General features: G+C 31.7%; 19 protein-coding genes across 19 annotated transcripts; 9 read left to right on the forward strand and 10 right to left on the reverse strand.

The window, feature by feature from the left end:
* Positions 1–1690: 1690 nt before the first annotated feature.
* LOTGIDRAFT_138631 (hypothetical protein) lies at positions 1691–2197 on the reverse strand (the record flags this gene model as incomplete). Its single annotated transcript, XM_009048728.1, has 1 exon — positions 1691–2197. One exon carries the CDS (start codon positions 2195–2197, stop codon positions 1691–1693), a length of 507 nt encoding a protein of 168 aa, XP_009046976.1.
* Positions 2198–5962: 3765 nt separating this feature from the next.
* Positions 5963–8096, forward strand: LOTGIDRAFT_199790 (hypothetical protein). The gene has a single exon (XM_009048729.1). The coding sequence runs from the start codon at positions 6062–6064 to the stop codon at positions 7961–7963; it is 1902 nt and encodes a 633-aa protein (XP_009046977.1). The 5' UTR covers positions 5963–6061; the 3' UTR covers positions 7964–8096.
* A 14756-nt stretch (positions 8097–22852) lies between these two features.
* LOTGIDRAFT_224896 (hypothetical protein) lies at positions 22853–27008 on the reverse strand. The gene is made up of 12 exons (XM_009048730.1): positions 26859–27008; positions 26491–26625; positions 26209–26267; positions 25801–26061; positions 25452–25559; positions 25231–25293; positions 25002–25109; positions 24715–24793; positions 24259–24382; positions 23866–23981; positions 23427–23593; positions 22853–23026 (listed from the first exon to the last, which is right to left on the reverse strand). The coding sequence occupies exons 1-12, from the start codon at positions 26983–26985 to the stop codon at positions 22997–22999; spliced, it is 1377 nt and encodes a 458-aa protein (XP_009046978.1). The 5' UTR covers positions 26986–27008; the 3' UTR covers positions 22853–22996.
* Positions 27009–27258: 250 nt separating this feature from the next.
* On the forward strand, positions 27259–30669 carry LOTGIDRAFT_238010 (hypothetical protein; the record flags this gene model as incomplete). The annotated part of the gene is made up of 5 exons (XM_009048731.1): positions 27259–29114; positions 29452–29521; positions 29742–29900; positions 30134–30233; positions 30418–30669. The coding sequence occupies exons 1-5, from the start codon at positions 27275–27277 to the stop codon at positions 30667–30669; spliced, it is 2421 nt and encodes an 806-aa protein (XP_009046979.1). The 5' UTR covers positions 27259–27274.
* Positions 30670–34010: 3341 nt separating this feature from the next.
* On the reverse strand, positions 34011–35279 carry LOTGIDRAFT_85372 (hypothetical protein; the record flags this gene model as incomplete). Its single annotated transcript, XM_009048732.1, has 4 exons — positions 34011–34090; positions 34259–34348; positions 34738–34919; positions 35107–35279. Coding segments are annotated over 4 exons (525 nt in total), but the record flags the coding sequence as incomplete, so codon positions are not given.
* Positions 35280–39687: 4408 nt separating this feature from the next.
* On the forward strand, positions 39688–54052 carry LOTGIDRAFT_224905 (hypothetical protein; the record flags this gene model as incomplete). Its single annotated transcript, XM_009048733.1, has 24 exons — positions 39688–39795; positions 40001–40175; positions 40502–40608; positions 40858–40973; positions 41227–41341; positions 41559–41678; positions 41910–41964; positions 42694–42770; positions 43098–43256; positions 43685–43879; positions 44173–44311; positions 44569–44672; positions 44869–44946; positions 45249–45405; positions 46604–46767; positions 47258–47392; positions 47802–47906; positions 48180–48365; positions 48693–48815; positions 49144–49291; positions 49449–49676; positions 50034–50199; positions 50396–50492; positions 50891–54052. 24 exons carry the CDS (start codon positions 39688–39690, stop codon positions 51038–51040), a joined length of 3207 nt encoding a protein of 1068 aa, XP_009046981.1. The 3' UTR covers positions 51041–54052.
* A 229-nt stretch (positions 54053–54281) lies between these two features.
* LOTGIDRAFT_238013 (hypothetical protein) lies at positions 54282–61707 on the reverse strand. Its single transcript, XM_009048734.1, has 14 exons — positions 61669–61707; positions 60368–60510; positions 59654–59943; positions 59322–59423; positions 59052–59138; positions 58623–58703; positions 58090–58323; positions 57672–57836; positions 56824–57143; positions 56238–56392; positions 55634–55827; positions 55412–55493; positions 55006–55115; positions 54282–54750 (listed from the first exon to the last, which is right to left on the reverse strand). The coding sequence occupies exons 2-14, from the start codon at positions 60477–60479 to the stop codon at positions 54727–54729; spliced, it is 1956 nt and encodes a 651-aa protein (XP_009046982.1). The 5' UTR covers positions 60480–60510; positions 61669–61707; the 3' UTR covers positions 54282–54726.
* A 2017-nt stretch (positions 61708–63724) lies between these two features.
* Positions 63725–65692, forward strand: LOTGIDRAFT_238014 (hypothetical protein). Its single transcript, XM_009048735.1, has 2 exons — positions 63725–64036; positions 64646–65692. Exons 1-2 carry the CDS (start codon positions 63736–63738, stop codon positions 64765–64767), a joined length of 423 nt encoding a protein of 140 aa, XP_009046983.1. The 5' UTR covers positions 63725–63735; the 3' UTR covers positions 64768–65692.
* A 129-nt stretch (positions 65693–65821) lies between these two features.
* Positions 65822–76567, forward strand: LOTGIDRAFT_138707 (hypothetical protein; the record flags this gene model as incomplete). Its single annotated transcript, XM_009048736.1, has 22 exons — positions 65822–65931; positions 66360–66378; positions 66621–66799; positions 67008–67242; positions 67562–67680; positions 67858–68016; positions 68930–69023; positions 69280–69447; positions 69786–69857; positions 70098–70277; positions 70705–70866; positions 71113–71299; positions 71408–71587; positions 72032–72327; positions 72733–72863; positions 73340–73460; positions 73819–73960; positions 74770–74819; positions 74865–75008; positions 75394–75497; positions 75797–75905; positions 76376–76567. The coding sequence occupies 22 exons, from the start codon at positions 65822–65824 to the stop codon at positions 76565–76567; spliced, it is 3153 nt and encodes a 1050-aa protein (XP_009046984.1).
* Positions 76568–80308: 3741 nt separating this feature from the next.
* Positions 80309–84492, reverse strand: LOTGIDRAFT_54296 (hypothetical protein; the record flags this gene model as incomplete). Its single annotated transcript, XM_009048737.1, has 3 exons — positions 80309–80851; positions 81609–81698; positions 84160–84492. Coding segments are annotated over 3 exons (966 nt in total), but the record flags the coding sequence as incomplete, so codon positions are not given.
* A 1406-nt stretch (positions 84493–85898) lies between these two features.
* LOTGIDRAFT_138684 (hypothetical protein) lies at positions 85899–87093 on the reverse strand (the record flags this gene model as incomplete). Its single annotated transcript, XM_009048738.1, has 3 exons — positions 85899–86066; positions 86338–86631; positions 86926–87093. The coding sequence occupies 3 exons, from the start codon at positions 87091–87093 to the stop codon at positions 85899–85901; spliced, it is 630 nt and encodes a 209-aa protein (XP_009046986.1).
* Positions 87094–87316: 223 nt separating this feature from the next.
* LOTGIDRAFT_91873 (hypothetical protein) lies at positions 87317–97025 on the forward strand (the record flags this gene model as incomplete). Its single annotated transcript, XM_009048739.1, has 20 exons — positions 87317–87389; positions 87764–87893; positions 88181–88327; positions 88634–88771; positions 89083–89222; positions 89590–89819; positions 90033–90157; positions 90447–90568; positions 90717–90802; positions 91063–91159; positions 91487–91623; positions 91926–92111; positions 92346–92501; positions 92772–92966; positions 93224–93327; positions 93508–93573; positions 93891–94041; positions 94371–94460; positions 94818–95006; positions 96843–97025. Coding segments are annotated over 20 exons (2745 nt in total), but the record flags the coding sequence as incomplete, so codon positions are not given.
* A 4960-nt stretch (positions 97026–101985) lies between these two features.
* Positions 101986–109614, reverse strand: LOTGIDRAFT_180212 (hypothetical protein; the record flags this gene model as incomplete). The annotated part of the gene is made up of 12 exons (XM_009048740.1): positions 101986–102219; positions 102669–102670; positions 102978–103094; positions 103313–103398; positions 103635–103768; positions 104060–104248; positions 104581–104680; positions 105366–105471; positions 105782–106096; positions 108766–108859; positions 109027–109094; positions 109590–109614. The coding sequence occupies 12 exons, from the start codon at positions 109612–109614 to the stop codon at positions 101986–101988; spliced, it is 1470 nt and encodes a 489-aa protein (XP_009046988.1).
* Positions 109615–114334: 4720 nt separating this feature from the next.
* LOTGIDRAFT_199820 (hypothetical protein) lies at positions 114335–120241 on the reverse strand. The gene is made up of 14 exons (XM_009048741.1): positions 120000–120241; positions 119636–119688; positions 119408–119497; positions 119008–119116; positions 118665–118807; positions 118314–118435; positions 117915–118047; positions 117429–117568; positions 117021–117117; positions 116549–116656; positions 116145–116275; positions 115688–115922; positions 114902–115015; positions 114335–114488 (listed from the first exon to the last, which is right to left on the reverse strand). Exons 1-14 carry the CDS (start codon positions 120097–120099, stop codon positions 114471–114473), a joined length of 1593 nt encoding a protein of 530 aa, XP_009046989.1. The 5' UTR covers positions 120100–120241; the 3' UTR covers positions 114335–114470.
* Positions 120242–121942: 1701 nt separating this feature from the next.
* On the forward strand, positions 121943–124133 carry LOTGIDRAFT_138584 (hypothetical protein; the record flags this gene model as incomplete). Its single annotated transcript, XM_009048742.1, has 7 exons — positions 121943–122192; positions 122441–122506; positions 122722–122813; positions 122984–123057; positions 123195–123298; positions 123612–123716; positions 123919–124133. The coding sequence occupies 7 exons, from the start codon at positions 121943–121945 to the stop codon at positions 124131–124133; spliced, it is 906 nt and encodes a 301-aa protein (XP_009046990.1).
* Positions 124134–126668: 2535 nt separating this feature from the next.
* Positions 126669–127696, forward strand: LOTGIDRAFT_199824 (hypothetical protein). Its single transcript, XM_009048743.1, has 3 exons — positions 126669–126752; positions 127009–127176; positions 127503–127696. Exons 1-3 carry the CDS (start codon positions 126689–126691, stop codon positions 127676–127678), a joined length of 408 nt encoding a protein of 135 aa, XP_009046991.1. The 5' UTR covers positions 126669–126688; the 3' UTR covers positions 127679–127696.
* A 243-nt stretch (positions 127697–127939) lies between these two features.
* Positions 127940–133055, forward strand: LOTGIDRAFT_238021 (hypothetical protein). Its single transcript, XM_009048744.1, has 11 exons — positions 127940–128119; positions 128334–128455; positions 128716–128848; positions 129214–129310; positions 129539–129727; positions 130109–130282; positions 130725–131076; positions 131408–131461; positions 131713–131820; positions 132105–132200; positions 132574–133055. Exons 1-11 carry the CDS (start codon positions 128067–128069, stop codon positions 132726–132728), a joined length of 1533 nt encoding a protein of 510 aa, XP_009046992.1. The 5' UTR covers positions 127940–128066; the 3' UTR covers positions 132729–133055.
* Positions 133056–133750: 695 nt separating this feature from the next.
* Positions 133751–133903, reverse strand: LOTGIDRAFT_60548 (hypothetical protein; the record flags this gene model as incomplete). Its single annotated transcript, XM_009048745.1, has 1 exon — positions 133751–133903. A coding segment is annotated over one exon (153 nt), but the record flags the coding sequence as incomplete, so codon positions are not given.
* A 2132-nt stretch (positions 133904–136035) lies between these two features.
* On the reverse strand, positions 136036–143271 carry LOTGIDRAFT_138655 (hypothetical protein; the record flags this gene model as incomplete). The annotated part of the gene is made up of 15 exons (XM_009048746.1): positions 136036–136175; positions 136594–136733; positions 136946–137023; positions 137226–137342; positions 137535–137643; positions 137922–137983; positions 138192–138276; positions 138478–138598; positions 139250–139385; positions 140224–140300; positions 141375–141476; positions 141762–141913; positions 142194–142267; positions 142708–142784; positions 143125–143271. The coding sequence occupies 15 exons, from the start codon at positions 143269–143271 to the stop codon at positions 136036–136038; spliced, it is 1617 nt and encodes a 538-aa protein (XP_009046994.1).
* Between the last annotated feature and the right edge of the window lie 908 nt (positions 143272–144179).

Here is a 144179-nt window from a genome sequence, read left to right on the forward strand (position 1 = left end):
TATTAGACAGTTTCTAGGAATGGAAGGTACATCCTTACTATGGCCTGAAGGTGACGAGCAAAGGTTATTATACAAAGTTAGCATATTATATAAGTCAGTAATGCTGTTGGTGACAATGATCAGAACATGACAGTGCTACTCAGGTAAAATGCATGCTTTCAAATAATGATAGCTGTTCAAGATATCAATTTATGGAACTCAAATCCAACACTCTATTCTCAAACCGTTCTTTTTTCATCTGATATTTTGCACTAAAGTATTTTTTCCCGTAGTGCTTATCAAGTTGTGATATAAAGAAGTCTCTCAAATTTAAAATCTCTTTAAAAATGAAATATATTTTCTACTTATCCAATTATGTATCATATTTCTTTGTGTAAGGGAGCTGGGGGAAATGGTAAACATTAATAGTTTATAATATGTTCTTTAGAGAACTATCTCCCTACAATAACAGAATGACCTGGTAGCTGTACATTGACCTGAATCAGCAACCATCAAGTAGAAAGAAGTAGTGGAAAGTTATCAGCCAGGTCGCTAATCATTCTACAAAGTAAAACATTTTACTAAACAAGTAAGAAAATATATATATGAAATACTTTTATTTCTTTAAAAGGAAAAATAAATACAATAAATATAACCTCAATCTTTCAATAAAATTATTGGGTGTTGTAAAATATAATAAGGGAGAGGAGGGATTTGATTTTAATATTTCAGAACTCATTAAATACCATCATTCAAAAAAAAAACCCCAAATTTTTCCAATTAAAGAAAATTATCAACATAAAAACTAAATATCAATACTAAGTCCACAGTATTATCTCCACTATCATATTAAGTGATCATTTTGATTAGTCACATGGAAGTATTCACATTCAACAAAATACTGTGATCTATGTAACAAAATGACATGGCACCCGAATCCTAGCCATAAAATGCTTGGGTAAAATCGGAATAGTACAGTCAACACAGTCAGACTGAAACAATTACCAATTAAAACCAAGGGTTGAAATCGTCATTCAATTACAACCAAAGGGTGAAATTATCATTGTACCAGAAAGTGAAATCAATATGGTTACAGATTAGTAGGCCTACCAGATTCCAGAATTAACGATATGGTAGAAAATGACCAATCCATTGGGGTAACAGTGGTAGAATCGATATGGCAACAGGGTGATGAAATCAACCACATGGTAACAGTATGGTGAAATCAACATGGTGGAAGAATATTGGAATCAACAGAATGGTGATTCAATATGGTTACAGAATGGTGAAATCCACAATATCCTAATATAATATTGAAATCAACAACATCCTAACAGAATGGTGATATAGACATGGTAACAGAATGGTGATATGGACATGGTAACAGAATGGTGAAATCAACATGGTTACAGAATGGTGCAATCTTAATAGTAACAAAGTGGTGGAATCAACATGGTGACAGTATGGGGGAATCAACATGGTGAACATGGTTACAGAATGGTGAAATCAACATGGTTACAGAATGATGAAACCAACATGGTGACAGAATGGTGAAACCAACCATGGTAAAATAAGACAAAATTTTAAAATGGTTACAGTAATATTCCAGGTAAGATTACTAATAAAAAAAATGCTGTATCTGATTCAAGGAAAGAAAAAATGCAAAAGAATCCAAAATAATATGATGCTACCTCAGATGCAGTCAATACAGTTACAGACTGGTGAAATCAACACACAGTATCAGAATGGTGAAATCAACACACAGTATCAGAATGGTGAAATCAACACACAGTAGCAGAATGGTGGAATCAACACACAGTATCAGAATGGTGAAATCAACACACAGTATCAGAATGGTGAAATCAACACACAGTAGCAGAATGGTGGAATCAACACACAGTAGCAGAATGGTGGAATCAACACACAGTAGCAGAATGGTGGAATCAACACACAGTACCAGAATGGTGGAATCAACACAGAGAACCAGAATGGTGAAATCAACACACAGTGCCAGAATGGTGGAATCAACACACAGTACCAAAATGGTAGAATCACCACACAGTACCAGAATGGTGAAATCAACACACAGTACCAGAATGGTGATATCAACACACAATACTAGAATGGTGGAATCAACACACAGTACTAGAATGGTGGAATCAACACACAGTACCAGAGTGGTGAAATCAACCTGGTAATAGTTTGGTGGAATCAACATGGTAACAGTATAGTGGAATCAACATGGTGACAGAATGGAGGAATTAACAATGGAGGAATTAACAATGGTAACAGAATGGTTGTATCAACACACAGTATCAGAATGGTTGTATCAACACAGAGAACCAGAATGGTGGAATCAACACACAGTACCAAAATGGTAGAATCAACACACAGTACCAGAATGGTCGAATCAACACACAGTACCAGAATGGTAGTATCAACACATAGTACCAAAATGGTGGAATCAAAACACAGTAACAGAATGGTCGGATCAACACACAGTAACGGAATGTTGGAATCAAAACAGACAACCAGAATGGCGGAATCAACACACAGTACCAGAATGGTGAAATCAACATGGTAACAGTATGGTGGAATCAACATGGTAACAATGTGGTGGAATCAACATGGTGACAGAATGGTGGATTCAACATGGTAACAGTATGGTGGAATCAACATGGTAACAATGTGGTGGAATCAACATGGTGACGGAATGGTGGATTCAACATGGTAACAGAATGGCGGAATCAACATGGTAACAGTATGGTGGAATCAACATGGTAACAATATGGTGGAATCAACATGATAACAGAATGGCGGAATCAACATGGTAACAGAATGGCGGAATCAACATGGTAACAGAATGGTGGAATAAACATGGTAACAGAATGATCGAATCAAGATAGTATCATTATGGGGGAATCAATATGGTAACAGTATGGTGGAATAATGATAATAGTTTGGTACTATCAACATTGTAAAGAATGGTGGAATCAACATGGTGACAGTATGTTGGAATCAACATGGTGACAGAATGGTGGAATCAACATGGTGACAGAATGGTGGAATCAACATGGTGACAGAATGGTGGAATGATCATGGTGACAGTATGGTGAAATCAGCATGGTCAATTTGGTCGAATCATCATTTCGTGGTGAAATCGACATGGTAACAGAACGGTGGAATCAACTTAGTGATATCCGTGCGCCTTTGCGTCCCATTACAGGTTTAAACGGGCAGTAGTCTTTGTGGGGCGTCAGAAGGTCCTCAGTATGGTGGAATCAAGATGATAACAGAATGATGGAATCAACAGAATGATTGAATCAAGACAGCGAAGGAATAAACAGAGCTTTAGTTTTTAGATTTTTAAAATAAATGAAATTTATGTTATTCACAATGTTGTGGTTTTAATTTTATAAATCATTCAGATTGATATTTAGATATCAACGATGCATTTCGCAGTTAACTACACTTGACATTTATGATTTGACAAAATTTGAATTCAGCGTCAGCAGTTGTCCCCCCATTGAGTCAGTCTGCCCAATATTTGTACCCCCAGTCTCGGAAAGCTGGCCACTGTTAATTGCGGCAGTGGCTATTTAACACTGGCGTGGTAAGCCTGGTAAATAGTCAGAAGTACCCGTACAGCTATTTACCACGGCGTGGTAACTTGTTAAATTAGGCCAATGTCACCATGTTATTGTTAGTCTATGGAGACAAAACGTGGTAACTAAATTTTACCAAGTTTTTTTTCTTTGGTGAATTTCATCCAATTTTTTTTCAAATTTTAAAAAATCACACTTTTTAGGTTTCAAAAATATAAATATTGTGAACATTTCACATTGTTAACACACTAAAATAAGCATTTTAATATCTCTAGCGAAGAAAAATATCCGCCATATTTAATATCGGTGACTATGGATTTCTGGCATTTTGGATGCTAAATTTCACAATCGCTATGTGATGTGAACCATAAGGAATGCGTGTTTATGATCATACTTCGGTATTGCGTGCATTTCCAGCTGTCTATTAGTCTGCAATTTGTTTATATATACATTTTAAAACTATGCTTTTGACAGACTTTTATTGAATTTTTAATTTCCAAGCTATAATATTGTATATTGTATTGACCTCTACTACATACTACAGTCAAACATTATCAATATCTGTACCGTTACTTCCCTCTACTACAAACTACAGTCAAACACTGTCAATATATGTATCATTACTAACCTCGACTACATACTTCATTCAAAAAGTATAAATATCTGTATCATAACTAAACTATACTACATACTACAATCGACCACTATAAATATCTGTATTATTACTGATCTCTACTACATACTAAAGTCAAACAGAAACAACATCTGTATTATTACTAACCTTTAATACATACTACAATCAAACAGTATCAATATCTGTACCATTACTGACCTAAACTACTTACTACAGTCAAACACTATCAATATATGTTCCATTACTACACTATGCTATAGTCAAACAGTATCAATTGTATCATTACTGACCACTACTACATACTACAGTCAGACACTATCAATATCTGTATCATTTCTGAACTCTCTGAACAAAATGTCACAAAAGTGCCCTAGGGATGTTCAGCAAATGGATATAGGCTTACTTGAACAGTATAGCTCAGGGTCATAAAAGTGGGCTATCATTACTTGCCTTGCAAGCCTTAAGGATGCATTTTACATATTTCATAAATGGTTTTTCAACATAGAGTCAGGTGTCATCTAAGCTTGGACTGTTAGTCTATTTGTATAGTGGAATAATGATGTATCATCATGCTATCTAAAAGGCCTATAGGAAACAGTGGCCGATTTAACGTAAATAATTAATGTTTTAACTACAATATTATTATATCCGTTTTTATTCCACCGAAGAACAAGTTTCCCTTTCCTATTTGCGAAGTAGGAAGCGAATGCGGCTGATACGATATTCATATCGAACGCATTCACCGGAAACAGATATATATTTGTTATCCAGTCTTTTTGATGAAAAGGCGTTTCGCTACAGTTCTTTACTGACTGGAGATTCGTGACTAAAAATTCCTAAGGTAGCTTGAAAATGGCGACCTGGAAACAGTAAACTTTGTTATGAATTGTTTATAATTTGAAGAAACATTTGGAGAATCCCTAAGAACTTCTGAAAGATTATGCCATCTCAAAAGTCTCGCTCTAAAGAAGATACATGGACCACGAAGGAGCTTGACAGCGCTTTGAGCGATGATCGAGAAAGGCAGAGAAGAGAGCGCAGAGAGAAACGAGAACGAAAAGAAAAATCAAGCACAAGAGACGATAAGCGAAATACAAAAGAAAGGGTTATAAGAGATGATGTTGTAGATAAAAAAAGGTCCAGAGATTCGGATGAGAGACGCAGAGAAAGGCCAAGCAAAGATGACAGACAGAGAGATGCAGAGAGAGAGGAGAGAAGAAGGAAAAGAGATGGTGAACCTGAGAAAAAAAGTAGCAGTCGTCACCGAAGGGAAGATGATAGACACAAAAGAGATCGGGAAAAACAAGAACCACTTGAGAAAAAGTCAAGTAGGCATAGAAGTGATGATGTAGAGAGGAAAAGGAGTGACAGACATAAAAGTACTGATGTCCGAGATGATGACAGAAGACGCCGTGACAAACACAGAGAATCTGACGATAGAAAGAGAAGTGAAAGACATAAAGAAAGAGATGATGATGACAGACGAAGAAAACATAAAAGAGAAGAAGACTATGAGGACAGAGACAAGCGACATAGACGCAAGGAAGAAAATGGCGATGATGAACGTGAAAGACGACGCAAAGAAAAACATGAAGAGGAAGAACGAGAAAAGAGAAGGAGAGAAAGAAGGGAAATGAAAGAAAGCTCATCATCCCGTTCTAAAATTGTGGACAATGATTCTGAGAAAGAAAATAGCAAACAATCTGAAGATGAAGAGGAAAATGGAAATGATTATAATTATGATGATGATGATTTTGAAGATTATGATGATGATTTTGAAGAAGACGATGATGATGATGAAGAGAGACAAAAGAAACCTACTATAAAATCAGAGGACAGAGAAATGTCAGACCTTTTAAAAGCACTAGACGAAGAAAATGCCAGATTAGCTGCAGGTTCTGTTGACAGCAACAAATCTGATTATTCTGACCAATATCATGACAACCAAGAATCTAAACAATCTCAAAAGCCAGTCAGTCGTGGTAGAACTTTCATTAATTTTGTTAATGCAAAACAAAGAGCGGTTGATCAGAAGGTATCAGATAAAACAAGGAAGCGTGGCAAAGATTTACTCAAACTAATAGAATTTGACCATGCTAGTTTTGATATATTTGATTTGCCACCAGTGAAAGAATATGAACTTTACATTCGTAGTTTTGGTCGCACAGATACGAGACAGGCCTACATTCAGACAAATGAAGATAATCTAGACCGTGATATCCAAACAGAAGAAATTGAATTACTAGATAAATGGACACAATATCCAGCAGAAGATTTACTTGGCTGTGGAGGAGATAATGTGGAATCAGTAAAGCAAGAGATGAAGACGCCTGCTTCAGAATTAGAATCCACCAGAATGGTATCATTTTTGTCGAAAGCTGCCCAAGCTATTGGTATTTTACTGAATGAGGAGTCAACAACATCGAATGAAGATGGAGAAAAGGGAATCAAATCCAATTTGTCTGCAAGTGATGGATACCATCAACTTGGAATGCCATTGATTTTGAAGGATCGCTATGTAACTTATGCCAACTATAGCCCAAGTCAACCCAATTATTTGTTAACTTGCTATAGCATGCCCTCACTAAACTCTGAAAACACAAGTATGCAAAAAGGTATAATATGTGTTTGGAACATTATGGAACCGTCCAGCCCCCAGAAGTACTTAGCCTGTGAATCCCAACCAAATTGTTGCTGCTTCAGTCCTAACAGAACATCATTGGTTTGTGCTGGCATGACAGATGGATCATTGGTTATTTGGGATCTCAGAGAACAAGGTTATATGCATCGTATGATTAAATTAGATCAGGAGGAATATCTCTTCAGATTTCCGACTTATAATACAGCTGGGGTATCAGAGAGTGAGAATCATCACAGTCCTGTCCAGTCATTGGTTCCAGTTTTTCCTGACCCAACCAGCTCACAATATAAAGAAGAGACAGACAATTCTGGTTTGTCATTTCAACTGGCATCAGTCGAAAAGAATGGTTGTGTCAATCTGTGGGTGGTTACAGAAATTCCATCTCCAGATTCAGCAGGGTCAGAAGTAGATTTAGGCTTGTCTCCTGGAGGAAAGATAAAACTTGTGAAAAGCTCAACTATCAAATTAAACAGTCCCTTGAAATTGGACAAGGGAGACAGTTTACAAGCGTTTGAATTTAAACTTTCAACGTGTGACTTAAACCATTTCTATGTCGGAACGGACACTGGTTATGTAATTCATGGTGTCAGATTTGGCTCCAGTGCCTTCCCCCGTGGACATACATCTGTGATAGATACACCCCTGAAGGTTAATAGTATTGACTTTTCACCATTTGGTTACTCTTATTTATTGGCTGGATGTTCTGATGGATCCATCCACCTATATCATACCAAATTGGAAAATCCTCTAGTGTCTTGGAATGATCTATCAGATGGACAGCCTTGTTGTATTCAAAGTGTCAGATGGTCACGTAGTCGTGCTGCTGTTTTCTTTGTGCTTGATGACCATTCTAATTTATATACATTCGATTTACTGGAGGGTGATTCTCGACCAGTCCATGTGGACAAAATTACCACTGGAAAAGCTGTGTATATGACTCTAAACAATGACAGTAGAATTTTAGGTTCTGGACTTACTAAATGTCCTCAGTTGTTGCTAGCTTTGGATAATGGTTCAACAGAACTTCATAACATAAAGCAGAACCTGATAGAAGACAAAACATTAGAAGGAGAATTTTTGAAAAAATTTAATGAACGTTTTTAACTTAATTCCAGAAATTAGAATCCTTTATAATGTGCTATGTATAAGCTTATTTATTTATTTATTGAAGTCTTATTTTCCTAAGAGATTTAAATGTTAAAATCCGTCCTGTGATAAAGTATTGTATAGTTCTTGTATTTTTTATTCTAATATTATTCTGTGGTTTATGACATAGAAATAGGAGGGGTGGGGACTCTTTGTGATGGTCTTAGAACAGCAGAAAAACCATGTGTTTTTGGAGAATCTACATTATTAGGCCTATTGTATTAATAATTTGTAATGAACAAAAACAAGCTGTGAGCACTCACTGAAAGATGGTATGGTATCAGGTGTTTAAAAAGAATTAGCATTCTTAGCTGCGCCGTCAAACCATGCTGCAAAACCTGGCGCTCAAAATGGATTAACTATTAGAAAGAGATTCAGTCATTTTCTACCTGAATATGTTGCCAGATATAAAAAAAAAAGCAACATCTATAATAATAATCAATATTTTTATTTACCAGCCAAAGTACCCATATGCAGGAGCGGAGTGGCGAACTACAAAACCAAGTAGGGGCTTTGTGATACACCACTTTTCAAGCAAATTTTGAAAACAAAGAAATCAAGAAATCTCTAGGTGTGGGGGTCAAAGAATATTCAAGGGGGTGGGGTTTGGTTTGCTTTAATTCAACGACCAATTCAAGACCATACCCCATTGCACCGGATATATTAATTGTCTCTCCATGCATTTAAGAAAATAAATGGCTTTGACCTTCAAGAATATTGGATGACCTATCTAAGTTATTGCCCTTGACGTAGCCATAATACTCAAAGTTGGCATGGGTATAATTGTATGTAGGCCTATAGGACTACAATATGAGGCATATATTGATTAAATCTAAGTGCAATATAAACATGATACATTTTCCCCCCTAGGAAAATAGTTTGTATCCTCAATTGGAAGCCCTACTTTAGTCTCGGGAAGCTGTCGCCGCCACTGAAAATAGAGACTTTATACAGATGTATCTAGATCTCTGCATGGAATATCATTGATGAAATATCCATTGAACAGTCCTTGTTCGAGTAATATATATGATTTGTGCTAGGAGTTAAATAAAAATTGGGCTAAGAATTATTAAGGCTAATTATAAGTCATTTTAAATGGTCGAATGCCACCCAAAAGAATAATGACCCCGCAACGAGCACAAAATGAAAAGAAGAGGCCGGAATTACTTGGGGGAAAAATAGCTGATAAGACTATTTCAGCTTCAATTGAGAAGTTGTTGAAATATTGTGTATTTCCAAGTTACGGGCCTGATAATGACGCCACGAGTTTTTCGTGGGGCTTTCGTGTGGCGTTTTGGGCCACCGCATTTGTAAAGCATGATCAAATGTGAAGATATCGCAAAAACTGGCAATACGTACAATAAATTTATAAAGGATTGATTAGGCCTAGGCAAATTATCCAATTATGGAATATTATATGAATGATTTAATAGACATAATGCTATTGATGAGTGGTTAGACCTAATATTTTGTTATATTATGAATGAGTAGACCTGTGTATGCTTACTCTTTTCGTACTTCTTAGTAGAGTCCACTCTAGATAACTTTTTACTCTCGAATTCGGATAGGCCCTACTGATTAGCGGAATAGTCTTGCCTGCACTGAAAGGCTATAAATTACAAATAATTAAAGCATTCCGCTAGTGAACTCTATAAATGTTACATACAAAAACTAGAAGCTCAGTTCAGGAACATAGACTGTATATATAATTTATGACTTCACTTAATTACCCTATTTTCAATGATTTACTGTAAATTGCAGGCCCATATTCAATTATATAAATCCCTTTTTTGAAAGTAAGAGTATTTTAAGAACCACAATAAGGTTAATAAAGATAAAACTCCCAAAACGTATGGCGAGTATAGAATTTTCTAGATGTACGATTTGCAACGTTATAAATCGCAGTGATTACGTTTTCATCGGTAAGTCTTGATAATCTGGACTTGAGCACTGCAAATATTCGTAAATAAAATTTATTGTCAGGCTGGCATGGGTTAATTGATGTTTTCCTTAGAATAAAGAGATTATTTTCTGTACTTTTTTGCTGTCATTTTACTATTCACACATCTTAAATCTACAATTTCTATAACCTGAGATAATTATAATTTGACGCAGATTAGTCCATTGAGTAATTTCAGCTTCTGTTTGTCTGTTAATTAGTACGTCTGATGTCATAGCGACATAAGGAACTATTTTAGTCGCGTAGGATTCCTTTTTTTCTTTCTTATTTTTGTAATTTGAAAATCAAAAATTTACGACAAATTTCATCACAGAGTAACTGAATATAAGAAATGCATGTGAGTTCCTGATGCAAAATATAGCTTTTAGTTCATTTTATGGCACAACTTCATAACAGATCGAGTATAAACACTGGGACTATTTTATTGCTCGGATTAAGAAAGGTGTGAGAGACAAGCTCATAAATATTGTGACGCGTGCAACAGTCAGCAGATAGGCACGACCGCTTTGAGGGAAGGGAGATGTGGATTGTTGGCCGAATTCTGGCGATGTTGTTATTTTATTTAATCGGTTCGGGAAGGTTTTGGTTAAACCTGGTTCTCATTGGAAGTTGATAGAGAATTCGCAAGTATAAGTTGGCAAATATATAATTTATTTCATGTAGGCTTTTGATTCGTTTGACTTCCACTTTAATGTGGCTGAATTTGGAGTGGCGCAGTTCCCATTGATTCAATATGGCTGCCATAATTGCGTCGTTTTGTCGACATGATTTATCTGACAATTTTGGCTTGCTCTGTTGGATTTTGAAATTTAGCTTTTAGTCTTAGGCTTGTGGGCGGTAGGCCCAGCCTCTTGTTGAAGTATTTTGTACTTAACCCGATTACTTTCAGTTGAAGCCAGTACAATCTGTTTGCAAGCTAGCCGAGGAAAATGAAGAGGCGTTCTTTTTTGCCAATATTTCTAGATCTTGCTTCCATTAACCAGTTTGTGGCTGTTCAACAAAGGGTGAAATATGAAGTAAAAAGTTGATACAGATGTTAGTTCTTGAGTGCTTGTAAGATGTAGAGATTGTCATTTTCAAAAATGTAAAATGTGACTGATCGGCCTAGCCTAGAATGTTAATCAATAATGGTAGGAATAAAGTTTGTGGGTTAAAACATCAACTGTAAGTAGTTCTGAAGTTAATAACATTTACTGAAAGCTCTTATATCAAGATCATACCATTTTGAAAAAATTAAAACACAGGTTTTAAAAAATTTAAGGTAAATATATGCCTAGATAATGTAGATCTAATAAGAATATAATCTTAATGAGCGTTAATTTTGAATAAGAGATTCAGTTAGTGTAAAAGAATAAAATGCGTAGGTATTTTATTGCTCGGTCGTTGTGCGTGACATCAACCCGAAGTGTAGGGTGTATTCTCGGAATGATGTGTGGTTTTTGCCATGTTTGAGCATCAACCTTTCGAATGCTGGTGACGAAATTCTCGGGTATAGGTGGATTGCCATCTCATTACCCTGAGCAATAAAAGGTTTGCAATAACCGGTGTACTCAGTACAACCGTGAAAGTGGTTTTTTTTAAAGGTACAAGTTTGGTACGGTATTGAATTGCTGTTATGTGGATTTTTTTTATACCTTCTATTTGGGACACTGCCATGTTTGAGCAATGTCTGGGTTACGAAAAGGTTTGCCGCGCTGTCAGTTCACAGCTTTAAAATGTATGATTGTCATAGCAAAGGTAGTGTATTCATATAAAAAAAAGAGATGTGTACATATATATATTTATAAAAGAGTGGTTAGCATTGCTTAATTTTTTTAATCTGTTGACTTGAAAACTTTTTTCTCCACTGTATGGCATTTCAGTGTTTATTTAAATTTAATGGTAAATGGACTTGTGCTTATTTTAACATTTCTATGATCTTTCTAATGTTTGTCATGTGTATGTTATGTAGAAAAGATTACATCACTATTTTTATTTACTACTAGTAAACTTCACATTTTACTCTGCCTTGTAGGGGAAGTAGTAACAGGTAATATTCGACGGGTATCTGGCTGCCTGCCATTTTTTTTCATTAAATTTAATTAAGAATCCCGTCTGTAGCTTTGGGACTTTGCCATGTTTGAGCATCGTCTGACTGAAAATTACTGTTTGTCCTAGTAAATATTCATTATATATATGCACATTGTTATGTAAATATTGTAGAGGTGGGTGGTTTGTTTCACTAACCGTAAATTTCAGTAACTAGTGCCTCCTGTGTGTTACTACCAGATATAATAGTATCTTCCATGCAAGCACCCTCTGTTATCCTGAATCAAGACTCCTGTCATCCTCATGTATAAATTCTACACATTTAAAATGGTTCTGCCTTGGTTGATGGACAAGCACTGTTACTTATATACCATACTGGTAAAAAACAATCTTTTTGCTTTGCGTTTTATTTAATAATCCATTAAGTTTCTGTATACATGCTTTGTTAACCTTTTCTTTTATACTTTGATTCAGGAATGTTGAAAAGTGATTAGTCTTTCCCAATTTCTAATGTTGTTGATCTTATTTTGTTAAATCTGCAATGATTGGTTGTCCAGGATTTTTGGGCGTATCTTAGCAGTTGATTGACGTTTGTAAACTTCACATTTTGGAATATTCTCTGCATGTATACATGAACTCTTTTCACCTTTCAATTATTCATAATTCAGATATTTGGTTTAAAAGCTTTTAATGTTATTCTTATAGTTAGTCAATTGCATGTCCATAGTGAAAAGACTTTCGATTTAAAGTGAAATTGAGTCTAAGCAATAATCTTTACTTAATGTTTGTTAATGGTGGGTGGGGTGGACTAACTTTTATTTAGTAATTTCTTAGATAAGAGTATTGAAGATGGTTGATAGAGTAGGCTCCTTCAGAAGAGCTTGTAGAAAGGCTTCTATAACGATAACACAACACTGTATTACAGTTTTTTCACTCATTAACATAACAAGTATAATGGTATTGTGTTAGATTTTTATATTTTACTATGTAATTATGGTGTCTTAGTTGTAAAATGGTTGGATGACTTGTGTACCAAATAGATTATGAGTGCAATTAAATGTTTGAAATTTTATGTCATGATAGTAGAATAATACTGAAATTTTTGTATTTTGAGTGCTTATTACCATAAGCAGGTTTTGCGAAAGCAGGTGGGGTGGGGCTAAAATACTATGGAATTCTCCTTTGTAGATATTTTTGACTGCTGAATCGTTTTACATGAAGTGACTTGTAGTGGTATGTTATATTTTTATGATGCAATGAATAACTGGTATTTATATTTTGTTCAAGTGTTTATTGTAAAATCTGTAATATTTTAACAATGAATTTTGTAAAAACAAGAAAGAAGTAAATTGTTGGGAGGGTGGGGTTATATTAATTAAAGTTTTTTTTAAACAGGTTCATAATTAACAACAGTGAGTTGAATCACATATTTCGGATATGTACATTTGATAAGATATAAACTAATAGTTTTTATGATTTAACAGGTAACCTTTTTCGTTATTAACGGTAAACTTTAATTCATTTTATTTTAAAAGTTGGTTAAAAAGTAAGAATTTACTATCTGAGGTATGAAATAATTTCAGCATATCAATAATGTGGGCTTGTTTGGGGGGGTTGTATAACATTTTTCCAGATTTATTTTTTTCTAGGAGCAAGACTTAAACAGAATTAATTTAGGTAGATAATTATAAAGTAAATGTTTATTGATAGAGGGACCACATGAAGGATGTTAGCTTGTGAGGAGTTAGGATTTAACCAATTTCCAGTTTAGGATTATTGTGCTTTGTGCTTAAATTCTTCAGAATGGTGCTATATTGGGGGTGGGGATTATTTGGATTTTTTAACATTTTATTCAAGGACAAAAAAGAAGGAAATGAAGGTTCAACTTTAGATGAATTGAAGACATTAAGGCTAGTAAAGTAATTAAATTTTTTTAGTGTAAAGATTCTGGAACATTTCAACTTCTTGACTTAAATTCAATAAAGTGCTCCTTTCACTAATAAAGATTATTTAAAATCGAATATTTTAGTCATTTGTAAAGGGGGGGATTTTGGCTCATGCCTAATGTTTCAGATTGGTTAAGTACAACCACCATAACAGTATTGACTGAAATAGTAGCTGATAATGATTTTGTTAAAGATAAGTTGGTGAGCTGTTAGATTTTAATTAAATTTGTTTGCATTCAGAATACTGTAGCTTTTCCAATTATTTTGAATAGAATCATTAATGGATAGATAATAATACTTGTTTGGATTCATTAGGTAGAGACGATCTATCAAGGGTCATTTGGGCCAAAAGGGTTTTCCATTTAGACATTTCAGAGATTGAATGAGAAATGAATTGAATATGTTAACAGATATTTCAGAAAATTCATGTACCGTAACTGGTAAGAATTTTGGTGTTGTATGTGAAATATGGCCATAGTATTTGATCTAGCAAGCTTATTCATGTATTGATTTGTTTAAGAGTCTTTAATATATTACATTGCCCTGATGAAAATGAACTGACATTTCGCATGTATGGCACCCAAGATTGTTTAAACCAGTTTTAATATATTATTTCAAGTGATAACTTGGTTTTGTGTTTCAATTTTTTGGGGGAGGGTGGGGTATACCAAGTATGTTTCAGAAATCATTAGGATTTTGAAGTTTACTGTTAACAATGTTTTGTGAAGTTAGTAGACATTTTGTTAAACACCTATAGCTTTAAGTATTACATTTATTTACTTTACATAAAAAATTGTTAAACTTTTTACACATTGTTGCATTTTGTTAAAATTTCGAAATCTAATGTATTTAATTTGGATCTAACATGTTAAATCTTTACATGTACACTTAAGCATTTTCTGTGCTCCTTTATAAGCTTTATTCTTTAAAATTACAAACACCAATTGCATGCTTCTTTGTACATTATATTGCAACATGGGGGTGGGGATAACTCACATGCTTCTTAACTTTATCCTAAGCCAGGTACCTGTATATTATACTAATTCAAGTGAAAATAAAATGGTTTGTGGTGCGAGTGAAAAACCCTTAGATTTTATAGCTGATCTTGTTTATGATTTGAGGCACCCTATCTTTTAATGGTAACCTTTATCTATTCTTATTTATCAACATTTCCAAAAATGGATAAAATGAATATGTAAGCTTTTTATTTCTACACACTATGTAATTGTTAGCTTTAAATGAATCTGTAATTTAATCTTGGTTCAAAATGAGGTTTTGGGGCATGCTATTTTGTTTTAGTTAAATTCATACTAGCATCACAAAATTATTCTGAAGGGACATTTAAACACAGGACATCTAGAAATATTAAATTATACTCATTGACTTCTTAAATTGATCTTTATTTTGATTCTGAATTTGATTACTGTCTAAATACTAAATGTAAAATGAGTTGTATGAAATGTATATGGGGTGGGCTGTTGGTATCTCTATTTATTAGTTTTCTCAAGTCCTGAAGATTTATGGTTGGGACGTAATGCACATTTAGAATAACATACAATATATACTATGACTTCAACTGATTGACTGCTTCAAGTATTTCTATTGCTGTCATCTTAACTGTAAGTCAAAGATGTGTTTTTATTTAATATCACAATTTATATAATATCTAGTTAACCATTGATCAATTAATTTTGATAAAAATGCTTATAAATTAATTATTGACCAATTGATTTACTACATTGTTACAATTGTTTGCTCATGGGGGGTGGGATACTGTTTTTCTTTTCTTTTTGACAGATTTCTATTTGTACTTGATCAAAAAATGAAGATGTAGAGTTTTGAAACGGGGAAAGGTTCCAAGAATTAAGGTTGAGCTGTAAGTTGCTTCAAACCAAACCATTGATTCTTCTGGTTTTACTAGATACAGTGCTTTTTCTACCTACCTTGGATTCTGTTCCTATATCTAAAGCTATTTGTCTGATTTTAAGAATCCATCTCTCTGAATTGTCTTGTGCCATGGTTAGCAGTACCATATGTTTTTGCCAAGGACAGATGTTGAAGTTGTTATTGTTTGTGAGATGTCTCTAACCAAGTTTAGTTCACAGGGTTCTTCAATACCGTATGCTGAAATCAAGCCAAACTAAACTGAAATCAAGCCAAACTAAACGAATCTATCAATTCCTGATGAAGATGGCCTCTATTTAACCAGGGATTTCCAAAAACTTCTTATTTTAACCAAGCATTCCAGTTTTAATCTGTAAGTTTCTCTTCATCTTGAAAGTAATATTCTAATCAGAAACTTAGTAAAGTAATTCAAGAAAAACCTATCTAGGGGTGGGGAAGAATTAATAATTGTTTAGGTTACAGGTTCTTCAAGAAGACTGTTCCATTAAGAGCAAAGTTGACCAGTTATGAAGACTGATTTGACCATTTGTAAGTTACAACGACCAATTACCAACTTTGAATTCCAAACCAATTTTTCAACTTTCTCATTGGAAATTAGATACAAAAATGGTATGGTTGGAGATAATGTAAATCTGTCCACAGTACAGTGCTTCATAGTCATTCACGAAGATTGCCGAAGTTTTACTCTTTAAGTCAACAAATCAACTTTTATATTTCTGAATGGTTCATTCTTAAAGCCAATACTCAATGATTTAAATTTTTAAAGGGGGCGGGGGGAAATGTTAATCATTCTTTAGGAATTTAGGTTATAGGTAATAAAGAAGGAAATAAAAGATGGTCGATGTTATCTATTAACTTAAATCAGTCTTTTGACGTTCACCAAATTTGATTCCAACCCCTACCTATTTCCTACTACCAATTCAAGTATTGCTGAAATCACCTTAAAAGTACTGTAGACCGTGATGAGAATGATTTGACTTCCATTAAGAAGTTCCATGGTAAATTCGAAGAAAATGATAAAACTGAATTTCGCTTTGGCAGTTGGTGCTATGAAAATCTATGAAGTGAAGTCCTGTGACGAGTTCTGTTTCGATGAGGAGTAAGGTTTGAGACTTATATTGATGCCTTTTTTACACAACTAAAATTCTCTACTAAGTGTGATCAACATTTGAAATAACTTAAAATAGTAACAAGTAAATGGTAATCTGAAAATGTAATTTTTAAAGGGAATTGGATGGAAGGGGGCAACGAGTTTCCTAATTACTTTTAGTCAACAGGTTTCTTCAATCTAAATCATTAGACTTAAAAAGCTCTACTAGACCAATTAGACTATAATTCGTGGTGAAGTTTGAGGTGATAGGAATGTTTTTTTTGATGGCCAGTTTGGATGAAGTGAAGAGGCACTATCTAATAAAAGATGTCTGTGAAATGCTGTTAAGCCTTAGTGCCAGAATAACTAAAATCATTTTGTAATGAATTGGCTGGATGTTAAAGCATAAGCACGGTTTGACAGCGATTTTTGTTTGGTAAGAAACTATACATCTATACATCAAAATATTAAAAAGAAAAAAGTAATTAATAGTCTAAAGATGTAATTTTTAAAGGAAAGTGATGGGGAGGGGAAAAAAGTTTCTTAATTTCTTTTAGTCAACAGATTTTTTTGAAAGGAAATTGCAAGATCCATTTGAAAGCTCCAATACAAAAAAAAAAACAATGACGAAAATGAAACTGCAGGTTTCCATATTGAGAAGAGGTATTGTTTCTGAAAGTTTTTGAAATGCTGGTTAGCCTGATGCCAGAGTGACGAATCAACATCTTGTATTAAATTGACTGAATGTTCTAATCATGGTAAATTAAGTTTGGTAAAGTTTCTATATTTCTATAGAGTTAAATCAGTATTTAAAATATTTAAAAAAGAAAAAGTAAATGGTAATCCATAAGAATTAATATTTAAAGGGAACCTAATAGGAGGGGAAGTTTGTTTAATTACTTTTTAGTCAACAGGTTTCTTTGAAAGGAAATGCAAGACCCATCTACTAAACAAAAGCAACTGTAATCCTTGGTGATCTTTTTCAAATTTGAGATGAAAAAAATGTTTTGACGGCCAGTTTTAGTGTTGTGAAGAGGTACTATTTTTGACATATTCTGGAAATGCTCTGATGCCAAAAGAATCTATGTTATATGATGAATTGAATATTCTACTAGTAAAGCAACAAATACTGGACCACTGAATTTGGGTTGGTAAGAAACTATAGTTTCTACATTTCTATAAGTTTACAAAATATAATCAACATTTAAAATATTAAAAGAGTAAATGGTTAACAAAGAATATAATTTTTATATGGAATTGGGGAAATGGGAGGAGGAAAGTTTCTTAATTACTTTTAGTCAACAGGTTTCATCAATCGACTTTGAAAACTCTACTTAATGTAACTGTACCACTTGTTGATGCCGTTGGAGTTTGAAAATTTTCTGATAGAATTCTACATGTCAACCTTGAAGTATTGAAGCACATGGTAGAGAAATGGGGTCCTGTTTTGAAGCTCTGTGTTGCAGCTATCTTGGACATTAATGAAATTAAATGATCTAAGCTCAACTAATGTCAAGCAAGACTCAAATCACACATCTTTATTCACTTCTAATAGGGTCATGTGGGGGGGTATTTAATCATACACATGCATTTCACTCAGATTGCAGCTTGTGGTTCATGATTTTGAAATTTATCTACACATCCTCCCATGGTAAAGAAATTTATAAGTCTGACAGCCAAGTCTGAAGTGAAGATTACTTTTTCTAATGGTCTCTTGAAATGATGTTTGCCCTGATGCCAGGATAACTGAATAATCAAATTGCCTGATCGTAAGAAATGTCTGAGTCAACTGATACCCGACTGTGATCTTTTTCTTCGGTAAGGAACTGTAGTTTTATTTCGGTAGAACTAGTCTAGAAGTTTAAATAGCATGTTGATGCCTAGAGATGTTGAGAAATGGATTTAAAGGATGAAGAAAAAATTATAGATAATGATCAATTTAAATAATACATGAAGGAATTTGAATTCTTTTTCCTATGCTGTTAAAAAAAGGGGGGGATGGGTGATAAAATGTAATCAGTTATTTTGCAGACATCCAGAGAGATTGAAAGGAACGGAGGTGTGGGAATTGAAGTTTTTATCAATATCTTAAAATAACGAAGCTTATTTCATGCTGTTCAATAATGCAGTTTTTTTTTGGTAATATGCTTATTGTAACCTTAGATAAACCTTGTATCCATATATAAATTATATCTTTAATTTTAAGATTAACTTAATTTACAGAGACAATTTATAGGGTATTATCCCAATTTTTTAAAAATCTGAATTGGGAAGGGTGGGATTTTAACTAATTTGATTTTCTAGCTTGACTGTGGGTGATGTAAAGTTGTGGAATATGCTGTAGTGACTTCAATCTTTTGAGAGATGTGGATACTCTTGCCATGAGTTATGTAGAAGAGGAAGTTGGATGTTAGAACTAACAGATTATATAAGTAGTGGAAAATGATTAAAAATATCAGATAAGTTTGGAAAACTTCATTTGAATATTTTCTTTTGATGTTATTTGTCGTTTGTAGTATGCTTCTATGAGTAAAGTTTATAAAATGGAAAAAATTTGAATATAACATTGTTAAAAGTTTAAACAAAGCTATTGAGAAAAGACTGTATAATGGGCTATGGGAGGGAAATGGATTTAACTAGTTTTTTATTTGTAGCGAAATATTATCTTTACAATGAGCCATATTGTTAAATGGATGTAATAATGAAGTAAAATCAACAATTTCCACAGAGGACATCATTCAACAAATTTTCTGCTTGAGTTAATGAAATAGTTTTTAAATGAAATATTGAAGAAAGGGTAAAGCCATATTTTAATAATTAAGACAGAATACAAAATTTATATTGGCAAGTTATGCAAATTGCTTGAGTGGTAATAATTGCTATTTATTATAGGCAGAAATACAGCTAATAATGCATGCTTTTATGTACAATGTAATTAGACCTCAATATTTGAAACAAATGTATTTTAAGGGTGGGTGGAAAAAGACTAACCCAGTTTTAATTTTAGCATCTGAGAATGAAATTTGAGTTAATATTTAAAGATGAATCAGTGAAAAAGAACTGGAAAAATTGTGGAGAATGAATCTGTAAATCTTATCAAATATCTAAGTAATAAAATTAGTATTTTCAATTTTCATATACTGGAATAGAATAATAAATTAAGCAAAAATGATGTTGGAAGCATTAAAAGAATATGAAATATGAGTTACTAGTAATTTTTTGAAAAGCAATTTATGTAAAGTTGAGGATTACGGGGGGAATATTTTCTAATAAGGTTCTCTTTGTAGCTAATCTCACATCAAGAGTTGACGATATATTGGATAAAGAAAAGTTCGGAAAAAATGTTCCTGATCGGAGACATTAGTATTTATCATGATTATAAAATATGGGTTGAATGTATAAAGTAAGCCAGTTGTATCTTCCTAAAGTTTTTTTTAAAAATGATGATGGTATTGATACTATTCATGAAGAAACTGTTTTATTTGAATGCACTCATTTCATGCATATTTGGTTATTGATTTACATGTACATAAGGGGTAAATGCAAGGGGGGATGTAGTTTCTACTTTCAGTTGAAAATCGAAAAAAATTATCAATAGAATGGCTGTGGTGCCAGGTTCCCAAGTAATCATAAGTAAAAACGTTTTATCAAACTAGTCAAATCAAGTTAATTAACTTCAGTTGAGTAATTTATAATTGAATATTTAACAGTAAATTTTCACTTAATTTTATAAAAGTAAATCCAAATGAAAGAGGGCATGGGTGGGGATTATCTAACAAGTTCTATTTGTAGCTACACTCATATCAAGAGTTGGCGATGTATTGGATAAAGTTCACAGAAAGGTTCCTGATTGGAGATAAAAATATTTAATATGTTAATTTAATGTGGTGAATGTATAAAGTAAGCTAGTTGTATGTTCCTATTGTATAAATTTAATCATGGTATTGAAGTAACTACTATTACATCAAATGATCAAGGGGTAAATGTAAGGGGGGATATACTAACTAGTTTCTACTTTCAGTTAAAAATCAAATGTGGAAAAAATTATGACTAGAATATATTTCCCAGTTTCCAAGAATTCATAAGTAAAAAGGTTTTCAAATTATGTTTTGATTCTTGAATTAGTTTTTAATTAAATTTAGTTTGAAATTGTTAATTAAACAGTAAATTTTCATTTAAATTTTTAAAATCAAAGCCATGGGGCGAAGGTTTTGGGTGGGGATATACTAATGAAGTTCTATTTGTAGCTCTTGCACACGTGTATGATGGTGTTTTTGAAGAATTTATTTGAAGAGAATGAAATGTTGTGTATAAGTAATAGAAAAATGTGTAATATTTGAATGAACTTAAAAGCAGGCAAGTTTTGTCATATGATTGTAGAAACAGACTTAAAAAGTAAACAAAAATATATTTATATACAAACAATTAAACCACTTTTGATTATTGCTTTTAAGAATTGAAAAGTAAATTGTTGAAATGAGGGAAGATTAGGGGGGCATAACCAATCATCCAGTTTCAGTTGAATGGTAGTTGGAAGTTGCTGTATGAATGGTCTGTTCCGGTTTATTGAAGCTTTTGGTCTGTTTAGTATGGAGGGAAAGATTACAGTTAAAGATATGATATGCAAGCTAGTATAAATAGGTGTAATGAAAATTGGATTAATCATTGGGCTTTTTCAAAATTTGAAATTTGTCAGGGGATGAGAAAACATCTTTCAGCTGGACAAGAGCAGTGGATAAATCCTACCTCCCCCTCCATAAGAAAATAAATATAAAAATTGATATGATGAAATGGAGTAGGGTTGGGTAGCCGGCTCGCAGCAATTACTGACAATTTGGCTTTAAATATTCAAAATTAACTTAAATTTTTACTAATTACGATGTAGAAGTATAATATAATTAAAGTTTAGAAAGAATTATTTTGTTTTCCCTTTTATTTGCCCATTTACCCCATTGTATGCTTTGTTGGAAGTCCTTGAGAAATGATACATATTCCTTTATGCATTTTGATCAGACTAATCATGGCAATTTGCAAGCAAGTGCAGACCTATGGAACTATAGTAGCCTTTGGATAACTAACCAGGGTCCATATTCCTGAAAACTTGACAAGATCTAATCCAGAAATTTCTTGAAATATGATTTTATTTTATGAGACTAAATTTTAATGGTTAGTGATTAACCATCAGATTAGCCTTTAGTTGAGTTTTTGAGAATTTAGCCAAGGTTGATAACTGAAATATGACAGGAAGGATTGAGGATAGTTCAAATGCGTCTTTGCAAGTTCTTGACACAGCATTTCATTTTCTTATCTGCATGAATCAGTTGCATTCTACAAAGTGCGAGTTCACTCCTTAGTTTTGAATTTGTCCAATATACACCATTGCTCACTAGAAGCTTTTCTTAGCTATATGGCAAGAATTACTACCAAACATAAGGTTAGTGCCTTAAATACTATGCTATGGATCCGGTATCCTCTTAACTTTTTCCACATTCTTCTGATCAGTAAAGGTCCCGGAATTGAACCTTGAGGAAAATCCACAATATCACTATGATTTATAATACCAAACAAGTTTAATAATCGTCTCCGACAGTTTTAGCGTCTCCTGACTCCACACGTGATTATCGAAGAAAATATTGTTTTCCTTGTATGCCTGTACCAGTCCTTGAAACTCAAGACAAGACTCTTATCGGTGACAAAAGTCTCTGACCAAGACTGCTTGTTAGCCCACACCTTAACCATACATATTCACATTTAGGAGATACATTGATTCAAACAAGAGTACATCAAAGGATCTGTCTAGCTATGAAACTATCGACATATGGTCCCAGAGGCACAAAAAAACATGTCTTTTGCGAATATATTCATTGGTAAATTTCTGAATTGGAAGCTATTCTCAGGAAAGGAATAACACAAACTGATTAAATTTGATAAATTCTTTTGCTCCATAATATATACATTTATACAAAACCCTACTTAGGTTCTTAATACAACTATCACAAGAATTTCTTTCTTTCTCAACTATTCTAGTAATTAAATTCATACATTTGTTATGCACTGCTGTCTCAAGAAGAGGCTTGTTTTATGATCTGATTCTGAAACAAATGAATAAGTTACATTCAATATAAATCATTCTTTTAAATCCTGGAGAAGCAACTAATATACAAACTCTGCTTATGATAATGATAATGCTGATATTCAAAATAGTATGTTGGTTCCAGTGGTGTAGTTAGGGCAGGAGAGGACAGAAAAAGTGAAAAATTTATTTTACTTTCACTGACAAAATCAACCTAGAAAATTAGAAATACCATACAACCACTATGTGCAATGGTTAAAGTATATTTTTGGAAAGAAACAGAAAATAAGATTAGCTGATTTTGTAGCATCAATAGAGGCCTGAGGATGGCAACCATACTTTGAAACACAATAGACGCAGCAGGGTAACCATGTCCCAACTGTATGTGACTCACTGGAAATAATGAATTGAAATCTTACTTTGATGATATCTAAAGAATGAACTGTATGTAATCCTAAACTTCGTAATAATACTATGGGTGTTAAGGTTGTAGAATATAAACATTGTAAACCATCTATTGTAACCATAACAGGTATGATCTGTCTTTGTCTCTCTGTTTCATAATCCAACAAATGGGTAAGAGATCCTAAAATGACAATATTAAATATTAAAATGAAAAACCCAAAACAGAATGTAGACCACAAAGTTGAAATAAAATCTCAAAAAAGAGTTTTACAACATATTTGCAAGTGTATTTCTGTAATGATGGGACCTTGATTCCATGTTAGACCCTCTTGCAGGAGAATCTTGATGAAAAAAGCCAATAGAGCAGTAAGTCGCTATTTCACTAGAATGAATAAGACAAGAGTGAGTATAAATACTCTGCATATTTCCAGTGTATAAAAAAAATAGATTTACCTGGATCACCTCCATGCTTTGCACAATTTGTCAACAATTCATTTAAACAAGCAACATCACCAAACCCTAGGTTTACACCTTGGCCAGCAAGTGGATGTATTCGGTGGGCAGCATCACTGAAGATAAATCATGTTCACGAATCAAAGATTTTAAAAATCATGCATAATGATTTTGTGTTCGAATAAAGGGATTGCATTCTAAATGTGTATCGAGGACACTGATAGCATAAATTTGCACCATTCCAATTTTCAAACAGATGCTGTATTTTCACTAAAACTAAATGATATATGATGTCACTAATCACAAAGAGTCTTATGTGATAATTTAGCAAATAATGACATCATTAAACACATAGTTTCAGTGGAATTGCAGAAGTGAAGTAGCATTACTCACCCTATTAAAGCAACTCTAGACTTGACATAATTTGATGAATGTGTTAAAGACAGTGGAAAAGAAGCTCTACTTTTTTCTTGCACTCCTATGACTGTTGGTGGTAACTGTTTCGATAAAAGACTACCTAAAATAATTAAAAGAAACAATCTGAGTTATTTATAATATCAAGAGATTTACACCAAAAAGATTCATGACAGAGGTAAGCTGTATAAAAGCCTACATCAACATCATAAATATACAATATATAACAGTATTTTACAAATGATTAAGGTCAGGAGATTTGGACCATCTCACCTCTGCTATGGATATGGGTATTTTTGTCATACATCTATTCTTCCATTCTTAACTGTATGTTTGACATTTATTGATTTACATGCCAAAAAGAGGAACACCTACTTATGAGAAGTAGGTACAATAAAGATATTGTTGAATAGAATTATTATAAGTGGTGATTACCTGGTAAAATATTGTTTAAGGCGTCAGTAAAGGAGTTGAAAACTGACGACACCACAGGATTTTTATCTCTATCATGCCACTGAAAGAAAGTTACAAATCAGCCATTTAAAAATTTATACAAAACATCACTGTATGGTTCTAATTTATGCAGAAAATGTTTACAAAATATGCCTCCAATCACAACCAGACTTGCTCTATCAGTCTAAGCAAATAATTCTATTAAAAAGTCTTTGTCTTTGACAATAATACATGCAAATTATTCTTGAAGAGATAGAATAATTTCTTACCAAAGCATCATTGACAGCATCAACAAAACTATCTTCAGGTATCTGTTTTAAATTTCTAGCATTTTCTGCCGTTGTAGACCATACCATGGAACTTAGATTTGGACCTAACTGAAAAAAATAATCTTTCAAAAATGTGAAAGCACGTTTGTGAGCAAATAAAAGTTGAGAAGATAAACAAACTGAACAAATTCTTTGACATAATCAAATCAAATTAAAATCACATACATACCGGAAGTAATGCTATAGGTCCTGTCTTTAAAAATCTCTGCCAAGCTACTGTGTTATCAAATGTCTGAAGAACAAAAAAGTATTTAACAGCAATAGAAATACAAAAGAATTTTTGCTCATTTTCATTTTGAAAGTTGAGTCACTAAATTCAATAGAAATGTTACTACAATTTCATCTATGTTGCCAATATCTTTGAAATTCTAATGTATCAATATAGCTTACCTCGGCTAACTGTAATGTTGCCACAACAGCACATTGTTTATAATCAGTATGAATAGTATGAAAATTTGCCTTTTTTCGAATAGATGACTGAAATCCATCAGCTCCAATCTGCAGTAATTAAAAGGTAACTATTTAGCAAGTTGGAACATTGCTTAGGCTAAAATTGAGCTCTCTCTCTCTTAAAGATGCCCTTTCATTTGTGAAATAAACTTTATTTTACCACAAGACTTTTCAAGACATTTGATTTTATACATTAACGTTCATTGGAACCAAGGAACAAGGAGCACTTCTTCAAAATATGAGCATTTCATTTTCCAAATACTACAAAACTACTATTATAGAAACTCACTAATAAATTTGTCTGTAAAGTTTGACCATTTGATAATTCTAATGAAACTAATGATTCTTTATGATCATTCTCATCTTTTTCACCAGGAAATCTGTAATTTGTAGCTTTTGTGTTGAACTTTATATCTACATTGTCACCAGTTGCTTTTAATCGTTTCATAATAGCACCTAATATAACATCATTTTCCACTATATATGCTAAATTATCACATAAATCTTCATTATTGAAGGTTATTAAGGCATCAGAACATGACTCCCACACCTAAATGGAATAATAACTGATATTTACTTTTTTTTATAAGACATGCATAGTTTTGGCATTAGACTGGTATTTTCCAAAAATAAATGATCATATTTCTGTTTGTCGGAGTCAATTTTTATCTTAGCATAAGAACAGAGATGACTTTACCTGCATTCTTTTCACAGGCTGATACCTCATATTCTTTATCTCATCCCATGCTCCTAAACCTTGAACAAAATATCAACTATTGGAACATGTATAATTCATTTTTCTACTTATTTTGATAGTTATGCTCTTTTAAGACATCTTAAAATCCTCATATGTCACATATATAATCATCTTTAAAATTGAATTCCGATAAAATAATAATGGATTGTATTCCAATCTATCTAATTTTTAAAATTCTGACTTTAGCATATAGATTTGATTAAGTTATACTTTGAACCATACTTTCAAATAACTTGACAGTGGCTGGACTCAAAGAACAGGTTCTGTTACTGTATGCTTCTGGTAAAATAAATTCCCCTTTATCTGATGCAGCTTCAAGTAAAACAACCTTTTTATTTCGATACATCTCATTTTGGGCTGCAAAGATAGTTTAGTTTATAAAATTGTTAGATATCCATAGCAACAAGATATATTTTGTTTTTATTTCTGACAAACATTTTTAGTTTAATAGTCATTCGAATTCAATATTTTCTATGCATAAATTTGTAGAAGTTGTAATTTGTAAATTCAAGTTTTCAATTGGACGAAATAGGGAAAGAGTGAAATCTGACAGTTTAGAGTTGGCGAATTAAAGACACTTTATTATTAACCTAAAGCACAAGCCATTGAGGCACCGACCATCCCTCCACCTGATATAACAACATCTACTTTTTCCGAAAGTATCGCTGTTGACGAAAAATGTACTTTAAATACATGTTCAATGGACTTTATTGACATATATTGAAATAATTTATTTTTAACTTTAGAAATGTTTCCAAAGACGGCCATTTTGGAAATTTTATTGAGAGTTGTCTCCCCATATTTTTCAGAGAAAAGTTTGACCTTAATCCTGATTGATTATTTATATTACCATAAATAAACAACGCAAAAGTTTTGGATTTTTTTTTCACAGTTTCTGGATATGTGATATTGCAAAGGCGTGCATGCTATTTTGATTTTTTATGCTCTAGAATATCATATTAATTAGGCCTATTTGATCTCCGCAGAAAAAAATAGTTTACAAAACATGGCAACAATGGCAACGGGGCACGCTCTATCAGTTTTAGCAAATAATTCTCTAAGAAATCCGGTAGATTCGAGAACAGGAAAGATAGCTACTTTGTCTTCACCCCAAAAGCCACACAACAGCGGCATTTACAGTCGAAGCGAGAACGGTTTACACGTTAAAATCAGTGCAAATGGGATTGGGGAATACACGTCTGAGCCCGTTTTTTCACAGACGAATGGAGATGCGACCCATTTAAGTCCACAACTCCAGAACTTAACGGACGAAGAATTTTATGACAGACTTTCCAAGATGAAGGAGAACCAAAAGATGACTTTAGAAAAGTGTGAGAGGCTTTACATGGAGAAGCGAGCTCTTGAAGAAAAATATGCAGCCAGTCCTCATAACAGAATATTTGACAATGAAGATGTTGACATCGATACTGGGACTATGTTTGTCAATGGAAGATTTAGAGGACATGATTGTGATAATCGTCTTGAATACAGTAGCGACTACACCTATAGCCCAATAAAAACGTATGATAATGTTTGTGACGTAAGAGACTTGACATCGAAACCACCTGTTGCTCCAAGCCCACTAAACAGACCTCCATCACGTCAGGGTCAAAGACCAGGACATTCTTCTGGCCACTCTTTGACCAAAGGTATATCACACACCCAAGCTGACAATAGATCACCACCAATACAGTGGAGAGCTGTCAGATCTAGAAGTCTTAATGGTGATGGTGGTAAAAATATGTCTGATTTTGAAAATGAACTTAGTGACGAAGAAATCAGTGGATATATGAAGGCTCCTGCTGGATATATGAGTGATGACAACTATTTGAGTGATGATGTAATTCTGAGAAGAGAAGAGGTGATGACTCCAAGCAAACTTGAATTACAAAGAATTGAAAGTATGTGGGATGACTTTTCCATCAATGACTACGCACCACGTCAAAGACCCTCATCAGCTCCAGCTACAAGAAGATCTGAGAAAAGCAAGAAGGCTTCAGAATGGAGACATAGGCTGACAATACCTGAACCATTTAATATGACATTACGAGAAGAAGGCAAAGAAAAAAGAAAAACTATCACTCAGATTGAAGTTGAAGCTGAACGAAGAAGAAAAGAACAAGAAGAGGAATTGGAATGTCAGAAAAAATTTCAAGCTAAACCTGTTCCTGCTCATGTTTATTTACCTCTGTATGATGAAATCAATGAGCAAGCTGAAGCCAAGAGAAGGTATGTACGCCAGTATTGTCAAGAAATGCTGAAATCCCAAGAAAAACCTTTTAAGTTTATGAAAAGAGAGGAATATAAAGGAAATCAACGAAGAAATTCTGAACCTGCAGCCATGGCATTAGCTAAAGAGAAACGCAAGGATAGGAAATTTAAAGCCAACCCTGTTCCAGCCTTCATTTATGATGATAGTATAACCAGGAAACAAATGGAAGATGAAGAGTACAGAAAATTGAGAATTAGTATGAGATCAGAAGAACTTTTGAAAGAAGCAGCATTGCCACCTGGCATGGAAGCTAGGGAAAAAATGAAACAACAGAGAATTGAAGAGATAAAAAGACAGTCAAGAGCACGTAAACATTTTAGGCCAAAAAAGCAGAAAAAGATTCCAGATTATGACAGACTATACAGAAAATTTCAAAGTGAATTAAATCGTAGAAAAACTGAATTAGAACCAACAGTAGTTGAGCCATTCAGATTACACACTGATAGAACGTATGGTGATACACAGAAAGTTTTATTAGACATGGCAAGAGATGAAGAAGTCTTAATGGAAAATAGGTGGCCTTATCAAACCCCACGTGCTAGAACACCAACTAGAGCTATTCCTCGATCCAGAGGTAAATGCTGTTTTTTGTCGTAAATTACAGATTTGATAATGTTCCAGTTGGAAATAGCATATAACCATCTAGCATGCAGATTGTGACAGAATAGCATTTACAGCAATGAGACACAATAGTTCTCAAATATAGTAATATTTTTGTATATAAAAGGTTTAAAGTATGAAAAGTGTTAGGTCAATGTATCCATGTTACTTTATTTGAAAGAAGATATCTGTATTGCACTGTGTAAAATAAATAAGATGAATTCCTTTTTCAAAATTTTAAGTTTTTATTTCCAGTCAAATTATTTTCAACCTTTACATGTAGTTTACCACATGATTGATTTATTTTTCAGTTGGTGATCCAAGAGATTCATTTCCTGCACAAATGACCAGAACTGCTGAGACAAGAAATTCCGTAGTAAGGTAAATAATGCCATTATCATATTACATATTTTGTAGATAACATTGAATGTTTTTTTGCACTGTTGAATGTAGATTTATAATTTTCGCATTGTATTCCATCCCATTTCATTTCACTGTGTATCTGCATCTGTTATTTTTATACACCATCAGTTGGTTTTATGTCTATATTTGTACATAATATGAGTTCTTTAAGTTCACATTGGATCTCTTTATCTCTTAGGCAAAGCATTGCTAAACAAATAGAAAACAGTAAGAAAGAAAGCGAAGCTGAAAGACATCGTAGAGTCAGAGAAATGAAACTTAGGAAATCTATTCAAGAAAAAGCTGGTAGTAAAAATTATGGTCAACAGAAGGTTAAAGATAGACTAAGGCAGTTTAAGTAAGTCAAAAGTTAAATTCAAAATACATGATCACCACTTCTTGGCTCTAACACTACCTATGTTTGGTAGGAAATAGGATGGTCTTCTGATAGTTCATTATGTGCCACAGGTTCGAATCCAAGGTAGACATATTCTGATATCACAGTTATCTGGAGAATGGTTCCAGTGTTGCTTTTCATCCCAATTCCATCTATTTCTGTAGCAACTTGAATTAAGCATATTTGTATTATAGAGAAGATGAAAGATTACGTGAAGAACAATATCAGTCTGAAATGGAAGCCATGAAAGACCGAGTCAACCAACAACCTTTATTGTTTGAACGACAGAAACAGGTATATATAGTGATATATCTTTTTATTTGATATGATTTAAACAAGATGTCTGGTCTGTTTGATAACAAAAAATGTCGCTAAAAGATTATTTTGGTTAGGCTGTTCTGGTAAATCTGAGGTTTATTGCCCTCCAATTGGAAACGGGTTTTCTTAATTTATTTTTTCATTTTATATGAACTTTTAGAACAGTGCCAAGAGCAAGGCTGAGAAGAAATTTGCTACAACATTGAAAAATGTAGGGTTAGATGAAGACTTTATAAATTCAAGAAGTTCTGGTCCAAATAGTGTAAGAAGTGGTCGTAGTGGTAAACACTACAGTGATGATCATAATGATGATGATGAAGATAATGAAGATGATAATGATCAAAATAATACGTACACTCGTTCTAGATCTTCAGAAAGGTATTCAGACAGTTTTGAAGAGGTTGAAGATTAGATAATATGATAAATGCAAAGAAACAAGGGGATTCATACAGTCCTCATAAGGATTATGCTCTCTGGTCTACCCATTGTCCAGTTATACTGATGACACTTTGATCGTTTGTGTAAAGAAATAGTCATTCAAGAATCCAAACTGATCTTTATAAGTCTTGAAAGCTTAATTCATATCATCTCAGATTTCTCGCATTGATTTATTGATTTTATCCAGGAAAGATATTTGTATAAAATCACTTGTAATTATAACTACCACAATTTTTATAATCAAAATATTCAACCAAAGTAGTTTTATTTTCAATAAGTATATTGCACAATGTAGTAGTGTGGTAGGATGTTGACTATTTTTTATATAGTTACATGTATTTTATTCCGTTTCATATTATACTATGTATGGCCAGTCAGATCAAATGTTATATATTTTTTAATTCTATACAAGGATTGGTTAAGTCATAATAAGCTAAAAATAAACTGAATGCTTAGTTTGAGTGGAACAAATGGTAGAAAAAACCCTGCTCTTACAGTTGATTTAGTGTATCATGTGTTACATCCTTATATCAATGACTTCATTGCCTTCCTCCTTTTTTTCAATACCAATTTTCAGAATAGATATTATGTATGTTATTTTTTACAAATGCAAACATGCTGATTTCAGTTAATCAATATGATCAATTGTTTTTCGTGTGACGGAGACCTTACTCAATATACTTGATAATTTCACCTTTCTTAATCATATAATGTATGTATTAGTGATGTATTTACTGTATTTATCCTCTAAGATAACATTCCATTTGTATATATCTTCTCTTCCGTCCATTATTTCCTTAGTATTTACCAAACTCTAGGGCACCAAATACTGAAGTCTTGTTTCAATATATTGTCTGTGATAGATTGTTATTTTATTTATTTTTAATTGTTATATGTTCTGTTTTAAAACTATAGACCTAAATGGTGACAAGAGAAATTCAAAAATACTTCAGATGCATCTTGCACATTTTTGAGAATTCTGAATGTTATTCAGAATTAAAGTCTAATGAGTTGTGAAATTCAGTTTATAATCATTGCCATGTTGTCCTAGTTTTTTTGGAGAAACTTCTACAGGCATGGTATTGGTTGGTCATCATTTTAGGTCTATGTATTTTAGATTTGGTAAATTGTACATTTTTTGTCTTGTTTATAGTCATTATTTATCTATCATATTGTAGAAATAAATCTCTTACTATATTTAATCTTACTCCATTAATTATAAGCAAGTTTTAACAGCCTCAACACACAATGAGCTATCACGTCACAAATAACTAGCTAGTTTGTTCACAGATGATAACAAATTGGCCACTTTTAAGAACCACAGTTAAAGGAACCGTTTTCCATCTGTTTGACAAATCATATCTTAGTCTCAAAAATGGCCTTTAAATATAATGTAATTTTTATGTCTTTTGGCAATGATCTTAATATTTTTATATTATTCAGTGGGTTAAATGCAAACATGAATGATATTTTAACTCTTGAAATTTCATTCAATACACAAAACTACATAAAAACAATATTGCAGGTTTATTGTACAATTTATTTTGTTACAATGATAAATATAGAAGAAAAATTATATCACAATTTCAATTTCATCAACAACAATATTTACAATAAAAGTAATCATATGTTTTCACATGGTTTATCTACATAATCAATAATAACATGCATGCATATATATAATAACTTAAACTTAAATTTATACCAATTTGCTTATTGATATAGAAACAATTTTTCAGCAGTCGCGCAACTGTGGGCATTTGTTTCAGTGAAGGCATCAAGTGTCTTCAGATATGTCCTTAATATTATTAGACTAAGTGCCTCTCTTTTGGAGAATTCACATTCCAACCACATCATACTGATTATTTTTGCCATTTACTATTAATACAAAACAAATTTATAAAGACTAGATAACAGTCTAATTAAAATCAGACCAAACTTTCTTTCAGTTTTTTCTTTAATTTTTATCTTTAAAATAGCCCCTTTAGTTAGGTTTTAAAGACCCAGAACTTGTACCTTTGACACTATATTTACGGGGAAGGATCAAACACAGATAATTTGTCATACATACAGTAGTCTAGTTATAAAATTATTTTTCAGCAAACTTCTATGGAACATTACAACTTTAGCAGTAGATAAAACTACGGAAACACTTTGGACAGTTTGCTTATTGAAAGCAAGCCTGGATAAAGACTAAAATACACTTTTAATATTCATATCACTCCTCTCCAATTTCTAGATTCTATCATAGTGTCAGCCTCTTCATCACATTCCATCATAGGATCCATAGCCATTTCTTTACCAGTTTCAGTCGAGCCTGACAGTGTATCTTGACTAGTCATTACATTAACTGATTGTGACGTTATGATACTTTCCCCAACAGTTAACTCCCCTGATTGTTCTAAACACAGACTAGTATTAGAGACATGAATCTCTTCGTGGTCTAAATGAGAGTGTAATAAATCATTATCATACACAACCTCTTCATGGATAGCTTCAGTGACTGGGTAGGATGCTGATAAACTAACAACTTCCTGTGGCTGAGTTAATACAACTACGCTGGATGTTTTATCGTGTAATTGTTGAGTATTAATATCACCTCCACTTAATACCTCTACAATACAAAACATAATGTTACCTTTCATCCCTTCATACCTGTAATATCTGTGACATTGAAATTACAAATCAATAAAGTTATAGAAAGCATGATTCAGTTCAAGATCACTGTAATCCTAAATCAGTTCAAGTTGATGGTGAGATTTACTGGCACCGTATTTGTTCCTGAATTTATAGGCCTTATTAGACCAAAATTGTTTAAAACAAAAATGAAATATTTTACCTTCAGCTCCTAAGACATGATGCGGAACATCATTTTGATTTTGTTCTGTTGATTCAGGATGATGTGTTGTTATGGTTACTACATGCTCTGTTAACCCTAGAAAACAGTAAGCATACTTTTGGTCTCTTTTGTACACATACAATATAGCAATATCAGAGATAAACAGCTTAGTGCTGAACTATATTCAATTCTCACTGACTGAAGATTTAAAAAATATATAATCCATATCCAGATAAAAGATGTAATTTCCCAATGTTGTGCTGACTCTGTAGCCAGGCCAGTGAATATCATTCTCATCTCACACAAACACCTATTATTAAGCTGTTAAAAGGTTTTACAGTTTACATACCTGGAAATTGGGCAACATCCTCAGTGGATTGCTGTAAAACTAAAACTTCTGGTGAATCTGATTCACTGGCTGAAGGAATGGTTTTGATCTCAACTATTTTCACGAGATTAGACTGGGGAGGAGCATGATGAGATTTCATATGTACTGTCCTTGTACCAGTTTGACTGAATGATTTACCACACACATCACATTTATAAGGTTTCTTTCCTGAAATACACAAATTAATTATGAGTTTCCCTGCTTGTCTTCTGTAATTTTTGTCTTGCAGCTTGAAAAATCAAATCTATGTCCCACACTGCAAATGGAGTATGTTGTCAAACGAAGAAAAAAATAACAGACTTTATAAAGACAAAATTTATCATATAATCTCAATACCTGAATGCACTAGTTTATGTTTCTTTAGACTGGAACATTCAGTAAATCGTTTAGTACAGCCTTCAAAATCACACGCAAATGGCCTTTCTCCTGAAAAGAAGATTAATTAAAAATTAAAATGGTTGTATTTTCCTGCTGAGGTTTGACTAACCTAGCCTCAGCCTTTTTTTTGGCAGACAAAATGGTCGTAGAAAGAGGTTAGATGTCTTCTATTTTGAGTCGAACCTAAACCTTCACATAAGCATAGCTTATCACTCTCTGACTGGCATACATTTTACTGAAATTATGAGCATGCCCTGCCTTTTTAGCAACTCTTAGTGACGTTATTCACATAAGTGTAGTTTATCACTCTCAGACTGGCATCATATGTACAGAAATTATGAATTAGCCCTGCCTTTCAAGAAATTGTTGTCACGGTAAATAATTATAATAAGTGGGGCTTATATACATTCATATCAAGATATCAAAATAAAACAAACCTGTATGTATTCTAATATGATTTCGTAAATTACCAGCAGTAGTGAATGATTTATTACACCCTGATTCTGTACATTTATATGGTCTCTCACCAGTATGTATAAGGGAATGTGTGCGAAGTCTTTGGCTTGTAAGGAACTTTTTACCACAGCCCTCAAAACTACAGAAATGCTGACGATTATTCCTGAAAAAAAAAAAGAGAAACAAAATATCAGACAGATAATCTTACATCTTTTCAAAAATAGTTTAAGCAAAAATCTAATAGCATGTATCCATTTCTCTTTACTTGCTATAAGTTTGAATGTGGCTGATGCAAAAACAAAAAAGAAGTTTTTTTTTCAAATATGACATGTGTGAATTTGGATACTTACGTGTGAGTAAGTTTGTGATAACTAAGATGGGCCGGCCATAGAAATTTTCTACCACATCCATCAAAATCACAACTTAAAGATTTACTGGCAGTATGAGACGCTGTATGAAGATTGAGGTAATTTGATGATGAAAAAACTTTTCCACATCCTTTGGCTTTACAATGATACACTTTATTTTCTGCAAAAGATTAAAAATTACAATGAGATTATGTCATAAGTGTATTTTAAGAGTAAAGTTTGGTGGCCACAATCATTTTCTGTTCGGATGCCAAATCATATGAAATGAATATTTCCAATAAAATCCATTAAAAAATATTTTGAGTAAAAATTCATTCAGCTCTAAACAATGACTGCTTAAATTATGTGTAAGATCAAGGTAATGTGATGGCACATACATACTGAAGAGTTCGTATAGAAGGAATAAAATTTCATAGAAACATCGTCACAACATGTACGTAGATGTCTAATGTCAAGATGCTTATACTAGTTGCTTCTATAGGAGAGTATCTTCTATAAAACCTATAACCAGTAATCAAATAGTCCAATTAACAATACTTACTCTTCCTCCATGTGTTTTTTTTCACCTCCAGAGAATCTTGACTTAACTGTTGCGCTAACATTTCTTGTGTTTGAGCAATCAGGTTAGCATGGGCAATGGCTTCTAGATCAACTTTGAAATATGTTGGATTAACATTATCTAATAGAACATTGGCTTCCATGGTACCTTTATCTGTATTTGACAGGAATAACATGGGTGTAATAGTATTACGTTCTAGATGTTTACTGATAGCAGTCTTCATGTCTATTTCATTTGAAATAAAAACTAAATTTGGGCCCGAGGCAGTGACAGGATTCTCCATGTTCGCTTCTGATGTTGGCAAATTTGTAAATGTCTCTGATGATTCCATCCAACTGATATCTCTCATCTCCCACGGTTAGTACAATCAGTTGATATAACAGGCACCATAAAATGGTACACCATTCATTTCTTGATTCGTCTTCTTTTCACATTCATGCTCATTCTTCTATCATAGATTTTTTTCTGAAATTAAAACGAAGTAAATTACTTCTTTGAATAACCAAGATGCTATGGAATCAATCTAAACAGGCCCACCTACCACAAACTATAGATGCTATGTAGACAGTGTCTATCTGAACTAAGCATTCATCTGGTTTTATATTATTATAATCGTTTGAGTATTTTCATTAGTTGTGACCTCTCTGAAAGGCAAATCTACTTGCATCATCTACTTAGAGCCAATTCTCACAATATATTCTTGGTTTTCAATTGAAAAAAAAAACTAACACTGTAAATATAGCAAATAAAAGAGGACAATTTTCTAGAAATTTGAATACCTTAATCTTTCAATAAGAAAAATATTGTATTCTTATATATAAGCAGCATATATAATCAAAGAAAATATTAGAGGGACAGATGTGCTATATGACTAGTCAAAAAAATTGTGCACCTGTCCTTTTAATAAAATAAATTTTATGTTCATATTGATTCAAGCAGATATAAATATTGGGTATTTACAATTTACAAAATTGAGTGAATTTATGATGATATGATTGCAGACAGTTCTACTTTAAGGACTCTAAGCTGAAAAATAAATTTTGCATCTAAAGCATGTCGGATATCTTTCAGCCATTTTTTACCATGGACATGAGGACTTAAATGACCACAAAAATATCAGGATGTCCAAATTTTTTCTTACGCTTTAATTTTCATCAAAATTGCTGTATTATGTTATTTCTCTGTGAAATTCCCCTCAATTATGTTAGTAGCTGCATAATAATATAAGACGATTTTCATCAAAAATTTAATTCAGACACACATACAGACGAAATTTTTACATGATAAAAACATGATATTTTATTTTCATGTGACCCAAAATATGACAAATAACAGATCAAATGTAAAATTTTATATTGACCTTGAATTCTATATCGTTGGCAACGCAATATATTATATTCAAAATGCATCACAGTCATGACATCTACACTTGTATTAACTGTTTACTATATAATTCATTTCGTAGATATTTTTTTTAATTCATTGTAGGCTACCATGACTTTCCTACACTGGTATTATCTTTGCACTCTTTAAATTTACTTCAACTATATACTTAACACAATTTTACAAATTCAATATCTGCATTAACTCTTTTACAATAGTGATATCAATGGGCCTTGCCACATGCATATTCAATATCTCAGGCCGCAAATTTTTCCATGACAATTTTTTATCTAAATTTGACATTCTACTACCTTTTTTTTTCGGTGAATGATTGTGAAAAATAATCCTGTGACCATATGATATTGAAAATATAAAAATTGCAAATTCATAACCTATTACTCATATCTCTATCAGAATATAAATGGAGCGGCCTATTTATTACTATATAACCTAAATATTAAAGGTCTATTAGTTAAGTCTGTTTATTCTAGATCACTATAATCTGGCCACAGCCAGTCTGCAGACCATTCTATCTCTATAATTACTATAGAAAGAAAAGTCAAGGTCTCCAAGGCTAATTTTATGCTAGAAAATTTCCATACATTCATTCCATGCGGTTTATTTATAGAAAACAATTCCTGAGAATTTTCAATGAGACAATCAGTCTGGTAATGACATTAGTTATGTTTTGATTCCATTTCAATGCAATTGCGAGTTCAGTCTTAACGCCATGAATTCATGTGCTTTGGGGTAAATGAAAATAATATCTTTGACATATGACCCAATAACAGTAAATTTCCACACAAATTATGTCAAGTGATTTTTGTGTCAAAAGCTAAATGAAAAGTTATAAGAATTTGGCACTAGGTGGCAAAATGCTTATTCATGCCATGGTCAAACAATATGTTATGATGAACGGTACTTGTTTATGTCAGTTACAGCCAGTCAACTAGTTCTTCGTACCAAAATACCAACTCTTGATTAACATTTTGTTTTTGTTTGCCCCTCTCTAAGTGGTCATTTTCAGAACATGGCTGTGATTGGTTGTTTTATAAAAATTTTCCTATACCTAAAAATTGTTTCTTGACATATATAACAATTGTCCAACATCCAAATTGAATGGAAAGAGTATAAAAAAATATTTAATGTCGAATGAAAATTTCAGATCATTCAACATGTTCACTAAAATTGCCAAAATATACAAAAACCAAAATTTATTATGGAAAACAACTAACCAATCAGAGCTTCCCTTTCTTTTAATTGAGACAATTACGGAATTTGCCGAGGGTGGACAGAAATTGAGATTTCAGTAAATATTTAAGGTTTTTAGTCATAAAGTATCATAACAGATACCAAATCAATGATAATGCGGGGAATCTCTGCATAAAATATACTTAAGCTTCACAGATAAGTCGATTTTTGCATATTTTGGTGGCTTTACGGAAATTACCGAATTTCTTCGGATATGGCGATCATGTACCAGTTTCAACCGGTTTGTATGTTTGGGAGTTTTCATCACAAATCGGACAAGAAATCGAACTGGAAGGACAACAGGTAGTACTGGTCTATGAACTCCTTTTTGCAAGAAATTGAAACCTAATTTATTTATGAGAAGACAATAAAATGCTTATTTGATGATATTTACCATGTTTTCATGGGCGCCGCCATGTTGAAATCATGTAAACAACGGAAGTAAATTTTCAAAGTCGTGGGCAACATTTCATTCATGAGGTCATGTGATCAACCACGATTTGCTTGGCGCGAGTGAATAGTTTACACTTCCAGTGTGTATGTTTAAAACGACAAGTAAACTTGAATTTTAACCTGTCACGTTATTTAAAATATTCAATTTTAAATCAATTAAATTACTTTTTCTTCACCGATCCAGGCTGTTTCTCATTTTCAACTTTCACTTTGATTTTAAAAAAAAACGAACTGGCTAAAAAGATTAATATGAAGAACAAGAAAAGAGAGAGTGTTTGTTTTCAAATTGGGTTTATGATAAAACATTCTGAATCAAGCTTTGCTGATTAATGTCTATTCTTTGTTCCCTAACTCTTAGTTCTGTATGATTATATCTTTTATACTGAGAAGCCGGCTCATTTAGGCTAGTCATTACTATTTTAGACATGTCATGTGTTGAGATGAAAATAAAAGAAGACTTTTGATAGATTAGAATGCTAGCTGAAAATATCATAGCAATAATTGAGGAAATATATTAAATTTAGACTTGATCTTACTCATCACAACATCTTCTACATCATGAATATGCATTGAATGAAAGCAAGGAACACTGAAAGTGAAAGTTTACGTTCCAGAATTAGCTGTGACTGTGGAGTTGTTGATCTGTATTATTTTCAGACATTATACAGCTTGAGAAAAATTCTTAATGAGGCTGTTATTTTGTATTGAACTACTCTGTGAAATCAAATATGTAATTTGAGTTTTAAAAGTTGATAGTAATTGGCCTGTAAAATGTGATTTCATTTAGTGGCTTATCGTGTGTGAATATAATTTTTCCATAAAATGAAGTTATGTTATATTTTTCTTTAATCCAGGAAAGTCAGTGACCAATTTTGTGTAAATTTTCAATGTAAAAAGAAATCCTGCAGATGACGAAAATGACGCTTGCAGACCAAGCAGCTAAGTTGCTTGATTTCAATCAGAAACTTGATATTACTCTTCTAGATGAAATTGTGACATGTATGTACACAGATGTAGGGGCTCAGGTAAGAATTGAAAGTTATTTCGACAGGATATTAAATTATTTATTCGTTTGTCACATTTCACTAATGCACTTGTTGTTATGTATAGTTTGCTTACAATTTTATGTGTAATTGTCAATTGATGTTAAATTTTCAATAAAATTTAAAATGATCTATAATGAAAATGATATCTTATCTTCTCTGTTAATTAATTCATCTTTATTTTCAGCAACGGACAGCTCAAGAAGTATTGACCACATTAAAAGAACATCCAGATGCCTGGACTAGAGTTGACACAATTCTTGAGTTTTCATCAAATCAACAGACCAAATACTATGCTCTACAGATTCTTGAAACAGTTATTAAAACTCGCTGGAAAGTTTTACCCAGACCACAATGTGAAGGTACAAAGATTTTGCAATCGTCCATCTCCAGAAAGTTTTATTGAATCAAGAGACCTATGGTCAGATGATTTTGCAAATCATATCATTGGCGAACAGATTTTAGCCTTGGAGCCTTATATAATAAATTGTATATTTTGTATAAATAAATCAAGTACTAATGGTCCGAACAGCAAAATGAAACCTGAAATCCGTAACAACATATTGACAAATTATTGGTAGCATAAACTTTTCACATGAGGAAGTATATCAATAATTAGTCATAGCTGCTCAACATAAACAACACACACATGTATAACATTTGCATCAAATTTATTTTTTATCTGTAGGAATCAAGAAATATATTGTTGGTTTGATTATTAAGACTTCATCAGATGCAGCAGTATTAGAAAAAGAAAAAGTTTATTTAGCAAAATTGAACATGATCTTAGTACAGGTAAATGATATTTATGTTCGAAGAAATATGAAACTCTTTCTTACAAGAGTGATACAAGATTGAAGTGTACTATTAAGAGGTAGTGTCCTACTATATTGCTGGTGGTAAGATATCATTTGTTTAGACCCTATCAGTAAATTAACAGCTATTTCAAAGTTTGCTTTATCTAAACAAATTGCTGACCGTTTAAGGTTTATGTGAATTTAAGGAATGTCTTTTGCTGGTTACAAACTGAATTTTTAATTTAAGATATTGAAGTATGAGTGGCCAAGAAATTGGCCGTCATTCATTGGAGATATAGTTGGAGCCAGTAAAACAAATGAATCTCTGTGCCAAAATAATATGGCAATTCTCAAATTACTAAGGTTTGTTCTTATCTTCCAACTTTTGAATTTGATTTTTATATACAGAGGCCATCTCATTGCATATGTGATGTGTTACTGTTGATAACACTGCCTATTTAATTTAATTTTACTGATGAAAATTCTGTTCTTACCCTAACCCTGATTGGGAACTGAAACCCAAATTTGTCACCTGACTCAGTTCACAGTCCTGCATTCATTTCACTTTTCATTTGAGCAAAATTAAATTGACTAATATTCTTCAATTATCTTGCAGTGAAGAGGTGTTTGATTTCTCAAGTGGTCAAATGACACAAGCAAAAGCTAAACATTTAAAAGACACAATGTGCAGTGAATTTTCTCAAATTTTTCATTTGTGTCAGTTTGTTATGGTAAGCCATTTTAGAGATAAGCTTATGTTATGGAAGAATTTTCAATAGTTCTGTATTTCTGCCAAAGCCCTGCTGCAAATAGGTTTGACTATATTTGCTACAGGGGTACTAAAGATTACTACACAGGTTTTTGATCATAGAATCAGTCATCAGGATATGAAGCTGTTTAAAAAATATGAATGACCTTTCCAATAAGTTATTTGTGTTGTGTTTTCAGGATAATTCACAGAATGCACCATTAGTTGGTTCAACATTAGAAACCCTACTGAGATTTCTTAATTGGATTCCATTGGGATATATCTTTGAAACCAAATTAATCAGCACTTTAATATACAAGGTAAGGAATTGATTGTTAAACTTTGAACAATAGTAAAAGAATCTCACAGGTGATGCACATTGCTTAAAATGATTCTAAATGGTTTTGTCTGTATATATTCACCTTTTTTGATTGCATACATATGTACGTCAATTTTATCCTTGTACACATTCCAATGGTGCCATATTTTGAAGATTATTTGGTTGTTTAAGAATATCATAAAAGAGTTGACATATAAAAATTTTTTTTCAGTTTTTAAATGTTCCACTATTCCGAAATGTAACTATGAAATGTCTCACTGAAATAGGTCAGTCTTTTTTTGAATTGTATTTATTGTCTTTAAATTGTCTATTTCAGTCTAGAGACATATATCTACGGAGTCCCTAAGGCGCAATTGTAAACATATTTATTTATTATTTCGTTTAAACGAATCAATTTTTTCGTCTATTTCGTTTAAACGAAATAATTAACCCATCTTTTTGTTTCGTTTAAACGAAATAAACATAGGGTATTTCGTTGAAACGAAATAATTATTTCGTTTAAACGAAATAATAATTTAATTCGTTTAAACGAAATAACATTTCGTTTTAACGAAATGATTAATTCGTTTTAACGAAATATTTAATTCGTTTAAACGAAATATTTAATTCGTTTAAACGAAATATTTAATTCGTTTAAACGAAATAATAAATAAATATGTTTACAATTGCGCCTTAGGGGCTCCGTATATATCAGATAATTTCTAGATTTTGTATAAATAACTCGAATTTATTTATGCCATGAAGTATCTATATATTATGGAGAGTTCTGACAATCAGTTTTGTACATTCAGATAGGAATACCGGTAGCTCATTTTAACAGGAGGAAGCTTAAAGCTGACTTTTCTCTATTATTTTACACTAATGCAACTTTTGATATTGTTAATTTTCACCCAACTAATGATTTTATTATTGTTATTATTATTAGTTTTTCTGCATTATTCCTAATAAATGTACAGTATAAACTGAATTTGATAAATCATATAATATTATTGTAGCTGGTGTACAAGTATCACAACTATATGATGAACAATTTATTCAGTTATTCACATTAACCATGAATCAATTAAAACAAGTAGGTTTTCCTTCTTCCTTTAACACTTTATCCTATTATGATTTATAAAACAAATCAAATATCTTTTGTTCTGCTAAATTCAAGTTATGTAGGCTTATTTAGTCAATCATTTGAGATCACTTCGAATGTTTCTTGCCAAAGCTGATGCTAGATTTTCAAATTTTGTTTAGCCAATTGAACCGTGTATAGCAGGATCAGTAGCAAGTTAGTTATCATGAGAGAACTTCATAATTCATATTCATTTTAGATTTTTTGTTATTGACATAATTTTGAGATCAGAATCTTGGATGAAACAGTCCTATTTATTGATTATTTATTTAAACCTAGATGTTACCAGTTGAAACCAATGTCAGAGAAGCATATCAATCTGGAACAGATGATGAACAAAATTTTATCCAGAATTTAAGTTTATTTCTATGTACATATTTACGTGAACACGCCCAGTTAGTGGAAAAGAAGCTTGATCTTCATCCACTTCTAATGGATGTAAGTATTGATGTCTCATATTTTAGTTTACATGTTTTTTATGACAAAAAAAAACAGAAAGGAATATATTACATAACACCCTGTCATGGCAAAAAACACAACGTTTCAACACACTTTATGTTTATTACAAAATATGTGTGTTACACAATAAAATATTCCTTGTGTTTTTAATTGTCGTTCAAATTCTGTAACAATTTTATATTGTCAGTTTTGATATATTGTGCAATTCTGAATCATAAACTTGTTAGAGATTTTCATATATAGATATAATTGTCTGATAATGTAGCAACAGAAGTGTTAATTTGAGATGAATGTGTAATGAGATTGTTGTTAGCACCTTATTGATATGATTTATGCTGGAAATTATAACTAAATGCAATACAAAAAATTTCATTTTAAAGTTATTCTTGTAATTTTTTTTATTCTAGGCATTACAATATTTATGTTTGATATCTGAAGTAGAGGAGGTTGAAATCTTCAAAATATGTTTAGAATACTGGAATTCCTTAACATCCGAATTGTACAGAGAAAGTCCATATTCTACTAATAATTCTCCGTTAATTCTTAATAATCAACATGAAATGCCAGCCAGACGCCAACTTTATAACCCTGTTTTATCGAAGGTTAGTTAATTTTCTCCCAGTCAGGGATGCAGGTCAGATGGGCCACATGCTTAAAGTGTATAGTTGATCAGATGAAACAATAAACTGAAGGGAATTTTCAATTGCATCCTCTTGCACCATTATCATTAGCCAAATCAGGTGTTGAAAAGCATGCATAAAGCTCATTACATTTCATTTTCTGCATGTTTTCTGCTAAGTTTGAGATAGACCTATTTTGATCATTGAAGTTTATTCTTTTAAATTTGTTTTCATGTACATCAATAAAGAGATATTTCAATTTATACAATTTACAGGTCAGACGAGTTATGATATCTAGAATGGCCAAACCAGAAGAAGTTTTAGTCGTAGAAAATGATCAGGGAGAAGTTGTCAGAGAATTCATGAAAGATACAGATTCCATTAATCTCTATAAAAACATGAGAGAAACATTAGGTAAGTCAGTCACTAGCATGAACAGTATTCTCCTACAATATCTATTATTTAGTATTTATTCTTTTTTAGAATTACTTTGACGTGAAGCACTTGTCGGCAGTGTCATTTGTATTTGTGTGCATTAATGAATCCTTAATTTCTTCATTTGAAATTAGCTTTGATTAACATGGCCATAAAATAGGACAAATTCAAATTATACTCCTGAGGAAATTATGTCAATATTCATAGTATTAATGTGGTTTTCTGTTCCATTTCAGTATATTTGACACATTTGGACTATTCAGATACTGAAAATATCATGACTGAAAAATTACATAATCAGGTTAATGGTACAGAATGGTCGTGGAAAAATCTGAATACGGTGAGAGCATTTAACTTGGTACAAAAAGTATTATTTGAAAATAAGAACTTAACTTTTGGTCAACTGAACAAAAGATACCTGCTGATTCTGATTTGGTGAATATTATAATGGAGTTCTGATCTTTCTCAAACTATTGATCAAGACAGCGGCATCTGAAAATGATCAGATAAATAAGTTATTAATGGTATTATTGTAGTTATGTTGGGCTATTGGTTCTATTAGTGGAGCAATGCATGAAGATGATGAAAAAAGATTTCTAGTCACAGTTATCAGGGTAAGCCATTTCTACTTCGAAAAAAAATAATACTGATGTCCTGCATTTTAATTGAAATTAACGTAAAAAAGCATTTATGTACAAAAATGCACAAAATTACATGGTGTTGCATCCATTTATGATGAATTGCTTTTTTAATGAAAAGAAAGTTTTGAGCCAAGAAGATAATAGAAAGTGAGTGAGGTGGATATATGATAGTCATTATTAATATTGGACCAAGTTCAGATTTGAAATCATTGCCATCATGCACAATTACCGGTAATGAAAACTCGCTGATAAACTTCAAATAATTTTCCTTTCAGGATTTGTTAGGTTTGTGTGAACAGAAACGTGGCAAAGACAATAAAGCTATCATAGCTTCTAATATTATGTATGTTGTGGGCCAATATCCAAGATTTTTAAAAGCACATTGGAGATTTCTGAAAACAGTTGTGAACAAATTATTTGAATTCATGCATGGTGAGTAGACAATATTAGTTATTGATTTGCCTTATTTTTTTAATTTTATACGCTTGTAATTCTTAATTAAAATTTGAATGTTTTAGTTTTTTCAATATTCACTAGCATGCATATTGCATTGTGTTTGTTTCTATCTAATTCTCTCTAAATTCTGATGCCAATATGTAAGAAATGATCCAAACTATTCTCATCTCTATGTACAAAATTACTTCAGAATTAAACTGAAACATTCAAGCCTATTGCTTGAAATTATATCTTTGCATGATTGTTAAATATTTATCTAATCTGCCTTGAATAATATATCAATCTTTGTGCTCTGTGGAGATTTATCTATTTAGTATTGCAATCTTTTGACAACTCATGTGTGTGATTGAGAGTTATGTTAAGTAAGCATTTCCAGTAGCATCTTCACAATGTCAAGCTATAACGAATTTCATCTTATACCTTGACTGCAATAGCCATCTTTCTTGCATCAAAGAATGCAATTGGTTGGATTGTATGTTAGCGAAAATGGCCAGTTGGTTTCCCCCTACAGGAAATCTATAAACACTTAACCATAATGTTTACAGTCTTTCTGTCAAGGGTTCTGATTGGCTGTTTTTGCTGGCATATTATCCTATCAAATTGCAGCATTTACAAACTTCTGTGATACAGGAAAGGTGGCTATTGTGGTCTAGGTATAAGATGAATACCTTGACCTATGTTGTGAAGATGTGCCAATAGTAATGATTGTATTTCACTGAAATAATTCATTTGATTTAAACAGGTATTGATTGTACCATACTGGGCCATGGTTTTTCTGTCACCAGTTTTTCGTTTATGAAGTAAACTTTTTATTTTGTTATATGTTGTCGGGGATTTCTACATTTTTGGTCAAAAAATTCTCAATCAAAATCTTATCTCATATTGGCTTAAAACATTCTGTCTGTAATAGGTATATCTAAATATTTAATGATTTTTTTGGAATCCAAATACATGTATATTAGTCAATTGTAATATCAGTTCGATGGATATTATACAGTGTATACGGGAAGTTTTTGACTTTAGATATGAAATCCCTAAATTGTTTTTCTACTCTAACATTTAAACACAGTCTTTAATATACACTCACTATTTAATGAATTTATGTGGATTCTGTAGCTATTCTATAATTGTTTTTATCACCTGTTAAAAGAATGTTGAATTACTTCGATTATAGAAACCCATGATGGTGTACAAGATATGGCTTGTGATACATTTATAAAAATAGCCCAGAAATGTCGTCGACAATTCGTACAAATACAAGTTGGTGAAGTGATGCCATTTATTGAAGACATTTTAAATGGTATCAATACAATTATTTGTGATCTTCAACCACAACAGGTCAGTTCACATTTTAATATGAAGTCCAAACGTATGTTATAGTTACCAAGTACAACAAATTAGAATCTATGAAAATACTATACTAGTATAGTAGTATAATTAAATACTCATTTCCAGTTGTCAAGCATTACAAAATAGAACTTGATTTGACAACAAATTTGTCATATTCTGTGAGAAGGGAAAGAAATAATCATTGGACTCGTCTATTAGTATTTGCATGAAGTTATATTTGTGTGATCTTATGTGTGTTGCAAGGTAGTGTCTACTGATTGAAATGATCTTTTGTAGTGGGCTGGCAGATGCCAGTTGCATCCAGCGGGAGCTACTATTAAAGACTAGTCCCTTTGTTTGTAATCAGGGTTGTTGGAACTGAATCAATCGGATAGTTTGGTACTGTTTGTACCAACAAGTGAAAAATCAGTAGAATATGTCTAATGTACATGCATAGTATTAGTGATGTATTGATAATATTATAAGTTATATATTTTAGGTTCACACGTTTTATGAAGCTGTAGGGTTAATGATTAGTGCCCAAACAGAACAGGCAGCTAGAGAACATTTAATAGAAAGATATATGTTATTACCTAATCAAGTATGGGATGGTATTATCAATCAAGCTACGCAGGTAATATTAAATGTACTATATAATAGGTAAAATATATTAGGGAGATAGTTGTCAATCATGCAGAGATATACTGATAATATTAAATAAAACTCCATAGAACATACAAAATACTATCATCTGGTTAAGTTGACATTTGGCAGATATTATGCTTTACACTCTAAACCATGGGCTGAATATTGGATAGGACCATGTCACTTTAATAGGGAGGTAACTGTTAAGAATTAGACTGTGATATTATGAACTCCATACCAAATACATATATGATAAAGTAGCCAGTGTGAGTCAATACTTTAATATGATGAAAAGATTGAAGTGTATCTGTATTTAACAGTCCAGTCATAATATGTGATTTGACACTTGAAAGAGAAAAAGAAAACGAAAACAAATTGAGCGTTATTATCTATTGTAGAATGTGGAAGTGTTAAAAGATGCAGATGCAGTTAAAAGATTAGGAAATATTTTAAAAACCAATGTAAGAGCCTGTAAAGCCTTACAACATCCCTATGTAGTTCAGGTAAGATATTCCGTTTCCATTTCAAGTGGGGGTAAAACCTTAAAAATCAGCTCTGCCAATGAATATATTCCACATTCAAAAAGTATTAAAACAATGCCTTTAATGTTCTATGTTTTTGTTCAACCAGTGCCTGTTTCTGGACTGATTCTCTAGTTGGTAGATAGGATGATGGCTTGCATATAATCTTAATGAGCTATATAGTAATAATACAAATCTATCAAGTCATTTCGCCAGTTAATATAATGTAATAAATTATAATTAATCTGTTTGTAGTTAGGAAGAATCTATCTGGATATGTTAAATGTATATAAAGTCATGAGTGAAAATATAAGTAGTGCTATAGCTACTAATGGTGAAAGTGTCACCAAACAACCTTTAATACGCAGTATGAGAACAGTGAAAAAAGAAACATTAAAGTTAATATCTGGCTGGGTTAGTCGCTCTGCTGATCATCAGATGGTAAGTAGATTTTAGAAACTATTTTGCAATCTATTAACAAGCCTATTTTTGCTTTTGACATAAGAACAGCTAGTTTGAAATGTGGTTAAATTTTCAGGAGTAGAACATAAGAGAAAGTATTGTATTTCAATTTTCAAATAAATGATTTGGAAAGAATTATTTACAGTTACATTTGATAATGTTTAGATTGTGTTCTATAAAGATTAGTATATCTATATTGCTCTATGATTTTTGTATTGCACTTTTTGAACAGTGAAAATATTTTATTATTAATTAGTAAAGTTAGTTATATATTTATTATGAATTTATTGTGGTTGTGTTTTGTAGGTAGCTGAGAATTTCATACCTCCATTATTAGATGCTGTATTATTAGATTATCAGAGAAATGTACCTGCTGCCAGAGAACCAGAAGTTTTAAGTACAATGGCTACTATAGTTGACAGACTAGAGGTAAAGATTCAAAGACATTTTGTTAGTAAATCGCTTAGGAATGAACATAGTTGTGTATTTTGCCCATCTTTATTAGTCCATTCTTGAGTTATTTCATTTCATCAGACAAGAGTCATGTTGTCAACTGACTGTTTATTATCTGAGCAAAAAAGGGTTTTTTTAATTTTTCCGATTATTATTTCTATGACAATTGGAATAGCAGTACTTAGGATGTCTTTGCACTGATAAAAAATATTTAGAAAATTAAAAAAACTTTAGAACTTTAGCAATAGAACTATTATTACTATTGAATTATTATATTTTGTAAAAACTATTTGTATATTTTCAGAACCACATAACTAAAGATATACCACAGATATTTGATGCTGTATTTGAATGTACGTTAACTATGATCAATAAAGACTTTGAAGAATACCCAGAACATAGAACCAATTTCTTCTTATTATTGAAAGCTGTCAACTCACATTGTTTCCAAGGTATAATTTCAATTTTATTACAATAGAATCTATTGCTTTATTATCCTGTATTCAAATTTTCTTTTTTCGGGGACATAGATATTGTCCTGTGACCTCGCAACATTTTTGTCAGTTCATGATATTTTATATTCAAGTATATTATTTATTACTATTTCAGCCTTATTGAACATCCCTGCAGCACAGTTTAAATTGGTTTTAGACTCTATAATCTGGGCGTTTAAACATACCATGCGAAATGTTGCTGACACAGGATTAGATATTTTATATTTTCTCCTTCAAAATATTGCTAAACATGATGCCCCTGCACAAAGTTTTTATCAGACATATTTTACTGAGATTCTTCAACATTTATTCTCTGTTGTAACTGACAGTTCACATACAGCAGGTTGGTTTTCTTTTTATAATCCTTTCAAATTTTCCTACCAGACTATTGCATATTAAAAGACATGGATTATGAATTGATACTGGTTATCTAAGTGAATATGTGACAAATTCTTTAATACTTTCGACTTTCATACGTATATTAATGGCAAATTCCTATAAATCATCTAGTTTGATATTTGTGAATATTTAATTTATGTTGAGAGGACGATGGATTACTTTAACTATTTTAAATAGATTCATATTACATCTTGGCAATAAATTCTGATATTGTCATAACCATTATATTTATGTTAAATTAACAGTTAAACTATAAAGTAACCATTGATAGACAGTTTATTCTAATTTAACTGTATTTCAGGATTAACAACACAAGCCCAGATATTGGCATATATGTTCAGTACATTAGAGAGTGGTAAAATAACCATAGCATTGGGCGGTGAGGGAAACAGTGCAGCTAATAATGTTCAATATATTCAACAATTTTTACTCAATTTACTGAAAACTGCTTTCCCACATCTTAATGAGTAAGTTCACTTTTTTCTTTTCACTTTCTTTCGTCAAGTATCCAGTATTCAATATATTTTTATATGATACAATAGTTACATTTATTTTTGCAAATATAAAGAAAAATTTGTGAAACACAAATTTCAAATTTGCCAGTCTTTTTTCTTATCCACCTCATAGAATTGCTTAAGGTATTGTCTTGTTTATTTTTTTCAGACCACAGATAGAAATCTTCATCAAAGGTTTATTCAGTTTTGATAGAGATTTTGCTGCTTTCAAAGAACATTTACGAGACTTCCTTGTGCAGATCAGAGTAAGTTTGTTTTTTAATAAATTCAATTCTGATCTATTTAATGATTGAGTTAGAAATATTAAAACAGAAAACCTAACAAATCATCTGTTTATCCAACAGACAGGTGTAGACATGAGAATAAGTTCTACTTGTCCAACTTCAGTAGGGTCACAGGGTGAAATAGGTCTGTTGTCTGAAGTCTGCACTATTCGTAACTGAGAATTTTTTGTTATTGTAATGATTGAGTTCTTTAAAATATCAATTGAGCAAATATTTCTTAATTTAGAAATATTTATTGCAAGACAATGAGCAATTCTCTTCTCAAAAAAACTAAGGAGTAGTATACCATAAAATTGTTCTGTGTTAATTAATCAATCAAAACAAGGCTTTCAATGTCTTTTTTTGTTACGTTTTTTCAGGAGTTTGCTGGGGAAGATCTTGGTGACCTGTTTTTAGAAGAACGAGAAAATGCAATTCAACAAGCCCAGGAAGAGAAACGTAAATTACAGTTATCTGTGCCTGGTATATTTGGACCACATGAGCTACAAGAAGACATGCAGGATGATTAGATTGACAGCAGTTGTCTTGTGTGGAACTTTATTACTTGGTAGTCATATATATATATATGTGGACATATATAATACAATATGAAAGGAGAGACAGTGTGAATGGAATGGAATCCAAGAATCAAGACACGTTAGCACAATATGATCATGTAATAAATGTGAGCTTTCCTTCATATGAGCCATGGTCACGATTGAATATACCTAGATATGAAAAAACGACAAGCTACGTCCCAAAAAAAAGCATCAATATGCTAAATATAAGACATCAGCCGTGTAATTGATAAAATATTCTCCTAAAGATACCAGAATCTGCTTCAGATGCACATGCATCTTTAGGTCCAATATGAGGGAATCCAGACAAACTATGTTATGTACCGAGTTATTCAAACATTTCATCAATGTATATAGTGTTATTAAACGTTACCTAGTTGTAGAAATTCATCATGTTCAGTGCTTAAAGACTTGATATTGGAATGCATGGAACATTGTGTATAATTTCACCATTATGCATGTTGGACGTCCTGGTTCAGATTGTACCAACAGGTGCTTGTTTTAGCCAAACCGTGATTAAACTATTGGATGAGCAAAAGCAAGATATGACACAGTCAGTGTTGCGTTTGCATTTAATTTAAATTGGACATTCATCAGAACCTAGAGTCAGTAATTAAAATGGCAACTCTAACTAGTGATTTGAAGAATCAGATGTTATTGAATATCCACTTCAATAAAATATGTCATTTGGCATTGAAATCTTAACACTAGTTGTTTATTTTGAATTGGTGAAGGTGAACTGATGCAGACTACAGTGAATCCATGCATAAAGTGAATTTCCAGGAAGTAAGGAAAGGGACAGTGTGTATGGATAAAAGACAGTGAAAGAATTGTATATATTGTTTAAAGACTGTGTAAAGTGTAACATTATCAGTGATAAACTGTATTTTTTTTATTGACAACTAGGCCATTAAAACTGCTGTAAAGGTCTGATTCTTTCAATATCTTCTAATTGACTTAAAGCATATGGACAAACTGACTTGTTATATTCTATTTACTGTTTCAAGATATTGAAAGAATTTTGTCCTTGCTTTCTCAGTGCCCCATTTTGGTTGAGGTAGGAAACTTCATTAGAAGGCAATTCATTTGATGTGCATGATTGTAAATTTCTAATTTGGCTCTGATTGATAAGTCCCACATTCAAGTGATCATCTACAATCTTAACAAATTTCTGCGTGACTCAGATACGTTGTCCTTTAGGTTAAAACTAGAGTAACAAACAAGCAGTGTGATCTAGGGCTGGGTGAAATTTTGGCATGTTTTAAATTAAGTATTTCTCAACTGGTTTCTCAGTTGAATTATTAAAATTATTGATCTGTAGTCTGTCATCGATAATCAATCTCAATGTGGTAATCGTTACCCAGCCCTAGTGTCAACATATAAATTGAGTGATTTCAACATACCCCTGCCACAACTGTTGAAATAGTTGAATAATAAACAAGAGAAATAGTGGGCCTAATTGACAATGAAAACCAAGATAAAATTGTGATTGTATGATGATAGTCAATATAATACTAATAGTTCATATTGAACACGGCCAAACTATATTATACTTCGTCTTAATAAAGACCAAAGAGTTATGGGCCTTTGCGCAATATATTCAAATGTTATTTTTCCCTATGTGGAATTAAAATTATGTTTTTGTTATCATTTTACATGGAATATTTATTTCATCTTCCATTCATGAGTTTTTTAAATACAACTATTTTGTTTTCTGTGTTGAGAATTTGTATGTTTCAGGCATTATGCATCACCATTGTTATTTTGGACTTATCAATGCAATTTAATCAAAATATACTAAGTGCCGGTTTCATTCATTTCATGTTCATGGACAAAAATGGTTAACAGTCTACAAAAACCCCTTCAGTTTGCAAATGGACTCTTTCTACACATATACATCATTGATTTTAAGAATACATGTATGGAAGCGTTCAAAAGAAGTAGCGGGTTGTCAAGTGAAGACTGACAAACTATTTTTACCCATGGACTAAAAAAAAATTCATAAGAGTTGTTTAAAAATACAAAACATTTTGGATTGATGGAATCATCCTATGTAGTAATAATTCAGTTGAAAGTTTTCAGAATATTATTCATTCTTTCAATATTTAAATAACTATTTTGCCAATGGATATATAATGTTTGACAATATTTTGTTAATTTTAATAATAAAACAATCATAAAACAATCATGGAACAGTCATGTACAATTAAAAAGATTGATAATTTTCATGTATATTTTTAAGCTTGATTTGAAATTGAAAATAGATTGCTATTGATATTAACGGAATCTCAAACAGGATTTTTATTAATCTGATTTTGGACATCAATTTATCATCGAATTTCAATTAACATATAATTTAGTTTAATTTAGCCCTGACTCTTTGACGTTATTGTATCAAAACAGGACTGGCTTGTGGCCAGCCATGACAAGCATGCTAAGATTGCTAAGACTTATAAATTAAAAGTAAAAGGTAAGCATACCTTGCCTTAGTACACCATATTATTTTGACTATTTTATTGAATACAATATATCTAGAATTGTGTATCTATATTTTGTGCTTTGATTGTATTTTTACTCTTTGCTAGTTTTTGACTTGGATATTGTGGGAGCAAAACAATGTATGTTGCTTTGCTTATTTTGAATTAGGATGGGTTCAGATTTGTGCAGTTTGCTACTTAGATTCTTGTGATTTGCTTATTATCTCAAATGACTATTTCATGTTTAAGCATGTGATCAGGAGGTGACTGATAAAGGCATTCCTTAAATTTAGTAGGACAAATTGCATAGATGTGAACCTGCCCTAATTTTTGGACATTTTCCTTTCAGTTCTATACTGAATAAGTTCCTTGACCTGAAGTTCTACAGTACCTAATTATGTTTTCATGTTATTTTAATTACCAAATATGGTATGTGGTCATTTCTGTATGGAAACCCATATTTGAAAATAAATATTTGAAAGTTCAAGTGTCATGAATTTTATACAAGGAATTATGGTTCTACCATATGGGTTTCGTTTCAGAGCCAGTGGAATAGCTCAATCAGTAGCGAGTAATATTGTTGTCTGCTTGGCGATAAGGTGCCAAGGGTTTGAATCTTCCTAGAAGTATGACAAATTCCAATTGGCAGTGCTTCTGAGAGTTGTTTTGGTGTCAGCTCTCTTTCCCAAATTACCTAATCCTGCAGATTAAAGATTCTTAATGTATACTAGTTTATTCTGAGAAATTGATATACAATGATCTGTTAAACATAAAATGTAGGTAGGAGTTTGTAGTATATTAACATTTTCATATATAAACAAGTCCAGTTGTCATAAATGGCCTGTGATATACCAAAAATAAAAAACCTTGAACAAGAATATAACTCTTAATAAAACAGTTGTGGTTTATGTATAATTTATGCAAGACCATGATATTTTAAGCACAGTGAATACAAAACATAATCGAAATAAGTGGTACATAATATGAAAAAGCAGTAACAATTATTTGATATTTGCAAACAAAATTAACAATAGTTTATGAATGGACACAAATAAAATCAAACCTTTTGACAATGCTGCTTCGGAATTTTAAAAAAAGATATCATTGTTGTGTATCTTTTGGTTGTTTCTCCAACCAAGTACAGTAATTGCACATTAGACTTTAATCAAGATTGTCAATTTTCATCTGAAAAAAATGGTATTGAATAAGATTACTAACGACTGTCTTGACCGTTGAACTACAAATAGAGTGTTACTGGCATATTGTCAGTTTAGCAAATTGTAGAATGTTAAAATATTTGATGTTTATTATTAATTGTAATCCTCTCCAATTGTTTGATAATACACCTTTGAGTTCATAGACTTGGCAAAAAGATTGTTTATCCCCTATATAAGACATCATACAAATACTGAAAAATAATATAACAATTATGACACTTACAGTAAACTTGGAATCTGCAGGTTTAAAACCTAAAACTCTACCAAAGAAATACATCTCTCCATCTAAAGCATTCTGTATATTTTCTGCTTTACGGAAACCATGCTGTTCTCCTAAATTAATTAGCACACATAATTTTTAATTGTCCAGAACCATATCCTAGCTGTCAATATATCTTCACAATATAAGAAAGAAAACAATTCACCTGGAAAGGGCCTTAAAGTTCCCCAGTAAGCTACCTTATACAACAGGCATGAAATCAACAACTCTCAAGGCTAAGATTAAATCTAAGTGGCAAGACCTTCTGTTTCACTGTAATGCTCATATGATTGTATTAAACTTTGTGTAGAGTGCATCAAAACCAAAGTTCCTTAAAATATTAAAAGTGATAAGAAGATAATAGTATTACCTTCAAACATAACTAATGCTGCAGGCTTCCCTTTAGCTTTAACTGCATTGTACATCATCTCTGCTTGATTTGGAGGCACAACCTACATTACAAAGAATCAAAATATCAGAAATCAAATTTTTACCATCCTCAAGGCAATATAATTTCAAAAAGACAGTCAGCAACTCTCATCCCCAGCTCCAATAAAATAAATAAATTTGTCACACAAAGGATTTGACCTACCTTATCCTCATCTCCTTGAAAGAAAGCCATAGCACAATTAATTTTATCCACATGATTAATAGGTGATCTTTGTTTCAATATTTTCCTGCCCTCATCAGTGTAGGGTGCAATCAGCCGATCTAAATACCGACTTTCAAATTTATGAGTTTCTGCTGCCAGAGCTTCCACGTCTGCTACACCATAATGACTCACACCTGAAAATATTCGCAATGAATGGGATTTTTGGTCTATTTGATGATAGAAAAGTTATTTTTTGGTCTGCTACATCACAAAATGTGTTTAACTGAAGATAGACAAAATGTTAAATCTGAAGAGTGGCAGCTCAACTTTCACAGTGGACCAAAGTTGACCAATCAGGTGTCCTTGGTTCAAAGCGTTTAACATTTATTACATGCAAGTAAATTTTCTGTCTTCAAATGCAGTGTTTTTGAAAGTCAATGTAGCGTTATTCTGGAGGATGAATTTGTGTTTTTCCAGTCTTGTTCAGGTGTTCAGTTTGATATCTTGAAGCTCCTCAATACTCTGACAGTGTGTTGATAAGCTTTTGATTGGCATTCGAGCTGCAAATCATTACCACAACAGATTCTGAATATTAGATCTGTACCTGTTTTGAAGACATTTTTAAAAGCAAGACAAGCTAAGGTGGTGTAGCCTCCAGCTGAACCTCCATCAATACAGAGCTTATTACCATCTACTTTTCCTTCTTTAGCTAAATATTGAGCTCCACTACAGCAGTCATCTACATCATATACACCCCAACTAAAAATATCAATGGTTCATTCTAATAAATATATGTATATCAATCAATCTGGTTCATCAGTCCCATAGCAAGACAACAGCTTGGGAATAGCCAGTCACTGAATTCCTAGCAAACCGATGATTGGTTTTATTCTTGGCTTAAGAATCTCATAAGATCATAATACTTGATTCTAATTCAAACACTTTTATTTGATAAGACAAGGTATACAAAGCTGTAACATTTCCAATATTCAAAGTAGGCATAATGTTACAATTTCATTATTTCTCCTTGGTCAATTTGATGAAAGGATTGATGACATATACTGTTAATGACAGATCCTAGTAATCTTAAAGATACTATATATTTTGATTGATCCCTGTTCTTGTCTGCTTTGGTTTTGCTATATTCAGATACAGGGTTTTCAGATACAGGGTTATCAAGATAGACTTACTTTTCACGTAAACTATGTCTGTATTGTTTACCATAACCAGTGCTACCTCTATAGTTGACTAATAAGACAGCAAAGCCACGACTTGTAAAATACTGTAGTTTTAATTCTAAACTGTTATTATAACTACTGGTAGGTCCACCATGAGCTCGCACCAACAAGGGAGGTAATTCACCATCTAAACCAGTAAAATCTTTATTTTGGGGAGGATAAAAGAAACCGTGTGATGTTTGTTTATCTTCTGTTGTCCAAGATATTCCTGTTGGTAGACTAAAATATCCAGAATCTATTTCTAATGAACTGGATTCTTTCAATATTGTAGTCTATGAAAAAAGATGGAAAAAGAAACATCAAATAATAAGAAATACTATACATAACATATATTAAAGAAATAACAGGTCTTAGAATGAACATAAATTTTAAGAATTTTAAACTTGGCCAATAAGAGCATATTCATCAGTAGAAATACATAACATAAAAGGTTTCTTATGTAATCTGATAAATCCAAAAAAACTTTATAATTATCCTTAAATATGCAATTAACTATTGAAAAACATTTTTCAATAATTACTTAGGTTTATGAATTTTCGAATTTTCCAGATTTTACAGGGATTCGGTTGTAACTTTATGACACCAGGTAAATGATGAACTTATGAACTTATATTGACCATTCTTGAGAACTTCAATTTTATGTTCATTCTAAGATGTAGTATCACTTTAAAACAGAGCGTACACAGAAATAATGCATTGATTCCACAATACCCTTATGATTTTTCTGAAAACTCAAATTTTGGATGAAGTGAATAACAATTGAGGATTTCAATGTCAAACAATTTCTTATATGAACATACCTTTCTAGTCTTGAGATTAACTTGTATAACAGATAAAAACTGTGTATCACTGAAAGCTAAACAATAGATATCACCACTTGCAGACCAGTTGATGTTTCTATGTCTTTTAAATGGTGTATTTATAGCCTCTGTTGTACCAGTCTTCTTATACAATATCTCGATAACCTGAACAAAGTTCACATCAATTTAACACTAACACACATAACTAAAACAAATTGTCAATATCTAAATTAAGCTCATAGCTTACAGCTCCTTAAAAACCATTGAGGATCACTCTTGTTTTTTCATCTTTAATCTGTTTAGCTATGATTAATGCCCCCTGCTAAGAATATTCTAGGCTGAAAATATTTTAACTGCATTGATAGATACCTAGATTCTGGGTTTGATTTTATAAACAATTGATTATAGAATTACCTACCCCAGAATATATTGTTAAGATATGGTCAGCACCACTGGGATCAAAGGCATATGCTGAGGTGCCAATCTGCCATTTGGGACCACCCACTTCTTCTTGTCTCTCCAACAAATTAGTTGATTGGCCCGATTTTGACAGACAATATAAATTCCACCAATTTGATTGGTCACTGATGTAATGTAACTCGTTGTCATGTGACCATTGCGGTTCAATGACGCTATTATCACTTCCAGTATCCTGTCCAAAAAAAAAAATGATTTTGTATTTTAAATGTCGTGTGAAAACAACTAATGTCTATAAATTTCTATGAGAAGGACTTTGGAATCTTATAATTGCAAATCTTTATCATAAGTTGATACTTGTTACCAGAACTACTAAAATTTTTTTATATTATTATCCATTTAGTAAAAGTATAAAAAATCTGGATAAATTTCAGTACTTTAATAACCTAGGTTTCATTTGATAAAGTACATAAGACATAGATATAAATACCTAATTTTCTTTTTCAAATGTGAACACTAGTCTAAACAACTCACCACTTTCTTGGTAGAACCTGCTACCACACCCTCACCATTAGATGTTAGTTCTGCTGTATATAAACTAGTAGTATCCCATGGCTAAAATATAACAAATTGAATCTTATCACCAAAATTATTTTTTAAAAAAATGCATATTTATTTTGCAAATGTGCTTCAAAGGAATGTTAATATTAGTTGTGCTTTATCATCATATGGTGCTGAATTTAAGCTATCTGGATCAAGTTTGATTCATTTTACTATAATCAAATAAAGACATATCAGCAGATGTCATGACAACCAGACTGTCATTAACATAATCTTGTACAATTATAACAAAATTCATGACATCATTGATAATATCTGCATCAGAGTTCATCAATGACAGCCTGCCAATTTATGTTAAATTCTGATGTAGGCTATAAGGATCATGCTGAATGTAAACCTTACCATATTAGGATGATTCCATTCTACCCAACAAACCTGTTTACCATCCTGACTCAGTCTGATATCACTATAAAAATCGGCACCACTTGTCTACAAATTCAAATTGCAACTCAACACACATCAAAAGTATGGATTCTATTAACAATCAATTAACATCATATTAGTTTGAACTACTCAACACAACAAGCAAAAGAGCTCATATTTGTCAGAAACTTATTGAAAAATGAAATTTGTACTATCTATATATTAGAAAGAAGCAAACAATATACATACTATTACTGTCTGCTGTCCTGTTGCTGGTGAAATAGATACTAAATCATTGACAGCTTCTTTACCCTCTACATGACTCTCTCTTATACAATATATTCTATTATACTGGAATGAAATTAAAAAAATATTATATTTTCTTTCGTGTTTTTCTTCTATGATTAAGAGTGCACTTTGTTTTGCATTTCTGTTTTTTCCTTTGAAATATGTTCATGTTTCAGACTGCTATTTTGAAGTCACTGTACATGTAATATTGCCCCAGTTGGACAAAGATTCTGAATTCTTCTGAAAACGATAAAAAAATTTCAGCATAGAATGTCAAAATATTCTCAATTTACCTTGGCTGAAAAGATTCCATCAGCAAAACGTAAACCTTTATCTTTCTCTGTCACTGGTTCTGGTTTAGAATCGGCTGATTTCTGGACATATAGAACCTGATCCGTAAAATTAGAGAAGTATATAGCTCCTTGATAAACCAAATATGATACTCCACCATATTCATGTACTGTTGTTCTTACATTATAGTCTGTTGGAGTTATGGTCTCTGTTTTAGAAGTTTTAGTATTGAAGGAGCAAATAGCATTTCTTCCATTTTCATCAGCTCTTGATTCTACCCAATAAACATAGTCTGTAAACAAGAAAAAAAAAGTGAGAAATTATGGAAAATGACTTTTCGTTCTGGTGCATTTCATAGTATCCATCATATTTAACTAAGCTGACTCATGAAACATTGCCTTATTAGTAACAATTAGGTATTCTTGAAATTTCTGGCTCAATAATCATATATATATAGTCTTGAGCAATTCCAAGTAGAATATATAGACACAACTTTATGAAACAATAACCATTGGATAAAGTTATATGAACGTTTCGACGTTTTTCACCCCTTCGACCTTGATAGGCATATGACGATAAAAGTGATATTCAAACTGAATATACATCAGGGTATTTTAGCTATTCCTTTAATACTAATATGTCAGTTTAAATCTCTCTTGCATGTTATATCAGATTCTATGAGGCTCAATTTGAAATAACTAATTATATTAAATTACCAGTATATTTTGGGTCCTGATCCAATGAAACTTGTGATAAACCAACAGCACTCTGTGTTATTAATTTACTGGAAATGGGTGATTTCCACGAACCATATGCTGCTTTAGTCATCTTATTTTCAGTATTTCTTACTTTGATTAATCTAGAAAAATATTCGATTTTAAACAAATAAGAGGTATAAATAAAATATAGTCTTTAGTATAGCTCTCAAATTTGTTATCTTTCTTAAAGGGACAGCTGCACCATTTTTTGACATATCATACTTTAGTCTCATTTTTTAGCTTAGGCAATCAGTAATAGTGTTCACAGCTCACCGTCAAAATTTGAGCCTTCAAATCCATGTATGTCCAGAATTATCCGCATTTGAATGTTAAAATGACGACTCTGTGATATATAGAAAAGAAATATAGGCTATAGAAAAAGTGAGTAAAATTCCTAGTTTGGAGTATTTTAAAAGGAATTATGCGATTTTCAAACATTTCTAGTACTTCTGAAGACTATTTACATATATTCAAAACTAAAATCAACCCCCCATATTGGCGCACCTGTCCCTTTAAGTTTCGTCCGAGGATACTTGAATAACATTTGTAATTTGACAAACTTTACTAGTTAAACAACTTGTATTCTAGAATAGAAATATTAAAATACAACTTGAATCATGTTTTTACTCAGCTTGAATATGTTGAACTAATTGATTACTCCAGAATTCAATAAAATTTACATTCCCCAAGATTTGAATTTACAATTCTCTGGAATTAGTTTTAAATGAGCCTAAATAAACATTCATATTCTCCAATATTTTCTGGGAAATTACAAGAATGCTACTTTTTATTTCTTTTCGTTTTTTTTATAAATATCAATAAAATGTATATGGATAAGAATGAAAACTGAATTCTCCAAAAGATTTTTATTATCTCAAGAAATTTAAAAATAACTTTATTATAGCTAATTACTTAAAATTTGTTTTTAAAAGTGCTAAATTTTTAATTTGATAAATCATGGAAAAAAAATAGTCTATAATGCATCTGATTTACAAATCCAAAACAATAAATACCCAATCTACTACACCTAGGCCTATACACAGAAAAAGAGCATTTTGTATGTGAAATAAACAACTCTTTTTTATCTTTAGTCCTTAGTTCCAATCAAAAGATGTTTCAAAAAAAAAAAAAAAATCAAAAATCAAATAAAATCCAGTCTTTCTTCTTTCAATCAAGCTTCAAATGAATCAAATCAATTTAGTCTAATTTATATACCTTTTATATACCTAAAAAATGCTTAATAGTAAAACCAGTATTACCTTCAAGTTTAAGCCTAAATACCTCCTCAAATATGGCCAATAGTCAAAGTATAAATTTATAAAACTGTTATCAATGTTGTAGGGTAAGGTGATCGAGAACTAACTGATATCTACTGTAATGAAAGCTATCCACTTCATATACTACATATTATATAGAAATAAATATTCTCCAGGAACTTTATATTCTCTTGAACTAGTGTATACTGGTAAATGTAATGATATTGATAGTGTATATGATGGGACTTGAATATATTTTACTATATCAAGGCACATTGCATCAGCCTACTTGGATAATCTAAGCCCTACTGCAATTTGTTAATTTTAAAGTGGCAGTGACAATGAGCTATAAAGATAATCAGTCCCGTAGATATCCACAGTCATTTTCAAATGCCCACATTGACATTTGATATAATATGTTGTCCTCACCTTGTTTGTCCAGCAATTGGTGTTATTGCCCTCTCCCCACCCCCCTCCCTTGCCGGAAAAGAGGCTGGCACAGATTTGATCCTCCCACTTTCCAAACTGTTATCAATATACATACTGAAATAATAGCCAGTGTAAAATTTTGTGGCCCCTGCTGTGCCCCTTTATCACTTATGTTATGCCACTGCGTCCAGCCTAGTCCAAGATTGCTAGTGAATAATGCACTCCTTTCTAAAAGTGAGATATCAATGAAATTCACCAACACAGAGAGTGACATCATTATAGCTGACATTCAATTAAATTTTCTGAAAAAAATTAATGGAATATAGCAATCTTGAATATATTTTGACAAATTGATACCGTCCCTTTAATGATAATTTGCTCACACAAGATTGGTTGCACAATATGTAGGACTGTTTGATTGCATACACTTGCAGTCCTTTTAATGTAAGTCAATATTTTAACCTTCCAGTGAATCTGCACAGGGATGTGCAACTGGCACTGTGAATTATCAAATAGGTCGTCAATGCAGTAATAAGACAACTGACACAACCAGAATTATTAATATTTCATGAGACAAGCAAAGACTTACTCTTCCAAGCTGTCTGTGAATCAAGTCAGAGAACGAACAGGTTCAATCTTAAGTTGAACTTTGAACTATGTGCTTGAGCTTTGATTAACCAGACAGACTGAATAATAAGAAAAGTGTCTGGTTAACTGGGGAAACAGGAAGTAAAGTGAAAGTACAAAAAATAAAAGAGTTGTCTTGAGAAGGTACATTTTTTTTTATAAAAGAAAGCTATGTATTCTATGTGTTAAATGTATTATGAACAAGATAAATCATGATTTATATTATAAAACCATGTCATAAATTCAATAATATCTATTCCAGATATTGTCTTAGACAGGAAGCCCAGATTTTTCATTGGAGATGAATGATAGCTTGAGTTTGAGTAATAGATGGCATGGGCTGATGAAATGTCTCTTTACATTACATTGTCATTTCCAAATTTTTCTAAATGATTAGATAGTTTCAGTAAGGCTTATATAATGCACATGTTACAAATGGACGCGGGGAACTCTAGGCATTTATTATAAAAGAGTAAAAAAATCAAAACTTCAGAAACTTCTAAATTAAATCTCATGAAAACTTCAAAAGAAACAAAACATAAAAGAATAAAGAAAAGAGATCATCCCAGCACTTTTCTTGATTTCTAATTTTCTAAGGGAAGTAGGCCTATCAATATGAGTAAGGCCTACTTGCAACATAGTCAAGTGAATATTCTCCATATTGTTGATAATAAAATTATTGCATCTTTGGTTTATTACATCAGAAAAAAAAATTAGCTAATCAAAACTGTGTCGAGCAAAACAAAAGCAAAGCACAGACTTCCCTTTTTATTAGGTAGAATTCTGACCGGAAATTTATGAAATTTGATTTTATTACACAAACCAAATGCAAAACCTATTTTAGATAACATCTCCAGAGTTGGCCTTGTTTTATCATAGTTTAGATTTTCAAAATATTATTCATAGAGCTCATGCGACTCTCTGACTTGGTTTGTGAAGTAACCATATCCAGAAAGTCCACATAACTAATCATGTTTGTTTAAGTATTTCTTTTATTTCAGATAAATACAGAACATGATAAATAGAATCAAGAGGATATTTGGATTTGATAAAGACCAGCCAGAAAATACAAAATTGGATTTCCCAAAGCTGAAGGAAATAGAAGATGATGTTTTTATTAAAGACTTACGAGAAAAGACTTTGAAATATGTTCCCTTACTAGAAGAAGATTGTTTATCATGTAAATTAATCTCCACTGGAATCACACTTGGTACATCTATTTACATTATGATTACAGCCTGTAAACTCACACCAAAACAACCCACAGTCACTAAAAAGGTTTCTGTCATAGTGTGTGGATCCTCTGTTTCATTAGGTTGGTATACTAATTTTGACTGGTTGAGGTATTTGAAGAAAGACTTCAAATTACATTAAAGATGGGTTCCCTTATTTTCATGTATGAAAATGAAAATGCTCTACTTACCGTATATGAATAGAAATTACATGTGTTCTAATGACTTGGAAAAATAACAGTTTGTCTCACAATTATCTCATAATTAGCTAATTTAGAAGAGAATTACCAGCAGAATTCCAATGAGTGGTCGATCAAGAAAGGTCAAAAAGTATTTTTTCGTTGATCCAGACTGTACAAACATGAACATGTATGTTCTTAAATTATATGCAAAAAAAACATTATAATATGATCATAACTCACCAGAAACACCATTTAATCATTAGTTTGCTTAATTTGACACTAAACAGATAAGGAAAGCCATCTTTAAAAATTAAGACATGGGCAAAGTTTGAGCAGATTGCAAAATTTCTTCATTCACATGGATAATGTTTGGACTTGGAGCTACCTGCTACAAAAATATGGAATTAGGCTTGATAACAGAACTTTTTGGTGGTTTTTTTTTTTGTATAAAAGTGAAAAGATGACAAATATATGAAAGAAATAATGAAAACTTTTATTTATATTTTTTAGTACTTGCATTTCTGGCATATACAAGATTTTTTGATGCAGAATTTTTCACCAGTGAGAAACCATTCCTAGAAATGTTGGAGGATGAAAAAGCAAAGTTAAAAGAATTAGCAAAGAAGAAATGAAAATATACAAAGTTTTACAAAATTATTTCAATTTTTGACATTTTAATTGACCATGTCAGAAGCTATGAGCCATATTGACAACTTAGTGAGACAAACTGCTATATAGAAATTTGGATTATCCTTACTGTTTCAATGATAAAACAACTGCCAATCTACATTTTCATTCAGTTAAAATTTAGTTTTGAATGGTGTGTGATGAATATGTTTACAAGAAGGGTGTTTTTGTGGGATCATCTTAAAGGGATCTAAACATTTTGAAGAGCTCAATTTTAGCCTCTCACAATCTGACATATGTTTTGAAAATTTATACTTAACCTCCATTAGCTATTGATTTGACAAAAACTATTACAATTTCTTCTGTTTCAACACGGTTCCATGTAGTCATTTTTACATTATATTTTTTGATGAAAACATATGAATATAATAGAATTTAGAAGAACACTCTTGATTGGTACCTGTATAACAAGAGACAAAATTGTGACAACTTTGATGACATTGGCTGTAACATCAATATTTTGATTATTCAAATATATTATGTTTTGTAATTTTTTTGTCAATTTAGTACAGTCTAAAAGAGGTATATAGTCAGTAGTTCTTTGGAAGTTTATTTCATGTGCAATTTTGAGAAAGGAAATATGTTTATATCATGTGTAAAACTGTTGATCCTTAGACTTCTATAGATCGAAAGACATTTGTTATGAAACACAAGTGAGAATTTAATTGGATTTGTGTGAAATGACAAAAGAAAAAAATCAACTCACAGTGGTCAAAGACTAGCATAGAAGAAGCGTCTCATGTTCCACTACCATAAAATGTTATGCAATAAGATTTTTCGCTTATTATGTTTACAGTAGGCCTAATTGATTATTCCTTATTCAATAATTGTTATATAGCCTTCCAATTTAAACCAAATAAATCCAGTTTTATATCATAATTTATGTTTTTGTTGTCTGAAAAAAATTACCTCCCTTGGTAAATCTTTAGTGTTTGAGGAGGAAATACCCCTTCATATGTAAACAAGTAATGGCGGGAGTAGGATTTTAAAGGCAAAAAAATGAAAACACATATTGAGTCTATTTTAGAAGAATTGCCTTTCAAACTGAGACACAAATTGATGCAATTCCAGAAGGAAGGTATTGAGTATGCTGTCAACAATAATGGAAGGTAATCATTTGGATATTCACTGACGAGATGATACTGATAATGATAAGTGAAACTGATACACTGGCATTCCATTCAACCCTTCCTTATTATTTCATATTTCAAAACTTGCACACACAATTTAGAATTTAGCCCTAAATCTATTATAAATTTGTTTGAGTCTAAAATTTCTCTAAAATTATAAATACTATTAGATGTGGGAGTAAAACATCTCGCAAATGAAGAGAATTTTGCAACATCAAGAATGGACATTCACTAAGAGATTAGTGGAGCAGCAATGATCATTGGGTACAGCATTTAAAGCACAGTCTGCAGTATCAGCTTCTGCTGGAAGTGGGCATTATCTTGTCATCTTCCAACCTATATAGCAGTAGCACATAATTATGTGTCTTATTATTGAGGCCTCTCAAAGTTTAAAATTCTAATTACAGGGTACTTCTTGCAGATGAGGTATGTATAATTAATATCTTTAGACATATTATCATTCATTTATGTAAAAACTGAAGAAATATCAAATTTCTAGGCCAATTGAAGTGTCTGAACTGGCATGCTGTTAAATGTTATTTAGAGTGATGCCAAATTTTACTATATAAGCTTATATTACTAATAAAACCAATGATTTTTACCTTTTTTTTTTATTATCTGCACAACCATATTCAACCAAACTTTTTACATTTCATTTTATTATACAGATGGGACTTGGAAAAACTATTCAAGCTATTTCAATAGCTTATTACTATAAAGAGGACTGGCCATTGTTAATTATTGTACCCTCCTCGTTACGGTATTGTTGGATAGAAGAAATAGAAAAGTGGCTTCCTGACATCCATCCACATGATATCAACCTCATTATGATGGGAAATGATGCCAAGTAGGTAGAGATTGATCAATTCTCTTTTTTAATGCGTTTTCAATCCATACTTAGATTTTTTGAAGTGACTACAGTTGAAACAACACACTGGCCTTATAGTGTAAATTTCTCAATAGAAATGACATTGAATTTCATGGGGTTTTATTTTTGCACTTAAAACTAGTGCCTAATGCTAAACTTATTGCATGATTTTATATTTTCTCTCAAGGAATATATCTACTGCTAAAATCAGTATAGTTACATATGGTTTATTGAGCAAGTCTACAAGTCATATAGTAAAAGAAGCTTTAACAAATCAGAAATTCCAAGTTATAATTTGTGATGAGTCTCATTATATCAAGAATAATAAAACAGCTAGTAGTAAGGCTGTAGTACCATTGGTTCAGGCTGCTGAAAGAAGAATATTACTGTCAGGAACTCCAGCATTAGCTAAACCTGTAGAGGTAAGTAGGATAATCCAACAAAATAGATATTCGTTAATTAAAGCTGAGAATTATGTTTATGAATGCATTTAGAATTGTGCCTCAAGAAAATGAGAAAACTAGATATATATCATTCATAGGTAATTGGCATTTCATGTTTACTTTCGTTTGATACCCAATCATACTTTATCACTCAATGATAGTTACCCCCAGATCAAATTTTTCCTCTGAAAAGCCAGATATTTTCTGAGAGAAACATACTCTTTTGAGATAAAGATGAGATACTAGAAAAATCCTTTTCTTTGTCAATGTTTATTAAGAAAATTACTTGATATTTTAGTTATTCCCTCAGTTGGATGCCTTATGTCCTAAGGCTTTTGGATCCTGGTGGGATTTTACTGCAAGATATTGTGATGCTAAATTAGAATGGTTTGGTCGCATGAAGCGACGAAAAGTAGAGTAAGTAACAGATTGGCATGTCATGTATTTTACTAATGATACTACTCTTTGAGATAACTTCCAACTATAATTGTGCAAGATACAAACAAGAATAATGAACTGTATCATGCTATCAAAATTTACTGTGTCAGGCTATGAAAATGAAAGTGTTAAAATGTATTTGTTTTTTTTGTTCAGTGGAGCTAGTAATTTAGAAGAACTACAGACCAAATTAGTTAAAATGGTGATGATAAGAAGAGAAAAGAAAGATGTACTCACTCAGTTACCACCAAAACAGAGACAGAAAGTTTTATTTGAACTCAAAGATTCTGAATTAAAAAAGGTGGGCATAACTTTGTTTTAAAGAACAGCAACTAAATTACATTTTATATACTTTATTGTATAATAATATAATGTCTAACTATGTTACCTATCCTTCAAAAATATTTTTTACTTGTAGTTGTAAAACCATTAGAAGTTCATATGATATGAATTGATGCCTTTGTTTAGGCCACAGTGAAAATAATAGCGGCTTGAAGACAAATGAGGTGTAATCTCAGAATAAACTTTTCAATCCTTTCAACCCGAGCGACCAGTATAGCAGCTGTTAATAAGTGATGTCACACAATGTTAACACCATATGCTTCAAGTTATATACTTAAGGAATGAATGTGGATCTTGTTATCGTTATTCTTTATATTTACATTGGTTTACCTTTACGTGTGTAGTCTTCTATACGTATGTTCGATATTCTCTCTGTACAGTCTTTTTATAGAATGAGGGAAATTCCCGTCAATCGGCTAACAGCGACATGAACATTGTTTCTCTCTTCAAACGTAGTCTACCAATGTTTCAAATCAAGTGCAAAATTAACACTTTATTTCTTTTAATAAAAACGGAATCTGTTTAATATGGCTTGATTTAAAATACTTGTTAGAAACCCTTTCAAAATCCAACTCTAGGTAAAAAACTTGGGTCAATCCTTGTTTTCGTTTTCGATGTATTCATACGCCTTATTGTCAGGTGACAAACTACAGTTATTGGAAAATTAACGCTGGTTTGGCTAACTGGTTTATTGAAGGGAGTGATAGTAGAAATGTAAATATTTCAGGGTATATGATGTTTTAATTCATTTACACTCAAAGACCTCATGTTTTATTGACTATCATCCATTACAGGATATTCGTTCAACCTTTGCTGATTTAAAACTCAAACTAAATCATAGTGCTTCTACAGTATCTAGTCTAGTACCAGATCTACCATTAACCAGAGTAGATCAAGGGCAGATAACTTCTGATGATAAACAAGATACAACAACATTAGGCTTGATATCAAAATTATTACAACTCACTGGGGAAGCAAAGGTATGTTAATAATTATTTTATTTTTCTATTGTGTAGTGGAATAGATTCTTGAGGCACATTTCAAGAGCTTTTGAATGACAAGGGTGTTATATAAGTATACTTGTTACTTGCTGATTTTTTAACCTCTATTGACACTGTATTAGGAATAAAACAGTTTATTAGACAAGTTGTGCAAAACTTAGACAGAAATGAGTTCAGAGAAATAAGTCCAAATACATGGTGTTGCTTTAAAACACATTTGTGAAATTAATTACAGGTTGGTCCTGTAAAGGATTATATCAACATGTTAATAGAAAATGAGAATTTAAAGTTTCTAGTATTTGCCTATCACCATGTTATGATGAATGGTATACAACAGTTATTATATGAGAAGAAAGTGAAGTTTATTAGAATTGATGGTACCGTCCCTCCAGCTGATAGACAAGTAAATGGCTTCTTTCTTTTAGACTATAGACTGACTGGTGAATGAGAATTACTAGTTTCTTAAAAACAGCACTTGAGTACAAGATAGTGATTCAACTGTTTAATGATTGAGAGTATTTTATAATCTTGATGTATTTTGATGAAAGTGATGTTATGCTACTTGTAAATTGAAAGTTCTCTGTTTAGCCAAATGAGCAAATATTCGCTAGCTGAAAGTCAAGCCCAAAATTACCTTACTTATTGGAGATGCAGTCAATTAGAATTGTAATAGATATGACGATAATTTAAAAAAATTACGTCTGAAGGTGACTTTGTAACATGAAAAATTGTTGATTTTAGATGTATGTAACCCAGTTTCAATCAGATCCTAGTATTAAAGTAGCTATATTAAGTATCCTGGCTGCTGGTGTGGTATGTATAAATTTGGCATTTTCCACGACACGATTATTCCAAAAAGAGTTTACTAGATTATGACGTCAATATCGCAAATACAAAAGCAATATGACTTTTGTGTTTGGTATTGTCATAATCTGTGAAATGTGAAATTATATTCATTGTGAAAATGACCCAATGCTATATGAATCTGAAAAGGTGTGTGTATGACACTGCTATCCATTGAATTACTTTGTTGCTTTATACTCTGTTTTTTAGGGATTAACTCTAACAGCAGCTAAGTTGGTGGTATTTGCAGAGATGTATTGGACACCCGGTGTAATGGTACAATGTGAAGACCGAGCACATCGTATTGGTCAGACTAGCTGTGTACCAGTTCATTATTTAGTAGCTAAAGGTACTATGGATGAGTGGGTATGGTCAGCTGTTTGTAAAAAGGTAAGATATGACAAATATCAGAAAGGTTATATATGGTAAACAAAGTTTTCTTTCAAATTTGTGCGAAATTTGATGGATTATTGTCCAAGGTCATTAATAACAGTCAGAATGATGAGTGAGCATAACTTTCTTTTGATTATATATCCATAATGTTCTGTAATTGTATATATGTTTATATGTTTTTCTTGATATTACTCTCTATAGAGATCTCATGTATATATATTCAGTCAATTCAATTCCGGAATTTAAATCCAAATCTGACATTAGAGAAGAATACTTTAAACTATCAAGGTGGCAGTTCCACTGCAGTGACAACATGTTTTGGGGTTTTTGGTTTTCTGATTGAATAAGGCTTACACATGAATGAGGTCTATGAAACTTTAGATTCTATATCTGTACTTCATCAACATTTCTATATTTTTTTCAGACAGTGGTAACCTCGACAACATTATCAGGTAAAAAACAGGAATTAGAGGCAGAGTCTGGTGATAAATATCAGGTAGAATTATTATCCAATGCTGAGGTGAATTATGCTGTAGAAGATGAAAATTCAGATATGGATTTATCCAATTATTTTCAATCACAAAGGGTATGTCACTTATTTCTCCAAACGGTTATTTGAATTGGCTTAATCTATATCCACTATCAAAGTTACCTTTTAGTTTTTAAAAGTGTTGAGTTTCTTTTTATTGGTTTTGAGGTTTTTTTTATACTCTTGAAATTTTTACTTATGGGACTTTTTAGATAGCGGTAGGCAGATCTGATGGACATTTCTTCATTTCTAATATCAAGCTCAATATAATTTTAATGATACAATTCGTGATATATTTTACAGCCGAATGACCAGAAATCTATATTAGATTTTTTAACTCCACCTACATCAAGAAATAAATCAGCAGTTGATACAGGAAAACGTAAACGTAACAATTCAGAAGAAATCAATTTGTCAAGCAGTAAAAAACCTAAAACAGTCAATCAAGATATAGTTATATTAGACAGTGATAGTGAGAATGAAGATTTCCGTCCACAGATGAAAACTCGAACAAAACTCTTTGACATCTTATGTCGTGATAGTGAAATATCTAGTCCTAATTCTAGTCCATGTAATGAGTCTAGATCATATTCTAAAGTTGATAGTCCATTTATCTCCTCTCATTCACATTCTAGTCCTAGTAATAAAAGTGATCAAAATGGGAGCATGAAATTGGTTAAGGAAGCCATGACAGCCCCACACCAGAAAAATCACTGGAGTTGCATGGCTTGTACATATTTAAACCATCAACAATTACCATATTGTGAAATGTGTGATAGTCCAAAACCAAAACCAGGGACTGTGAAGAAAACTTCCACAAAGGGAGTTAAATCCTCCATACATAGCTCAGCAAAGTGTAATAAAACTTTAAGTGATTCTACAAATGCTGAATGTAATGAAATTGATATTGATAGGGATAGTGAAAGTGATTTTATAAAATGTGATAGTGCTAATTCTTTTATAGATTCTGAACTTCCATCAATTGTTATACCCAAAAAACAGAAAAACAAAATCTTACGTAGCGAAAATACATCAGAACAGCATTATCAAACGGCATTTGATGATCGAGAATTAATTAATTCTGATATTCCTGAGATTGAAATGAACAGTTCTACCCCTCAAACCAAAATATTGCATGTTCAGCAAAATACACCCCCAGAAAAAGAAACAGAAAAAATTATCTCAACCCCTGGTTCATCAGGAAAAAAATATAAATTCAAAGCTAAAACTCCAGTAACACCAGTGGATTCTAATAATAGATCTGGATGTAGTTCCAGAAAACCATTATTCAAACAAAGGAGAAGCTCAATTGAATACCAAACTTCTGGAGATGGTGAAAATATCTCTCAAAGTGTCAACTCCCACCACTTATCACCAGCAATGACAGAAAGCCAGGAGAACAAGACAAGTCCTATTGTAAATAATAAAGTGTTAAATATCAGTATACCAGAAACTGTATATAAAATATTTCTATATTGTGGTAGTAGATATACTGGTAGAATCTATATCTTTGATGAGGTAATATTATGTTTTCATATTGTCTCAGTTTTTTTCAGTTTCATATAGCCTTTCTGAATAGGGCATATAGTTAGCTAGTCTGACAAATCTACTCGTTCCTCAGACGTGATCTACAGATGGGATATCAGCACATTTAGAGCGAGATATAAAGTGTCATGTTTTTTTTTAGTATTTCACCATGTTAAAAGCCAAATTTAGGTACCTATACAAAGCTAAACAATTAATGAATCCATCAAGACATTACAGAATTTTCCTCAAAGTCCCTGAGCACCACACGGTGCTTAACTTCAAGAGTTGTGGGTAGAAGGTAAAATATACCCCTTGGCTGTTTTGTTGTACCATGTAAGTCAATAAATATTTCTGAATTAAAAGTTATTACTATCAATTTTCAACTTATCCTTTCAGAATGAAGAGGCTTTAAATATAAATTTTGTACCACTGGATATAGAATTAAATAATATAGATGATTTACCTGACTTATTGAAATATCGACCACATCTTAGACTCATACAGAATTTTGTTAGAGAATGGAATTTGTAAGTTCATATGATATTAGAAATTTTGTTAATATTGTATATTTTATAAATTTAACTTATCGCCAGTATACTATAAAGGTCTATAGTAACATGTTAACTGTTTTAATTGTACGATCGCCTGTGTTCTAGGCATACTTGCGCTTGCGCTGGGTTATGTGAAATACCCCGGTTTTCATTCCGCCATTGTATTTTGTTTACTTTTCAATAACAATTTATATCATCCCAGAGTAGTTGTTAATCTGCATGAATGTTGTGATGGTCTATACTGACGAATGTTCTGAGACCTTGAATTCCAGTATTAATTGTTTTTGACAAATTTCTATGGTTTTGCACGATGTCAGTAATCACAGACATGTCTTCAGAGAGCCATGATTTGAGTTTTATCTTTTGGAAATACTTATATTCAGTTTAAATCGAGCTTTTGAAACTTCTGGTTAAATATGCCATTGGATTTTGTATTTAATGTTTTTTTACAGATTAACTGAAACGAAGAGAAGATTGTTAATAAATCGAGGTGTATTGTTTATAAATCCAGTAGCAGCATATCAACAAATCAGTAGTAAACAAACCTCATCTACTCAACGTCATAAAACTAAGGTACATTATACTTTAACCAAAACAAGCCAAGATTTCAATAATTATTCCACGTATCAGGATTCAAAACATATTAAACAATTACATATATTTACAGGGTTATGATTCTAGTAAAATAAACCCCTCGAATTAATCAGTTATTTTGGAGACATGATACAAATACAAATCAATGTCCCACACTCTATTAAAGCATTTAGTATAGTATATTTTATATATTTCTGTTTACATGAATAAGTGTGGAGAAAATCCTATTTATATTTATATATAGGATAAATCTGATGCTGATATTCTTTATACTATATCATATTGTTTACACTGATATTGATACATCTCTTTAAGTGTTTTATCAAATATATTACAGGAAGATATCAGTCAAGCAGCAGCTAAATTAGCTACTTCTATCAATGGCACAGTGAGACAGATTAGTAAAAAACCAACAGAAGAAAGCAATAAAACAAATGATGACAGTTATGGAATAGCTCAGGTAATAAACCCCACTTTCAGTTGTACAATTGGATAAAACGGTTTTCACAAAATGGTTTGTCTTCCCTCCAGTTACCTGTCAATATGACATGAACCATTACAGTATAAAATGCCTCGAAACACTCTGAAATACTTTGCTTTATGACTGCAGATTGGGATATCTGTTTGTTATATCAAGGTTATCTGAGCTTTAACTACTACTCATGACCCTAGATGTAACAAACTAATATCCTGATCTTTGAAGATATCACAAATGTGTAGAAATCAAAAATTTGATTCTTTAATTCAATAATTTTTTGTCACCTCCAGTACATATAAAATTAGTGTTATGGCTTCTTATAGCTAATATTTACCATAGAAAATTGGTATTAAAACTTGATGGTAAAGATTTCAATCAATTCATTGAAGAAATTATGCAATTAGCACTATACCTCTAATGATCAATCAAATAATGATAATTATATTAGCACCATGTACAGCTAAGTAGAGTTAATTGATGTTTTTATGATTAATACCTGTATATATATTAGTTATTATTGACACATTCAATAAACAATTATTATGTGATAATAGATTGTTTATTACACCACTAACTGATTTTTATTATGTATTTCTTGTGTTATTTATTCTTTAAATAGTAATTAATGTGTGATTTAAACAGGGGTGTTTCTATGTATCATTAGGTTGGGGACCAAGTAGAGGCCACACATTTGTCAAGGGGGGCAAACTGCAATAGGCAAGAAATTTTAAACTTGAGGGACAAAAGCCATGTCAGAATCCTTTCCCTTCTTTGATGATACAGAAACAGATTGTTTACCTTGTATCACAGGTAAATCAGCTATCCCATGCAAAAGTAAACAAGCTCACTTTAAAGCTTCAGTTTGTTTCCATACCTCAAAAAGTATGAACTTGTTTTATTTCTAGGTTGTAAATAATGAAGGTGTACCATTATGTTTAAACTGTAGTCAGCCCTATAGTAATAGTTTATTAACAACACAAACAATAACATCTAATAATAACGCCTGGCAAACCAGATTCTGTTCCTTAAATTGTGCCGATTCCCATTGGGTAGGTTATTATTTTGGTTGTAAGATCTTGTTACTTTGTATTTTTTTTTTTTTATCTCAGTAGTGTCTTTATATATGATGTAATTACAAACGTTATGAAAATAATAATTCTAATGATAATAACTTTATAACTTAAGACACTCAGATGCACTAGGACTAGGAAATCTTCTTAAGGATTTTTCTATTCATAGACTTAAATAACATAATTAAAACAACTGTATTTGATGACCAAAAACTTATCATACAGCAATCATTTGCAGTTTCTGTTCAGCTGAATCTGTTGCAGTTCGCTAGAGAAACTTGGGTGGTAACCTGTTTGATTATCAATGATAGTATGGCAGATCTATGTCTGTTTGATTCTGAAGTTATTATTGCTGTTATTTCAGACTAAAACAGACAGTGGATATTGTCGTGATAAAATCTATCAAATAGAACATGGTGTTTGTCAGATCTGTCAATTTGATGCTCATTCATTTTATAAACAAATCAAGTAAGTTATAAAACTGTGTTAGGGTGATATTAAAATAAAATTCTCATAAAAAGCATGGGCTATGGTCACAAAGCTCGAACTATATATCTATATATATGGTATATTGTAGAACATGCATCAATAATTAAGACAATAATATTAGAAATTCACAAAAAATGATCTCAAATTTTCTCATCATTTTAAATAGGAAAAGAATGGCCTTTGAGCCCCGAACCCCCATCTTGACATTTTGAGGCTCCTACACCCCCTCCTCCCCCCTCTTGTTATGATTCATAGAAACACTACTGGTTGTATTGCAGAGATACTGTTGATATGAAAGTGAGAGTCAAGTTAATTAGTGAGAGTAAATTTTCTAAATTAAAATCTAAAGTAAAAGAAGTGATGGCTAGGAAACCAGTTGAAGGTCAGGTATGTATCATGACTCAAGGCAATGTCACTATCTTGATAGAAGTTATCATAAATATTTTATTGATTTACTTTTTAAAAGATAAAGATTCCCTTTTAACTAATTGAATTTTTTTATTTATTTTGACAAAATAATTGAAAATAAATAATTAATATCATGATCATAGTCAGGATTAAATGTGAAAATCTTCTTTAGTTGTCATGATGAGATTAAAAGATCATTGATTGTTCATGTATACTAAAACAAATATATTGAGCAATGTTTAAAATAAAATAAAAGTTTTGCTACTTATCAATGTGAAATGCTGGAAATTTTTACGTAAAAATCATTTTAAAATGGTATATGTATTTATATTTAGAGCTTCAAAAGGAAATTGAAAACCTTTCTCTCTACCTTGTTCAGCTTTGTTGTACTTTTTACAAGGTACTAGGGTCAAGTTTAATCATGCTGAATTATTTTGGCCATATTTCAGTTTTGGCATGTAGACCATATTAAACCAGTATTTGAGGGTGGTGGAATGTGTGATATAGATAATATGAGAACATTGTGTGTTATATGTCACCAGAAAGTCACATCACAACAAGCTTCTAAACGAGCTCAAGTTAGAAAATTAGCTGGTGCAGCTGGTTCTGGTGATATTACTGCTTTCTTTCAAAAGATTTAAACTTAATGAAATGGATGCAGGTGGGCTTCTAATGTCAGTGATTCTGTAAAACCAAAATTTCGCAGCTACCCAATCGTCCCAATGGGTATCATATCTGTATAAGGGCAATAAGTGCTGATGGATGATCAAAGGCTTTTCTGAGATTCATATTGTGAAAAAAAGGCTGATTTATTTCCTAAATATGTGATTTCTGGTATGATCTGTTCGATCTCAGAAAGGAATAAAATTGATTCAGTAAGTACAGATAGATGTATATGAACATATGCTGCTTTGTAGCTGAAACATGAGTCCATGTAATCAGGTTTTTGTAATTAAGTAAAATAATGCTTGGTGAAATAAATTCATTTCATTTCTATGTCTTCATTAGATGAAATTTTATATGTGATACCAACAGTTAGAGGTCTTCTAATAAAAAATACACTACATAAAATTGTATGTCAAAAATTATTTGTGTCCTCAAGGCCATAAGAGGGGGAAATGATGTTGGGAAATAACGGAAAATATTTTTGAACAATTCTTCTGACATTAGTCTAAATTTGCAAAATCTCAACAGAACAGCTATCAGCAACTATGAGGCAATGTCTGGTTGATTATATTCAGCACATCAACCTTTACATAGATTATGCATATAATCTTACAAGACTTTTGGTTTGTTGTGACTTAGGCCTTGGCAATTCTATCATTTTTATTTACAGATAAAATACATTATCTAGTAATATAAATGAATATTATCTTGCTTGTCAATATTCACTTAGTAAGCCACAGTCCTTTGTTGGCCTTGAAATTCCTTTTATATGTCCTTTTATTGCATTAAAAAAAGAATCAAAGTTCAATATAATGACAGGATATGAGTCTTATTTAAATAATTTATATTTGATATTCAAGGTTGCGTTATTCAAAGCCTATACTTGACATTAGAGTTAAATCTAATATAAATAAGTGACTTGATAATGTTATGAATAGTTGAGTTTAATATTGATTTCTAAAGAAGAATAAAGAGCTCAAGCTTTGAATGAATTATTAAAGAATTGATCCACAACTTGTATGTATATTCTACTGTTGAGTTTCAAGAACAAGAGCCACATTAGAAATAGTAAATTTAAAAGTCTTGGAAGAAACCAAATCAGCTTCAGAAAATAACTGAAAGAAAGTTATTGTCTGACTATATTGATGAGTTGTAATTGATATTTCAATTCATATGAAAATGATTGTCAAAGTTCAATTCAGAAAACATTAAAGTCAAGGAGTACATAAGATCAGTTTTGAAATGGAATAGTAGAAAGCTATTGATCATTTTGGTAATATAATTTAAAAAGTTGCGTAAGATATTGACTTTAAACCTCACGAGTGTAATGACTGGTATAAATGTAAACAGGCCAATATTATATCTATATAAGGTTACAACTGATAACATTTCTTTCTGTATTCAAACTGATTTAAGTACACTTCAGTGTTTATTTTATGAGAATTTTCACCACAACATAAGCCAAATTTGTGATGAATTTTGGTGTCCATAGACTATGATGTACCTGTGCCATACATGGTATCACAATACAGTCAATGGGTATGCTTTTCTTTGTACAACTCCATAAGTATAATTTATGCAAGAATGTAGATCACGTGAACCAGTTCTCAAAAACTATTGACAGTAGTGACCCAAAAATTGATTGGATTCCTCTCCTATTTGACCCTACCTGTGATGAAATCATACATTATATAACATATACATGTGTATAACATCTGAAAAAGTGGGAAGAGCTAGATTTTTCGGGCTAGTTATTTGGTAGATATATTTTGTAATAAATCAATATAAGTGTATCATACACCATCTAATACAACTTCTCAAGTCATATAAATATATATACTAATAATGATCTCTTTATAGACAATTTATTAGTGAAACATAAAAATACAAAGGCCTCATAGTAACAAAATGTTTTATTTACAAATAAATACTCAAAATTTAATTCTTATAAAAAAAAAAATACAGATTTATTCACGAAAATAATCTCTGTGGGTTTTGCAAGTGTTCACAATTAGGGTATTACATGGAAATTTAGAAACTTAATAATACATGAATCAGCAGTTATGACCCATATTACTTTATATGTACATATGATTTTTTAATAGTATATTCTTTAGTATATAAACATCAATAATGATCACTGAGTTTAGTTACAGATATGTATGCTCTAGATTGATTGATATTGAAAATACTATCAATTGCTCTACCCAAAAATAAAGTAATGTTAAGAAAGAACTCAGAATGAGCATAATATATATCTTTGACAAACATTTCCTATTTTTTTTTTTTTAAACAACAACAAAGAAGCAAAATTATGCAAAGTTAGATATATATATGTGTCATGCCAAAGATCAAAGAAGAAACAGATTAAAGATTTCAGGATCTTCTAGTTCTGCTTGTCCATAACCCTTTTTCTATGGAACCAAGGATTTGTGAAAGCATGACTGATAGCCTTTATATTTGATTGTAATATTTGAATTTTGTATAATTCACATTCTTAGCAAAATTATATTAATACTATTAAACTATAATTGTGACATTATTATGCGTTTATGATTAAAATCATATATACCACATTAAGCCAAAAGAGAATGCAAATAAACATGTATCACAGATAGGGTTTCAATGGGGCAAGATATCTTTTGATCATCATATATCATATCATATCATCGTCTATATCAACTGATCCATTGTAAACCTAGCTAAAGCAGACCAGAGTCATTTCAGAACATGAACTCCATATTTCTGACCTTGGACAGGCCTTTTTTTTGAGATTTCATAAAATTATTTACTCTAAATACAAACAAGTAATCTAACCTTCAAGTCAGCCCATACTTATAGGTGAAAAATTACTCATTAACCATATACATTTTTTCATATTCAAAACAATTCATTATGTTTCTTAAAAGAGATAACAGAAAAAGATTCAATGATATATATTTAAAGCAATATTATCACCCAATTCATGACCAACAATGCAAAAATATAACAAAAATTCTGAACAATATATGTACTGAATGGCTGTGATAGTGGTTCAAGAGCCAATTTCTAATAAATGTTATATTTTAGTAGTTTCTCAATACAGGAGTGAATTATGCATTTAAATGTACTGTGGAGCAAATTTCAAGTCTGTCTGGCAATTTATATAGCTTACTATCATAATGACAGACTTTTTGTCATACTTTGTGTTACCATATCCTTAGCTATGTTAGCAAAAGAAAAATCATCCAAATAATTTGTAATGGTATTCTTATTAAACACAAGACAGATTTGTTAAGACCGCTTGCCTTGCAAGGTAATGTTCATCAAATGCAGCAGTAAAGAAATAACAATGTAAAGCAAAGTTAAACTATTGTGCATTGCAATTTCCAACATTGACCAAGATCTCATTCTAGAATACTAAATTTTATTGAAAATGGACTAAATCTTTTTTAACTAAATTAGATGAACTCAGAAACTGTAGCTTCTTTCTTGGAAGGAATGTTGAAATAGAGAGTCAGGGGTAACAGCAATATAAGTCCACATTTTCATGTGAGCACATACAAAAGTGGAACTTGTACCAATAGTGTAGTCACTGAGACTTCCCTCAAGACCATATATTTTTATTGCTGTTGTATTATGATTTATGGCACAGAACACATTTTCATAGTTTTCAATAACTTATAAATTTAGACAAGCATAATTAATTAAAACAATTCACTGTAATAGGATTCTCTATTGATACCAACATATGTAAATATAATAGGTGCTATAACAGAGGCACAAACAGCAAGTCCAAAATAGGTACAGAACTTATATGGCAGCTCTATTTTGAGACATGTTTTAGTTTTTGGATCTTTTGGGTCTTTATTAAACAAGTAGCACAGTAAATTAAAAGTCAACAGTTTCATAATAAATCTCATTGTAACTGTGGCAACAACTCCAGTCAGCATTCGTAAAGATCCACTTTTTAACCAATCAAATTCCATTATTGCTGTTTGATATGGGAGGGTTGCGTTTGACGGAATGATATAACCTAGCTGAAAATTAATCCAGGTTCCTAACAACATGCCTGATGCCACGCCTAGAAATACTGTAGTATCTCCTCGTGCTGTACTCCATCTATCAAGGGTAGGATAACAAATTGTTAAGACTACACCTCCTAATAAGGCTAATAATCCACCACATTTGGTCATTACTATATATAGTACAACTGTTTCAGCCCATGGTACCATAATAAATAATAATATAGTAACTAATACCAACCCAGCTAATATATCCTGGAATAAATAATAAATCAAAATTCACATTCCACAGTGTAACTGTTTACAAAGCTGTCATTTGGTATCATGTTGGGACCACACTTTCTCATATTTTTGACCAATGCACTAATTACTGTTTTGCTTACGAAGGTGATCAGCTTGATGATATATTATAATGAATGACCTTTCCAAGATTCGGATACTGAGTTTCTAAACTAGGCATTAGCATGGCTAATGATGTTTATTTGGTATTTCATTTCATAATTGGACATTTTTGATAGTTATATTATATATACCAAAAAAACACCACATGCTCAAAGGCAAAAATCATTCGAATGATCAAGATTTCATGCATTTTCAGTAAAAAATAATGATTGATTGAACTGATGATTGCAATTCAATTTCATAAATTTTCATCCATAGGGCGTATACAAGGTTTAAACATTAAATGGAGGTCAAAGTCCTTTTAAACAAACACCCAATAGGACCAATAGATTTTTGAACATTATGACACCTCATTATGAACAGACTATAGTTTCTATCTATGGAGTCCATCCCTACAGCAGTATGGAATTTCACTTTTGACAGAGGTTGTTCTAACAGTGTTGCCTGATGCTTCAACGTAAGTCTCTACTTCATTAGCCAAATCAAGTTCAGAAATAAAAGACATAAAACATTAAAAGTGGCACATGATAAATGATATTTATTTGGTATTTACTACTGCATATCTATCTACTACCAGTATACATAATGTTATCTTAATTAACATACTTACCATGATTGTATGCATTCCAAGATAAATACGACTTAAACATACTAAACTACACCATAATATAGCTATTATTAATCCTAATAACACTGGGTACTGAAAATACAAATTATACTGCATTAATGTTTATTGTTTTATAACGATAATAACACTTCCCAAAATGGACGAGGGGAGATGGGGGCATTACTTAAAGGGACAGGTAGGTCAGTTTTTTTCACCAATCACACTATAGTCTCAGAAAAGGGAGTTTTTTAGCAAAGCCAATCAGTGATAGTGTTCAAAACTCGCCATCGAAATTTGAGCCTTCAAATCTATGTGTGTTCAGATTCGTCAATTTAAGATACCCTGTGATATTTAGAAAAGACATATATAGGAAAAGTGAGTAAAATTCCTAGTTTGAAGTATTTTTAAATGAATCATGCGATTTTTGTACATTACTAGTACTTCTGAAGACTATTTACATATATTCCAGATTAAAATCAATCCCCCAAAATGTAGCACCTGTCCTTTTTATTATGTCAGTCTTAAGAGACCGTTATTATTCCATCGAGTAGTCTCTTAATACAGTTTCTACTGTATTTTGACTCTTAAAAGAACTATAGTTAGCTGAAATTTAGCTCTATTTGATAACTATATCTCTTTAAGTATGAAATTTATTAGCATTAAATATTTCAACAGCCTACACTGACAGATATTCATACAAATCATATTTCAGATTATGAAACAACATGTTGAATAAGGATATTGATCTAGACAGTATATGTTACTATGGTTGCATTAATACAACAGTAGATGAATCTATTGAAAAATAGTACAAATAGTAAGCTTACACCACATAACCTGCTTCTTACTTTACTAAAGGGATCTAGTCCTGTAGAATTTTCATTTTAATAAATAGTCTCATCTTGTTTTTAGCATAACGGTAAATTGTATTCAAAACTTGTAATTGATATTGAATGTGCATATATCTATATAACAGTTTTCGAATTATCAAGGAATCTTTAATGGGCACAGTCTGAAGAACACCAGCTGGTGCTTGGTTATTGTTCAATCTCAACTGCAAGACACTTTTTTTCCATGTCCTCATTTATGAAGCTGTGATCACATGTTGATAATGCTTATTAATTAAATGAATTATCAATCCTGAGATGATGTGAATATTAAATACTATAAATAAATAAGCTTACTAATAATTAAAAATATCAATAAATAAAATGGTCTGAATTATATCAAATACTACTACATACTGATAAACTCAATTCAACTACTACATGTATTTTTATTTTCAAATGCTGCTATATGTAGGTAAAGACATTGAAAAAAGCCAGTGTTAAAACTGTTAAATGGAAAAAGAAGCAACAGAACATTAGAACAGTTTATCTACCTCCAGAACATGTTACTGCTGTTGTCTGATTAAGTTTTATAAATTTTTCCAGAATTAAGATTTCTTTTGCCTTTCAGTAACTTTAATCTCATACTAATATATCTTTTGGCCCAGATGTTCAAACAATATTAATGATATAAAATCCCCTAAAAATTTTGAATCTTTTAGTCTACATGTTCATTGAAGCATATATCTTAGTAATTTTATTGAAGGTTATCAGTTTGCTGATATATCATAAAAAATATCACCTCACCTCAAGAAATATTTGACTCATTTTAAATGTATGTAAAATTTAATCTTTTCCTATCAACAATCTGATATTATATTCCAAAAGTTTTCTGACCTCTAATTTTTAATCACCCCATCCCTTATCAATTGTTTTTTGAAGGCTTTCATTTATTTTGAAAGTAAAGTCCTTAAAGGTGCAGTAAGGCAGTCTGTCATTATTCGTATTTAAAAATGTAGAGGACCTTGTCAGATGAAAATGTATTGATAGATACTGCTAGAATGTGACCTAATATCATAAAGGCAATTGTGTACAAAGATATTAACTGTCTCATGTAATTAATATTGAAAGCCTATTGTTTATGTTCATAGGGTATTATAAAAGTATATGAAATATAAGCCTGTTAATGAGATTCATTATTATACATTACATACAATAGTAATAAGATTATTATATACATTGTAGTAAACCTAACATGTAATACCGGTATATAAAGTAGAAAGCTACCAGTATTCACCAATATTAAATATAATACTGGTAATTATGATTCAATAGAGTAATAGTCATAGTAGTATTAATAAAATTTTCTATACATTCGGTCAATATACTGATTAGATATAGAATTTCATATTCCATTACATGTAGTCATATACATATTTATTCTAACTATTGCATAATGAGATATGGTAAGCTATCTAACAGTAGGCATGTCATAAAGTATCTGCACAATGCCAAACAAGGTACCATATTGCAAACTTCATCTTATACCTTAACATTGTGAAGTGGGTAATGAAGAAATAAAAAAAATTGCTTTTTCTATTGAGCCCAAATACTCAAGCGAGCAAAACAATGCTTGCTATTAGAAAATTATTTATAGATTTATATTATGGGACATGGCCCCAGTAAGCCTTTGATCAGAATAATATCCTTGAACTTTAAAAACTCACCTCATATCTATCAACAGTAAAAATCAGCAGCATAAAGGGAATAGCAGTTCCTACCATGGCATGCGTTGATGGCATTCCATATTCTAATGCATAGCGATCTTCCAACTGAAACACAGGAGGGCTAGCAGGACGTGGCCAGCATATAACATCTTTCAACGATTGTCCAACATACATTAATAACACCCAAACTAAGACAATTTTTAAGCCAATTAAAGTATCAAAGTTCCACATAGAAAATGTATAAAATATAACATAGAAAAATTCATTTCCTAGTTCGGCTCCAAAGCGAAAAAGAGTAAAAATGAAATAATTTCCAATTTCATATTCTGGGCCATTGTGCAAGGTCTTTCCTGAGTGTTGAACCTGATCATTTTCATGTAATTTTGTTCCATTTTGATTGATATCATGTACAAATCCATTCTTGTATCCATTTAAAGTGCCATTATTTCTCTTCTTTAACCCAGATTTATCAATGGCTGAACTGACACGGCCATTTGACACTTGACCTGAATTTTGACACACCCTTCCTGACATGCTACAAGATGGGGAAATCTCATCACAATAACAACTTCCATTACACTGATTTTCTCCATTGCTTTCTGTAGCTCCATCTTTAAATCCTGACTTGTATTTAGGTCTTATATGACAAAACTTTTGAAAGTCAGCCACCGGTTGTGGGCTCATCAGAAAGTCATAACATTTTTTTGCAGTTTCCATCCTTTTTTTCCCGTCGTAGTTCCAGACTATCAATTGAAACACTTAGATTCTCTGTGAAACATCAAATGAGTCTACAACTACCTGAAGTAAGGTGTTATCACTGTCATAATTAACCGAGTTAACCGACTACCTGCTTGCCTTCAGTTCAACAGCAAGGGAGGTAACTCTTGTTTAATTATGAGAAAATGACTCACTAATGGTGTCTATTGTAATATTGAACAACCGAGCGATTTACCTGAGTGGTTATCATATAATGAAAGCGATCGACCTTTTATCTCTCTACACAATATTAAAATATAATCATTCGATATCATGATGTCATGTTTTAAAGGGATTTAGCTCTTTTTGATTTCCAATATTGCCGAGAGATCTTTACTGTGCACAACATGTAGCACATCGGGTCTTGGTTTATTGTCCCATCTGAACCCTTCTCCAACGCTTTTTTTCGTGGCAGTCCCTCCGACCTGCACCAATGACAGGTGAAGGTAGGGTTGAATAATCAGAAGGTATTATCTCGAGAATTGAATTCACGGGCTCTCGTTTCAGCGAGTACATCTCCTTCCCAACCCGAGATCAATGAAGGACGTGAATCAGTGCCTTTCTATGAAACATTTAGTGAGGGGGCGAGAAGGGGCCACAGACTTGTCAAGGGAGCTGACAGGCAATTCATTCCCTTTAAAATGTTACGTAATATTTGGGATCGGTATATTAGTCTCTTTATCCGAGATAATCTTTCACTATGGCCGAAGGGAGATAACTACATTTTTACATAAAAATGATTTAATTTGGTCTGTAGCAGTAATCTAAGGAAGACCATGAATATAAAAAAAATCATGCATGGTTTATTAATGGATATAAAACAAGTGTAACAGGAAATAACAAATAAATATTATATTTACACCACAAAAATGGTCTGATTATAGTTCAGTCCAGCATTAATCCTAATTTCATGAAAAGAAACTGTTATGTCACACAAACTTTCAGCCTGGGTACAGCATGCTTTGATTTTGTTCACATTCTTTCTAATACAACTTCAGAACAGTGCTTTTATTGGTGATGGTAATGGCTAAAAAACGCAATAACTGATCATCTTGAATATCATTACAATAATTATCAATCTGTTCTTCTATTTCTTCCATACTTTGTAACACTGATTTTAATTTCTGTTCATCCATTTCAAACCTCACCACCTCTGTTAACTACAAATCAAAATGAAATGAGAAATGAGTGTTTTTGTTTTATTATTGTTTATGTAATTCTTATCAGGATCATTGTTGCTGTCATTCAATTCACCCTCAATTCCCTACTATTTTATTAAACAATTAAACTATACATGTATATTATAAAACTTAATACAGTAATCAGATAATTTTAGCTGTCTAACTATGTCCTCTGTTTGGTTGAATAAAATTTCAATCAAAAGCTTAAAGTTACATTAAAATAAGCAAATTATACCCATACCTGATCTTTATTTTGATGTTCAGCAATTTGTAATTCCATGATGGCTGATGGAGTATTTATATCGTCTGATCTTCGTCCCTGAGATTTTAAATCAATTCTCCAAGACACTTTCTTGAGAGTATTACCCCACATTGTCTGTTCCACTATCTTATCATGAATTTTTGTTTTGTGAGTTTTCCAAAATTTTCTATAAGCATTCGCTTGCTGTTCTGTTAAAGCTCCTTCTCTCCGTTTCATCTGAGCTGTTAAGAAAATCTCTAGTTGTGTCATGTCCATATCAGCTGATACCATATTCTATAAAAGAAAAACACACAATATTATGTTCATCATACTGGGTTTTTCTGGCCGAATGTGTGACCTACAATAATTCAATAATCTGATCTCAATATTATGTTCCTTGTTATATTAAAATTAAGTCATCAAATTTCAAGCGTCAACTCAGAAAAAAAAAAGAAAAACTGGCTGAAGCTTTAGTGAACTAGTGCTTTGAGTGTGCTGTGCTTCAATAATGCCTGCCGATTTGCCTGTCTTGCAAATGCTACGCCCACTTTTTCTGAAATTCTTGCAAACGATGAAGGGTTGGTCTACCTTCATTAGGTGAAGGCATCGATTAACCAGATTTTTAAATTCATCTTCCTCAAGGTCAGGGTACAGTTCATTTTTTAAGAATTCGTCTGTCAGCTCTTCTTCACCGTAATAATTGCGCTTCGTAAGCCCGTTGAGCAAAGCGGAAAGATTTTTTGTGTTGTCCACCATTTTGAAAATCACGTGATTCCTCTCAATCTATTTGAAAAACAGGAAACGCATGTTTGTATTTGCATTTTATATGCTTTATGACATGGTTTCCTTACAGAAATTTATACTAACAGTGTACTCCAGAGTAATTTCCTCGTCATATTAATTTTCGTTTCGTTTTAGTTTTATTGGTCGTACAATTTTCAAAATGGCAGCCTCCTTAGTTGGAGTTAGAAACATGAATACTTCAATTTCGGAAAATGTGACTGCTGAACAAGAACAAGATGCTAACTCTGCTTTAACAGAACTTGATAAGGGTATGTTGCATCATTTGCTATATTTCACATCTGTTGTTATGTATAGAACAGGGGTGAATTGATAAATTGTACGAAGGGACATAACTCTTCATACCTTCTTGTGACATCTGAAGTAAAAACTTTGGTTTGGTGCGGAATAACTTATAAAATATTTGTTAATTTTTTCAGAGTTGTTTATGTTGCTTTGTTCTAACAGATGAAATAAGTAAAATATTTAGGTCTTATCTAATACAAAGAAGTTGAAGTATAATAATAGGCCTAGGACTCTTCAGCCTCAATTCTTCAGCTTCTTTTTAGCCTAATGGACATTTCTGTTATATATTTGAAATAAATGGATGAACATTATGAGCTATATTATCATTTTATATTTTTAGGCCTTAGATCAAATAAAATTGGCAGTCAATGTGAAGCAGTAGTTAAATTTCCTAAATTGTTTGAAAAATATCCATTTCCCATCTTAATAAATTCAGCTTTATTGAAACTAGCTGATGTGTTCAGAGCAGGGTAAGTATGATATGTCAAAGGTCAATTTGATTTTATAAAAAACAATCAAAACCATCAGTATTGATTGAAAGTGTGGGATTGAAATGCATAATCAATGCAATGATTATATTGATTTAGTAAATGCTATAATTTCTAATTACATTTTACAATAACAAAATATTTTTTCTGTTGAAATTGTGCTAAATACGACAATTGTAGGAGAGAAATATTTTGATTTTGATAAATACTTCTGTATCAGTCAGATGTGAATGTTTGTATGCTGTTAATCAGAGACATGAATTTTTCAGGAATAATTTTATTCGTCTGTGTATATTAAAAGTGACTCAGCAGAGTGAGAAACATTTAGATAAAATAATTAATGTTGACGAGTTTATTAAAAGAATATTCACTGTTCTACACAGTAATGATCCTGTAGCAAGGGCTATAACTTTAAGGTAACATTTGAATATATGCCTACATTGTGATATTGGGATGTCTGAAGACAACAACTCATTTATATGAATTTCAAATGCTTGAAAATTTGAATACTTATATCTGAAGGAGATATTGTATATAACTGCCTTTGTATTGCAAGCTTATGTGTGGTTGCAATGTTTCAAATGATAATGCTTGTGCATTAGAAACCCAGTCTAAGACTACATGCATTAAAACAGTAATTATATAATTCTGAGGCTTATCCAATGATTCAATGATATTATTGTAATAATTTTGTAAAAAAAATTTACATGTTGATATTTAAGGACTTTAGGAAGTATAGCTGGTATTATCTCAGAAAAGAAAAATGTCCATCACAGTATAACAATGAGTTTAGATTCACATGATACCGTAGAAGTGGAAGCAGCTATTTTTGCAGCTAATCATTTTTCAGCTGTCTCCAAGTAGGTGTTGATACAATTGAATTGAAATACAAATGAACCTGTCATTAGGTTGCAATCAAAGGAATTTTTAGTTCAGATCCTTAACATCTGCTATTTTCTTGACAGTTAATAAATATTGAAATGAAAAGTAATTTTAGACAATTTTACCCTGTTAGAAGTTTGATCAGATGAAAGGTAATCTTATTAAATGATAAGAGTTGAAAGAATTAGTATTGGAAGTATTGAAAATTGTTTTTGATTTAATGGATTCAGTCTTGCGCAGTGCAGACAGTACTTTTATCTTTTAATATAATAACCATGTTTTCTTGCAGGGTATTTGCAGCTGGTATTTGTAATAAATTAGCTGAGATGATTTCTGGGTTAGCTACACCAGTTGATATGAAATTACAGCTGATATTGATATTTCAACACATGCATCATGATATTACTACTGCTGCCAAGGTAAAAAAAAGTAGAAACATTTGGTTATTTTTCTTCATTAATCGAGTCAACTCAGCTATAAATAAGGAAAAAAGTTGTTATCAATAAGATGGACAAAATATAAATTGGAGGAAAGAATCCATTAGTCCTGGCCCCTGCTTCACCAAAACTTTTATTATTAAAATTGTCACTAGTTTGAAAATTTGCTTATATACTTTCCATGTTTATAGCAAAAATTATTTTAAGATTTCTTGTGAAAGATGGACCTGGTTGATTTTTTGTTTATTTCAATTTTTGTCTACCTGTTTTCCCTGTAAGATGATTAAAAAAAGAAGGAATTAAAAGAGTTATTTCCTTAATTAATTGTAATATATGATTTATATTCCAGGCGTGGCAAGTGTGTACTTCATTATTAGAATGTTATCCTGCCTGTAGATTTGTGATTCTAACATTAGATACCATGACACAACTAGCTGTCAGATCATTATTCAGTGTACAAGAACATGTTGAATTATTATTAAAATATTTACAAACAGACTGTCGACAACCTGTCAAACTCATTTGTCTTAAAAACCTTAAACAACTAGCCAAGATATCATCTCATATGTGGAAAGGAGAATACATTGAGGTTTGTATCTAAGTACTGAAGTTCAGGATTATTGACCTGTTATTCTTTGGTTAAAAAAAAGTCAAATTTTCTCTATGCTGACATAATATACCATTATCTTACAGGATTGATCAATTTTCTCTGGAAATGTACCATTATTGTCTTTTACTGACAGAAGGAATACATTTAGGGATACTTTCTTTCACTCATTAGGTTTAACTTTTGATATTCTAGACCATAGCTGAATTCACTTTATCAACTCCCAGTATAGTTTTAAAGATAAACAGTATTAATATACTGAATAGTATCTGTAATACTGTAGCTGTTAGATTGATACCAGTCTTACCAGGTAATTTGATGTTCAGTATCTTTTAGTATGTCTGTTTATATCTATTTGTCATAATGGTAAATCATTATTCATTGTGCCTTAAATGGTATATTGTTCACGGTGTATGAGGCAAAGGGCACATATCAATTCAATTATTGATGCTATATCTTTATTTGTATTTATGGATAAATTGCAATTAGTTTAAAACTGTGAAAATTCATAAATTGGAGAGGGAATTCTATATGTCACACATGAAAACAATTTTCATAATATATTATATCACACATACTTTTTTTTTTATCTTCTATGTTTTCAGATAGTAAATTGATGAAGATTTGTCAAGAGTACTGTTACCATGACAACTTGGCATTATCAACAAAAACTGTTCAATTATTAACCTTATTGGCTGGATCTAAACGTAAGTCCCACCTAATCATTTGCTGTGTGTCTTTGTATTACAGCAGTTTTTTCAGTCTAGGTTCATTTCCTAGTACAAATATGATATACACATAGATAACATTTCCGTATCAGATATTATGTTTAATGCTTCATTGTTCATTGACTGGCTTGCTTCATTACAGGTTTATCAGTGGACCTATCAGAAGAAATAACTATTATTCAAACACATCTTATATTATTGATTGGTAATAATATCTGTCCTATACAGGAACTAAAAGTAAGTTGCAACATGTTTCTTACTATAGATTATTAGATAATAATAGATAATTTCATGAATCATCACTTGCTAGATCTTTGATGCCTATAAGTTCATTTCTGATAGTAAACTCTGTTATTTTTTAGCCATGGTTAACTAGATTGTCTTATGACAAATCAAGTGAACTACAAGGAAAACACTTTCAGATAATATATAAATTAAAGCCTTCAAAAAAGAAATTTATGATATATTAAATAAATGTCTTCTCTATTAATTTTCAGTCAAGTCTACAATGTGCTATAAGAGTATGTAAAGTATCACCATTACATTGTGAAGGTTTTGTAGAGACAATGGCTAATCTACTACCTCAAGCTCAAGGTGGGTGAAGAAAATAAATCCTCTTTGTGATCTACAGATACGACCTGGTGTAAATGACTAAATCTACAAGCAAACCACATGTTTGGAATAATAAGACAATAGTGTGAACATTTGAGGATTTAAGATGCCTTTTTTCCTTGCCATTATAAGAAAAATACATTTTTGTTTCTAACACTCTAAATTCATGAAATTTTGATAATTTTATATTGGACAAAAAGTCACTTGATTAAGTAAAACATGGCTTATATTGGTAAAAGAAAGATTATTTTGAATACCCCTCCATTTGTTATTGCTATATGTCTAATTTTTTCTAATTTTTGATACTAGGGAAAGAAGCTGAGTTATTATGTGAATGTTTAGCATCAATAGGAGATAATAATAATAATAATATTCAGTTGGCTGTACCTAGTATTATATCTTATTTAACAGATAGTGTTCAAACTTCCCACATATCTAATACACAGGTATAGTTACATTTATTAACTATTCACATTACTTTTACTTTTAGATTAAATAGAAAGTACACTTGGTAGCATGTTAGTGATCAATTTCTTACAAAACTTTATTTGATTTTAAGGTTCCACTTTTAAGTATGTGTAAATTGATAGAACTTGACAGATATGCTGACTGAGTAAGGCATTAGTAATATATCCTAAGTTTAATAGTGCCTATTTTGTATATTACACATTTGTTTTTAAACCATTTCTTTTCACGTTTAATTACTCAATTTTTGGAAACTGTATTTTTATTGTTTGATTTCATTCAGGTATATTTATGTACCCTACTGTTTCAAGCATCAAAGGGTGCTACAATACCCAATCAAATTAAAGATCTGATATTACATTGTGGAGAAACAGCCAATCAATGGTTAGCTTACAAAATTGTTCGTCAAGCTATGAGATATGGTCAGTGTGGAATAGCTTATATTCTTTTACAACAAATCAAATCAGAGGTAAGGAGTTTAAAATTACATATGGAAATATCTTATTTTATTTCGCATACATCCAAAATATTGCATAAGAATTGCTTTCAAGTCAGATTTTGATTTTAATAACATCTTTTAACCAATTTAGAGGGGTATTATTTGTAGTAAAATGGGGATATTTTACTGAAGCTGATTAATGACTTTTAGATTTAAAGTGCTTGGAGTAAGGGGTTTAACACTATTGTTTGTATAAAATTGTAGGTTGCATCTGAGAATCTGTATTATTGGTTGATGGCTTTAGAACATCTGTGTCAAGTAGAAATCAAGTTGCAAGATGTGAAGGGTGATAACTCTAATTTATTATTATGTTCTTCTGCTGCCTTAGAAATGTACCAGAAATCACTTGTTGCCTTGAAGGTATGTATTCAAATATTTTATAGTTTACAAAGAAGTTTCATGCATGTATGAATATGATTACTAACAAGCTTAAATTTTTTTGAAATTTCCACCAATTATTATGCATAGATTTTTTGATTTAAGCCGATGTGTAATAAAATCTTTAGTTTTCTCCAATAATTGCTTACTCATATTTCAAGTAGTATATTTAACTGTCAAACATTTGTCTTGTTTAATGATCCTGATCTATTGGTTTTGTTCTTGTTTATCGTGGTTGATCTTTAATATTAGGCTGGATGTTCAAGTACGTTTCATCTGAAGTTTGCTATAGAGTATATTACTATTAGAATACAGTTAGTACAAGCTCATCAACAGTTATTATTGACCTGTAATACATTCCGTACATCCCCACCTCCAGCTATAGCCTCTGCCCTGGCTGCTAGTAATGGTCAAGACAGTGCTAGATGGAGTCAAATTATAGCTCAGGTAATTTTATAATTTCGTAGTAAATGTCTCCTGACATAATTTATTTAGTTATTGATAGTAAAAAGGGTGTGACACTTTTTTCCAAATTACTTGTGCAAAGTCCAGCAAAGATATTTGTGCACATCCAGAGACTTTATCCAAAGCTAGTTTAATGAAATTAACTTGACTATTTGTATTATGTTTTGAATCAAACTCAGATGTGCAGTTATATTTGCTCAAGTATAATAGCTTGGTTGTTAATATGCTTATATTTTCAGTTAGAGAAATGTGTACAAGAATATGAAGATTTAAGTGTTAAAATCTCTGAACTACACTGGTCTTCTTTTGATGCTGATTCTAAATCATTAGAAAATGTTGATATGTATCCTTTTTTATGGTCAATTATATTTTGTGAAAGTAAAATCTGATAAAATGGAAATGTGTAATAGTTATATTTATGGTTTTCGCGGTGTATAGGCTTATACAGTGGAGTAGGTGTACCAGCCCATGCACCGAGCAGAGCAGACATTTATCTTTGAAATTTCTTTAACAATATGGTAAGATTACAACAAAGCTGTGATGTAATTAAATCAAGTATAACAACAATAGTTTCTCTTGTACATACAGGGTAAGTATTGTGATACTATACAAATTCATTTTGTCCTGATTCTAGGAGTAGTTGATGCTGTTGTTAGTCTCAATAGCATGATATAATATTTTTAAGTTTTTTTAGTTTTAGGCCCAGTAGATTTGGATGAAGTTTACTTTATGAAATGCTAGGTAGCTGTTTTGAAAGAGTAATTGAAATTTACCTTTGTCATCTAAATCTTTAGTGACTTTAGTTGGCTTGGGCTGTAAACCTCACTGCCAGGTTACCCAAGTGGTATTATATCTTATTTGTATCATGTTTATCCATTTTAGAGTTGGATTATTAGGAGAAAGAAGAAATAAACAACAAATATTAGATAAAGATGTGGAGGGTTCAGTACAGATGGCTTTACAACAAATATCTTACAATCTCGAAACAACATTACATACTACACCTATATCAGATATGACTAGCAAGGTCTGTTTATTTATATATATTAAGCTTTCAGTGTTAACAAAGGAGTTAAGGTTAGGGAAGTAAGACATTTGCTCACTAACTATTGAAATCTCAGGTTCAATCTCTGCATAGGTCAAGATCATTTGATCTCAAAAATCAAATGGTTGTACATGGAAATTCTGGTATAACAAAAACAGGCCGTGTGTGGTTTTATCATGGAGCCAAAGTTCCACTCATCAAAGTTCTTGTACTTTTGAATTGACCATTAAATGCTACATAAATTTCTCTATGTTTTGAATTAATTTGAAGAGATCATTGGTATCTCAATTTCCAAAAATATACAATGCTATGAATTTGAAAGTCTCTAATTACAGATTGAGTTGTTGTCATCGTCTGCTAAGTTAATGTTACAGGCCTCTCATCCTTATCCTAGATATTTCTTCCAGACATTACAATATACTGCGGTTAAGGTAGGTCAAGTTTCAAATATATATTTCTTTGTCAATGTTTGCACGGGAAATATTATTTTCACAGTGGCGTGGCCAGAAATGTGACCAGAAAAGTGACGGGCCTGGATTTGTCTCCCCACTTTCAAAATTTTTAACAATTTACATAGTGAAAGAATGGCCTGTGGCCCCCCTTGAAAATTTTCTGGCCCTTGCTTGGACCCTTCAACTAATGTTTTCTAGAAACGCCACTGCATTTCCATTCTTATATTAACCTCCAGTTATTTTTCCAGTCATGTTTTTGTTGGAAATAGCCCTGATCCTAAAAATCTTCCATAGCTTATAATTTATTGTAGACAAATGCTTTATGATTATTTGCAGCTGGCGGTATCACCACAGCAGAATATACATCAAGAACCGATCTCTGTACGATGTGATACCCACATGACATTAAAAGTTGAAGGTGTCATACATCATAGTGACAGTTTATTTAGACAAGTTAAACAAGTTACTATTACTACTAAAACTATACTACAGAGTCGTAGTACAGCTTCAAGTTCTAATACGAAGGTGGGCTTTATTATTAGTAGATTACTCTGGTAAATAAAGATTTGTCTTCTAACATTGACAAGTAATTTGGATGTAAAATAATTCAGGATAGCTTCAAACCAAATTAAAGTTAAATCAATAATATGTCGACTTAAGGAAAATTAATAAAGTCTCTGAACAGGAAAAAGAAGTCAATATGGAAATATTTAACAGTGCAACGTTATATTGTGCATCTGAATTGAGTTCAATTAAACTGTGTCATATATCATACATATTCAAATTAACATAATTATTTCATTACTATATTTTCACATGTATATATCAAGCTGGAACTTGCTGTATAGTATTAATTCAAATTTGAAAAAAACAAATTTTACAAGTGCATTTTTATTCGCCCACATGAATATGTGGTCGTATATTGTCGTCGCCCCTGTCCGTCGGTCCGTCCGTCAACATTTCTTGTGAGCACTATAGAGACTACAGTTTTTATCTGATTTTGATCAAACTTGGTGTGATGATTTAGATTGATAAGATCTCGGTCAAGTTCGAATTTGACATATTTTCAATCAACGGTTTTTGAGATATTGCCCTTGACTTAGAACGCCTTGAAATTTGTTAAAAATAGTTTGTGAGCAGGATTGAAGCTACAGTTTTCAACCGATTCTGATGAAACTTGGTGTGATCATTGGAATTTATAAGATCTCGGACAAGTTCTAACTTGACGCATTTTCGATGAACGGTTTTTGAGTTATTGCCCTTGATTTTGTTAAAACGCGTCGAAATTTGTTAAAAATAGTTCGTGAGCAGGATGGAAGCTACAGTTTTCAACCGATTCTGATGATACTTGGTGTGATCATTGGAATTGATAAGATCTCGGACAAGTTCTAACTTGACACATTTTCCATGAACAGTTTTTGAGTTATTGCCCTTGACTTTGTTAAAATGCGTGGAAATTTGTTAAAAATAGTTTGTGAGCAGGATTGAAGCTACAGTTTACAACCGATTCTGATGAAACTTGTTGTGATCATTGGAATTGATAAGATCTCGGACAAGTTCTAACTTGACACATTTTCGATGAAATATTTTTGAGTTAATGCCATTAACTTTGGGTTGATCATTGGAATTGATAAGATCTCGGACATGTTCTAACTTGATGCATTTTTGATGTACGGTTTTCAAGTTATTGCCCTTGACTTTGTAAACACGCTTCAAAAGTTGTTTTTTGCCCTTGATTAGAGCTGTGTGATTTAATTGTTTGTTGTATTTGGGTTATAGATATTGATTTTAAAAAATTTTGTGGAATTATTCAGCATAAATAATTTCTTCAATATGAGAAAATTCATACTTTATTCAATAACGACTGTTTTATTATTTCTGACAGCTGCTAGTGGGCATATGTTACCTTGCAGCGCAAGCTATCTTATATCATAGTGTTTTTGTAGTAGTTTTTGTTAAATATTTTTGAGTTAATGCCATTAACTTTGGGTTGATCATTGGAATTGATAAGATCTCGGACATGTTATAACTTGATGCATTTTTGATGTACGGTTTTCAAGTTATTGCCCTTGACTTTGTAAACACGCTTCAAAAGTTGTTTTTTGCCCTTGATTAGAGCTGTGTGATTTAATTGTTTGTTGTATTTGGGTTATTGATATTAATTTTAAAAAATTTTGTGGAATTATTCAGCATAAATAATTTCTTCAATATGAGAAAATTCATACTTTATTCAATAACGACTGTTTTATTATTTCTGACAGCTGCTAGTGGGCATATGTTACCTTGCAACGCAAGCTATCTTATATCATAGTGTTTTTGTAGTAGTTTTTGTTAAATTATGATTTTCTTTTTATATTTAAGATGAATGAAATTACATCACATTTTCTAACCAGGACAATAGAGCCTCACAATGATTATTTCTGTGTCAACTTTCTACTTCCATTTCCTATTCTTGGTATTCATGGTATTACTATAGAGGCAGCCATTGTTGATGAGAGTGGTGCTGTGTGGAATACTGGACCTAAAGAAACATTGACTGTCAAATCTTATGATGACACTATGTTAAGACAACAGCAGGCATCACGTTTTCAACAACGTCAAGCTCAACAACAGCAACAACCTCATTAGTTTGTTTAGAAGTTACTGTTTCAGAATCTTTATTCAAATCAACTATGTGGCGGGGAGGCTAAAGAGTATCTATTGAAGGTTGACAAATTGTTTGTTAAAAGCAAGTAAGAATAGATCATTTAAACATCAGTGCCTAATGACATAGAGATATGAGCTAATGGTAATGAAGATGTAACAGTTTGGATACAAGACTGTCATCATATTTGCTTTCATGTTTCTGTGTGCAGATGATTTTTAATTGAAAGTGATAATGAAAACTATGAGGCTGGATATAAGACATTTCACTAAATACAGAGTGCTTCTGATGGGGTATTTATTATTGATGTCCTAATCATAAACTGAAATCCAAGTGCATTTCACACCACAAGAAATTTTCTTTGATCATTGTGTAGTCTACTCAAGTCTGTCGTGGAAACCAGGTTCATAGGACATATTACTCAAGATAAATGTGTGCCCCCAGCTTGTTGTGGTTAAAAAATCTTGACTCATTAAATTGAACAGGTTTTTACCTGTCTAAAGAATAACAAATTTCATCAGGCCATTGACTTTATTTAAGAAATTGTACGTACATATTGCAGAACTCAGTATGAAAAGAAAACCAAATAAATAATGTGTTATGATAGTTTGGTAGTAATGATATGAATATTCAAATGTTATGAGAACTGTGGCTTACTCTAAACAAGTGCCCTAAAAACCAAATTTTTTAGATTTTGATTTTCAAATTTACAAAAAACTGTACAGAGTTTATACAATTTCCAGAGCAAAAGAAATGCACAACATAGAATGATGCTAAAATATATACAAATTGCTAAGAAATGAAAAAATACAAAAAGATACCGACATCAACACCTGTTTTTGGCTTTTATCAGTTTGGTTAGTGAACTATGAGTTCAGAATTGGAAATTTATTTGAACTAAAAAAAAAAAGAAAGCACATTACTTGCAAAATGAAATTGATTAAACATAGATCTAGGAATTACCCTCAGAAAAACATGAAACCAAACATCTAGATTTGCATCAGTTTGTTGCCAAATAAAAGCAGACATGCATGGTAAATATTGAAATGATTATTGAACAATAATTAATAGAGTAGACTGATCTAAGTTCTCGCTTAAACTAGAGATATGATTTACTGCAAACTATATGTTATGGTATCAGATGCTAATAAAGCGCCACTTAATTGCTTCCACAATTGAAAATATAGTCTATTTTTAGTAGATATTATAATGATTGACCCACGGGTTAGACAAAGGTCAAATTTTATACAATGCAATGAGTGAGACTAATTTATTGATGGACACTAAAGACACTGTATGAAAATATAAATACGATTACTAATAATGATGAAGAAAGAAAGAAAAAAATACGAATTAATATATACCAGCTACATTTTACATAGCAAATATGGAAGACACATTTTAAAACAAAATATTTCTCACAATTAATAATAGTTTTTATACAAGTCTATATAAAAATAATCAAATCTACGTTGAATTTCAACACCAGTGATTTCATTTCATTCACAAAAAACATTGTATTCTAAAAAGGACTTTCACCGATGCATTATATCCCGCTTATAACTGTCTATGCCTGTTTTATCTTGTGCCATATTCAACCTCTTCTCAATAAAAATTTTAATAAGATAATATATTGAATTCTTGAGTAACGCTACTTTATTTGGCAATTTGGCAAAATCTGGGCAAGAACAGACAAATCAAAGTTGATCCTTGGCTTGTTTCTGCTGCATGCTAAGAGAAACAAGGCTATTGCCTTCAACATTTTCCAAACAAGTTTGTCCTCAATATCTATGGAATAGTTTTAACAAATTTTGAAAATAATATGAATGTATGAGTTGTTGAATATTGAACAAATTTACAATCAAAATTGATGACAATTGAATAAACATGCTGTTCTGGTTGGAAAAAGATCAACACATGCACAATGTTTTGTCTTTCTTGAAGAGATTTCATTGTTACTATATTATTATAGTTCATTTAATTTCCTCCATTTTGTGCCGTAAATTTCCTGATTTGAATTTTTCACTCCAAAGTTACAACTTCTTTTTCTACTTTCAAAGCTGGTTTTAGCAGAAGTCGTTTCCATGGGTTACGTCCAGCACGTTTATGATCAGACTGTGACACCTTCCTCCTCAGTTTCCTAATAAAGAAATATTTATTTAGATTTGATGATATAATTATAAACATAAACATGATAATATACTAATAAAGGTTAAAAGAAAAGAAGGCATGCAAAAGGAGGAAAAGTTAGGTTTAAACAAAGGAAAGTGCAAAAATGAAAAGCCAAATGGTAAAATTCCAAAAAAGGAAAAACGTAAACAAAACAAAACATAAAATCCATGCTTAAAACAAAATCAACGGTGAAAGTGGAGGTTATTCTAGAAGTAGAAGGTATATTTCAAAATAAATGAGAGATATAGATCAACCGAAATTTGAAAGCAGAAAAAAAATGAAGCAGCCAATCAGAGTTGAAATTTGGAGGTAAAAAAATTTACCTTGTGGCATCCGTGGCAACAAAATAGACATCATCTGGGTCATCAATCCAACTTATCATAGGAGTTCTAGTGCCTTTAGCTACACGCACTTTATTTCTTCTATTCATACCCACACCAAGTAATACCGAATTTCTCTGTAGGCACAAAAATTACACTTATCACATGGAGAAAAGACTGCAATTGGCTTATAGGTCCTTATACAGTTGACTCAATTTTGTCCCATGAGAAGCTTAAATTTGCATTGTATGTATAAGGCGGTAGATTTACCATACCCTTCAATTGCTCAAAAAATTATACTTATGCACACTTATTGCTTTGATCTCAATTATTCCCACTGGTGGATATCTGAAGTCAAACCCCTCAATTGCACAGAAAATCATACTTGTGCATACTTTATGCTTTACTTGCTTAGTGCCCTTTTCCAAAACTGTAAGCTTATACAGGAAAACAAGGATATAAATGCAATGAACTAGTTTCAGGTTTATTTCTACACCTATGTACTTGTGAAGTAAATTAAAGACAATGAGAAAAAGAACATCTGAAACTGTCGTAACAACTTTGCTGCCAAGAAACATCAGAAATGCTACCTTTCAAATTCTTACACAAAATTTAGACCTAAAATTTAGACCTGGCAATTAAAGATAGAAGGAAATGAAAAGACAACAGAAATAGAAACAAAAGAAAATATAAACAATGAACTTGGAACAATAATACAGAATCACATGAAAATCATGCATAATTATAGTTAGGCAAAGACATTTATGGACTCAAAAGGTTTACATAAACACAATATGTGTTATTGTTCAATGGTAGCTGAAACTATAGCCAACTCCTCAAACAAGTTTGTGTTTATAATAAATTCATCTGAATAAGCCTTTAATATCTCTGCACAACTATAATTATGTGAAATATAGTATGATAGAAATTTCATGTAATTCAGTATTGTTTAATAATCTTAACCAAGGAAGAATGGACTTACCATGGGAACTGGCACTCGTAAAGGAACTCTGGGTAAATTGACACCACCTACACGTTGAATCTTTGAAGGTGGACCTGAAATAAATACATAATTTTATCAGAATTGCTGAACATCATTTCCTTGAAAACCATTGACAACTAATGGAACAGTCAGTAGCAAGTTTCATGGTCGCCTGTTCGGTGCAGTGGGTGAGATATATTCTGATGCCACAGCCAGTCTTCTAAAAGTCTGCCCTGTATTGGCTTTTGAAAACTTATCACCTAATAAAGGTTGAATGTGGTTTAAATCACCAGTTCAACCATGTTTCCCCCTGTCATTGATGCAGGTAAGATGGGCTGACATGGAAAAAACTGGTCGGATGGGACAATAAAACGAGGCCCCGTGTCCTACAGTCTGATCCCTTGACAGTTGGAAATTGATAAAGAACAGGCTTATGCTGCTTTCCTGGCAAATATTCCCTCATTGCACCCTGCATCGCGTTGCCCATCTTAATTAGCCCACATGGTGCAGAAATGTAGGATGTAAAACTCCATTCATTTCATTTCAATTTTAAATCACCAGTAAAAAGTACAATTCCCTCAATATTGGTGTTACAAGGGAAATAAGTCCCTATAGGAAAATGCTTGATTGATTGAATGTTGTAAGAATAAAGCTTTAACTTACCATTATCTACACCATTACTTTGTTCATATCCACGACGTCTCATTATAGAGGGATGTCCACTGTTAACTGAAGATGTATTGTTTACTCTTTCATTGGGTTTACCTACAAATAATTTATAACTGTTTATTACTTGTTTATTATATAAACTGCAATATGAACAAAATTCATTTCAAACAATTTAAAGCACAAACGCAAGATTCGGGAAACTTTCCTTTTCTTTGTTTGGATTTCAAAATCGTATAACAAATTAATGTTTAGTGACAACCAATCATCTACACTCTACCGGTGTCATCCAGAATACCTAATATAACTTCATCCAAAACCTACCCTTTGTTCCATGTCGTCCTAGTAAATGGGGTTTTTCTTGTGTAATATCTATACCCAATCTAGCCAACACTGGTTCTAATGACAAGTTTACACGATATTTTATATTAGGAACATAATTTCCCCGTTCTTCTAAACGTAATTGACCTGAAAATAATAAATAGCCTTATATAACATGGACATTCAGGAATTCAGGTAGACACATTTTAAGGTCGCAAAGAGAAAGCCGTTGCTTATATTCAACAGTGAACACTTTCCTCATCTTCAAAGACTTGGTACAAGATCTAGAAAACTGGCTCTTGTTTGCTTGTTTATGCCTTTATACCTATAAACTTTCTATGAATTAAACTTGCAGCCTATTTCCAAGGACTGAAACTTGAAATAATATATTTGATAGTGCTACTTACATTCTTGTTTAATGGCTGCAATATTAATGGGTATAAAAGGCAATCTTGCTGCATGTTTTGGTCGTAATAAATCTTTACACAGTCTACGAGACAATCTTGTTAAGGCTGTCGTCACCAGACAGAATGCTGTTCGTGTTTTCATCACAGGTTTAGGACTACCTGGTCTGATAGCTAACCCATGAGCTGTAGCTAGATGACGAGCTAGATGAGTCTTTAATTTGAATTCCTAAAAGAAACAATCAAATTTTATCAGGCTGAAGAAAGAAAACGCAAGGTGTCTAAAAATAGTAATGGCAACATTTGAAAATATTGCTGCAGAAAAATTGTTCCAGAAAATATTGTTATAGTACTTGTCATACAATAAACAAACACCTGCTCATAGTGCTGGTTAATATTAGTTCTAGTGGATATCATTCATACATTACAATATGGATATATATATCGTAATATTGGTCCAATATGTTTTTACTGTATGATACTGGTATATCACCCAGCCCTACTTGAAGATATATTATTGTATATAAGAAGACAAAATATTTATTTACCTTGCCACATCCAGCTATAGTACATCGATGAGTTCTCATGATATTCATAGCATTACCTCGATCACTAAAAGCTACAACATAAATATTATCAATGACTATCATAAATTAAAGTTTTTTTGGACGAACAAACAACTGTCATTAAGAGACATAAACAAATGGTATTTATTTAGAAATGCAATTAAATTTTCCTTTACTAAATTAATTTCAAAAAACACTTACTAAATTGACCCTGTCTTTGATTTGGTGCCGGTCTTTCTCCATCTGTAATGCATAACAGAAATTATAAGATATTTGTTGTGACTTAATCTATATTTGCTAGATTCTATATTGTATATCATAAAATTATTTCCTCTGATGCTTTTCAGCAATGATGATAATTTCATGAACAGACATTTGTACAGTCAATACTTGAAATAATTTGTGGAAATGTTTAACCTACCTAATCTAGTTGGCATCTTCAAACCACCATATTTTTTCCAGTATGTCCAACATGAAGAACAGAGTCGACACTGTAAGTGACTTGGTCCCCATGCATACCACAAATTAGAATGAGAAGCTGAAATAATAACTAATAGTTAAGAGACAACCAACAAGGTAACACAAAATCTTTTAAGTGTGCAATGTTTTTGGAAAGCTATCAAGTTGATTTTGAAACAAACATCTGAACTATTTGTGACTTTCTATACAGAGTATTAGTTGCTTTGATCTTTAAAAAACCAGTTTCCACTAAAAGTTTCTGTTACTCAAGATTCAAGAGAATTAACTCTGACTTACAATAACAACTTTCACAAGCTCTACCAGACATTTGATCACCATTCATTTTACCAGATAATACGGCTGGATGAGCAGGATTGGGTTTTCTAGAAAAAGACAATTCAAGAATTCAGTCAATAAATTTCAGACACCTTGATTATAAAAAAATTCAAAGGAAATTTCAATAATTTAACACAGTTACAATATTTGATCATTCTCTGTAAGAATATATTTTGTGAAGTGGAGTAAAAAAAGAAGGAAGTTTAAGAATATAGCCCTTTTATTTTGTTTTTTAAGTATTTAAGTAATCTACAGAAGAAGACAAATCAATAAAGATACTTACTGATTAGGAATATAAACTTGTTTTAATTTTCTTTCTGCCTCAGCAGCTTTGATACGTTTCTGTTGAACATATCTATCAGTTGTTTTCCACATATAATAATATTCTATAATACTTTTTAATGATTTCCATGGTAACTGTAATAAAGACCAGTAAATAAAAGCATTATAAGATGAGAAATTGAATAAGTCAAGTGGGAATGAGTTTGGAAATTATCAAAAAACCAAATAAAGTTGAGTATGAAATTGGAATAAAAATCATAATTTATCCTTCAGTCCATCAAAGTCCACAGTAATATTCAGAACAGGTCAGTGATGGGTTATATATCATCATCAGGATTTCATTATTTTTTCAGATGCCTCACCATTTTAAGTTGGTGGTGCGGCCAAGAAATTCGTCAAATCTCAAACCTAATAATTTCTACTTACAAAGTCTTGTCGAATATCATTAAAATCTTTCCCATATTTATCTAAAGCTTCTTCAAATAAATTAGCTTCTGATGCCGACCACTCTTCCATTTCATCTTTACATAATACAGGTCCACCATCAGGTACTAAACTAGTCACTGCATTTGCTATGTTATATTTGTATTCATGCAACGTATGCATAGCATTAAACTGAAATATAAAAGTCAAAATATTATATTAATACTTGCTCAAAATTACACTGATCCTTATTTCCTCTGCACATAAAATGGCAGTATGAAGCACTGTCAGTTTATTTCAACAAAGTTTGTATTGTATGTAATTGCCATAAACTATGTGTATGACATACTTCCCTCATATTTACTGTTTGTTGAGGCCTAGAAACTAATTATAAGACTACCTTTATATTGTAGAAAGGAAGTTCTATATGGAAGTAAACAAGCTGATGCCAATTATCAATGAGAATGTTTATGTTCATATATAATCATTAGATAAAGCAACCAAAATATATGAAAAAAACTTACTAAAGATATATCTCTTGAGGCAGCTGCAGCACTCATATGTAAACTGGGTTGTCTTACAGTACTTGTACAGTCTAATGCTCTGGCAAATGTTCCTACAGATCTAATAAGATAAAATACATGGGGTCAGTTAATGCATTATACAATAATCTTTTTGGCAATTACCAATGGGCAACTGCTGTCAAGGTTTGGATTGGAACTTCACATTTCACTTATGAAAGCAATGTGTCCATCTCTGATACCAGCATTATCTTGATTGAGAATGCATTTTATTCACAAATCTTCAACTCCTGGCTTAATACTCTTGAAATGATCTTAGCACAAGGATATCCTAGAAACAGAGTAAGAAATTATGCCCCTCAAACATCCAAGCTCTTATGTCATTTAGAGAATACGAGGCCTGCACAAGATCTCTTCGTATAAAACTTGAAACTTTTAAATCCTTCAGTCCATCAAAATCCACAGTAAATATTCAGAACAGGTCAGTGATGGGTTATTTATCATCATCAGGATTTATTACAGTATATCAATAGTAATTATTCTTTTAGATTTAATCACAGTATCTCTTGTAGCTTTAATACATGTTCCTAGACAGTTAAGAGTCCCAAATGTTCACTGAGCATGATATTTGAAAATATCATCTCCAAAGTTAAACAAGACAATTATGACCAAACACTTTAGAATTAAAATTGATAAAGACTAGTACCATCAACTCAACAACCTTGGCTTCAACAAGACGTATTTCATGACACATAAATTTTCTCCTTTTTTTAAGCCTATAAACTTACTTTGCTACAATTTGAAACTGGTCGATTTCTTTATCTGTAATACCATTTTCTGGACATGGCTGCCATATTAAATCTTCTAATTCAGATAGTTTCCGAGTATCTTCACCTGAAAAGACAATTAAAAAAATTCAAGTTTCCCCAGTAACACCAAAATAAACTCGTTAATGTAGAGAATCCTGAGTATCTCTTTAACAATTCTCTGAAAGGGAAAAATCATCAAGTACTGATATCCCAGGGGTTAGAGTGATTTACTGAGTCAACTTATTGACAATGTCTACTTTTTCACTCATAGAATAAATTAGTGAACAATGCTTTAAGCCTTCTGTGGAACAGTAACTTGTAATTTTAAGGGATACTGATTACCATTACATACACAGCTTGTACTGTCAAACGCAATGTCACACATGACAACTTACCTTCTAAAAGTGAAGTTATTTCTGCCTGATATTTGGATCCAACACGAATTTCCCCTTTATCAGCTAACAATGTTTTTTGTTGGGGATCATAGACTAGTGAATAAAAGAACATATCCTCTTTATTGAGATAAGAAGTCAATGCTTCAGTTTCATTTAAAAGAGTAACAACACATTTTCCACGAATATGAGTTGCCGGTAATGTCTCAACTTGGCGTGATAAAAATAATTCTCGATGTTTCAACTGATGTGATCCTTTTTCACTCTGTTCCTCTTCTTTCTCCTCCGGAACTGTCTCTCCATTTTCTTCCAATAAACCTGCAAATACAAAGAATAGTTATTTAGATCTATCAATTTTCATGAAATTCAAGAAAGATCTTGATCTTTTACTGATATTACTTTCGCCCGTGCATTTTACTTTTATCATAGACAGTAAAACATCTGATTTGAACTCCATCACTAGTCAAGCTTGCCTAAACGTGATCAAATAAGAACTCTAGAAATATAGAAATATCAAAATTTTAATTAATTTGAATAGTCAACATTCATGTAAATATCCTACTTGTGTATTCAGGTACAGGCTGTCAGCCTTTTCATAAAAATCGATAAGCATAGAAAATTTAGAAATCCTCTTTACAATCCCTTTAAATAAGACCTATTATCACATCATTATAAATTCTAGTTATTGCAATGAAAGATAATGTTCACCACTATATTATCATTTTGTATATAATGTATATAAGATTTGAACTACATTTAGAACAGAGAGCACATATTACAAAAAACACAAAGAACTATTAAAGAAGTGTGTTATACCATAATATATTCCCTTGTGTTTTTTGATATAAATATACAGTATATAAGTTTATATATTATTAGTTAAATACACAAATCATCAAAGTAATCAAGATGTTTGAGTAGATTAACATATTTACACTATGTTAATTTATTGATTTCTTAATGATGTTGCTGATTAATATAGAAATATTATGACACACCCTTTAAGTTACAAACATGGTATAATTCATTGCTTTTCAATCAATATTTTTATTGTTGGCCTAATATAGTCACAATTGAATTTGTTCTGGCCTAACTATTATTTAGTACTGTGAACATCTGGGAGGGCAATTTTCTTTGTTCTACTTTGATGTGTCAGAAAAACAGATTAAAGATACCCAGACAAAGAATTCATTCATTCACTTTAAACTGTAGGCATTCATTCATTTCTGTTAACTTGTAAAAAAAACTTTATCTTAAAAATATCCATTCAATGTGAATCAAGTAGACAGGGATGGTGGTTTTTAACATTATTATTTCATAGCAATATAGAATCAGGCCTTATTTACAATTAAAACCTTGATATTTATTGGAATTTAATCTGACATATAATTAACAGTGTATGAATTACTATTACAGATATATATGATGTTTGAACTCCACGACTTGCACTCTTCAAATAAAGAAATGCCAAATTTCATGTATAATACTTCAACACTTAAGACATATCTTATAACCACATTGTTAATTTTATTAACTTCAAATTCAACGATGCCTTATTAATATTGACTATTATCAAGAATAGCTAGGTCTATAATAATTACCTGTGTTACATTATACTGTAACAGAATAATAAGCTAAAATCTGACAGTAAAATGACAAAAGATATTTTTATAAAAGTGAAATATTTTTGAAGGTTAGTCTGACCCAATCTTATATTATTTATATGACTTAAAGCGACAATCTTAAGATTTTTTGTAGCAAAAAATTAAAGTAAAGTACTAATTTCCTTGTTTTTTGTCACATTTCACCTACTACATTTTAATCTCCATTTTATAAAATCTAATATCTTTTCTCACCAATGATTAGGTGAAAATTTGTATAAGCTTACAATTTTTTGCATGACTTTGGACTCTTTGCAATAAAATAAAGTATTGAGAAACATTATTTTTATCGATTGTACTTGTATTGCATTACAATATTTCGTAATTCAAGCCAACAATGCAAAATTCAGGAGTACAATTAAGTAAGCTTAGTTTTCAATTGAATTGCAAAAAAAAAACTTCTTTGCAGTTTTAAATTACAGATTATATTCAGCATCAACAAAATGGAAATTTAATTGTCATCAAAGAAAGCCAACAAAAGCCAGACATAGCAAGTATCTATTATCAGCTTATTGTAAACCTATATTTGAGCTAGAAGGCAGCCATATCTAGGCCTATCTGTAGACCATTCAATTGACTAGTAAAATCAATATTCTGATCAAGACAGTGAAATGTGAGTCTATAAATAGCTTATTCTGCTGTCTCCTACTCTTAGTTACACATAACCTATATCACACCATTACGTATTATCTTTTCAATACACAGCCATTGTTCAAACTACTAGTAGCAAGCTGGTTTTTACAATTCATAGACTTTTATTGTAGTAAAGCTGCATATTATATTGGTTTGACATATAGGCAAAAAAGGGAGGGGATGTCCTTTATATTTTGGGAATTATTTCAAGAAAGTAGGCCTATTTCAACAACTTTCAGAGAAATCATATTGCATAGTGAAGGGGCGAGATGAGTTTAAACTATCCCACCCATATAATAGGCAATTTTGAATTACTGAAAGATTGACAATTATGATATTTCTTGATGTGATCTAACTTGCTTGGTTTTACACAATAAAATTAAAGTAGGTCATTAGACAGACAAGCTGGGATATTCTTCTAATCTCTAGCCTAATAATGGCCCAAACACAAATAATAAGCATAATTTTGCATAATTAAAGTTGAATTAAATAAATCCTTAATCTGAAGTTTGCCATCTTGAACTTTGATGTTGAAATTGACTCATGCAAATAGTTGAGTTTAATCATTCAAGTGACTAAATGTGGGTTCAAAGTAGGTCAACTTCTTAACTATGTGCCTCTGATGGCGCGTGCAGATCATCATTAGCTAAGTTTTGTGAATAAACAAGAGGCTAGTCCCACACTATAACTTACTCTGATGTTTATCTGCCAGCATAATAAGTGAACTGGAGATATCCCTTCTTCGATAAAAACACATAACTTTGGCTTCCACGTGTCCATTTGGAGTCTGTAAATAAAAATTGAGATAAAACAATTAAAAATCGGAGGCACAAAATGAGCCCAAAATAGTTCGACTGTGAAAAATGGCACTTGACGCCATTGCAATTTACTGATAGAGTCAATAATGAACCATTATCAAAAATTAAAGAAAAGATCATAAATAGAAATATGTACCTTATTGAGTTCTTCAATTCGTCTAATTTGAAAAGGAGAGGTGGAGGAAGTCTCAAAATAGACATAGTCTGAAAATAAAACAATCAAATGTCTTTGTGTGGAGTGTAAAAATATACCGTTTTGTATACAAAAAAGCCGACAGGAAATAGTTCCATTCAAAAATGGACGGGCGATTTCGGCGACTTTTTACCACATTGAAGATATGAAATGTTTATAAATGAATAGATATGAATAAATAGTTAAAGAAAATGACAATTCATTAAGAAATTGAGACACCATAAATTATTGATTGGGGTATTGAACTTGGACCAAATTACACACTTACATGAATGCGCGTTTAGAATATGATCAAATTAAAATCATCAATGTCAATCAAATAACATTTTCTTCAACAATATCTCTTTAAAATCAATATTAGCAATAAATTCGTCGTGTATATGCAAAGTGCCCTTCTACCTAAATCTTATAAACACCCTCAAATCAGTGCAATATACCCTACATATCATGCCGCGTGGGTTGAGAGGGCCCGTCCATGCTGTATCCATATTCTCAATTTTACCTACCTCCAACTTTGTACATATTTTCCATTTTGAACACGTATTATCTATAAAACCGGTAACAATAATCCTTATAATTTCAATGTACGAATATTCACATAAATGTTCGGGTGGATGTTGAACATGGCCCACTTCAATCACCCCCCGAAGCGACAGATCATGGAGTCGCCATTTCTCGGACCTTCTGTCTTCCTCCTCTTTCATACGTGACGTCACTCGTCCTTCGGCAACGCTCGCTTTTCAGACTAAAACATACTTTAGATAAGTATGTAACAGAACATAGGCATGCTTGGTATCAAACTTTGTCATTTTTGGTACTCTTTTCGAATATCTATGTTTAAAGAATTGATTTCTCTATTACATAATTTTATTGACTTTTTAGAAAAAAAGTGTTAATAAATTAAAATTCGATAATCAATAATTATAGATTCAAGTTGCATGTAACTCGATGTAAATTGAAACCTTGGTGATTTATTTTACAGGAAATATTGATTTTTATTTGCAATATAACAATACCTATATATATAGGTATATGTAGGCAATTAATTTTACTAGCAAAATTTTGCTTAATGTTCACTAGGTATTTTTTGTCAATGATTTGATTTTTGACATGGTCTGCATCGTGTGTATCAACTTTTATCTTGAGCCGCCCAGGCCATAACAAAAAGATTAGCGATGTAAAGTAGTCACTAAATAGCATAGTAATACTACGCGACTTAGCACCAAAGAAGAAAAAAAATTGGTATCATAGCAACTTGTGACGTCAGGCCGACTGACCACCGTAAGAATACGCCATAATATAGTTCCTAGCGCGTGACATTTTGTATCCTAAACTCAAGAAGTGCACTATATTGAAGCTTGGTATAAATAATCTGTTCTGAGAGGTCAAATATTGACCCCGTTACGATCGATTACCTCTTACCGGCTTATATACCATACTATCTTGGGAAACTATTTTTTTTTCAAAAAAGAATTTATAATTAAAATTAATTTAATTGAAAAAAATGTTATGTATATGATTAGGTAAATTTTTGAATCAGTTATAAGGTCGATTTAACTATTAGGCCTATATTATGTTTTGTATACTATGTCTATCTATGATTTAAAGTATATGGCTTGGTGTTAAACAACTAAACACATTTGAAATTTATTAGTTATTTTCTGGAAATGAAATATTAGGCTTAATTAATGCTTTGCACTAGTACAATTGGAAAATTATTTATAGGACAGATATGGCGGTATTATGGCATTCAATTAAACAGTTACTTATACAGAATATTCATTCTAATTTTCTCTCGTTTTGAATATTGAAAATATGAAAAGAACGCAACATTCGACAAAATTTATATGAATTTTCACAAAACTTTCAAAACTGACGGACAAATTGACCCAGTACAAAATGTAAATATTTTAAACATGAACATCACTTTGTTGAATTTAGTCGAGGTTAAAACAAACAAATCCCCCAAAATTTAAGAAAAAAAATCTTAACGTCTACATCACGTTTTGTTTTGTTGAATTTGTAACACACAATAATATTTTCTGTATTTTATCACCTTTTAATTTTTCTTCATAATATCATTTAGGTAGACCCATTTGCCAACTGCCAACGTAAGCATCGTAAGGCTCGACAAAAAAAAAATATAATTATACATGACGTTATAATAAATGACCTCATCATTTTACAAGTGCCCGTTGTCTAACTATGAATATAACTTAACTTAATGCTTTTTTACTTATAGAAACTTAAAATATAAAAAAAAGAAACTCATCAAGGTAGTGTAGGAAATGTCACATTCTATCAATGGACATTTTCGGAAAATTAAAAGGAAAGTAGGCATGCTTCAAGCAAACGGGAATTATAAAGTTCCAATGGCAAATAATTCATAAGATAAAATTAAATCAATATCGTAAAGTGAATTTTAGTTTCAAGAATAGGGTTATAAGAGAGAGCAAGCATTGTTTTATGAAATTCGTGGGATATAGGCCTAACAGTCCGATTTTTAAACTTTTTAGTATTAGAAAATTAATTGTACATATTCACAAAGAACAAAGCGTTTCTACGTTGACTGCTATATGGCCCACTTGTTTTACGGTCAGCGATTTGATAAGATTGTAGATTGTACGCCAGCGAATACAGCTAATCAGAGCCCCCAATTTCATGCGTATTAATTGTTTACAGTCTTTCATTTGAGGGCTTAGATTGGCTGTATTCGCTAGCGTACTATCCAATCAATTTGCTGCATTCACAAACTTTCTTGAAACAAGAAATGCAGTCAATGTAGAAGCTGAAGACGTAATTCCTTGATCATTGTGAAGCTGAGATGTCTACGGATTGTTTAAGGGGTTTTCTAGATTTTATGATAGTATCAATTCGCATTATTCCAATTTTCAATCAGCCGTCTGTGGTTCCTGCAATTCCACTAAAAAAAACTAAGCGTGGAATAGAGGACGTTTCGTTAAACGCACTAAATAGATCTTCTGAAATTTGTCATTTTTCGTCTTTGGAAGGCACCAATTTTATGAAGTTAGTTTTCCGATGGTGAAACGGTTTGATAGCTATTGTGAAAGTTGTCAGAGGCTGGAATAGAGGACGATGTTTCGTTAAACGCACTTAGATTTTCTGAAATTTGTCATTTTTCGTGTTGGAAGGCACAAATTTTATGGAGTTAGTTTTCCGATGGTGAAATGGTTTGATAGCTATTGTGAAAGATGTGAAAGGCTGGAATAGAGAACGATGTTTCGTATACTGTCTAATATTTTGTTTAAAAAAAAACTATAGATAGATCTCACAGATATTCAAAAGGTAGTTTACTTTAAAACTATATAAACCAGATTACTTCAAATAAAAGGACAAATCTTAATTTAAGATTTTTGAGAAATTTCGACGATATTGAATATTGAGGAGTCCTTATACTTCCAAGTATCCAAGTTTGTCTCCCCATTGAATTGCGTTTAAGGCCTTTAGTCCACAGTTTTCTTACATTCATTGGTAAATTCGAATTTTTTGGGTAATTTGAATATCAACTTGAAAACAAGTGTAAAAATTGACAAAGATTAAATTTAAGTAAGTTTACATCGAATTACATCCCAGAAATTTCAACGACTGACAATTTCCCCCGGTAAAAACTAATTTCAATCTACGTTTTTATCAACGCAAAGTAAATCAAGGATCAATCTTATTAAAATAAGAATAAAATTTCATTTCTTTGTATTTTAAATTTTCCGTTTTCCATGTATTCTGACAAATTTTCTATCGTCAGATCCGTTCTTAGAACATTATTTGAAGAAATCAAAGAGTGTCTCATGTACGGTCTGTTTCTTAATAATAATAACGAATTTTTTGGATCAATGAAACTCAAAGAGGCTGTCATATTGCTCTCTTTTAGGTTTCGCAACCCTATTATTCGTCATTCTATGATTATATTCTATGTTCTATATCTCATCTCCAACGAGGGAGAACCGAAGAACCACGAAGCGAAAAAGTAGTGTTAAGGAACGCTTTAATTGGTTAAAACTAACGTCATTAGAACTGGACTGGGGTAGACAATGTGTTAGATTACAAAGGAGAGAAAAAAGATGAGGAAAATAAGGATTGTTCTGAGACAAACAATTAAATTTAGTTCACGGTCATACCGTATGGGCGGCTGCAGCGACAAATTTGCAAGGTCGCCGTTTAGATGGCGTTTCCTGTACGCTTATACCAGACATCGTATCCGAGTCAAGGACGTGTGTCGTAACATGAACAGTAAAAGCACAGTATAAGCGTTGCATAGGCGCTGCAAAACGGCAACATTTGCATTGGCGACTTCATGGTGTCCTCAACAATTATACCACGACGGTCAGGTTTCTGATATGGCACTTCTAAATCTTCCTTATGAAGTTCTCAGGGTCCGCTTAGATTTGCTTTACTATGTAGGCTATATTGCCCACTTCGGCATGAGGTTGACGAAGCGAAAAAAAAAAAAATATTTTGGTATGTATTTACCAACTAAAGGGGTTCAATGAATATCTGTCGAAGCTACATTACAAATCATTCACATTTTAGATCACGGGGGATAAAATTCGATATTGTTCCATCTTCATTTCTGATCCGATAAACCGGAATATCAAACTTTGGGTTTAATATTCAGACATGGCTAAAATTAGCACCCGATCTTCAGCCCAGTCTTGTCTACCAATCAGTCAAAATGGGTTTAATTATCAAGGGTTCACGAGAAAATGAGACCGAGAGGTCTGACGTCCACATAAAAGGCCTCAAGATAACTTTATTGCAAATTAAGTAGTTCTGGAATATCAAACCAAACAGAAATGGAGTACATAGAATATACAACTCTACAATACTGGTATATTTTGAATATTTTTGAATATGTATTGGCTAATGCAAGAGCTTGATGCATACTTCATTTCAGTGAACTTTCAAGGGAAACAACTCTTTGTTGAAATGCACAGCTAAATCTGATGTTTCTTTAGCCTTGGAAGTTGTAGTGATGACTTCTATAACTTCGGGTCTTAGAAAATAAGGAAAGGTGGTAATTACAACACAAGAGATACTTTCCATGTCAGCTCTTGAAGTGAATACAGGATTTCTGAGAAGACAAAGCAAGCTTTTTTAACTTCTGACAAGGACCTCCCATTGAGTAAGAAAGGTCTGAAAGAAAACTAAAGTAGGCTCCCAAAATCATTTTGTTAATTTAGAGTGCTGGGGAAAAAAGTATGAATCATTGTACAATTTCACTATAAACACAAGATATGGTTGAGAATAATTTATTTGATGTAAAATGAAGCATAGATTGGTTTAGAAAAAGCACTATAATTGATATCACAATATACATGAAGTCTGTACAATGACACTTTTGATAGAAAAAACTGCAAATGATTCCATATTTATCTTGTTGTATTAACCTGAAAGATACAAGGGTAATAAGTTTTACTAAATACTGATTTACATTTCGGAATAAGGGAGATCACTCCTGGGCAATTTAAGTGTCCTGTTCCAAAACCTGACATGTATTGCCACACGTTTCATTCTAGAACATAATAATATATTTCTTAACAAGCTAGGCATTTCATTTTGTAGATTGTCTGTGGGTTGATTCACTCTTCTTACATTCCACAGATGTTTACTCACAAACCCATAAAAGCATAAATAAGGACTTCTTAGGAGGAATTCTACTGGTGGGTCCATTGACAGGTTTGAGTAAACATGTCAAACTTTGGAGGAATATTATAAGATCATGATACATGTGAAGTAATCCAAGCAAATAACTAGAGCTGTACTAATCTAAACTGTTAGTACTTTCATCAAAGATACTTACTATATCATCTATTTTCAGTATACATCTGACACATTCTGCAGCCAGAGAGATAGCACTAGTAGATACTAACATAGGTTGAACTACATTCTCTTCTAGAATATTAGTTATAGCTCCCTACAAATAGATCAGACAGTTTCATTAATTAAATACGAACTGACCTCTGTCATTTAGTGGATATTTACTATTGATTTCTTGGAGACAAAGTCTTAAATCAGATAATTACAGAGACAATTTCATAGATGGTTTTTGATTAAGGAGATCAGACTAAGTATGTTTTTTTAAAACAGTTGAATGATTTATGTATATATGGTCACTTTGAAAAATATTCTTTCAGAAAGCTACTTCCACACTATTTTGAATATCAGAACAGGTCAATGATTTATTTCATCATCAAGAATATTTATTTGGTCGTTAATTGGCCCTTGCTTACACCTAATTATTGATATGTCTCCTTCCTACATTCATTCACAGGGCTCAAACTGAGCTTTTCAAATATTATCTAAAACTCTTTGTAGCTAAGTTTTAAATCATTTAAATATTCTTTCAGATAAAAACATCCACACTGACAAAATTTCAGAACAGGTCAATGATTTATTTCATCACCAAGAATATTTCTATTTTCATTTCATTTAAGCATAATGAGGCTGAAACTGATTGGCTTTTTCTGAAAAGGTCTAGAAGCGAAGCTAGAAGATTTGAGGAGAATTCAATTGTCATCACTCTTTTAGGCTATGGCATAATATATATCAAACAATTAAATTCTTTGAAAGATTGCTAAATTATTACCTTTCTGACATTGATACCAGCTGTTTTTTCACCTTCAGCATGTCTGTTTCTCAACTCTGTTACTGCTGCTATAGGATTTAAACCAGCATTCTCTGCTAATGTAAATGGTATAACTTCTAAAGCTTCAGCAAAGGCTCTAAAACAGTATTGTTCCATTCCAGCCAGTGTATTGGCATATTCCATTAACCTGATTGATAATTCGATTTCTGGGGCACCTCCACCAGCTATTAAAGCCCTAGAATTAAAAGAACAATAAGAATAATATTGCTAAAGGTAACCCATTAGTATTACACACCAAGTTTCATTTTACACTGAAGCTACAGATTCAGTAGATTTTAAATTTAAAGCTCCTGCATTGTTACAGTCTGATATGTGAACGAAAGTCAGTCTTATAATACAGTATATTAGAAAGATGTAATATTCTTCACAAGTTTTATTAACCATTTGAGACACTTACTTCTTCTTCACAAGACATCTAATGACACACAGAGCATCATGTAGAGATCTGTCAGCTTCCTCTAATACCAGTTTATTAGATCCTCGTAATAATACAGTAACTGTTTTACCAGGGTTAGCTATACCAGTAATCTAAACATACAAAATATACCTCTTTATTAGTTACCCTTATTGTATCACATTATAAACAATCAAACTTGAAGAATAGGGCATTATATTAAATCAAGATGTGGATTTCACACCTGTGTGATAGCTTCCAAGATTTTGGTATGGATACCAATCAATACTGATTAAATTTTTCCCTTATATTGGGAAAAACATACTCCCCCATAGTTTCCATTGTATCAATGACCTCTCATACCTCATAAAATGTACATATAGAGCAAGATTACTAGGAGATCTCACCTTAACTATTTTATCTGTACCAGCAGGCACTTCTTCAACTAAATCAGCTGACCCAAGATTTTCTGCCACAAAATGATCTAAACTAGCAATGGGTCTGCAAGCTAGTGTCTGGAATAAGAAACATAGGACAAATAATTGGGAGCGTTTCAGTTTTGAACTAACACACTGGTACCATAGGCCTCAAATAGAAAGCTAGGAACCCCATTTATAACCACTTGACACTAGCCCTGTCTGTACTACTATGTTGCACCGTATCTACAATCAGTTTCTTTTAAGTAAAATTGCACATAAATAGAAATAGCTTCAAGGTAAAAAAAGTAAATTAAATGTCTTTTAGGCCTGGATATGTTAGGTTCCTACTGATCTCAGACCAATTTTCCTTTTCAAATGGCAAGATACATCCTTACTAATGGTTTATGGGTAAAAAATATTTTTAAGCCAACAAAGTACTTATGAATAAAGCCAAACATACCTTACAAACAAATTCTATATCCTCTCTTTCAATATCTTTTACAACCATTATCTTCATTTTAGCCAGAAAATGTAAGGCAAGATCACTGACAGCATCTCTAAAATAGGAAAGATTGTTATAGATTAGGAGATCACTGAAAATAATATTGCTTAATAGAGACAATGGTATTATGTCAAAATATTGCAGATTATTCATTAATGTAATTGTTTTCCATATAATTGTATCCAGTTATAGGTCCAACTAATATAAAAGCGAAAGTAGTCATACCAAATTTACAGCTGAATAATATCAGAATTATCTTTTCCAAATAATATTGAATACACTAGTGTCAAACTCAAATAATAAATACAGATCAGCCCTTATCAAAAACCATTTAGACATTAAAACAAAATCAACAATATCAAATACCTTAAAATTGATTTCTGAATAAGTAGAACTGTACATCCAGCCTTTTTGATCTGTTTAACAATATTCAATATATAATTTCTTTCTTCTTTTAAAACTCTGTCCATCTGTGTATAGTCTGATACAATAACTTGGTTTTCCATCTACAAAATAGCAATTCAGTTTTTCCATAAATCTCAACCAATTGTGATTATTTAATAAAACTTTTACTGTAATTTGTTCATGAAGTATGAATATGAGAACTAAATGATAATCAGTAACTTAACAAATAGTAAGTGGAAAGCTTTCAGTCTTTGATTTTATGCAATGGGAAAGGTGGCTAACTTGAATAGACACCCTGTGTACACTTACAGGTGCAACCTGCACTTTAGTCTTCTAATTTAGGTGAGACTGGAGCATCATGGTATTCTTTATTATATCATGCCCAATTGGACAATAGCTCCAACCTGTCCCTTAGGGAAGAATGCTGTAAGGGCTGAAATAACTTACATCAGTTTTTGGTGCTGATATACAAAATTGGACAAGGCCAATTTTAGCTTTCTCTATTTTACTTGGTCCACCAGAAGAGAGTTTCTGATTGAAGACTAAACCATCAATTAATTCTGTATCTTCTACTGTTCCCCTGTGAACAGATTATAATTACAGACATATACTATTGATTATGTTGAAGTATATAAACCCCAGTATAAATCTATACTGCAAGCATTCTTGTCAGTAAATTGTTAGTACTGGTACATGAAAAAGAAATGGAGTGTTTTGTCTAAATTTTTAAATTATTGGTGAACAGTAAAATAAATATTGACATGACATAAATTTTGTATTGATTGAAGATGATGCAAATACTATTTTTAACTTCTTCTTCAGAGAAATAGAAATAAATCAACTTACCCTAATTTTTTAATCATCTTAATATCCTTGAGATCAACATTATCAGCTGTAGCAGGATCAATAACTCTCATAACAGCATCCACAGCAATAGGTGAAAATATGTTAGAATATTGAGACACTACCTGCAATTAAAATCCAATCAAATATAGATACAAAGAAACATATTGACCAGTGTGGTGGCTTTCACTTCAGCTGATAGAGCAGAATTTATTAATGATATTAATGAACAATTCTTCATGTTTACATTCAAATTCAGTCATGACTTTTCTTGTTTACAGAAAAAAGTCCTACAATGAAGGTGAAAAATGAGCCCATAAACCAAACATGATTTTTTAAAGGAAAATAACTTACTTTAGAATTTAGAGAGGTTGAAGCACTTTTTAATAAAGATTCTCTATCTGATAATTGTAATGGTGTAACCATAGTTTCTAATATTTCTACTGCTTTGGCTGAAGCTTTTTGAAATGATTCAGAAATAGTTGTAGGGTGAATTCCTGAAATAAAAAATGATTATAATACATCATATTGGAATTAGAAAGAAACATGTGGTGGTCAAAAACTACTGTAAATGACTTAAAGCTTATCACTTGTATGGAATCAAAAGTTGAACCAGTGAACATGGGTACATAAGTGAAAATCACTTCAATTCCGATGAAACAGTCATTACTTTTTGAGCATTCAAACATAAACTTACCTTTGCCCAATAATTTGGCACTGTAATCCAACAAACTACCAGCTAAAACTACAACTGATGTTGTACCATCTCCAGCTTCTACATCCTGAGCTTTAGACAACTCAACTAACTAGAATTATACAATCAATGTTGTGTCTTTGAGATGACAAACCAATGTTGTGTCTATGAAGGTTGTCAATGACTGAATTCTCTATCAATTTGTTCCAATCAAACATTAAGTTGCAATAAAATCGTAAATTGAGTGAAGTGATAAATATCTAGGTTGATTTAATATTCAGGATAAGAAAAGCATGTAAATCTGAAAGGTGTCAAAGTAATAAAATATGCAGATATCTTTGTGGAACTAACAGATTCCATAGAAAAATTTTAGCAATATGACGAATCAATAAAAAGTTTGTACCATTTTAGCTGCTGGGTGGAGGACTTGCATTTGTTTCAAAATTGTTGCTCCATCATTTGTTATGGTTACATCCCCATTGGCTGCTTGGATCTAAAAAAGAAAAAAAAAACACCCTTGAGATGAATAAAAACTTTGGACTTGACACACTTGAATTTGTTATTCATGATGATTATTGTATTTACAACTATATTGTTGTACGGAATGCAATCATAGGTATACGGTACTTACCATTTTATCCATGCCCCTTGGGCCAAGACTTGTTCTGATGGCATCTGCAACGGCTGAAAAACAAAATATGCATGAGATAAATCATAATCTGACATTGAATTGATAGTCAGAGGGGGGAAAACACTAGGCCTATCTGACTCAATTGTATGAACTGGTCAGTGCCATCTATTATTCAGTGAATTTATAAGGGAATTGTTGGTTAGTTTACCTTGGAAACCATTTCAATTACTTACCAAGCCATCATATACTAACCTCTTTCAACTGGCTGTACGAAAGATTCCTAATTAGACATAATCATTCATCTATCTATGTAGATCTGAGACATGTAACTGATTAGCACAACGTGAATTTATTTTTTGTTTACCTTTAGCGGCGGTGAGGTTACTGTATCGGATTTGTGTTGGCTTGTCTTTATCTTGATATTCTGACTTATTACCAGATTTAGCAGCTTTAACAGGGGCCATGATGGTAGATATACCGTTACTGCCTCCACAGAATTCTTCTCAAAAAGGGAATTGAGAGGATTGATTCAGATAAGATCCGATCTTATGTTGTCATGAATCACGCTTGCAGACGCTTCTAGAAAGAATCCAATATGGCTGCGCTCATTACCGAAATAACACTTGTCCGAGATATTCGTTGTTCAATAAATCACTGACATTTATGATCATTATGTTTTCAAAACTCCCAGAATCGACAACAAACAACAAATACGTGTAATGCACAAAATCAATGTACACAAAAATAATAAAAAAAAAATTTCGGGCACCTGTTTACATATGGTCCAGAACGAGGTTGTTTACGTCAAATGGCGCGGAATAGGGATGCTGAGAAAAGAGAATTAATGCAAAATAATATGTTTTATTCCATAAATAAACGTTTGTATGGTCTAAAAAATATTAACAAGCATAGTAAGTTTACGTCCCTGAATGCATTTTTTCTGTTTCTTTTGTACAGCGTTTATCGTTGTTGCTTTAAAAAGAAGTTTTTGATCACAATTATAAACATGCGGATTGTGTGGCTGTGGGCGTGGCCTTTGCTACAGTTTGACAATCGATTAGAGAACAGGGTGCATATTTTACTTCTAATATCGTAAATTGATAATGACAATATATAAGAACTGATTCCTTGATTGCGGTGGACTAGATTGAACTTGTTGTATCCCTGGCATTTACTAATTACAGTCAATGCCATTTCAAGACAAGATGAAAGTAATGTAACTGTAAGTTCATGTTTGACTATGATTAATGGGAATTGCAAATTGAAAGTCAATGTGTTATGATTAATTCCAGGTAATTTGTGTTCAACTAATGTGTCCAGTATATTAGAGAATTTTGAAGGACGTGCCAGGGAAGAATACATCCTTGCATCCGAAGAAGATGGGGTAGCTTACTTTATTCTAATCTTTTCTGTCTTCACTGGCAGAAAACTGCTTTTATTTATGGTAACTGAGTGGAAGCAGAAAGATGCAACTGAAAGTTTCTGCTGTTTAAAGGCCCAAAGACTGTCCAAAATATAATAAATTAATTTTTCTAAATAAAATATTAGATCATACAATTTGCTGTTAATTGATTTTGAATTTTATTAGTGACATGTAATAATTTTTATTTCAGGGTACAGTTCCACCATTAGCCTGTAGTTTTTGCAAAGGTATTTTCACATTTATCATCAAATTTCCTATTATAGTTTATAGGTGAAGATTTTCTCTGTATTACAGGATATGCTCATTGAAAGAACATGGAAAAATTTTAGAAAGATGAAATAAAATTTCATATGGTCCAGGAAATTTTCCGTAATGTCAGCCCTTTCCTTAGAATTTTAAGTTTGTAGTGTATCTTTCCAAAATTCTGTGGGTTAATGGCAAAACAAAAAACAAATCTTAAATATATATACTCAATTTTGTTTGTATATTTTGCACAAATACATTTTTTCCCCCAAATATTCTGTTAATGATTTGTTTGAAATTCTAGAAGAATCGTATTACTTAGTTCATTAGTTAATGTGTTGAATGTTCAATTTCTATTATAGTGAAATCATCAGCTGGTCATATATTAGCTTTAGTTGATGAAAATGGATATCTTGTACTTCATAATACAACTAAATCTGGACCTGATGCCATTTTAAAAGGTACTGAAATTATATCTCTTTGGTAGGTTCTGCAGAAAATGTCTTTATGAGGTCTTGTGAGTTCAAAGAAGTCTTAAGAAGAAATATTCACCATAACTAAAAAATATAAAGAGTTTTAGAATAACAGCTCTATGTATTGATTCATGAGAACTAGTTCAACATTTGTATTAGAATACCATTATGTTTTGTCAGCGTCAAATAAGAATTCAACAACATTTTTTACTTCATGATAAATTATGTTTTCTAGAATGGCAAGCTCATAACAATGCAGTATTTGACTTGGCCTGGATGGAGAAAGAAGAGAAATTACTAACAGCTTCAGGTGATCAGACAGCTGTTTTATGGGATGTCAAAACTTCACAGAAACTAGAAACATTTAAAGGTCATACCAGCAGTATAAGATCTGTTGCTTTTAGAAAATTTGATGATTGTAAGTTTATTTTACTGTAAACTTACTCCTTATGCTTAAGAGATGGTAGAGATGCTGGTTTGAAATTGGTGCTTAAAATTCCAGTACATGTATTATAATTGATATCATAGAATATAAAAAATAACGTTTTGAACTTTTTTGTCAGTCTGATTCAGTGGTACTTATTGTAGACTTATAGTGGAAATTTTTATTTACAATAATGAAACATTTTATTTGTTAAATTTTTATTATGTGAATTCATCTTTCAGCGGTTTTAGCAACAGGGTCTAGAGATGGTCATATTATGTTATGGGATAAAAGATTGAATCATAAAGGTAGGATTAAGTATGAAAATATGTCAGAAGTTCCTAAATAGTCTTGCAATATTTAGCTGCACCACTGTGTAGTGTTCATATGCTAAGTAGTAAACAAGAGTTTGTACATTTGCGAAATTGATATACTTTTAAACACAGACTGTTTGTCTGTTCTAAATATTTGTGACATTTTGATGCTTTAGATTTACTGTAGATCATTCTTATATATATTTCAGATGGTGCTATCCCTGCATACAATACTATTAAAAATGCCCATGTTATTTCTAGTGCTAAACAAAAAAAGAAAAATAGGCTTGGGCCAGCATTGGTAAGATATTATATATAGGCCTAATTGCAAGTATTGTTTTTGTGTATAAAAAGGCAATGTTCATGAATCTTATGGAGAACTAAGAAGGTAAAATTAAGCTGTGCCCAACAGTTACCTAATCTAGATTTTAGAATGTTATTTGTTCACATCCTATGTTTGTTATATTTTAGGACAGTCAACAGAGTGTCACAGTTGTAACATTTCAAGATGAGAATTTATTAATCTCTGCTGGAGCTGTTGATGGGTGAGTTTTTTTTTTTTTTTTTTGACTTACATATATTTTAGTATTTAATAGTACCCTATAAAACAAAAGATCTATATATCTTAGTATTATCATTTAAAAAATCATGTTCATCAGGAAGTTGTTATACTATGTTTCAGGTTTATAAAAGTATGGGATTTAAGAAAGAATTATACCAATATTTCTACTGAACCAATGTCTAGATATGTTTTCCCTTACTCTGGTAACTGTCAGAGGAGACATGGTATGTTAGCAATATTTATAGATTTTTTAGTTTCAGGACAAATAACCATTTAAACACCCTGAACTCCCATTTGATATAATTAAATATTATCTGACATCTGTTAGTAACAGCTACAGCTACTGACCATTTGGGTATAACATTATTATGTGGCCAGTGAAGGGGTTGTGAAAGTTGATGGTTAAAAAAGAAAGAGCACTAGCCTTTGCTCATTGATATTATCTTGAACAGTTCATTTCAGTTTTTTAATATTTCTTTTCTTGGGACCCCATAGTTTCAATTTAATAACTTATATAAAGTAATTGTTGTATTGCAGGTTATTCATGTTTAACATTAGATAGTTATAACAGTACATTATATGCTAGCTGTACTGATGATGTTATTTATGTATATGATGTTATTACATATAATCAACAGCCAGGTATAAAACACTTTGATTTTGGTAATATCAATTTTTCAAATATGACAAAAATGTCTAGAAATTGTTTTTGTAGATTAACCAGTTATTCCTTGACAAAGCTGTTTAGCACTGTTGGATTGGATAAGACTGTCATCTATTAAGAATTCGACACCCAATAGATGTGCTAATGTAACTGATCGGTTTTTGTGTGTTTACATTTCAGTAAAAACTATAAGAGGACATAAGAACACCACATTTTATATTAAAACATCACTCAGTCCTGATAATAAGTTTTTATTGAGTGGCTCCAGTGATGAAATGGCGTATATTTGGCAAGTTGATAAAACCAATAACTCACCAGTTATATTAAAGGGACATAATGCTGAAGTTACTAGTGTTGCCTGGTGTCCACATGATATGACTAAGGTAAGTAATTAAATCTGTTTTTCCATTGAAGTGGTCTGGGTGACAGTCTGATGTGGAAAAGGCATGGTGCTTTTCAAATTAGAAAACAATGCCTTTTTATTGCTGTGCATGTTTTTACCTTGTATACATACATAAAGAAATTGGAAAATATTAAGTAAATCTACTTTGACTTTCCTGTCCCTTTTTGTAGGTAGCCACTATATCTGATGATAATACAATGAGATTATGGAGAATAAATAGAGGAACTGATCACAAACCACAGCAAGGGGAGGTAACTGGTACAGCAGAATTAACTCATCGTGAGATAGGTATGTACACATCAGGGAAATGGTTCACAAATAAATTGAATATTCAGAATTCTTTTTGTAGACTTGTTTGAGCTCCAATATTGAGAGAAAAGAACAAACATTAGTTCACTTTCTATTTTAGGTACATCAACAATGGCTATCAAATCATCAATATCTAAACCAAGCAGTCCAGCTTGTTCTCCAGCACCAAAAACTATCTTAACTCGGCATGTCAGTGAACCTACACCTACCAAATCACCCTCACTGAAAGATTGGTTATCAGGACTTCAAAATAAAACGTGTGATACCCCTCAATCTCTTTCTAAAAGCTTGACCAAATCAAAATCTAATCGAGAATCTCAACCAAAGAGGACTTCACTCAATTTCTTTGGAATTACGGAATCTCAGAACAAAGTTCAAAGTTCAGACAATTGTGAAAATGATTCAAGGGAAGAGAAAGTGTCAATTCCATTTCAAAATGAGAACCAAGAGACTTTAGGAAATTGTGATTTAACCAATGCAGCATTACCTCCTTTACTAACCACTCCTCAAAAACCTTCAAATAAACGAAGACTCGACGACCCTTGTGATGATGAAAATCCTTCCAAACGTTCCAATGTATTAAAAGAAGTGTCTGATAACGAAATACCTCTAGAAGAGAAACCAGCTCCTATGACGCCATCTTGTGTTCAGTCTTGTAAAGAGAATGAAATGACCCCTAAATACTCTCCAACCCAAAATCTCCCAAACATAGTGACTGATGAACTTGAGGGTAGATCTCCACGAACTCCTTATAAGGGAAATAAAGAGAATTCATTGAGTCGTAAAAAACTAGACTGGTTAACTCAGATACGATTACATCGTGATGGTTATGAAGGTACAGCTTTATTAAGTCCAGGGAAAACTCAATCGTCAAGTGATGAACAGTCTAGTCAGAGTCAAACTAGTGATAGTGCTGCCTCACCTATTAGACCTAAGGTAAATACAGGACTTTAAGAAATCGTGCTGATTGTCATTGGAAATTGTTACAATTGTTAGTTTTCATAGTTCGTAATTACTTGATAAGTCTTGAAAGATAATTGAACAGTTCCATTTTGAATGGATGTTTCTGATAGATATTAAATTTTAATGATAGTTTCTCAAAGATATTAGATTTGAAACACAGAGAATTGGAATGGTACAAATAGAAGCTAGAATTTGCCCATTATTCATACAGAGTAGACAACTTTTTATTTATTAAATTCTTTTTTCTTTCAGACTCCATTAAGAGGCAAGAATTCCATAGCGCATTACTTTCAGAGAAACAAAACGCCACAGAAATAGTACTGAATCTCCAGAAGATATTGTGTTTATTTTGTAATTGCTCAGGAATGGGCTTACCTACATTTGCAATGAAATGAATATCAGTTATTGTGCCAATTCTGAAGCATGGTTTGATTAACTTCTAATGAAATAGGATTATCTTCTGCTCTAATAGTGAATTAAATTGTTTTGTTGTGTTTACCTGACATAATTCATAGTAAACTGTGTGACAATACACAACTTCACATACCCCACGATCTTTTGACTCATAGATTATACTATTCAAAACCTTTAGTTTTAGCAATAAGGGAATTATTGATAAATGTTTAGTTACATTTGATTTATATTTTATTTTATAATGTTGATTTTAGTTTTTGATGATTCAAAACTGAAAAGGGATCTGCTATTTAGCCTATTGAAGTCAAAGTTACTGCCATATTTTCTGTTTTGAATTCAAGGATACTGATATTTCAATATGTTTTGAATTCAAGTTACTGCCATTTAAATCTGTTTTAAAATCAAGGATATTGCCTTCTTTTTTTTATTTGTGAAGAATTGAATTGTTAATTGTAACATGATTAGAATATTATATATAGAAACTTTTTATACAGCTTTTATTGTCTGTACAATTTTACATTAAATTGAATTTTTATAGAAATGCTTGTGTTATATTACAGTTTTTGATTCGTTCTTTTGTGCATTAAAAAGTACAACTGATAATGAAGAACAGTTTAAAACTGGTACCGAATACACTTCAATAGATTGGCTCCAACCATAAAGGAATTGGATCAGCTTCATTTAATGCAATTTGTTTGTAAAATGTACCATAAGATTAAGCTGTTGAAAGAAAAAATCAAACAATGTCTTATCAGTTACCAGTATTCTGAATGACATCAAGATAACCTACATTATTCTAGAAAATACACTGAGATAAGGTCAGTCAGTAGTGGACAGTGCTCTTTAAACGGTTTATCAAATATGAACACTCTACATATTGCCATTATATTTGGTGCTGTGTTTGGTAGCTCTCTTGCAGGACCAGGTAAGTGTTCAAATTTCTACTGGCCGCACCTGTCACTGATACTATAGTATAATGGGAACAGTTTTCAACTGCTTCTCATTCAACAGGGAATAGTGTAAAATAAAAACAAAGGCTTATTGAACGGTTTCTGGCAGGTTGGCACATTTCCATGCAAGGGAAGTTGAAAAAGATTTGATGTAGTTGGGTTTCTCATATTCTTGCCATTGATCCGATTAAAAATGTATTGTTATTGTATTATCATCTTATTGTATTGTAGAATGTAAAGAGAGAATGGAGATTGGACCATGTGATGGAGCCTTCAATAGATATTACTATGATATATTGTCAAGTCAATGTAAACTATTCTCCTATGGTGGTTGTGGGGGCAATAAAAATAATTTCCATACTTATGGTGAATGTGTTAAACAGTGTGAGAGCCAAGACGGTAAGAACATTATTTTTGCTATTTATAATAATAATATAATAATATTCATAATTTAATTTTGAGACACTTCATAAAGTAACATATATTTCATATCATTGATATTCTCCCTTGCAAATACTATGCAGCACAGGGTAAAGTCTGCATGGAATAATGCTGCTAACGCAACTTGTTATTAAATTGTAGACAAAATGAAGGTCAGATTTTAATAATGGACAGTGATGACGATAGCTGAAACTTCTGCGGAAGTAAAATATTTAGATTACTACACCAATATCTTAGTAGGCTACTTGATATCCACTTCAAAATGGCTTTTTTCATTGTTTCAGTCTGCCAACAACTTAAAGTAGTAGGGCCATGTGAAGCTCTTATACCTCGGTATTACTTTGATACCAAAACCAATACTTGTCAAAAATTTAATTACGGTGGTTGCCTTGGAAATGGAAATAATTTTAGAAATATGCAGAACTGTATGACAAAATGTATGCCAAATCATAAAGGATAATAAAATATTTATTCAACATTTTTCTATTCCTAGAAGATGTACCGTCTTTTTAACACATCCGACCCTATAACATTTATTTAAAAGGGGGGTAAACACTACGACGGGTCTGGCAGAGATTCATTTCAGATATCCATATCAAATTTGTGGACCCAAGATATAAATTGTGGTCAAGCGTCTTATATTAGGAAATGTACGGTTAAAGGATGGGGAGGCGTGGGTAAGTAGAGCATTATGACGTCATAATGTCAACAAAAGTTACCTCCCTTTCCAACATGGTCGCGTTGACATTTTCGCAGTAGGTCGTCAAATTATGTTGTAACTTCAAACATTCAATGATTAAGAAGAAACAGGATGTATAACTGGGCAACGCTTTGCTTATTTTGGGAAAATGGAAGTGCCTAAAACAGCAACAAGGCTTCATCTTACAAAAGATGACAAACAGTAAGTTTCAAAAAGCGTTTCATTTTGAAACTGAAAGTTTAATACGGATACAGACCACAACAAATTGTCAACCGTTCAGAGTATATCTTACAGTGGGCTTTCAAGGACCTGCTCATCCTTCTAGTTCTAGTTTCCAGAACGAAATTGAATTAGACGAGGATAAGGATCAGTGATGATATATTATCAATGTATGATAAGTTTTATTTTATTTTAGTCTGAAGAACTTTGCTATCTGGAAGACATTATTTAAACAGCTCGCCGATGCTCATCTTCATTATGGTAAAAGTTTAACTGAAGTGGCCAGTCATGCTGACACAGCTTTTAGAAATGATCCAGGTAACTTTTCAGTTGGTTATTCTGTTGCCTTAAGGTGTTTTGGCATTTTCAGGGATATCAACTAACTGATAATGAACTTATACAGACTGAGAATAAGCAATATGACTGTTTCTGATCCTCACTTTATAAAACAGGATATTTATGACGTAACTAAAATTCAATCAAATTGAGAATTAGATATCTGGAGTAATGTACCCAGAGTGTAGGAGTCAGTCAGTCCTTTAATATTTAAGTTTTGTTTTGATCATTTTCTATTGTAGATATCAAGTGCCATGGTATAATGATAGATATTGGTCAAGTTTTAATCAATGAATTAAAATCTCAGGCCCAGGTTGTAAAAGCTAAATGGAGTGACTATAATGAAGAAAATAATCCATACCTTAAACTCTCTCAGTAAGTACATGTTTTGAGGAGAGGGAATAGCAAAACTAAAATAGGAAAATTTTCCTGAATCTGACAAGTATTTCTCCAGAAGCACCTCTTTTTCCATGATATAAAAATAATTTGTAGACAGATATAGACTGATTCATATAATTTTGAATATTTTCTGAGTTGACAAGGTGTTTCCCGGAAAACATTCTTAAATAAGAATGACTTAAACTCTGGAGTACATGAAATTTGAGTTTGAGCTCCACTGACATGATTTCAGTAATGATATTGATATGATTATTGATATACCGGTACCCAATTTGGTGCAACTGGCTTCATACTACTAGTTAGCCTAGCTATATTTATGTGGTACATTGAATATTATTTAGGATAGATGGCAAGAGTAATAAAGCTATGTTGAAAGCTGTACATGAAGCCTGTAATGAACGTAAAGCTATTGAACACAGAGTCAAACATGCTCAAAAGGTAATAACTGTAAACAAAGATCAATTTCAGCATGTATTGCACTTGTTGTATAATACTGTTTTTAAAAGACAAATTTCGAAAAAAAAAGTATTATAACTTGTATTGCAGGGCAAATATGCACAATATCCTGTTTTAAATTAAATAATTAAATCAAATATATTTTATATCAAATTATGAATAAATACATTCGATTTTATTGTTATTTAACGCAATTTTTTTTTTATGCAGAAATTTTTTCGAGCTTTTGAAAATACTCGGGCTTTAATGGAGAAGATGGATATGTTAGAAAATGAACCGGTAGATCATAAAGATATATTAACAGAATTAACCAATTTAAAATCTAAAACTGATGTTTATTTAGCCAAATATAAATCAACATATCAATCTGAATGTGATTGTAGAGGAGATTTTATAGAGGTAAGTAAAATATAGCTCTGATCTAGCATGAATTTTGATCAAATTTGCTATGAAATTTGGACATTAAGACAACCATTAAGAAATGGTTGTTTACACTTTTTTATTAGCTGGATTGACCTATTCCTTATTTAAATAAAAAGGTTATCAGGTTTATCAGTTGATGGAGCAACCCTTTTATACCACACGTTAATTTATGGTGTAGAGGCACTGTTACTAATAGAACGCGAACATGTTAATTTCTATATTAAAGGACATCCCTTGAGAGACTTTGTGTTATTAAATGCTTTGGTTCACATCTCTGACCCATACTATTGCATTAAACTACCCTTCACGAGTGCCATGGTATCTGGAGTTCTCCCAAGTAAAAAACATTATTTTCAGAAAATGACATCAATAGAAGATAGATGGATGTTGAAAGAAAGGGAGAATTTGGAAACCTGGATTGATACATGTCAAGATTTATGTCATAGATTAGATGAGACTTCACCAAGAGCTTTCAAAACACCTTTAAATGATGAATCACCTTATCCTGGTGTGTTTAAAAAACTAACACATGTCAGTGTTCATCATCTAGTGGATGTTACATTGAAAAAAAAGATAGAGATTCATACTTTCCCAGTTTTCAAGGTTGATCATTCTTTCATTCTGTCCTTTATGTCTTTTTGTATGATTTTATTTGGATTTTTTTGTAAATATTTTGATTGATTTTGGTATAAAATTACTTATGCAGTTCAATGACATGTATCTTGCTTTACAAAAATAAAATATTTTCACTGATAAAATAGTGCTTAGAACATCAATTGTAGAGCAATAAAGAAATATTAACAAAACTTGAATCATATTGCTTTAAGTAATTTTAATTCATAGAATCAGGTGAATCAAAAGGGTTCTACCTATTTGTCAAAACAGTAATGTAAAATGATGAAAAATTTGAAAGTTGGGGGGACTTAGTAAAAAAGGCCTCTGGTAACTCACTGACTAACGCCTTTGTTTACAGGTAAGAAGAATGGAAGATATCAGAACACCACCAAGTAGTCAAACTAGATTAACCAGACACAAACCACCGAAAACTAATGATGATTGTTTTAATACCTTTATAGTAAACCGAACATGTAGTCGTACAAACAGTCCTATTACTGCTATAGGAGATAATCCTACCCCTGAATCTAGTCCTGGTAAACATGAACCAGAGCGTCGGGAAAGGCGACGTTCTAGAGCTAACCGAGTTAAACATCAACCTGTAACAGAAGATACTCTTGATAATCTAGAAGAAAAAGTGTGTCGTGCTATATATGTTAAAGAACAGGGCCATGAGTCTGATAGTGATGTTGAGATCATTGAATTAGAAGGTAACTTCTTTAAATCTAACTCACCCTCAGTTTGGCAAGCCGTTTTAGGGTAAAAAATTATGCACTATAAAAATTTTTTTTACAGTTCATAGAACCTAACAATTGCTAATTGTTATTGTTAAATTCCTAATGAATAGGAAGCCACTTAAAGAAAGCTTTGCAAATGATGATTGGGTGAGAAAGTGGGTTAGGTTCTGATCATGGTTTCAAATATTTATCAACCATTAATTATTATCACATGGTCATAAATGAGAGAAAAGTTTTACATACATGAAAATTAATTGCTAGTTTTGAGTTGAGGATTTAAACTTTCAAATTCTATTTATTATAGGTGCTGAATCATATATTAGACCTAAACATATTCAAGATGAAGTAGGGCATCATGGTAAATACAAATTTAACATAAAATCCAAAACTTTGTTAGTAGTGTAGTTAGACAAATGTCCAAGCAACACCTGATACCATATCTCGGTGATGAGTCTATGTCTAATGACTTTGTTTAGGTATTTGATTTCGTTTACTACAAACAGCAAAATGATACTGTAATTTTTTAGCTTAGGCCTGTTTATTTCATTCGAAGATTAGTTTTCTCGACAAAATCTTAGATTCAGTTTCACACCATTGTTCTATTTGTAGATCCACATTATATAAGATCAAGTAGTGAAGAGGAGTTAGATCAGATAACACCTAGACCTATACCTAAATATAATCTCTTACATAATTCAGATAGATCTTCACAACCCAGTAAGTCACTTTCAAGTATTTATTCGTAGGTATTTCAGCATTTATTAAATTATTTAGTGCTCTTATGTGTCTTCACAGATAAACCTGTTTCTGGCATTGAGATGCTATTATTACAAATCAGTAAAAATGTCTAAATACATAACTGATAAATAATGAATTTGACTTTAGTTCAGAGGTGGTGATTTAAATGTATTTTCTGGTAATGACTGGTAGACCAGCTGATATCATTTGTATCTAGCATTGTTTGTTTATTTTTAAAGTTAACCATTGATCTCTATTTTTAGGCACTGACTCTTCTGTAGCTTCCATGGAAAATGTCTATGTAGCTGTTATCAAAGAATATATAAAAACATCAAAGAATGAAATGGATCTGAAAATTGGTAAGAGACGATTGTGTCCCTATCTTCATAAAAATGAGCATGATATTCATCCTGATGCTGACAGCATGTACTTTTTCTTAGTGTGGCAATTACAAGATTCCACATGTCAAGTGTGCTAAACCTTTATTAAAGAAGTGTTTAGGTCATATGTTTTGGGTATAAGTTACCATAGCTCAATAGCTCAATAACCTGGGCTATTATTAACCTCTGCAGTATCTTTGCATCAAGATTATATCAATAGATGTACATTCTTTCAACCACACCGCCACTATTCTGACCACCTACAACCATTGTGTTCTTCAACTTGATCTTTCTTATGCACATGCGAATCAAATTTATTCTAAAAAGTTGAAATTATTCCTTATTTTACAAGGGATGCATATTAAACAGAAACAATCTGCTGATGAGTTTGGAATGGCCTATGGATGGTATAAGAGAAATAAAGTGGGTGTCAAGAAATATGGTTATTATCCAGTAGATCATGTGGTTTTATTACAAAAATCATCTTGGGTTAAAATGAAGATATAAAGCAGAGCTCATTGAAATAACTGAACAAGAAACAGTACAACTTTTGGAATTTGAAAAATACATAGATGCTCCCAAAGAAAACTTATGACATATTTAATTAGAAAACTTCTAGGTATTAGTTTTTGGATTAATCAATACAACTCATGGCGAAATTGAGTTAGGTTAAAAATATCCTAGAGTTAAAGATGTCAAGAAATATTAAAGGATGTATACTGGAATAGATGTGATAAAGAATTAAATGCCGATATTTATCTGTGATATATTATAGAATACGTACTATGTTATTGTTATTATTGTCATCTGTGCAATAAATAGTTACGGTAAATCAAACAGTTCCTATTTTGTTTATTGGCAAATGGAGATTTTGTATGTTTTCCCATCTAAATGGCTCTATTCTCTGTAAAGTTTACAAACCCAGTATCAGTATGGCTTAAGATGTTTTGAAAGAGTGAGCACTCCCTGTCTGACTATCTGGGCCCTTCTCAAGACAGTGTTAAGGTGTTATGAGAATAGAATTCTTATGATACAGTATGATTCTTCAAAATGTCAGGCTAAGACAAAATATGAAATCGCAGATAGAAAAGGTAACAACTCTGAAAATTGCTAATTAATCATTGTGTTCAAATGACTCCCACATTCATCTAACTTCTTAAAAATATCTTGATATTTTATACATGGTACAGAATATTACATTTATCGTAAAATTTTAACGCTATTTACCTTAAATGATTATCTTTTACATTTTAAAAAAGAAGGACAATAAAGGAAACATCTTATTGTTTATTTCAAAACTTCAATTTTATAAATAGTAGCATCTAGTAATGTTTGGAAGAGCTTACTTTAGTTTTGGAGATGAAAGTATCATTGAGTTTGAAAGTGGTGATATCTTTAGATTTAGTAGTAATGGTATCGCTAGGCTTCTGTAAAGTTTCAGGAACAGTTGGAGTTGTAGTTTTTTGTATAAACAATGGTGCTGGTATCTGATATCTAATATCACTGGATGATGGTGTCACTGACTTGATACAGAAATTTATACATTCTTCTTCTGTTTTAAAATTATTTTTATTCCCAGCACAACCACCATAGTTAAACTTCTGACAAGTCTTCTTCTGACTATTATAATGATATCTTGGATCTAGAGCTCGACATGGGCCAGTTTCAGCCTTCAAGTTACATACTGAAATAAAATGTAATGATAAGAAGAAAGCAGAAGTGAATAGAGTGTCATGAATGGACAGTGACATCTTTTTATATGATTTGTATAGATTAGATGACAAACTGAGTACCAGTTTGAAAATCCCTTATTAGATAAAAACTGAGCATTGTACACACAATCATATGCTATGACTGAGATATGAAGAATTATCAACTCTACTTCACTGATGTTTTTGGTTTTTGGACTGACCAATGGATGACAGTTTGAATGTAAAGGTCAATTTTTCTTGCTATTTCTTAAAACTTACCTTCAGTGGGAAAATTTTCTGAATTTTCTGCCAAAACTCCAATCCCAAATATTCCACAAATTATTACAGCTAGCATGTTGATTGATAAAATATGTAATAACTTTACATTTAGATGAAAATATCATGTATAATTTCTCTGTGTCAATATAAAACAGTAATAAATAAACTGTTAAAATCAATATAAGTCAGAGAAAAAAAGCATCTGTTTTAATTCTCATATTGTAATTTGAGGGTTTTTAACAATAACATCTATCAAAATCACTTGTAATAATCACAACACTTATTGATCTTAAAATAATACTGTTTTACAAAATAGTCATTGTTTCAATATACATTACTTTTCAAAAGATTGGTTATTTAAAGGTGGCATCCAAAATAGAAAAGATACAACTAGTATTTACCATCCATGATCTGACGATATTGTCATGTATCTACTGTTCAGGGTCATTTAATATTAAACCAATCAAATGCTCTTTTGAATAAAAGATTTGTTTCTACTGTGATATTCATTGTCAAACAATGACCCTTGGTCTAACATCTTTAACAGTGTTTTTGATTTGTTAGTATAAATAGAGAACATGAGTTAAAGAACAAGTTTCATTGCAGAAACATTAGAGAACATCTCACCCCCTTTTGTGAAAGCTTCAGGATTGAAATTAGGTACTGTACCATTTGAAGAGCATCAAAGCTCTTTCTGAATGAAGAGTTAAAATGTTTAGCTTGGTTACATGAAAAAAAGAAGATGCTCAATTAGCATGTGAAAAGGACATTAAAGTCACCATAGCAATCACCATTTATCTATGGTTGCAAATAATGAAAATGGTCAAGAGTACTGAATGCAGCTCACAACTCAGTTGTGTTAGAAACTTTTGGCCGCTAGCCTTAATTTCAACCATACACAATTGGTGATCACTATGGTGTTAGGGCCCCTAAAATAAATCATCTTTCTTTGATGATTACAGATGAGCCAGCTGTTAATCGGCTCAGATGATCCATTATTGTCTTAGTACAGATTGATTGTTCTTGTGTTAAAACTTTTTCAACAGGTTTGTTCTCAGATCAACTTTTATTTGCATAAATCATTAAAAAAAAAATTAACATCATAAATATAACAATAATTACAATAAAACAACATAATTTGATAATCAAAGCAGTAGGATTTTGTAATGACATTATATATATTATCATATAACAAAACATACTACACAATTTGGCATCTAATCTTGACATGTTAATGTTTATCCTCCGTCAAGTCTATGGTTAGTATGACACATTTCTATAAATCAAAAACATAATTAGAAACACAATTGTTACACATGTTAAACATGTGACTAGTTTAGAAGGATAGAAATATTAGATGTAGAAAAATACAAAACAAAAACAACTGTCACATCTTCAGGTTCATTCAGCCCATTCATACACTTCATTCTGCAGCCATTTACTTTTATTATTGAAATATAATTTTAAAGTCTGAATTCCACCCTAGTCCTTCATATGTCAAGAAGCTTTATACTAAACAAAACTTTATTGCCATGAATAAATATGAGAAATTGAGGTCCTGTGCTAGTGTAGCGCCTGATGGCATTGTATGGCTTATGTAACCAACCAAGTTGAAATCAGTTTTGAGAGAGTTCATATATTAAGTGAGTAATATCAACCCTGCTCTACCAATCACATACTTACCAGATAAAATACCCAAGAAGGGTATGTGACACCTTATCTTTATTTACACACAGTGTTAAAAGGGTTAATGGTCAACTCCATTGTATTACAGAAACTAATGAGTGAAATTCACACACTGACAGAGTTTGGTTTGATTTTGTTGACAAGCTTCACTGGACTGATCAATCTGGTACTTCAAATCTTTCTCTGATAACTTTATATCGAGCTAGTTCAGTCTCTGATACTGATGGTATTAATGTTGATAAAGCTTTTAAGAAATCTTCTTCTTGAACACATACAACACTAGTATCTACTGTTTCTCCTACAAAAAAATAATATAGGAATTACAATAAATAGTAATTATATTTTTTACAAAGGACGAGGAAAATTGTGAAATGTAATAAGATTGATTGGTAAAAATATCTTTGAGTTCGTTGTGTATCTTGTGATAGTGGTCTCTTGGATATTCTGTGGTTCTACTCCAGTTGCACATGGCTAAAAGTTTTATCTATAGTATACTAAGGCTACACCAATCTCTCATTTAGCTTTAGAAAGATGCTCTATTCTCCTTTCAGTATTTTATTGTTGTGAAATTAGAATAAAGAATGATTATTTTTGTAATTAAGAAGATTTCCTTTTCCTTATGTTTTTTTTAATCTAAAACATGCATCCCGAAGTACTGTTTCTTGTTTAGTAAAATAAATCCAATAGATATACAAAATATATTTCATGACACTAACCTAATTCCAGTTTCTGTATTTTTCTTTTCATTGCATTTAACATAGCATCAGAACTAAGAGCATAGAAATCAGCACCGGTCATATTCCATGGACATTTCTCTACAACTTTTTTTAGTTTACACTGTTTTCCTAAGCGGAACCTGAAAATATTTTTATGCATTATACTGAGAGCGTATCTTTCCTTCTCATCTGGCCAAATATCTCTTATTTTACACTGGTTGTTTTAACCCATCTTCAATAATGTACATAACAGTTGGATTAAAAATATTACCCTGGAGCACATACCCGCAAATCATAGATGACTATAAAATAGGAGAAAGAAATGCCCAAGAAAATAAAGACTGTTACTTACTTTCTAGTTAGAGCTTTTAAAATTTTACACTGAGTTTCTCTATCTTCACTGATTCCCAAATATAATAATTTATCAAATCTGAAAATAAAATCAAGATTCAATTATTTCAAACATCTGAGAAAATGTCCTCTACTTGTAAACATAAGATGTAAAATTTTTGTTATCTTTTCTTTGTTGTTTTTGTCAGAGAAATTCAACTTAGCAGTTGGTATGTTTGTATCATTGTTTCATCAATTTTTTAAATTAAAAATTAAATGCAAAATTAAATTTGACTTCTTACCTTCCAGGTCTCAATAAGGCAGGATCTAAAAGATCTGGTCTATTTGTAGCCCCAATCACAAAGACATCACAAGACTTTCCCAAACCATCTAATTCTGCTAATAGTTGTGACACCACTCTAAAATAATTTAAAATATTGTTTCAATGTACTTTTGTTCTAAATCAGACAAATTTCTTAGCCTACATTAAAAGTAAACAAAAAACAAAACATAAAACATAAAATACCCTTAAAAAAAGATGATTAAGTGAATTTGTTATTTATCAATGAGAAATCATATATTGTAGAGAAAAAAGGAATTGAGATATTCACCTGTCCATAACTCCACCAGAATCAGCACTTTTACCTCTATTAGGTGCTAGAGAATCTAATTCATCAAAAAATATCACACATGGTGTTGCACTTCTAGCTCTTTTAAACACTATAAAATAAATATACAGATCAGTACAGTACATTAGTATGTTGTTCAATAGCTGGTAGAAAATAAAGAATCAGGGAATTAGTCTTCAAAATATTTTGGAATCTTAAATAAAAATGATTTTATTTAAAAGCAAATCCATAAATATTTACATTTATTGGTGTGTAAACGCAATTGATCACACCACAAACATACATAAATGACAAGTCATTTATTCGTCACGTAATGGATTGTGTGTACACACCAATAATGATATTTAATTTTGAAATAATCCAACTTACCCTCTCTAATATTTTCTTCACTTTGACCAACATACATATTGATTAATTCAGGACCCTTGACACTGAAAAATCAAGATGAAAGAGGATATTATAAAGAGAATAAAAGGAAACAAAGGTTTGTAAATGGTAACTGGGTCAACTCTTCATGGAATAAAAGAAATTAATTTTTAACGCATTATTCTACATTATCCTACATTATAGATTTTATACAAGTTAAATGTATGAAAGTTGAAAAGAAATTTTTAATAGGGACATATATGTAGTAATTACCTGAGAAAGTTTAAAGAACATTCTGTAGCTACAGCTTTCGCTAATAAAGTTTTACCAGTTCCAGGTGGACCATATAATAATACACCTACAAATAAAAAAATACAAATAAACAATTGAATATGAGGTACAACAAAGTAAAATACTCTAAATTGTGAAAACTATATGTATGCTAGAAGTTGACTTATGTTAATTACCTAGAAGATACATTTATAAAATACATATACATGTCATAAATGAAAAGGTGGCTCCATACTGTCCACAACACTAAAATACAACAGTTAGTTACCTGATCGTTTTAATCCAGCTGATAATAATTCAGGATGTTGTAAAGGAAGTTGAACAGTATCTAGAATATCTGATTTCACACTACTTAATCCACCAACATCATCCCATGTTACGTTTGGTATCTATAAAAGAAATTAAATAACAGTTTAACTGTAAAAGGGGTGAATCAATTTCTTGCCATTCTGTGCATTCTCCTACAGAAAGTCATGAGAGGAAATTTGCCACAACATTTAATCTTTTGATTGTTTTTATACTAGGGTTGTAGTACATACACCTCATAATCTGTGATTCTAGTCTGTTAAATATACAGACTACACAAAGAAGTACAAATCATTAAAGGGACCGTTGCACCATTTTGGGGCTTGATTTTAGTCCTGAACATATGTAAATAGTCTTCAGAAATACTAGAAATGTACGAAAGTCGCATAATTCCTTTAAAAATACTTAAAACTAGGAATTTTACTAGCTATTTCTATATATGTCTATTCACAAAGTATCTTAAAATGAGGAGTCGTCATTTTAACATTCAAACATGGATAATTCTGGAAACACATGGATTTGCAGACTAAAATTTCAACAGTGAGCTGTGAATATTATTACTGATTGACTTAGCTAAAAAATTCACGTTTCGAAGCAAAAGTATAATTGGTCAAAAAAAGTGGTGCACCTTGTCCATTTAAGGCAACAGACCCTGCCCACGGCTGAACAGTCTATTGCCTAGATATCTGACAAGAGGACATGACAGAATGTAAATCAAAAGATCAACAGCATACCTTAGGTGCTCCAATAGCATCAGAATGAGCTGTTTGTAATTTATCTAATGCTGCTTCAAAATGATTCTGTTGTAAAACAACACCAGCACAAACTATATCTTCTTCTTCTTCAATACATATATCATGTACTGGACCACTAGAAATCAAATATTAGCCAATGAACGATGTATTAGAATTTATACAGTTATCATGTAAGATGGCTTGCCAGACAAGGTAATATACGCCCACTGGCAGCTTTGATTTAAAAAAAATTATTTGGCAGTACAGTAACAATTACCAGTATGAAAATATTCAACCTTCAGGCATACACTTCACTAGAACTTTTTGGATTTATTGAACAATATTACCAAGTTTTGTCAAAATCTGGCCTTTAAGTGTTTACGAGCAAAATATTGAATGTGATTTCAAGAAAGGTCAATAACTCATGATAAGATAGCTTTTGATTTTTCGATCTTCAATAACGTTCATCCATGGGCGATATTGAACAATATCACTAAGTTTGGTCAAAGTCCGTCAAAAATTTAAAATATTCCCTAAGACAAGGGCAATATCTCATATTAGATGTTATTCGACTTTTCTGATTTTCAATAGGGTTCATATTTGGGTGATAACAAACACCAACACCAAGTTTTGTCAAAATATGTCAAGAATTGTTGAGTGTTTACGAGCAATTGTGGACAAACCTTACGGACGGAAATACAGAACTACAGACAGACATGGGGGACGCCAATATACACACCTCATTTCATGTGGTCGTATTAAAATTACTAAAAATATCACACAGAAAATTTATTACATTAAGCTTATGCAAAATGAATTTTCTTTTCTTTATAATAGAAGATTCACCTTATCACATATAAACTCTGAATATCCATTTACATTTATCTTGGACTTTGTATATGCCTTTATTAGAAATGACTGATAATTGATATACCAGGTAGCTGTATCAAATAAAAGTCTTCAAGAATACTTACCATAATTTCAGTGTACTGGCATAAGCTTCTCTTCTAGCATGAGCTACCAGACACACTAGATCACCCAAAACAAAACCCTGAAATAATTCAATTAATACTCTTTATAAGGCTTATAATGATAAAATATTGAATATATATGAGTAAACAATGTAAACTGTCAGATTTACACCCATCCATTTCACACTAATCAATCCTTATTGGAGCCTGAGTGTCATCTTGTTTTAATATATAGAGAGGATAAAATATGTTTTACAGATACTTACAGCTGTTCTCTGTGCTATATGTTTTATAGATACTTACAGCTGTTCTCTGTGCTATATGTTTAACAGATACTTACAGCTATTCTCTGTGCTATATGTTTAACAGATACTTACAGCTGTTCTCTGTGCTATATGTTTTACAGATACTTACAGCTGTTCTCTGTGCTATATGTTTAACAGATACTTACAGCTGTTCTCTGTGCTATATGTTTTATAGATACTTACAGCTGTTCTCTGTGCTATATGTTTTATAGATACTTACAGCTGTTCTCTGTGCTATATGTTTTACAGATACTTACAGCTGTTCTCTGTGCTATATGTTTTATAGATACTTACAGCTGTTCTCTGTGCTATATGTTTTACAGATACTTACAGCTGTTCTCTGTGCTATATGTTTTATAGATACTTACAGCTGTTCTCTGTGCTATATGTTTCATAGATACTTACAGCTGTTCTCTGTGCTATATGTTTTATAGATACTTACAGCTGTTCTCTGTGCTATATGTTTTATAGATACTTACAGCTGTTCTCTGTGCTATATGTTTAACAGATACTTACAGCTGTTCTCTGTGCTATATGTTTTATAGATACTTACAGCTGTTCTCTGTGCTATATGTTTTATAGATACTTACAGCTGTTCTCTGTGCTATATGTTTAACAGATACTTACAGCTGTTCTCTGTGCTATATGTTTTATAGATACTTACAGCTGTTCTCTGTGCTATATGTTTTATAGATACTTACAGCTGTTCTCTGTGCTATATGTTTTACAGATACTTACAGCTGTTCTCTGTGCTATATGTTTTATAGATACTTACAGCTGTTCTCTGTGCTATATGTTTTATAGATACTTACAGCTATTCTCTGTGCTATATGTTTTATAGATACTTACAGCTGTTCTCTGTGCTATATGTTTTATAGATAGATCAGCAGCTAATGGTTCATCATCTACCAGAGCTTCTAATATGTCAAATCTATTTGTTTCATTTGGTCCCTAAATATAACGAGTGGTAATTAAAACTCAAAACTTGTTATATATTATCACAGTATCTACCTAGTAACTAGGTAAATAGTACAAGGTAGCTTTACACAATGTTAATGGCTGTATTGATACGTTTTTAACATAAAGAAGGATCATTGCAGAAGCTTTCTTTAATTTGTACGATGCCATGCTGATCTCCATGTTAGCAAAATGATTGATAGTGATGTGTCAGTCATTTTTTTTTTTACAAGTTCCTAAGCGTTACATATTCAGATATAAACAAAAAGTAAACATTACCTCCATCTCGATATCATGTAAGAAAGTTTCCTGCATATTTTCTGATACAGCTCGTATGTTATTAGTAGTAGCTATTATAACTAATGGATACTCCCTTCTCTCAACAGCCATCTGTTTAATATTCTTATGAAACCCACTGATCACTCTTGGATCTGCAAAATATCAATATCATTTAATATTAGTCAATTTATATATTGCAATGTGTCTCTCAAGATTAGAGAGCAGACTTTGTTGTCTGTGGCCTTAAACATAGGTTTATAATTTTTGGAATTTTCAAAAGTGTTCATTCCTTTAGTGATATTAATTTATTTCACCAAGTTTCCTCTAAATCTGTCAAGAATTTCATGCTGGCACATCAAACAGCCATGGTTCTATAAAAAATAACTAGACATACTTCTTTCTGTCTTGATTTCAAATGAACTTTATACAAACCTTCAGACTGTCCACCTCTTTCTTTACCGAGAGCATGAATATTTTTTAATACCAGTATACATGGTGCATATACACTAGCTGAAATATAAGACAGGTAGTCAAATTGCTTCAATTAAGAAAATGTAAAGATGTTGTGTCAAACCTTATCATATGTTGAGTAAATGTAACTGGATGAAAATTCTCAGAATATCAGACGGACAATACTATTCAGATTTAAATGAGAGTTCTGATACAGTGTATTTGTTTAGCTAACAGTAACGGATTTTAAGAAAGTGTTCAACCAAAGATTTGAATTGAAATTTGCAATTAAATTTATCACTGTATTTATTTTGGATCAGTGAACCATCACAAAACTAATTTACCTGATACACCCTGATGGCAGAGCGGTTTATATACACATTTCTGTATTCTGTTCCCAGTAAAATAGTACAGTCAAGCAGGCATTTTTATGTAAAAAATATTCGATTCCTATTGCCATTGTAATGTTCATCAAGTAGGAATTATTTAAATTAACCTACCAGCCATAAAGCAGTTTTTAATTCTGGATTCTGTTGCACCTGGTGTTTCTCCTATCAAATCATGACAATTGACCTACAAGATATAACAAGTATGTAATATAACTGTATTGACAAATAAAGGTTATTCATTGATATCCAAATGTTAAAATCTTCGATTCCTGGCATTTCAGATAATTGATGTTCTTTGAAATGACATAAAAAATCTACTGACTTCACCAAGAACAGCTCATTCTAAACAGAATTCCTTGAAGAACAAATCACAACCAGAATTTTGTAGCTCTGACTAGTCACTACTGAGAGAACAAGAGTAAAACCTATAGCTCTAGTAAATCATCACTTTGCTAATGAAGTATTTTCATATAAACCTATTCAAGGCAAGACAAAAGTTTGACAGTAAATTAAGATATGAGTACCTGTTGTATATGTAAACATAGTCTAAGAGCAGCACATTCTATAACAGTCATTTTACCACAACCAACAGGACCTGATAGTAATATAGTAGGTAATACTTGTATTCTATATCCATCTACTGGTCTGTAGAATAAAACATTGTTATACATTCACACCTTACCACAGCTATGAACACAAAGCAACCCTTTTGAATATCTAAATTCAGATATCTGAGAATTCAAAAACAGTATTCTAGGCGTTGTATTTGTTTTAGAGACACATATCTTTAAATAAGAAGTAAATATAGGCTGGTATGGACATAAATAAGCCAGAATTTATCTTTCAAAATGTAAAAATAAAAGGAAAAATCTTACCTTTGAGTGAAGAAAGGTAATAGTAAATTTTTTAGTTTGGAAACAAATCTATTTAAACCCGGACATTTTAAACGATTCCAGTAGAGTCTAGCATTATCACTCATATAAAACTGACTGATTTTAGGTATATAACTATGGTCAGAACCTTTCTGTAAAAAAATAACATAGCAAGACCTTATTCACAGCGAAAGGAAAGTTCATACAGTAAATAATGTCATCTATTGAAAACATTGTGACTTCATAGTGAAAGAATCAGCTATGTGAAACACCTTATCAACAGCATGAATATGGGCTTAACACTGCCCTTTCTCCGAAATGTGTGAAGGTGCACATCATCTGAAAGTATCATTAAATAGCTTAATCAATTCCAAATTTAAAAATGTACAATATTATTGGTTTTAAGTTAGTAGGATTGAAGAAACAGGTGTTTAAGACATCAGGGTGTTCATTTCACTGCAGTGACACAATGCCAATTTTTGTTTTTTTGTTTTATAAGCCTCGTTCTGGAATGATTATGTTGACTATGGTCTTTAAACAACCCTCCCTATCTGCTTCTGACAGATCTTATATGTAATATTGACTTTTCAACACTTTCATGCATTGACGTTTTAACCTATTGCATTATAGTAATTTGATAAGTTTCCATAAATTTTTGTTTTATCTAACATATAATTCAGTATTTAATTTGATTGATTCCTAATGTT

The sequence above is a fragment of the Lottia gigantea genome (genome assembly GCF_000327385.1).
Source record: "Lottia gigantea unplaced genomic scaffold LOTGIsca_128, whole genome shotgun sequence".
Taxonomy (NCBI): domain Eukaryota; kingdom Metazoa; phylum Mollusca; class Gastropoda; family Lottiidae; genus Lottia; species Lottia gigantea.

Coding starts and splice junctions, on each gene's coding strand:
- LOTGIDRAFT_224896 (XM_009048730.1), bottom strand. CDS start 26,985: ATGTCAATAAAGTCCATTGAACATGTATTTAAAGTACATTTTTCGTCA. Junction 26,268..26,490: donor CACTGTCAAGTTATTTGAAA/GTATGGTTCAAA, acceptor ATTTTGTTCAAG/GTTTAGGAGCATGGGATGAG. Junction 26,062..26,208: donor AGCCTGTGAAAAGAATGCAG/GTAAAGTCATCT, acceptor TATTCCATTTAG/GTGTGGGAGTCATGTTCTGA.
- LOTGIDRAFT_238013 (XM_009048734.1), bottom strand. CDS start 60,479: ATGACTAAAGCAGCATATGGTTCGTGGAAATCACCCATTTCCAGTAAA. Junction 58,324..58,622: donor CAGGTTCTACCAAGAAAGTG/GTGAGTTGTTTA, acceptor TTTTTTGGACAG/GATACTGGAAGTGATAATAG. Junction 55,116..55,411: donor AGCATTAGTTATGTTTGAAG/GTAATACTATTA, acceptor TAATTAATTTAG/GAGAACAGCATGGTTTCCGT.
- LOTGIDRAFT_238021 (XM_009048744.1), top strand. CDS start 128,067: ATGGAAGTGCCTAAAACAGCAACAAGGCTTCATCTTACAAAAGATGAC. Junction 129,728..130,108: donor GTAGAGGAGATTTTATAGAG/GTAAGTAAAATA, acceptor CATTATTTTCAG/AAAATGACATCAATAGAAGA. Junction 131,462..131,712: donor AGATGAAGTAGGGCATCATG/GTAAATACAAAT, acceptor TTCTATTTGTAG/ATCCACATTATATAAGATCA.
- LOTGIDRAFT_199790 (XM_009048729.1), top strand. CDS start 6,062: ATGTCAGACCTTTTAAAAGCACTAGACGAAGAAAATGCCAGATTAGCT.
- LOTGIDRAFT_238014 (XM_009048735.1), top strand. CDS start 63,736: ATGATAAATAGAATCAAGAGGATATTTGGATTTGATAAAGACCAGCCA. Junction 64,037..64,645: donor TGGATCCTCTGTTTCATTAG/GTTGGTATACTA, acceptor TATATTTTTTAG/TACTTGCATTTCTGGCATAT.
- LOTGIDRAFT_199820 (XM_009048741.1), bottom strand. CDS start 120,099: ATGGCCCCTGTTAAAGCTGCTAAATCTGGTAATAAGTCAGAATATCAA. Junction 118,436..118,664: donor CAACCTCTCTAAATTCTAAA/GTAAGTTATTTT, acceptor TTTTAATTGCAG/GTAGTGTCTCAATATTCTAA. Junction 116,657..117,020: donor ATATAGAATTTGTTTGTAAG/GTATGTTTGGCT, acceptor TTCTTATTCCAG/ACACTAGCTTGCAGACCCAT.
- LOTGIDRAFT_199824 (XM_009048743.1), top strand. CDS start 126,689: ATGAACACTCTACATATTGCCATTATATTTGGTGCTGTGTTTGGTAGC. Junction 126,753..127,008: donor TAGCTCTCTTGCAGGACCAG/GTAAGTGTTCAA, acceptor ATTGTATTGTAG/AATGTAAAGAGAGAATGGAG. Junction 127,177..127,502: donor ACAGTGTGAGAGCCAAGACG/GTAAGAACATTA, acceptor TCATTGTTTCAG/TCTGCCAACAACTTAAAGTA.